The following is a 144,179-nucleotide window of genomic DNA, read 5'->3' on the forward strand; positions in this document are numbered from 1 at the left end:
ACAAATTCTAGATGATGGCACATTGTTGGTTAGGAGTAGAATATTGTGTACAGATCAAAACTATCAAAATGTATTATATCGCTTCAGTACAGAGTTTGGAAAATTGCATTTTATAGCAGAAGAATGCACATATTTAGTATAGTTTTTTATATTCCTGTAAAATTGGTTCAGATGGATTTGGTACCCTTTGATAGCAAACTCTACATATGGATTTGTGTAATGGCCTCTCAAAATCCTCTGTCCTATTTGGAGAGTGGCAGGTGCTTCCATCTAATTTCTCCTGACGACATAGAAATTTCCCCAGAGTTTCTTAATGCTAATGTTCCCTATTAGCAGCAGTGGCAGCATAGCTTATTTCTTTATTTCTATGGGGCTTTTTTGGTACTTACACAGATAATGGCAAACCCTACTGAAATGAATTACTTCTGGTGAAAGAATACTATTGAATCACACTGGAGGACCTAGAAAATGTATATTTAGAACTTTTTTGGACATGAGCAAATGAAACACTCCTATCAATATGGATTCATACTAGAGGTGTGTGAAGCAGCTGAAATCCAATTAATAATTTTTTTAGAAAACTTGGATGGCCCCAGCTTCATTTTGTAAAGATTTCGAGGGGTCCTGCTCTGATTAGTAATCCAAAATTGTTTCATAAAAATTTGTTCCATTAGTGGCAATTGAGAACATTTTGAGGCTCATTATTCCATCATTTTTATGGCTATCAGGATGAAACTTGGCACACTAATAGGCAATGTTTATGACTTTAGGCCTACCAAGTTTCAAAACATTCTGGTCATCCACTAATTTTTTAGGATTTTTAAAAAATTAAAAATTACATTTGTTTTTTTAAAAACAACTACAAAAGGTATCTCCCTGAATTTCTGCACAATGAGACAACATAAGAGAGATATAAATTCTGCAAAGTTTCAGAAAAAATGTTCATCTATTAATTTTAGGATTTATTTTTAAATTTTTAATATAATTTTTTTTAAAAAAAATACTACAAGAGGTATCCCCTCAAATTTTGGCACAGTGAAACAACATGAGCAGCACATCAAGCCTGCCAAGTTTCATAACAATCAGTCTATCCACTGATTTTAAAGATTTTTTTTGAACTTAAGCTAATTTACTTTTTTATACCAATGAGACCTACCCCCTTATCACACTGAGGTTTTAATGTAGGCAACCCCGTTCTTTTGGGGTGAGCAGAATTCTGGAAATGTAGCTTTGGGTGGGGCCTTTTGAATACTCTGCTACAGAGGTCCTTTCCAAACTACATTTCCTCTATTGCTGCTCATGCTAGAAAAATGGGGCTGCCTGTGTTACAGCCCCAGTGTAATAAGGATAAGCAATAAGCACACACAGTAAGCTGATAAAAGAAGAATTTAAGAACCGCAAGGAACTAAGGGCTGTAAAGTTTGGGGAAGAAGTATGGGAATTTGGAAAATATAAATTTGGGGTAGGATAATTTCAACAGAGGAAGGTTACAGACTGGATATGAAGGGACAGAAAGAAACAGAATTATCAAAAAAAACCCTATTACTTTAAGTTTTAACAAGCACACAGAATAAGCACATTTCTTTCTCTCCTTGTCTCCTACTAAAGCCACGAAGCAATACTGAGACCCTGAGGGGAGGAGGACACCAGCTTTGCAGAAAGCCATGTGATTGGTTTTCTTCTCAGCTCTTCTGATTGGCTAACAAGGAAAAAACACAGGAATCTCCCATGGTCAGTCAACTCAGCCTAGGAGCCTCCGGTGGTTTAGGGGATAAAAGCCTCGTGACTTGAAGGTTGGGTTGCTGCCCTGAAGGCTGCCAGGTTCAAATCCCACCCGGGGAGAGTGCGGATGAGCTCCTTCTTTCAGCTCCAGCTCCATTCGGGGACATGAGAGAAGCCTCCCACAAGGATGGTAAAACATAAAAAAAAAATCCGGGCGTCCCCTGGGCAACATCCTTGCAGACGGCCAATTCTCTCACTCCAGAAGCAACTCCGGTTGCTCCTGACACGAAAAAAAGTCACCTCAGCCTCCTCACTCCCTTTCACCACAGAAAATTATTAAGTATGTTACATTAAAAAAAACACAGTTTGAAACTCACTGAAACTACAAATCTTTACTAATCTCTCTGAAATGTTTTGGAGGCTTCTGTGTCGATTTTTAATACTTCAGAAGGGTCCTGGCCCAATTAGTAATTTAGAGATTGTATTAACAAATTATACAAATCTCCAAATTATGAAATGGAGCTCTGAAGATTTACACATCCCGAGTTCAAACAGTATTTACTTGGGGATATGGTGTTTTGGGTAATTTCTTGCTAAATTTTTATTTGACTAAAAATAACACATTTTTGCATATAATAACTGTTTTGCATTGTACTAGAGCCAAAGCTTTTTACACAAAAAACTATTTTTTAAAGAAATGTTCACAAAAATTCACTTACTTTGCTTTGGATTTTGCTGAATTCTGCATATTATTCCCTTGTAAAATATTTTCCCCATCAGAGGAAAAGTATTAGGCATCATTTATGTAGTTGCATTGATGAAGTGTGAGCTCTTTTACCAGTTTGCCTTACATTCATTTTATTAACATGCATTTCTAACTGGAATTTTATTGAGTGTCATTCAACAGATTAAACAGAATTGTGATATTTACATCAGGCAAAATGGAATCTGTCATCTTGTCAGAGTAGGTTTAGCAGTTAATGACTTTTATCAGAAACTAGAAGTGATGTTTGTTAGGACATGACAGCACAAAAATGTACAATATAGTTGGTCTCCGTCAGATAAGTACCGCATAGTCACTGATTTCTTTTTTTAATGGTTATTTATATTGCCTTACATGACCAGGTTGCTGACACCAAAAAATACATTTTAGGAACAAAAATATAGAAATATGGACAGTTTGGGAGCACAAAAATATAAATATGGACAGAGATACAATGTTTTGTGATTTTTTTTATTTCAATAGTAAATTTGACAAATCAAACTTTTAATGTTATACATAATATGTGTGTTGTGTGTACCATGTGTTACCTCCTCCTCCTCTCCTTCTTTCCCTCCTTCTTCCAACATGGGGAAGGAGAGAGGGAGAAGGATTATGGAGAAACTAGAGCAAAATGTGCTATAGCAGGATGTCCCTCCTGCAAATACAATCTTTTTGAAGTTTAATTTTTTTTCCATGTGTTTATGATAGAACCAATTAGGAAATGTCACTTATTACCCAGAAACAAAAATCATAGTCCAGAAGAGGAGGTGTTTATTACAGAGGGCGGGAACAACTCTCTACAATGTGATGGCAAATCAACTGAGAACTCCTAAATAAAATGGATAGTTTGCTAGTGTGTGTTGGAAGTAAGAAAATCATCCATTTAATTTCAAAACAGAATATGCCTGAGTTGTATGGTAAACCTACTCTTCAAAACATTAAATGTCTTGCTTTCCTCACTTCCCTTTTATTTGTTTATTTTTGAGTTGAGGGAAATGATGCATCAGAGGAATCACACTTTATAATATTGTTGAAGAAGACCATCATCGGGTTGTTGTATGTCTTTCGGGCTGTGTGGCCATGTTCCAGAAGTATTCTCTCCTGACGTTTCGCCCACATCTATGGCAGGCATCCTCAGAGGTTGTGAGGTATGGATAAACTAAGTAAGGAAGGGAAAGAATATATATCTGTGTAGAGTCCAGGGTGTGGCAAGAGTCCTTTGTCACTGGGAGCCAGCATTAATGTTTCAGTTAATCACCCTAATTAGCATTGGAAATGTTTTGTCTCATGCCTAGGGGCATCCTTTGTTCAGTCAAGCCCTCAGAGTTTTGGTTCCCATCTACTGTTTTGATTTTGGAGTTTTGTAATACTGGTAGCCAGATTTTGTTAATTTTCATGGTTTCTTCCTTTCTGTTGAAATTGTCCACATGCTTGTGGATTTTAATGGCTTCTCTGTGTAGTCTGACATGATAGTTGTTGGAATGGTCCAGCATTTTTGTGTTCTCAAATAATATCCTAACTATCTACAGACCCACAAAGAAAATCCAACAAATGCTACGGTCAGAGAAGGACAAGAGGGATCCTCTCTCTTCTGCAGGAGTCTACCGGATACCATGCTGCTGTGGACAAGTCTACATAGGGACCACCAAACGCAGCGCCCAAACAAGAGTCAAAGAACATGAAAGGCACTGCAGACTAATTCAACCAGAGAAATCAGCCATAGCAGAGCATTTGATGAACCAGCCTGGACACAGGATATTATTTGAGAACAGAAAAATGCTGGACCATTCCAACAACTATCATGTCAGACTACACAGAGAAGCCATTGAAATCCACAAGCATGTGGACAATTTCAACAGAAAGGAAGAAACCATGAAAATGAACAAAATCTGGCTACCAGTATTACAAAACTCCAAAATCAAAACAGTAGATGGGAACCAAAACTCTGAGGGCTTGACTGAACAAAGGATGCCCCCAGGCATGAGACAAAACATTTCCAATGCTAATTAGGGTGATTAACTGAAACATTAATGCTGGCTCCCAGTGACAAAGGACTCTTGCCACACCCTGGACTCTACACAGATATATATTCTTTCCTTTCCTTACTTAGTTTATCCATACCTCACAACCTCTGAGGATGCCTGCCATAGATGTGGGCGAAACGTCAGGAGAGAATACTTCTGGAACATGGCCACACAGCCCGAAAGACATACAACAACCCTGTGATCCCGGCCATGAAAGCCTTCGACAACACAAAGACCATCATATTCTGCTGTTCATCTTCCAGGCCCAATTCAAGGTGCAGGTTATTACCCTACAAAGCCCTGAACTGTTCAGGCCTGCTTACTTTCATGACCGCATTTCCCCCTATTAACCTGCACAATGTCTTCATTCATTGGGGGAGACACTCCTCTCACTTTCACCTCCGTCACAAGCACGGCTGGTGGGGATGAGTGAGAGGGCCTTCTCCGTGGTGGCCCCCTGGCTCTGGAACTCACTCCCCAGGGAGATTTGGCAAGTCCCCACCCTGTTAGCTTTTAGGAAAAGTTTGAAAACCTGGCTTTTCCAGCATGCTTTTGGAGAATGATTTTTTCACCCTCGTGATAGACTCCGTACTAGCGACCATTACTTTATCTGATGCACTTTACTTTATTCCATCAGTTGGGAATAGCTCCAGTGTCCACCCCTTCCCAAGTATCTTATTGAGTGTAGCACTTTAGTCATCTACCTCATCCCCTGTGTTTACAACACTCACTCTGTGCACTTTGGCCCAGTTCGTTTTTATTACTTTTAGTCTTGTGTCTAAACTATGTTTAACTATACTATGGTCACCATTTTAATTTTACTGTTAATGTGTATAATTGTACTTTTATTTTGATGTGTTTTATTCTGTTTATTGTAATCACCCAGGCTTGGCCCCATGTAAGCTGCCCTGAGTCCCCTCGGGGAGATGGAGGCAGGGTACAAAAATAAAATTGTTATTATTATTATTATTATTATTATTATTATTATTATTATTATTATTATTATCTGACTGGAATTTGTCCCAAACACCAGACGTTTCCTTTGCTAATAGTAATTGGACTTTGAGGTGGGGGCTGGGTGGGTGGCAGATAGATAAAACAGCAGGACTAAAATAATATGAGGCCTTGGCACAGCATACATTTCTGCCCTCTGTTGCAGCAGACATTTCTGCCAGGATATTTATGACAAAGATCTGTGGGACAAAGATTATGCTTCCCCCATCTCCATTTGTGCAATGGCATCTGTAGGCAGTTATTTGCTATCAATAAGGCTCACCAGACAGAGCTGGGTGGCAACAGTTCACCACATCTTCAAAGACAAACTATTTAATTCAGTGGGGAGAAGTTTACAAGTGAACAGTGAATATGCTGAAAGCACATAAGGCTCTTTATCGTTATGGTTAAATGTAATTATACCCACTCCTATTTTTCTAGCACTTACTGTAATACTATCTCTATCCAGAGCAAAATTATGGTGTTTGTTTCTCTTTATTGATTTATAATTTCTTTATTGCGAAGCATGTTATGCAGCAATAAATTTCATGTGGGACGATGCACATAAATCATTTTATTATTACATGCTCATCGTAAACTTCCACACACAGAGAGACCATCAACATTTATATTATATCAGATTAATTACTAAGCAATTATGTTACTAAAAAAGTGAAAATAATTATTCCTGTGTGGTTGGTGCACCTTGCTTATCCATTTAAAATGAGAAAAGTGTTCATTTTTGAAAGACTGATATATACTAAACGTTTTACACCAACAGAGTGAATATAAAAGGATCATGTTGTAAAATCATAGCTATCAAAAGACTTTACGTGCAGCGAAGAAAATGGATTCAAATTTGCTATCATTTTAGAAATTGCAGTTATAACAGTGAGCAGGTATTGCATTTTAGATCACTGTATACAATATTCTTTAGGCAGAGTATAATGGCTGTTTTGAAGCTTGGACTGGCACTAAAAACCTTAAAGCAAGATTAAAACTTTTATATTTTTTAAAGACAACTCAATCTGAACATTCTGGGGTAAGTTTCTAACAAGACAATATATCCTCTACAGGTACCTTTTAAAAGTACGAGATAATAACAGGTCAGACTAAGCTGAAAGAGCATTAGCAACACAGAAATGGATTAAAGACATGTTTGATGCAGAGAAACAACATCCATCTCAAGGGAATTTTAAGCAAAGGATGGCTTTCCTGTTAACATAACAAATACATCTTAGCCTGAAATTATAACTCAATATTATTGAATTTCTTGGTTGAATCTTTCAGTCAGTATTTGTGCTAGGCAAAGCTGGCATAGCACCTTGGCACAAGCACAGAATGAAAGAAGGGGAGCTCTGCACATATAAATGTGTCTTATAAGCGTGGATCTTCTTCTTTTTTTTAGCTGCTGCAGGTATTGGCATTCACAATTTCAAATCTGACTCATGCAGGCATTTCATGTGTCAATATAAGAAGGAAGCCTCTGGTGATCCCAATGGTTGTACTTCAGGGCAGGTAGCACCTCTGCACTTAACCACCACACTCCAGTCCAAGTTAAATCAGCAAAGCAGTTTATTGAAGATTATATAAAAAGCAGTTCAGAAAAAATAGTAATAACTTCAAAGTTTAAAATGTATGAAATAGTCCACAAGATTCAAGGTACAAGAGTAGTTTCAAAAGCAAAGGAATTCAAAAGAACCAGGATATCCAAGGCAGCATAAAATCCAATACAAAAATCCAGGAACAACCCTTCAAACTTGGAAGCATGAAACATGAACGAATGAAGAAATGGAACAAAAATTCTCATAGCAGGCTTGATTAGGACTTGGCAAGAGATGTTGTCTCAATTACCAATGTTGACTGGACTGCTGGAAAAATTCCCCTGGCCTCTCTAATATACACATGAAATCATGCCATTTTCCCTACTTGATTATGGCTTCTTCTCTAACAAGTGCTGTGACCCTCAGAAATTCTGCAGAGCAGGATGGAGTTTATAGAAACTAAGCCTCCTATCTACCAGCTCATTATCCTTCCCATCTGACCTTGCTTCCCTAGATAATGACTTCTCAGTAGCATCTGGGCCCTTTTCTGGAATGTGTCCTTCACTAGCTGCTGGAGACACAGACTACTTAGTTTCAGGACTTAAAATCTGATGCTGGCTCGCAGGCCCAGAAATCCCATGATCCATACATGATGTTTTGGTGCTTAATTTGTAAAATCTTAATGTAATTTGATGTTTAATAGGCTTTTCCTTAATCCCTCCTTATTATCAAACATTTTCACTTATCCAACGCTTTTATTTTTCAGTGATTGGGGTTTTTTTGGGGGGGGGCAAATTTCTGTTCGCCTACACTTGAAAAATACCTAGGGCTGGCTCTGGTACTAATTGAACTACTTTGGGGGGAATATTCAATAAGAAAGAGGCTACAACTGACAATCCTACAACCAACTTGCAATAGAAGTGCTCACAATGAGTTTTATGATGTTGCTTTCATTTGTACATTTTTTCCGTTACCACTTCTCCCACTGGGCCACATGAGTGTCTATCCACTTTAATTTTTTTTTTTACAAAAAGGTACATAATGCATTTGTGAATATTTTCAAATCTATATAAATTTCTCCCCACCCATTAACTAAAACATATTTATGCCTTTTCCAATATGAGATTTCAGATGCATATATTTTATTGAATGCATGTATAGTCATCCAGTAGCATGTGGATTTGGAACAAAAACCAGACTCAGTGATCATCCTTGGAATGATGCCTTGGAAAAAAGTGCAATGGGGAAACTCATATGAAATGTCTACAGTGAATTGAGTCCTCATATACCATTGGCTCAAATCCCAGTTGATAATGGGACAGTTTTCAGCAGTCAAGTTGAAGCCCCCACCAATATAGGTTTAAAGTATATTGGCCATCATTGTAATCATATCATAACAATTTGTTGTTGTTGTTTTCTTCACCAGTCTAGATATAGATGAACTTTGGGTAGCGTGTGTGTGTGTGTGTGTTGTGTGTATTATATTCCCCATATCAAGGTCACCCTGAATGAGCTCAGATAAGTTCTGACTCATAACTTCCCTGAAGATGGTAGGCTAATTAGAACTGTATTCATTCAAAGATGCATAAATACTTCATAATTCTCTCATGAATTCATTCAGTATTACAAATGATTACTCATCCAATTTCCCAATTTTGCTCTGATGCTATCAAAAATACACTCACATATTACCCTTATACATTGCTTTGGTGATAGCCCCTTCATGGTATATGTATGCACACTGAGGCTCTAACTGCACTGCAGAAGTAATGCAGTTGGATGCTACTTTAATCACCATGGCTCAATGATATGGAATCATAGAAATTCTAGTTTTACGAGGTATTTAATTTTCTCTGCCAAGGAGTGTTGACGCCTCACCAAACTAGAATTCTCAGAAGTCACCAAGCTACAATTCTGAGGCAATGATTTTTTAACCTGGTATTGTAAAGCATGGGAGAAGGGGAAGAAAATGCATGGCAGTTATTTTTGGCTTGTAATGTCCAACTTTACCCAATGAGAAAACATGAATGCATATTTTTGTTTCCAGTATGTTCAGCTTTTTTCAATATTATTTTCAGAGGCATTTTAATTATTTTTTATCGAGTACTGATGAGGAGGTAGGATTGTTATTGCTTTTTGTACAAATACATAAAGCACCCCAGAATCTCAGTTCATGACTTTTGAGTTTTTTGCAAGAGCAAAAGAATCACCTGCTTTACTCGCCATATCTGATTAATTCCAAGGTAAGCAGACATGACAAATGTTATGCAAATCCTTTCCTTTTGCTAAGAAAAGCACTCTTAATTATAGGAGAGCTGGCTCTGAAATTTTCTTTCTCATCACATTATGCATATTTTTAGATGTGTGATCCATCAATTTCAGGTTTTGACAGAATCTATGCTTCTCACTAAATATATGCTAACTTTAAAAAGGAGGTGCCACGTTTCATGCATTAAAACAAAATTAGTCAGCATCAAAAATGTACTGAATGAAGCATTAACAAATTTCAGGCTACAATGAATGGAATGGGAAATAGCAATACATTCACTAAGCATCTTAACTGTTCATTTGTCAATTTATACACTAGACTTTTCTTGTTCCATGCCGTCTTGAAAAAAAAATTACTGGAGATTAAAAAATAGTGGAGGAAATATCTTCAGAAGATATGGGCATTTGATTGCTAGCTTATGATTGAACTCATGTCTATTTGCTGTGCTCATAAATGACAGATTTTCTTCTAAATATTCTAGAGCATATTACATTTTCCTCAGAGTGACTAGAATTACAGAGTTGGAAGAGACCTTTGGACGTCTCCAGTAAAAGCACAAGAGTTCTCACATTTTGGGCCCTGTATGGATAGGCTGTAAGGCTTTCTTATGTTATTCATAGGTAAATTAAAAAATTTAAATATTTTAATACTATTTAAAATATATTAATTATTAGGATCAGTGTTTCAGTTTAAAGTAAATCTTGATTGTCTACAACTATTCTCAACTGCTCTTTATAGTACTAATTATTTTGTTAATGAAATGAAACCAGAATTGAGAAACATAGACTAGTTTTCTTTCTGCTCCTGTCCTGAATTATTCCTCAAGCTTTTAAGCAAACATCCTGCATCTGAGATCTTTTCTCCATGGAGTTCTTTGATGTTAAATTTGAAATCTCATATGCACAAATCATGATCTCTATATCACATAGTTATTGTTCTACCAATATGCATGTAGAATATAGTACTACAGGTTTTTTTTCATGATGGCCTCATTTAAATAGTTTTCATGAAGAAATAAATAGTATAAAAGTAAGAACAATTAGACATGGTAAGTTAAGAAGCATTATACCACTGAATTCCAAAAAATTGATGATATTACTGTTACTTAATCCCCACATTTTTATGAAGTTGGGACTCAAGACCACTCCCATACTAAAAAAAAATGATTTGTTTATTAGGGCCAATAGATTGTGCAAATAGCTGGCTTTGTAGGCAGAAAGACAAAAGTTTCCCAGGATGTTTCTCCCCAGTGCTTTTGTGTGCAATTCATATGGGCTACAACTACCATAGTTAATAGTGAAGAATGATGGGGTTTGTAAGCCAACATTTTCAGAGAAACATAACTTGGTGAAGAATTAATTAGACATTTGGTCCATTCCATTGCAACCATTCTTGTTTCTATGCTTGTCATTTTGGTTGGTTTGGATCTGAATAAGGTAGTGCCCTAGCACAAATTACACACACATCTTTAATACGATGTTCATAACAATAATAACATTTTAAATCTTCAAAACCATGGAATTAGTTTTCTGTTCAGATTTTTATCTCTCTCTATTTCAATAGAACAGTACAGAAATTGTACAAAATAAACCATGTTTGAAAAGAATCATTGGGTCAACTTTGAAGTCACATACATGTAAAAATATTTCCAACAGCTGTGTAGATGAAACACTCAAGATGCATGTGACATACCTTTGTTAATATATCCCATCAGTCTGAAACAAATGTTCATATAAAACACATATGCTTTAAGAAGGCAAACAAACAAGGAAGAGACAGCTAAGACAATAATGCCAGAGCAAACAGAATCTATTGACTCAATAGTGTTATTACAGAGCCAAAAAATGGATAGCTTAACTACAGTGGAAAAATATGAAACAGATGCTACTGAATAAAAAGCTATAAAATTTAATTACTCAAGGCAGACACAGAAATGAAAGTTAGTGTGTTTATGAGTTGCAGATTAATTTAATCTTCCATGTTTGGAACTGTATTATTTGGGTTTCATCAGTTGCAACTAATACCTCTCAGCCACTAGGTTAGTAATAAAAATATTCTTGTCTCCTTTTCATTCAGTTGCACATCCAAATAAGGGTTTATTTCAGGCAGCAATTGAGTTCTGTTGTCAGCTAATTTAGGGACTCAGTTTTAAGTCATTATTTAAAGAAGAAAGAGCTACTTGACCCAAGATACGGTAGCAGTTTACATAATGTGCACACCAAAATACCTGACATGAACATACCAAAATGTATTTTTATGTGAATTAATGCAGAAAACTCATATATAGCCGTATGATCAATAAAAAAAATGTTTCAATACTCATATGAAATAAGGGGGTGGGGGAAAATCATTTCTGAAGTGTTTCCGAAATTGGATGGGGTCTGCATCATAACTATAATGAGTTAACTACTTAACATTACTTTTCATTAAGTATTAATTATGTTAAAGGGGAAACTTCAGGGGTGCCTTTCTCCCTCATTGTTAGAGCTATTGGCATGAAACTTGCTACAATTATAGGACACATTTACCATGGTTAGCCCATCAAGTTTCAGAATATTTCACTCATTCACATATTTTTGGAGGATTTTTCAAATTTTTTACAAACATTTTTTAAAAAACAAACAAACAAACAAACTACAAGAGCTATCTCCTTGAATTTTCTATAAAATGGCACAAGATAACAGGATCATTCCCCCCCACCCCAAGTTTCAAAAATATTCATACATCTGCTGTATTGGGGGGGAAAATAAAAAAAAAGTTTTGACAAAAACATTTTTAAAAGAAAAAGAAGCCATTACAGTTATCTAATTGACTGTCTCTCATATTAACCAATAGAACTTCAATTTAAGGATTTATTTCCAGCTTAGGTTTACTTACTTGTATTGAAGTATTTCTCTTTGCAGATTCAACAATTTATTGGAACTCTGGCTACTGCCAGAAGGGACAAATCTCTCCCCTATCCTAACTGAAGCTTTTTGATGCTGAGCAGAATTCTAGGCAATGTAGTTTAGGGAAGGGCCTTTTGAATTATCTGCTGTAGAGCTCCTTGCTTTCCCAAACTACATTACCCAGAAGTCTGTGCTCTCTCAGTCTCTTCCCCAGCTCACTCAGTCATGCTGCTTTCCTCTTCTCTTGTCAAGAGGCCATTAATTTAAAGAGGAATTGCAGCCTTTTTTGCTTTCTTTGCTTGCGTTGAAAATGAAACTGATGTTGATAGGCTTCTGAGCATTGCAGAATTCAAACAAAAAGTGTTGAATGAGTTTTGATTCTTAAGTTCTTAAATGGGCAGCCGCCCCACCCATGATTCTTAATATCTTTTTGTATATACAAAACATATGAATTAGATATGACTTACTAATAAAAAAACAAGTTTTGTACACATCTAATATCCACTAGGACAAAATAAGATTGTCCAGCCCAATAATTTTATATTTACAATTTTACTCCTTGTGTGATCAGATTCATGGAATAGATTTTAAGAAAGCATCACATAGAAAGTTACATCATGGAAATAGAGAACATGCTGTCAGTCTCATTTCTTGGGCAAGGATTGACCCATTGCTATGGTCACCAGGTTAAAGTAATCCAGACAGGATGTAACTTGTACCACCACAGCCAGATCTGGCTTCTCAAGAAACCATTGCAGTTGGCATACACGTTTTAATTGTGCAAAGGCCCTCCTCTCCACTGCCAATACCTGGGCCTCTGGGTTCAGTGCCGATTCCAGGATGACCCCCAAACTGCTGACCTGTGTCTTCGGGGGGGGGGAGTGTAACCTCATCCAATACAGGCCTGATTCCTGTTCCCTGATCTGCCTTCTGATTGACCAGGAGGAACTCTGTCTTGTCTAGATTAATTTTCAATTTGTTTGCTCTCATCCAGTCAATTACTGATGACAGCACTGGATAGGGTCAGGACAGCTTCCTTGGCATTAGGTGGAAAAAAGTAGTAGAGTTGGGTGTCATCTGAACAGATAAAATTAACAAGGCACAAAGTCACTATGCTACCACATGAGGTTCACAGTGGACTCTCTCAAGGGCCAGATCATATAACCAGAAAATTTTCGGCTTGGAAAGGATCACAAGGACATTATGGTTCAACCCCCTACCATGCCAGAACATATAACTAAGGCACTCCTGAAATGTCTCTACCATCTAGTCTCTACCTAAAGTTCTTCAGAGAAGGAGACCCCACTATGATCTTCCTTCTTTTAGGTCACATGAGTGCCTCTGTTGATATGAGCATGGGAACCCCACAATAGTCAAAAGCTTTCCTGACATTCTGTGATCATCCCAAGCAGTTACTATACTCCCAACTCATGAACGGAAAATGAACTGTTGGGATTTAAAGATGGTCTTAATGCTAACTTCAAAAACAGGTGCATAGACACTGAGAACTGGGAAGCCCTGGCCCTTGAGTGTTCTGACTGGGGTCAGCTGTGACCAGCAGTGCTGTGGAATTTGAAGAGGCACAAATGTAGGGTGAAAGGGAGAAAAGTGCCAAGAGGAAGGCGCGTCAATCATGCCCTGACTGGGACTGTCTTCCACCTGGAAACCTATGTCCTCACTGAGGAAAAAGATGTGGGTCAAGAATAGTATTCCACAGTCACCTACGTATTCACTGCTAAGACACTGCACTTGGAAGGCCATCATGCTCGGACAACGAGGGATAATCTAAGTAAGTAAGTAGGTCATCCAGTGTCAAGATCCTATGTTGAAGACCTGCCATGTTTATTATTATAATGTAGACAATCTTTAATGTTACATCACTGTTTTTATGTCATATTGATACCATTCATTATAAGTAATAGACATTAACATATTAATGTATTTTTAAACGTAGAGCAAATAGGAATTAGAGTTGAGTTTAATAATGACTAGGTAAAGGTAAAGATTTTCCCCTGACGTTAAGTCCAATCGTGACCGACTCTGGGGGGTTGGTGCTCATCTCCATTTCTAAGCCGAAGAGCCGGCATTGTCCATAGACACCTCCAAGGTCATGTGGCCGGCATGACTGCATGGAGCGCCGTTACCTTCCCGCCGGAGCGGTACCTATTGATCTACTCACATTTGCATGTTTTCGAACTGCTAAGTTGGCAGGAGCTGGGGCTAACAGCGGGTGCTCATTCCACTCCAGGGATTAGAACCTGGGACTTTTTGGTCTGCAAGTTCAGCAGCTCAGCACTTTAACACACTGCGCCACCAGCAGGGGCCCTTAATAATGACTAGCTGCAATTAAAAGCCTGACATCTATATAGCTATCGCAGTAAGAAGGCAATAGCTTTACCAGTCTTCTAGGAAAGAAAGAAGTTGCACTTTAGCTGAGGAGAAGCAATGCCCTGGGACTCAAGGCCATTCCCATGTGAACCAAGAATATAGAGGGGTGATGTAATGCTTAGACAAATTGGCCAATGAAGAATAACCCATTGGAAGAATTATGGAAGGTGTCTCTAAAACCAATTATATGCCTGCATGTCAAATGTTTGAATGCCAAGTATATTAATTGATTATTATTTGATTAATCTATAGTTCTGATAACAATAACGTGTAGTAACCTGCTCTGAACTTTCCAATAAAGTTCTTCTATCTGCAAGTTGGACTTATTTTGGAGACATTTTAGATCTCCAGATGACATCCTGCAATGTCACCAGCAACAGGAAATAGAAGGTGATGCTCCAATGTGGCTAAACCAGTTTTAACCCAGCTGGATTATGGAGTCTCTGCCCTGCCACCACCATATTTCATGCACAGAGATCAATGGTTCCTTACCTTATTTCTCATATGCACCAAACAGATGTCTCTGTGGAACTCAAATCAGATCATGTAGATTATAACCTTTTTTCTATGGTCCTCACAATATCGTATTCTGCTAAATTTGAAGTTTTTATGTCAACACACCTAAGAAAGCTATAGTCTGAGACAAATTCTAGTCCAAATACAATAGTTGTAAAGATAAAGGTCAGTCTACACCCTGTGCAACAATCCTATCCAGATCATGGAACAGGTTACTTTTCCCCTGCTTGGTTTCATGACTCCCAGTGGATTCAGGAAGCCATGCAAAAAGTCACATTTCCAACTGCTGCGTAAACCATTGTGTCATGTTGATTCTCCAGCAGATACATCTAAATTGTCACCTATAAAGTCTGCATGAGTGTTGATAGCACCATCTGCATAATGCTGTACATACTGAGAATTTATATGATGGGAAGAAATATGAACCAATGAATACTGAAACCAATGGGCTGCGGCTGACCCAGACTATTTCTATACCATTTGGAGGGAGAAAAAAATATGGAAGCATTGTAGGATTCCTTATTGGGAAATTATGACAAATAGAAGACTTATTGGCAGTATCTTCTTGTATTAGAGAAGCTTATGAGATAAATTTAGAGTTTATGTGCTAGGCTACAATTAATGCTGAATGGTTTCAATTATCAAAAGGTACAAAATTATTCATCCATAACAGACACATCTACTGTGGTCATTTGAGTCAGTATGACCAAAAATCAGCCATATGGCAGATATATGCCATATGAGACTAATCTGATTTAAACAGGGGGAAGGCAGCCTTAACTCAGCTTTTCCCCTGGTTAAGCTAATTTGGACAGAAATGAATTTAGCTTGGTAAGAGAAGTGTGATAGAAGGATGAAAATCTCATTGCAGAAGTAAAACATCTTCTTGCATGATGTGCAATTTTCCCCATAGAGACAATTTTGGGGGGAAAGATTACCTGTACATTTTGAATGCTACTTCTCACATAACTTGATCCTATTTTAATATGTTTGTGAATTTAGGGTGGGGGAAGTAACGTCAAAATGTTTATTTATATGGTTGTTTAACTTTGCACTTTTCCTCAAAATGTACCTTTGAGTACACATTTTGATTCATTTAGACTTCTACAGAGTGCCAAAATACTCATAGAATTCTCAAATCCAGGATATAGCTAAATTCCCAAGGGGTAGATCAATACATTTTCTCTAGGAATTACTCAGATTGAATTCTTCAGTGCTTCCCTAGGGTTAAGTGCACTTAAGCACATGGAAATCAATAAGTATCAAGTGCAGGAGCTTTGCACTGGATTAAGGTCATCATAATTATTGCCATGGCAATGTTAAATAAAGTGAGTGAGGTAGAAGATGCTGAATGTTTTTTTTTCCTCTTCCTAGGAATTTTAATAACTTTAGTTATTGAGCTACTGGTGTGAGGATGTGGATGGAAATGGCATGGAAAGATATCATTCCAACTGGAGATTTATTTTGAAAAAGTAAGCAATGCTGGCTGGGTTTTATCCATTAGTGGTCTAACATTTTAATAATCGTTAAAAGGCATGGGAAGGAAATTTAAAATTTAATCAGGATTCCACTTGCCACAGCAGCAAAGACTGCTCTTCACTGAAAGAATCAGATTTTGAGGAGTGTTTTTGTTCTTTATAAGGACCAGCCACATCAGGGGTGCCCAAACTATGGCCCGGGGGCCACATACAGCCCATCGAAGCCATTTATTCGGCCCCTGCTGTGGCAGCTCCCTCCTCCTCCGCCGAGGAAGGTGCATGCGGCGTGGGGTAGGAGGGAAAGGCGCGTCTCCTCCCTTTCCCATCTCCTCCCTTGCCTGGTGCATGCCTTCCAAAGCTTTGCTTGTTTATAGAGGTATTTTAATTATTATTTAATTAATAATTAATTATTAAGGGATGCTTTGCTAGTGCTTTTGGTGCACAAAGGCAGAAGGAGGTTGGACTAAATGGCCCAAGGAGTCTCTTCCAGCCCTCTTTATTATTTTTATTATGATTATGATTAACATTGAGGCTGTATTTATTCCTGTGTGGAAAGATCATTTTCAACCATGAAGAAAGTGAAGAGGGTATCTAGAAGTTTAATGACAGACCAAAAACTTAGTGGACTAGCAATGATTTCCATCCATCGGGATATCAATATCAAATCAGAAAAAGTAATTGACAAAATGGCCGGGGAGAAGAAAAGAAGACTGTTGCTGTAAAGTAAAAAAAAACAAACAAAAAAAAGTCAAAAAGTATTTCATTTTGTTAATGAAAGTAAATAAATAACATTTATTATTTAAGCTGTTGTTTATTCATGTCATGATCTGATCACCATGCTCAATATATCCCATATGCATGGGAGTATTGGGATAACAATACAAAAGTTTTGCTAGGGTAGATCCTCTCTCACTCAGACTCAAGAGAAACACAAAGAAGGTGGTACTCCTTCTGATACTATTGTCTCACTCTGTGGAGTTGTGGGATCAGCCTTGCCTTTAATCAGGATTTCCTCCTCCTTCTCTTTGTCTTCTTTCCTTTCCATTTATTTGTATCCCATTTTCTCTTAATTGTAACCTAGGGCAGCTCATAACATTAAAAACTATATAATGAAAACATTAAAAGGTAAATATTAACATAGAATTAGGCATGCAACACTTATTAAGCAATTCAGTTAAATTATCTATTTTTATTTATTTATTGCATTTCTATATCATTCTTCTCATCCCTGGGGGGACTCAGAGAGGTGTACAACATATCAAATGGCAAAAATTAAATGCTGAACATACAAAAACATAGATATTGTGACTAAATCACTAATATATAAATATAAATTAAAACCATTAAAACTATACAAAAATCATACCATAAACATGCAAAAAAATTAACATTGTGCCAGTCCTATGGTGATGAAACCAAAACAAGGCTGATGAAGATTCCCATGGGATTTTTCAGGAGCAGATTTCATTTAAAATGTCCATTTATGATGTGCATGGCCAATGTCCTGTAACAACCAATACAATCCTGATTAGTATTTTTAAAATGTAGGACAGAGTTCATATAACTAAGTATACTGCATGCCTTAGGCAACCCTACCATGGGGTTTTCTGGGGATGTAACTCACCCAAGATCATCCAGTGGATTTCCATCACTTGGGGAAATTGAATCCTGGTCTCCAGAGCCATAGTCCAATGCTCAAACCACTACACCACATTGGCATGAGAGTATTCAAGGTGATGAGGAGTCACTGAAAAACACAGTCTTCCCTGTTGGAAATCTTCAATCGGTTCTTGGAATATGACACTTTACTCCTCAGATTTTGTATTAGTGTGAACTTTATTGACAATATATTGGAATAAAAATGAAGATTCCAGATGGGGCATGGTTCTTGGCATCTGCACTAACACTGCTTTACAATGATGGGGACAAGATTCTGCCCAATTGCTGATCTGACACTGGTGTTTTGACAAGGTGTAAGGAAGTTACTTTTTTTGGACTATAACACACGGAAACACTCAGCCAACATGTTTTGTGTTGTCAGAGGAAAAAAAATATGTGTAAGGATTGGGCTGCTTAGTAGAAGTTAATATCACTTTCACTCCCCCGCCCCCCAGGTCTCAGTATGACCTGTGGTAATACTTGAAAAATATTGCTATCCATCAGGAAGTATTGCTATTGGGAAAAATGAGGTAGTGCTTAATATCCACCCTGATAAAAATGAGTTTCCTATTCATCTCTTATAGTGCCTATAATGAATACATAATGCAGTGGAACACATTCCATGAATAGTTAGATCCAAACTACAAGATATCCACATGAATATCAGGAAGAACTTCCAGATAGAAAGAGCTGTTCCATGATGGCATATGCTGCCGCGGAGTGTGGTAGTATCACCTTCTTTGAAGATTTTTTAAATGGGAGTGCTTTGAGTATTTCTGCATGGCAGGGAGTTGGGCTGGATAGCCCTTGTGGCCTTTCCCAACTCTATGGCTCTCTGTAGCAGAATAGATAAATAAACTGTTAAAAACAAGTCACCAAACCAGCAATCCCTGGCCTATTCTTTAAGAAATTTGTATTTCAAAAACATGTCTGAACAAAAAGGTTTTAGTTTGCTACTGAAAGACAACAGGGAAAGGGGCATTCTGGCCTCCCTGGGAAGTGAATTTCAGAGTCCAGGGGCAGCCACCAAGAAGGACCTCTCTCATGTTCCCACCAACTATGTTTGTGATGGCAGTGGGATTGAAAGAAATGCCTCTTCTAAAGATTTCAGAGCCCAGGCCATTTCATATAAGGAGTTGTGATCTGCCAAATAGCCTGGACCAGATCAATCTAGGACTTTTTAAGTCATAACCAGCACTTTGAATTATGTCCTGTGAATGGCAAACATATGCAAAATAATATTTCCATGCCAGCTGAATAACTATACTTTGGTTTGTTTGGACCATATTCATTTGAGAATAACCCTCACAAAACTCAGTGAAACTTACTTCTCATTTAATATGCTTAGGGTTGTGTACCACATTTTTTTTTCATTTTCATTATTTAGGAAAATGAGAGGAGGTAAGAGTTCCATTTTGAATTTTATTTAGGAAAATTGCTTCATCACCACATCAACTAATCTAATAGTACTCAGAAAGAAATGGCACAGAAATGTGATTTTACAATGCCCAAGAAGTATTGTTTATCTCTCTATGCAAGAACTAATTTCATATGATCACCTTTTAGATGACAAATCTTGCAGTGAGACTGAGAAAGAGGATAGAGGGGCAGCACTTTGTGTTATTCAGCTCCTCCTGTCAGACTGAATTTCTTCTTGCCACCCTCATTAATGAATTTTATTTGTATTTTAACATATTTTCATAGCTTCTTTGTCCCCAAGAGGCATGACAGTGTTCAAAAAAAAAAAGAATCAGATTAAGTAGTTAACTCTATGATTCTAAAACTGTGTTAATGTGAAAGACATACCCTTATGTAGTAAAGACATTTTGATTGTCATTGAATTTTTTTTCTTTGTGCCTGAGACCAGATTAGTTTTTGATCTCTTATAAATGTAGGAAGCTAGGCGACAGCCATTTTGTAAATCTCATCTCAGGATACCATTTCGAAGACTCTGCAGGTTATCTAAGCTGGGACAAATGCACCGATGACGAGTTTCATTAGCTTCTTCTGTGATCATTTTGTGGAATTACTGCTATGACAGAATATGTCAGGCTCTTTTGCCGTGCAATGCACAAGATTGCTGTGTATGGCAGGGATTCAAATATTAAACAGAAGCATCAAATAGATACATCCCAGCTTAAAATATTAAGAGTGTTATGGGATATTGTTTTCATTTTGTCACATCAACAGTTACAAAGATTACTGACAGCTTAACATTCAGAACTTTCCAGCTGTAAAATACTCCTAATAACTCATTAATCTGTGAACTAGCATTGCTCACAAAGTACTGCATTTCTTTCATTTCTTCACTCTCCTTCCCTCGCACTTCTTAATGTATAAACTTAGCTACTCCAGGTGCTAAAGATTTCAGTTTCATTGCAGAAACTTCTTATGGAAGAAAAGGTCTGTTGAGTTTCTAGGACAGTTTGAAACAAATGGTTTTGGGAATGGAAGGAGGGTCAACCAAATGCCAAAGGCCTGAATTGAATTTCCTTTTCTTTCTATAATCTAGCTAAGAATAAGGACATAATATGCATGTCTGAACAAGATGGAAATCACAACCTATACTTGCAATTTAAGATGCTATTAACGTCTCCCCCAATTCCTCCAGTACAACCTTTAAAGAGAGATTGTAGGAAGTTTATGTCACCCTGGAGTAATGTTAGCCTGGTTCAAGGCCAACTCTGGTCCCAAATGCAACACTTACTTTCCCCTTGCATACCACTTGTTAAGCGGGTTCCAAGGAAAATTGTATCAAGGTGACTTTATGGCTCATTCTGGCAAACCTTCATATAGTACAGTGCAATGTGTTTTACATGTAGCTTTCCTTGGGAAAAAAACAGAAATTAGACCTGGTGGAAATTACAGCTGATTAGATGTTGATAAGAAGCTGAATGAGTTTCTCTGGCTACCTTCTTGTTTCCCATTCATATCAAATGTGCTAGTTTTGATCTGAAATGAAATAGACAAATTGGAAGAAATGGGGATTTTCAAACTCTTGGAAGTTGCACAGCTTTTGCACTTACTCTTGCTAGTCTTTCACTGACTAGAGATGAGAGAGCAATTAGGAATCTGACTTTCATTTCCTGCTTTCTTCCTCTGACTGCCACCTATCCCAAAATATTATGCGCAGGTTACATCATCTAGTTCAGAAGGTTATTTAATCATTGTCTTTTGTTATGCCAAAAAAAACCCCATAAAGATGACCTCTTCCCTTTTTTGTTTTCTGACCTTTGCCATATGCTTTCTCTCCCTCTTTATGGAGGAGGACATGAAGGAGCATGTTTGTCTACAGTCTTCTCTAAATACTTTAACAAGGACCAGACTTTCATCTGAACGATGAGTTTCTTCAATAAATACTCCTAAAACCTATTTTTTGTCTCCACTTGGTGTTTGCAAACTCATCCTTTGAAGGTGAGCACCTCTACTGTTGCGGGAGAAAAGCTCTAGCAGGCCTTTAAAAAAATAAGAATATGACACATTGAACACAAACTTTAAATTCTTTAATAAAAATATATATTGAAACATGCAGATTTTGTTAAATTCTTTAAAATTTCTTTTAAAAAGAAATGTTGTGTATTTTGCCATATTGATGTTAAACATCTATTTCAGCATGAAAAAGACCATGTGGTGGCTGACTGCCCTCTAAGTTTTAAATATGGGGAAATGTTTTAGAGAGAGAGAGAGAAAAAAAAGTGAGAATTCAGCAGTAACATGGCTGAACATAAAGGAATTCAAATTTCTAAGAGTTCAGCTTTTCCAGATGGACAAATTTGACAATTTCTTTCTCTTCAAATTAAATAAAATTAAAAGCAAAGCTCCAACTCTTGCCATATTTTGAAACCCACACATTCAGCAAAAACTGTCCTCTCCAGGCATTGCCTAGGTCCTTCAACCTGACTCCATGGTATTCTTAGTCTAGATGTCCTTCATTTCAGTTGGGTTCAGCATTAGCCACAATTTCTCAAATTTATTCAAAGTCTTAAATAGTATCCCCTGTGGATGTATTTCACTCCTATTAAACTGCTTGGACAATTTCTTCTCCAGGAGAAAATATTTTTTTTGTTGCAATTCACCATAAACAATTTATTTGGCAATATATAGGATGATTTTTTGAAACTGTATTTATCTTTAAAAGTATTTCTAATAGTGGGAGGGAAAATATTGTTGAATTCAAATTTCTCAGTATAACCACCTTATGTCATGAAGAAATGCATATGTAAATCTGGTGGACTGCAGAAAAGATCTATGTGTCAACCAATGGGAAACCAAGGGATGCCGCTTATATTTGTGTGCAAGATTCATTTCTTATGACTGCTGTAGGTAATGCTAATTTCTTTCCTTGGTGAAATCAAAGAGGAATATAAAGTGCTCCAGATTCATTAATTTTGTCTCTTATAATATAAATCATTAAGCAGTTTAGAGCTGTGTTTGAATCAAAGAAAAAAACTGGATGCAAATGCTTAATTAGTTTATAATCCTTCCTCATACTGCCATACCTGGTGATCATCTAGCTAATCTCTTGCTTTTTAGATGGGTATTATGGAGGCATCAGAAGTGATTTTCCTAATCAAAGCTGTGCTGAGATTTTCAGTGGAAGCCAGGCATCTTAGTATAATTAACTGAATTTAGTCTAGACTACATGACAGTGTATATGGAATAGAACAGTAATGTGTCACATCTTAGCAGGCAAGATCTGCTAAGTGTGCATCCATAGCACATTCTGTTATATAAAATGACAGCTGCTCAAACTTTTAGGGCAATCAGTAACTGAAGTTTCACTTAAACTGAAATCTAGAGGTATTCCTGAATAAAATGAAATACAAATTTGGAAGATGCTCCTGATTCAATCCTTGGTATCATGAAAGTAGTCAAGGAAGTTCATTTCAGGGGATGATGATCATCATCATCAGCATTTAATTACTTATTAATCACCCTCCATCCAAGATGCTCTAGGCGATTTACAAGCTAAATTGTAAAGGATAAAAATACATACATACAAATATTGATAAAATTAACATAGATCAAAAGCTCTAGTAAAAAGCCAGGTCTTATGTGCTAGGGTAAAAGGCCCTAACTCATGCATGGCTCTCATTTAGAGGCATTCCATAAGGCAGGGGCAGAAATAGAAAAAGCTCTGCATCTGGTCCTTTCCAAGTGCACTTCTCTAGGACCCGGTATATAAAGTAAGTCACGTTGGGATGGTCGTTGCGACCTCCGATGATGGGAGGAGAGACAGTCCCTAAGGTATGATGGGCCCTGGCTGTAAAGGATTTTAAAGGTCAGAACTAGTATCTTATATAGACCACGGTAATCAGTTGGAAGCCAATGCAAATGCTGCAGCACTGGTGTTATATGGCATTTCATGGGTGTTCTTGTGAGTAGCCTGGCTGCTGCATTCTGAACAATACGGAACTTTTGGGTCGTAGACATCGGAAGGCCAACATACAGGGCATTGCAATAGTCCAGCCTAGACGTGACAGTGGCATGGATGACTGTTGCCAGAGCCTCATCAGATAGCTAGGGTGCCAATTGCCTCGCTTGTCATAGATGGAAAAAGGCCTGTTTGCTGGCAGCAGTGACCTGAGCTTCCATTGTTAGCTGCGAATCCAAAACCACACCCAGGCTCTTAATGGTAGGCGAAGGAGATAGGGCAGTACCATCGAAGGTGGGGAGCAAATGGGTCAGACCAATCAAGCGGCCATGCCAGAGAATCTCAATCTTCGCCGGGTTCACCTTCAGTCTACTAGCACGTAGCCAGTTCGACAGAGCCTCCAGACATAAGGTGAAATTGTCTGGTATTGACGTTGCTCCCGGCTCCAAGCGCAGAAGGAGTTGGGTGTTGTCCGCATATTGATAGCAATCTAGGCCGAAACTCCGAGCCAAACTAGCAAGGGGTCTAACGTAGATGTTGAAGAGAAGAGGGGAGAGAATTGCACCTTGAGGTACCCCACGTAGGAAGGAAGATCTTTCAGAGACTTGATCCATATACTCCATGCATTGGCTCCAGTTTCGGAGAAATGAGTTGAACCAATTGAGGGCCTGACCACGAACTCCGGACATGGCAAGACGGTGAATCATTAGATCGTAGTCAATGGTGTCAAATGCTGCAGTAAGGTCGAGAAGTACCAGTAGCGCTATCAGACTGGCGACGAAGTTCATCTGTAATGGCAACCAGGACTGTCTCCATCCCATGGCCAGGGAGGAAACCTGATTGGAAAGGGTCCAGGCCAGCTGTATCATCCAAAAATTGTTGCAATTGTCCCAGTACAGCCTGCTCTATCATCTTACCTAAGAATGGAAGAATGGAAGGAATGGTGTGTCCTTTCCTAGCCTGTTGATTGGATGTAGCCTGGCCTTACATTTTTTGAAGTTTTTCCCCATCTTGGTTGTGTCCAAGATGAGCAGAGGAGTTAGTTTACTCTTCTGCCCATTTCTGGTGTGACCATACATGTTATACATTTCCTGTGATGTAGGTTTCCCAGGATCATAATGATATTAGACCATTAACCATTTGGTATCTGCAAAATTATATCCTTTTCCCATAATTTCATATGACTGGCGTGCACAACATTGTCAATACTCTCCCTCACACAAACACAGATGGAGTAACTGCATCTGGGACCAATTTCAGACAGTTGGTATCAGATACAGCTATCACGCTGTACCTGATTCAGTTGACATATGGATGCTTGATAGGATACGGTAGTAAAATTATTTTCTTTTCCTTTACTTGTAGCTAGGAGCCCCGGTGGTGAGGTGCGTTAAAACACTGAGCTGGAGACCGAAAGGTCCCAGGTTCAAACCCCGGGAGCGGTGTGAGTGGCCGCTGTTAGCTCCAGCTCCTGCCAACCTAGCAGTTCGAAAACATGCCAATGTGAGTAGATCAATAGGTACTGCTCCGGCGGGAAGGTAACGGCGCTCCATGCAGTCATGCCGGCCACATGACCTTGGAGGTGTCTACGGACAACGCCGGCTCTTCGGTTTAGAAATAGAGATGAGCACCAACCCCCAGAGTCAGACATGACTGGACTTAACATCAGGGGAAAACCTTTACCTACCTTACCTTACTTGTAGCATCATAAAGGATTATATTAGAGCAGTGAGGGATATTTTTTTAAGTTAGAGCTCAAGAGGGTTTGGGAAAATTGTGGCTTCTACTGTTCCTCATTTGTTGCAATAATTGTGCTTCTCTCAGCAGAGGATTGCCTCCTCAACTATGGCTTTTTGGCTCAAGATCACAGAGTTTGCAGAGTGTGATAGGCAGCTTTCATATTCATAAGGTTCTGAAATGCTGGTCCCAAGAAAGAAGTATGGTAGTGTCCCTGGATATCATTAGTAATTTTTTTTTTTGGGGGGGGGCGGTTTGAGCAGATATTTGGCCCTCACCATTCATTCATCCAAACCATAGCAATACAGAAGTGGATCCTGTTTATGGCTTCAGACTTGCACTGACCAGTTGAAATGCCTTAATGAAAGGGTTATGCCTCTATAAGCTACATCCTCAGATATTTTATTTCCAGAAGCCTTAACTGTGTTGACTGTGTTTATTGTTGAATATGTCTATTTAACAAAGCCCATTAATCTGTTTTTCTTCAGAAATCTACAACAGGGACTCCAGGCCCCTTTGGCCAGTCAGGTGGGGGATATCTGCTAAGCAGATGTTTGCTCCTTATCTATGGCAGGCAGTTAGGAGAGAAATAGGAATTCAGTGAACACCTATGACAGTCATCTACTTGAAGGGGAGGGCTATAAAATTAGCTCTTTCAGCCATGTGACCCAGGGGCAGAGAAGAAGGTTTTCTTTGGGGCTGGTCTGGGGGCGTTACTCTCACTTTAAGTCATGCAACACGGGGAAGGTTTTTAGGCTGGCTTTCCAGTTGTTGGCTTTTCAGGGAACAACCAGGCGTCTCAGGGAGATCATCTTTGTTAACTGCTCCCATGCAAGGTTCCATCCCCCTCCGCTTTTGCATTTCTCAAAAGTTAAAGATTAAATAGGTTCATAAATGGCTTGTTTTCAACCCAGTCTTTGTTGTCTAGTATCTTTATTTCCATGGTTGGACAGCAAATCCATTTCCTGACTTATTTTCAAATATATCTAGTAATCTTTCAAATCACAGCAGAAAGTAATCTTTACCCTCTAGAGTCCTAGCTGACACAGTCCAAGGACACAAATGCACAGGTGTTCTGTGTCCACAAATTGTATTTCTTTTAAAAACAGTGTGAGTTATAAAGTCTTACATTTCCCACCCCCTGGGAATTTCTTTTTGATCATTTTTAACCTGTGATTCAGTTCAGTACTGACAATATCTCAAAGCCACTACCATCTGTGACCACCTGTTTTTTGAGTTTTATGTAAACTAAAATATCTTAGGGAAGCAATTTCCAAATTATATCTCACACATATATAATTAGGTCCAGTTTATTTAATTATTTTCCTTTTATAGTAGATAATGGAGCAGTTCTTAAATTTATTTATCAAATAGAGTTATCATTTCACATCTAATACATTTTCATCTGCTTTCTCCAATATTTATTTATTTCACATATTTGTATCCCACCCTTTTCACTCTGGAAGAGGACTTACTACAGGCAGAAATTTGATGCCCATATATATAAATATACAAATAAACAAATATAATTAAATACAACATTCAGTGCAAGTGATAGTTAAACATTTGCAATAGGTAAAGAAGTTGCTAAAATCTCTGAACAAGGCATACATTTTTAAGAAATATTCCAGATCTGGAGTACAAGAAAATTAATACTAATTCTAGGCATATACCTTTTGAAGCAGGTTCTCAAATAATAGTCATAAAGTTCCTCATCATTGTTGAAAAGGGTAGTAAAGGCAAGCGACTTCCATGACAGTGGAATGGTGCATCTAGCCCAAGTTTCAATTCAGACATTAAACAATCTATCCAAGGTGCTGCATCTGTTCTGAGGAACAGTATCGGTACTTTTGATAATTGAAGTTGCTGAATATTACTCTCCTGCAAAATAGTAACACCTTGAATAACTGTTTGAAAGTTAAGATTCAAAATAGGTTTGCCTTCTCAGTATCTTGTGCCCTATGATGACAATTCCATAACTATGTATCTTACTCCATAAACACATTTAAACAAATGTAATCCCTCTATGTGTGAGTTTCAATGTCTTCAGACAAGATCATTTAGGTTAACTAAACTGCTATACAATTTTTCTTTAAATATGCCGTTATTATTCCATTACAACAACTTTCAGCTGAGTGTCTCACAAGAGCATTTAATTTGGATTTAATGTGGAGGGTACTGTTTATTAATTAAACATCAAATGATTATTAAAACATACTTATTGAGATTTAACAGCTTTGTCTAAGGATGTGTCTGACTGCAAATGTAATTAGCTTGGAAATAATGAATATATTATTGTGCCAGTTAATTTTATATATTAAAAATGCAGTGTGTTTAATTGTGAAAATGAAATACATGGAAGTTTTTGTAAATTATCTATTAGCAAAGGAAATGAGATGCATAATATTTTAAAAGCTTTTCAAAATCACATAGAGCTACATGTAACAATGCGAGTGGCAAGAAGAAGGGAAAATGAACACATCAACTTTTCTTAATTTGTTCATGCAAAATGTTTTGGACTGTATTTATGATCAGAGACCCTTAACATGGCCAAAGGATCTTAATAATTATGCCTGTATACATTCGGAGTTAAAAGGGGCCAAGCAAGAACCCACTATCTTGGCATTAACTCAAATCTCTGCAACATATGACATGCCTAGGTTGGATGAAGCCCATCACTATGTCATGCTTTGGAAATGTGTGTTTTTCTATGTGTATTTAGTAGGCTTGTCCGATCGATGGAAAAAATGTTTCAATTTTCGTTTCTAAAGTAGGGGGTGCCGGCGCTTCGATATAGAAAGTATTTCCGAATTTTACACCCCAAAATTTTGGATATTTCTGAAAATTTGTAATGATTCTTAATGTTTCTAAAATGGCGGACACGCATGCGCAATCGCCAAAAAAAAAGGAAACCGGGGGGGACTTTTACAGGGCTCCCCCGCCCTCATTTCTTGAGCTATCCTCATCAAATTTGGTACAGTGGGAGATCACATTCAACACTCTTTGCTCAACAAATTGCAGAACGTTTCCTGTCTCCTATGATTTTTGGCGCATTTTCATAACTTTATATAATACACTGTCTTTATATAATACAGTCTCATTTCCTGTTCAATTGGGTTCTTATCACTGTAAAAGTCCCTCTTCTACTTGTGTAGACTTTGGATTAGAAATGCAGCACATGCCAAGCAATGCCTTGGCAGGAGTGCCCACGTCCTTTGGAAACTATAAATTGCTGTGGAACCTCTATTGAATCAAATCAATGGCTGATCTTGTGACTGCAAAAATAAAACTCAGCCCAAGACTTTGGATTAGAAACGGAGCGGATGCCAAGCAATGCCTTGGCAGGAATGCCCACGTCCTTTGGAAACTATAAATTTCCTTGGACCCTCTATTGACTCAAATCAATGGCTGACCTTGTGATTGCAGAAATAAATCACAGCCTGAGGGCTTTGGATTAGAAACGGAGCGTGAGGAAAGCAATGCCTTGGCAGGAGTGCCCACGTCCTTTGGAAACTATAAATTGCCTAATGCCTCTTTTCAAGCAAGGACTCTTTGCCAGATCCCACAAGCCCCAAGCCAATGCATTATTTATTACCCAAAAAATTTATACAATCTCAAACCAGCAACAAAAGCCCAAACCCTTGCCAGACCCAAACCCCTCTGTCTCTCTACAGCCAGAACTTCACCCTCTCTCCCTCAATGCAGGCGACTTGTTTGCTTGCGCAGCGCACCACCCTCTCCACTCGGAAACCCACCCCAGAATGGTTCGCCAGGGCTATGGAGGGGGCTTCTATGGAGATCTTCCATGTGGACGCAGAGGATGCTAGCTCCAACTTTTCTGTCCATCGTGGAAGCGTCTGATTGGCCTGGGAGCGGCAGCCATTTTAGGCTGCACTAGGCTCCCATTCAAGGTAGGTTGCAGAAACAAAACAAAAAAAATAAAAAAATATTTTTAAAATATATATTAAAAAATTTGGGGGAAAAAATTAACAAAACATTAAGACACATTTAGACAATGGGCCAACGATGGTTCAAATTACATTGCTGGTTGCGCCCAGGGACAACGTCTTGGAACTCGATTCAAAAAGCGAGAACAATCCGAAATAATTCCGATATAAAAATCATAACTATTTTTTGGACAACCCTAGTATTTAGGCAACATATCCCATGAATTTTGCTGTGCATAGACAATGGTGGTGGTTCATGAAAGTTGCTATTGTTTTATTTCAGACAGTAATATTAATTAACTACAAAACATATTTACTCAATGAAGAAAGCAACAGGAAAAGAGGAAGGCTACATTTTAAATAAATTGACCTAATCAAGACAGCTACAATCCTCAGCTTGCAAGACCACAGCTGGCTGTTGATAACAAGGTAACTTGGAGTTCTTCTTCCAAGTATATATATACTTGGAAAACCTCCATATATATATATATATATATATATATATATATATATATATATATATATATACATATATATATATATATATATAGAGAGAGAGAGAGAGAGAGAGAGGGTGTGCAGCTAAATAATATTCACTCATTTGCTCACAATATTTTTCTTTATGCAGAACAGCAAAAAAACAACCTATTTTCCCCCATCATCATCAACCACTTCCATTTTTTTCCTTTACACAAACATATTAATCCCCAAGAACATTTTTTCCTACACAGAAAAATGTATGTTTATTGGGAATGTAAAGAAAATCCACATATGTTATACTCCTTAAGAAGATATAGTGTCTTGCCAAAATATTGTCCATACATGATAAATTATCAGAATCCTGTTGTTGTTGTTGATGTTGTTGTTGTTGTTGTTGTTATTATAATAACAACAACAGCAACAATATTGTTTTGGCATGTGGTTCCTTCCAATTTTTGCATTCTGTGTAAAACCATAATTAAAACATGCTTTCTGAAATGAGGGGGCAGCTATGAGGTTAACAAAGAAAATGTCTCAGACTTCTTACATTTCTACACAGTATTATTTTGCGGCTAAGAATTAAATAAGTGAGGAAACATATTCCTTGATGCTATTTTGTATGCTGGATGCATATAAAATGGTGGGCCATGTTTATGGCCTGAGCAAGCATCAAGGGAGTTCTGTTTAATATCCCTGGTAACCAAAAAGTGTTTCCAGCCACTTTGGCCCTAGGATTGCATATGCAGTTTGCTAAACTACGCTACTGACCAGCTTAATTCTTAATTAAGACAAGTAGATACAAATTGTGTACATGAAGAATGAACAATGGGTTTGCTATTAAATGTTAAACACAGACAATTCTGGGATGGTGGCTGGTCTTTTGAGTGTGACATTGTATTCTAAGGATTCACCATGAATAGAAAGGTTCACACAAATTGTGTTGCCATATGAAGCAAATGTGGACCATGAAACTGATACAATTGCATTGAGATGTCCTTCATTGCACATCAACTTGCTTACTGGCTTTGATTATTTATCACCAGCAAACAGACTACAAACAAACTCTTTTACTCTCCACAATGTTGTTAGTATTTACTGCTTTAACAGATTTGTGATCTGAAATAAAAATATAGAATTCAGTTCAATACAAATATCCTACCATCCATTTGGGCTGTCCCCTGATGACAGAGAGCTATACAAAGGCAGAAATGTGGGACAACATTCCGTAAGTCAGTAAAACACTGAAATTGTTGTGTACTATAAATGATGGGAAATGCTTTTCATTGTTCCAAGAAGGCATAAATGCAACTAGCAATAAAGATTGCTATTTCAACAAGTAACTGAAAGCTTTTTGATGTTAATGAAGAGAAGTATAGACACAAAATTCCAAGTACAGTTTATATTTGTTGTATGTGATAAACCTTAACTTTTCCCATATGTCTTGCTTCCATAAAGAAAGAGAATGTGCGGATTTAGCAATAGAAATAAACAAGATATATAATATGGGGGAGAAAAGGTGTTTTGTACATAAAAATGAGAGGTATATATTGAAAAATGGCAGCTACAGGCACACTTACCAATGAATTATGAGATTTCTGTCATGAAGATATGTATCTGATAACTGACCATATAATAACTCGACCAGGTAGATAAAGTTAAATTAAATAAGGGCTACTTTATTTGACCTATATCCTATTTAAGTAAATTGGATTTCAGAGGAGCAAGAGGTGCTAAGTAACTTGATGAGACTCCAGCTGGGACGAGGTGTCAAGTGGAGGACTTTATGACCTGCAAGAATAAGGGAAGTCTGAAGAGAGGGAGGTCCTTAAAGAATAAAAATACTAGTTGAAAACAGAGAGTTCAAAAGGAAGGGGGAAATGCAGACTGTCAAGGAATCCTTGTGCCTGCTGATAAGAGAGAACAAAAGGAAGAAAAGGTTCACTGAACTTTGTGTATGCTCAGAAAGTTCTGACTATAAAGGACCAAGCTGCGTCTTGGATCCCATGGCACATTTCTTTCTTTGCTGGTTACCCTCATTTTTGCTCTGGCCAGAAATAAAGCTCTAGTTTGGATCTCCTGTCTCTAGTGTCTAATTGGAAGAAAAGATACTAGGGACTCATCAAACCCCAACATCTTCAATCTTCCATTACACAAAAAAGCTAAGTTCCAAGGCAATCCAATAGTTGTGTTGCACCCCAACAGACCATTTGCTCCCACCCAAGACTATATAAATGAGAGCAAAATTTCAAGGTCTGTCTCAAAGCTAAAGCCCTTCTCATATTCCCAGGTCCCGGGATCTGTAAATGCTAGGAATGTGTAAATTTTTTGGAAGTTTTGTAAGTCATAAGAAAATTTGTTAAATCTATTCATCCAAAGTGATATTCGACGTGGGCATGGCCCACGCCAAAAACTTTAGAATTGGAACTTACCAAATGCTTTGTAAATCTTGGAAGGTTCCCTCCCAAAGTCACCTACACTTTCATGGCAAGCAAGTAAAGCAAAGCCAAAAAGGCTCCTATTCCTCTGTAAGTTAATCGCCCCTCGCCAGTAGGAGAAGGAAAGGAGGGAGAAAGCAGAGTTTCCTGGGAAGAAGCACAGAACTCTGGGAAATGTAGTTTGGGAAGGCAAGGACCTTGTTGTTGATGTAAGCAACCTGAAATATAGTTGCATCTATCAAGTAGGAAATTTAGGTACCACTTATATGTGGGGAAGCTAATTTACGACACCATAAAAATCATCCAGCCACCGTTGGAATGAGGAAGTTGCTGTCACAGTGGATGATGATGCAGGTGCTCCCCCTGTGGTCGGAATCAAGCATACCCTCAGAAAGCTGGAAGCTGGAGAAGGTTTAAATTGCCTCTGCGTCTGTCTCTGTTCTATGTTTATATGGCATTGAATGTTTGCCTTATATGTGTACAATGTGATCTGCCCTGAATCCCCTTCGGGGTGAGAAGGGTGCAATATAAATACTGTAAATAAATAAATAAAGGAGCCCTGTATTGGAGATTTCAAAACGTTCTGCCCTAAACTACATTTCCCAGAATACAGCATCAGAAAGCCCCAAGCAGGATAGGGGAGAGAGAGATTTGCCCCTCTGTAGTCAGCCAGAGTTCCAATAAATTGGTTAATTACACTTTAATTTTTGTTCCTGGGTTATACATGTTATTTCCTAATTGGTTCTTTCATAAAAGCATGAAGAAAGTTTATTAAACTGCAAAAACCTTATCTTTACGGGAGGGACATCATGCTATAGTACAATAGCTTTTCAATTAATATCTCATCATCAAGTAACAACCAATTCAACATAGTTTGTGCAACACAAACAAAGTTTCTGTTAAACAGAAAATAACAGTTTCAAACAAGGAGCACACTTTCTTTATTATTAAAAAAAACCCTTTCTTTGTCCCTTTAGCAAACAACTTTGTAATCCTGAAAACTTTCAATAAATATTACTTTAAAAACGTTGTTTATAAAAATGTTGAAAATTCCCACAAAATCCAGGGATAAGTGAAATGTTCTGAAATTTGGAGGGCTAACAGTAGTACATGTATTCTACGATTGTAGTTTCACCCCAATAGCTGTAAAAATGAGGGGGAACAGAGACCCAGAAGCACCCCCCCCCCCTGTGCACAATTACTGTAACAAAAAAGTTAAAAAAATGTTATTCTCGCTATAGTAACACATTTTTCACTACTGATACTTTACAAACACTTTAGAAACAAAGCGTCAATGCCCCCAATTTGTAATGACATTTTTATCAATATGCCTAGTAGATGCCTCTACAGAGCCTCACCCTTAACCAAAAGGAGAGCTAAGGTCTTAGATTCTCTCCCACTGCTTACAAAATAGCCACTTATTTACAAATATCACCTGATATAATATGAGATTTTTGGGGGAGGGGAGAGAGATAATGGGGAGAACTTTTCTACCCAGCCCCAGCCCTGAAATAACAAAACAAAAAAACCTCACACTGTACTGATGGCAGGCAGACCATCAAAAGAATACTGCTCTCTGCACCAATTTTCACCACACTTGTCCAAATATGCATTAAACTAACAGGAATGTCCTGGGGTGGACTACTCTTTCCTTTCACAACTCTATTCTGTTCAGAGAAGGGAATGGTTTTTTGTTTTTTTTAAAGTTAAAGTGGAGTAGCTGTCTTTTGAACTGGCTGAGAACTTGCTCTACTACTCCCATCACCTTCTTGATTGACTTCCTTGTAGCTGTTTCTCTTAAGCCAATCTATTTGGACACTCGCTTCCTGTAGTCACAGGTATGGAACATGCACATTTTATCTATATTGTGGAAATGTATGCATTCTTCATTCACTTTTGTTAACCCTGTGTTATATTACTAGTCTATTTCACCTACTCTTCATCTACACTATCTTGATGTAACTCTCCAGGGTTTCAATCAAAATTCCTTCTTAGTGCTACCTGGAGATCCTTGCTGATATTCTCCAACTCAAGTTTTAATTTAACCCCAGACAGCTTAGTTTTCAAAATCTGACCAGATCAGCTGTATTCGGGTTGGCACAATGGTATGCCACCATGCATGTTTTTAATATGAAAATTTGATCTTGATTTCATGAATGTATGGATTTCTGATATCATATTATGTCCAGGTTTGCCTTCAGGTTCATTAGATAGAAATTAGGTAAATCCAATACAAAATGAACTGAAAATATGTTCCCCATTATTATATACAATCGGAGTTAGTGCTGTTTAACTCTAGAAAACTTTCTTTTGTATTACTAAATCATTGCCATCCACAAACATTTTTGAAACAAATCTTTCTCATAACTTCTTGTTTAGTGAGCTGCTTTTTCAGTGCAATATACAGATGCTCTCTTCCCACACACTGCCTATCAGTATTAATACCCAAGAAATTTGAAACCCTTCCAGATTTTATTGACCCTATGTTTTTTCCAAACGACAACATTAAAATTGGAGGTGTTTCATTGTTTTTAACTAAATATTTAATATTTTATTAAATGCTATTATATGTTCAGTTCAGTTTATTCATTAAAATAAGAAGATAGATATAGCTTTTTGCTTGTAGCTTTTAATTGAAAGTATAACCATAAAACATTTAGGTATTTGTTTTCAGCAGTGAGTCGTCAATTAATTAAATAATCTCTCCAAATAAAGAGATTAGCTGTTTTATCAATAGTGCTGTGCAGGTCAAAGCCAACAATAGCATGAAAAGGATTAAACTAAAGCTTATTTAATATGAGTCCTGCATACTAATGAGGAACAGCAATTAAAAAATGATTATTTAAATGAAGGTTGCAGTCTGTGATATTTCCCTGTCTCCTTTTTCAACTAACACATTTGATTTAGCTAGTAAGACGAAACTTCCCCCCACTGCGCAGCTGGGGGAGGGAAGGGGATTTGCCCCCTCCCAACGAAGGAGAGACTTCTGGAAGGGGGCGGGGCTTCTAGGAAGCTGCCCGCCTCTTAGATCACTCACTTTTGGAGCTTCGACCCACCCGCCCGCCGCTAACAGTATAGCAGTAGTGTGGTCGCTTAGATGGGCCGGGTAGGAATTTTTTCCCTCCCATGTTCTGGGAGGGTTTTTCGCCTACCCTATACTGTGTGGAGTGGTAAATTGGGAGGTGTGGTCATTTAATTAGGTGGTCAGCGGAATGCTTAGGGGAATCTCTTATTTTGGTGTGCACCACAAGGCACCTCTGTTTTGGTGTTGGCCAGAGGCGTGAATCCTCGCTTAGGGTTTTTACAGCCCCGGCGAGGGTGAACGATTATGGCCTTGGAATGGGAGACTTTGACCTCATTTGTTTCGGAGGCAAAACTCTCCAACACATTCCCCTTTAGGTCATCCAGGTTTAGATAGACTGGGGACCTGGTGTTTCGCCCTAAATTCAGTCTTAATGGATGGTCGGGTATGACCACTAATATCGGCTTATGCCTTACCAAATTCTTAGATGGCTAAGGATTTTTGGCCCTAGTTCCAAATTAAAGTTAAATAGGTAACTATCAATAAAGTTGCCCAGTTTTAAACCCAAGCTTACTTGTCTTGTCTCGTTATTTCAGAGGGTTGGAGGGCAAAAGGTTTCACATAAATTATGTGCCACTATAAATAAGTACCCAGATCATTGTAGACTTTAAATGTGGATGGAAATCATAAGTCTCTCCAGATGTTTCTGGATAACACCTCCCAGCATTCCCCATCATTTGCAATGCTGGCCATGGATTCTGACAGTTATAATCCATAAATATCTGGTTACACATTTTGGTTCCTATTTTTAGCTGTAAGGGTGAGAAACTATGGTCCTACAGATGTTGTTAGATTGTAACTCTCAGAAGACTCAATTAGATTGATTAATGGCAAAGGAGGTTGATGTTGCAATCCAAAAATATCTGGAAGATTTTTCTTGTTTTAGCATGATCTCAAAAGAACAGTGCACATTGAGATTAGTCATCAAAAATCTGTGTAGTAGGACTAGTTATTTTCGTTCTTCTATATCCCAGAGTTCCTCATATAGAAGAATATGGTGGAGGGATTCAAATTTAGTTGGAAATAACAATTTCCCATTATTTCCTTTAAACCATTTTGCTGTTATTTGTGTACTACAAACAATGGGTTTACTGCTATGTAGAGATCACCCTGTTCATATGTGATCACCCCTAAAAATCACAGGATGACATTAGAACTATTGTATCCAATTAGTTATAGAGCATTTTGGTCATTGTGTTTTGTTTTGTTTTTGTTTTTTTGTAGTCTATTTTTGCAAGATGTTCTGGAGGAGAAGAGAAGATGAAATATTTTAAAAATTCCTTCAATCATCCCCCGCCCAGTTTCACAGAATGACACACTGTGAATAACATCCTATTGGAGTCATATGCACATGTACATTTCCCTTATACATGTTATATGCTTTTCTGTTCACGGCAGAAATTCATGTCTTCTTCCCACTCTGCAAGACCTGAAATCTACTCTGCAAATTTATTTCATATCCCTTGGACCCTTGCACAAATCATAACATCATTGTTGAGAGCCACATCTGGTTATGAAGATGTAGCCAGACACCGCTTCAATGGGTAAATGAGGTGTTGTGAAAGGGCCAACTACCCTACCTTCCTACACTTCCTTCCACATTTTATTCCTAATGATATATTTGTGGCCAAAAACAAATATAACATTACTTGCACAGAAAGACAACCAAAGTGAAAGAAGAAAATCCAAAAGCTGGGTTGCAGTTAAACACCAAGAAAACCAAGATTATGGCAACCAAACTGATTGATAACTGGCAGATAGAGGGAGAAAATGTGAACTCCTTCTTTGTGCTTTTAATAGGGATAGAGGAACCTTGCATGAATTTCACTTCAAGAAAATACAAAACAAGGATCAAGATGTAGAGATTTCCATATCTTGGTTCTTATAATTTCCTCACACAAGCCTGTTCTGTTTCTGTGTTCACAAAAAAACAGTTATGGTTATTGTTGTTATATCATTTTTTCAAAACCAAAACTGACATTCAATATTTCTAATTAGTGAAAGCAATTACTAAATAGGACTTTTCAAGGAGAGAAAAGTATTTTAATGCTATATTTCTCCCTAGTGGGGGTATTACCGTTTTCATTTTTTTTATACCCCCCATATCATAGAACACTAGAAGTAAAACAAATTACAGGTGTTAAAACTATCTGACTTACATACAACTCATAGTTAAGAACAGGGGTGAGACAACAGGAAGTAAGATAAATATACCCCCAGGATGGAACATTCACTTTTGAACTAGTTATTGTCATGAGGAAAAGGTGTCTCCACTGAAATTTTCTCACCAATCATTTTTCCAGAATAAGTCACATTTTTCAAAATTATCACGGACAGAATGTAAGAGGAAATCTTGTGAACAGAGGCACAGACAGCAAAACAAACACCACAGGGGTGGAAATCCTTCCCTATACTATCCAAAACCTATGTGTGTGTGTGTGTGTGTATATATATATATCTATATCATACGAGTTACACTTAAAAATGTACCTGTTCTGACTTACATACAAATTCATCTTAAGAACAACCCTACAGAACCTATCCTGTCTGTAACTTTTGGACAGTTTGTATGTGCAAGTTTGATTGGATTCTTCATCCTCTGAAGATCTTTATTTCAGCTCACACTTATAGCACCACCTACTGGTTTTCAAAACAGATACCAAAGCAAAAGATATATTGGTGTGAAATGCTAGACTTCGTGACAAAAATTAGACTTTAAATAAAATAATAATCAAGGAAATGCAATCTAAATAAGATAGCTTAGGCAATTCTGGGGATAGCTAATTAAAGCGTTGCAGATAGTGGAGCCAGCTTGCAATTAAGCCCATAAAAGGATAGTCAGCTCTCTTTTTATTCAGTCACTCAGTAGCAAAGCATCAGCTGAACTGCATAGATGTGTAAGTTATCTTTTAGGCAATGAATAAAGGGAAATCTCTTCAAACTGAGCCACAAACTCTCCAATAAATCTATTTATAAAAATCAGTATTTTCCTGGATTTCTGTGGATAAATGTTGGGCAAAGAGTGATGGCATGGTGTATCTAATGCTGCAAATATATGCACACTAAAATCTTTTTCTGGTGTTCTAAGTATTTGAACAGTGTGAAGATATAGCAACAATCCCAGCTATGGTATATTGTCAGACTCTTACAGACTCCAGAAAGACCCCTGAAAGTATGATTAACCAGTAGAGACTAGGCTTGCGCATGGATTCATTATGGACATTTGTCTTTGGTTTGTTAGATTGGTCTGGTTGGTTCAGAAACCTGTAACAGCATGAGCTCTGCCATCATTTGTTTACCGGACATAAGATAACAGTAACTGTTGAAACCTGGCTGCTTTCAGTTACTCATGGAGTGAGGGAAGAGAGGCAGCTGCTAGAAGGAAAAGTGTGAGTGGGGAAAAGAGAGAAGACAGGGCTTTTTAAAGGAAGCCCAGGTAGGATACCTCCAGGTCAATCCCTCTTCCTTCCCTGGGAAATGGGAAGCCTCTTTAAAATGGCTTGGAAAACTGCCTGCTGCAGGGAGAGAGCATATGCATGCAGCTCCTGTCTCCTCTAGAGTAGAAACAGCTTTAACAAAGCATTAAACTCAGTCTCCTCTGCAGACAGAAAGGAAAGGATCACAAAAAGAGTGGTGTCTTAACTTTGATGCTTTAAATCCAGGTCTTAATGAATGATATAAGGACAAAGACAATGCCTAAAATGACAGGAAGGGGAGCCTGTGGGAAGTCCCCCCTCATTGCCACCAATGGGTCAGATAGAAGATGAGTCTTTTGGTTTCCCAGATTGAGAATAGATTTCTGTCCCATCGAATTTGGGAGGCTCCCGAAAATGGATCGGGACCTCGACTGTGGTTTATCTAATTGTACAGTCTAGTAGAGACCATTATCAGGGGAGCCTGTTTGGGGCTTTTTTCCTACCTCAATTTCTTTTGGGAAGGGGAAACCATCAGTCGTAAAAAGAAGTAGTCCAAAATGGTAAAACAAAACAGATGAATCTTATTCTATTTCAAGTAATTATATTTTTACTGCTGGAATCATACAATTTTATGATTCAAATACGATATTTTCATTGGTCTTGGATACCTATCACTTGATTTTGGAAGGGGAACATAATTTGCTATTGTGTTTCAGGTGATTAAATGTACTAGCCCAGCATGTTGTTAAGTCTAAGGCCAGTAAACCAAAATTGCAAAAAAAACAACAACAAAAAACAAAAAAACAAAAAACAAAAACAAAAACCCAAAATACCCAAAAAGCAAAACAAAAAACAAAACCCTATTTCAGGGAGAATGGGAAATTGTCTACTTTTTTAAAAAAGCAGGAAAGTATTGTGAAATGAAGATGAAAATGTTAATACTTGGAAATATATACATTCAAAATAGAAATATGAACTATATATGAAAGGTATGGAGACTCCACTTTTACCTTTATGTTGGTATGCATTGTTTGTAAGGTGTGAATTAAGCTGATTATAGTAATAAAATGTGAATTGAAGCATTTCTCTCTGATTATTAGAATTAACTCAAGTATATCACTACTACAAAATGTTGGATGGAAAGGCAAACACTTGCACTGCTAGAGGTTTGACTTTGTTTATTTTATGTAACCAATCTGTATGGCGACACAAAGTGTCAAAAATACACATTTGTCTTCCAAGAAAAGGAAAAGTCTGTCAAAAGAGACTATTGTGGGCTGGATCTACACTGCCCTATATCCCAGGATCTGATTCCAGATTACTTGTTTATCCCAGATTATCTGGCTGTATAGACCCATATAATCCAGTTCAAAGCAGATAATCTGGGATCAGATCCTGATATATATATAGGGCAGAGTAAATCCAGCCATGTAGACTGAATAAGTTCCAGTTTTTTAGTATGAGTATTTTAATGTTGTTGTTTTGGTCTACTACTCTCAGAATATTTAAATTTATTTGGCTACTTTCAAAATTTCCATTGAAGATTCAAGAAAGGGATCCTTTATTACATTAGCTGAAGGTTATATCCTAGAGTATTGGACACTAGAACGATCCATGAAAGAGGAAGACTTTAAAACTGCCCTGGACTAGGTTGGTTTGAGTTTATGCATAAGCATCTGAATTGCTTGATCATGTTGTATTCTTCTCATTTTAACTTCCTTTCATGAAGCAAGCAAACCTTAGGTCAGTGAAATGTGTTAATTAGCTAAGGCATCAGAAGGGGCACAAGTTAGTGAACAGCTTTCTTCCATTTTAGGACTACCTCTAAATCTCTCTTCCCAGTTCAGTAGAATGAATCTGTGACCAAAATATGCATATATTATGTGTGGATATGAATGGAAGATGAAAGAATGTGAGCTAGTAATTTTGAAGACACCAGTCTGTAGACTAAGGCCTGCAAACCATTAACTACCTGCTTGCTGAATTGTAATTAAAACCTGCTAATAAGACCTGAAATAGTTGACCTGCCTGCAAACTGTTAGAAGAACTGTGACTAATAAGATAAATGTTTACATCAAGTTAAGGAAATGATTACAGCTGTTAAGAAGGAAGTCAACACAGAGCTGCTTGTGTTTACTAACACCAAACAAGAAGAATCAACATCTAGTCCAGGGAACTGAGGATATTCCAGGATGGGAGACATCTATCATTCATTTACAACTTTGGGACAACATCAGCAAAATATTGCTATATAAGTTACCTTATGACAATCCAGAAATTGTGACAGACAGTGATGCTGTTCACTCGCTATGCTCTTCTCCATTGGGAAGGTGTCAGATCTGCTATGGGAAAGCAGGATTCTGCTCACTTTTGGGGCTCCTTTTCTCATGGGAAGAGGAAGGAGTGTGTTTTGGAGTTATGTTCTTTTTGAAGTTTGAGTATTTTGGCATTTTTGAACTATGTGTTGGCAGGCTGCAGTGGAAGCTGTGTCTGGCCTAAGAAGGTGCCTCTCCAAGGAGGGAGAAAGGATATGGTAATATTTGGTATTCACGTAGATAGATTCATGTTGTGTGTGAATGCTGAGTGAAAATATAACCCCCCCTTTTGTTTGTTTATTGGCCAATGTAATAGGTTGTTTGTGAATCCAACGTAGTTACATAGAATCTGTATGTCTGTATGTCTAAATGTTGTTCTGTAAAAGTTCTGATATACCTCTCAAACTGAAATTGCAATAAAAAGAACCTATGTTTTAAAGTTATTGAAAAGTTATTCATAACAAACCATACCAATTTGATCAGGCAGGGCTTAACAAAAACCACAGCCATGTGTGGGACCACCTCAAAATTAGATGGTGTGAGACAATTTCAGGCCACAGAGGTTAAAGAACAGTCTCCTTTTTTTAAAGTTCCTTGGCTGTTCCTCTCTTTTGGAGAACAGTAATATGGATGTCCTATCCTTTCTTTTAGAATATTCCCCAGCATTAAACTGTTTTACCAGAAACTTATGACCTGGTTCAGGAAAGTTGTTACCCATTCATAAAAAATGGCACTGCAGGCTTCAAACATAGAGACATCAAGTTAATCAATCAACCCATCCATTTTATATTTCTGAAAAACACCACAAGTTGTTTTTACACTCCCTTACTATGAGTGCCAAGTTTCAGGTATCTATCTCTCATTGTCAGAGTTAAGCAGCTATCTGACCCACATTCTCTTTTCTTATAGATGACTGCACTGTATTTATTTCATTTTCATGCCATCTTTCTATAAAAGCATGCAAGACAGTTTACAATGTTAAAGCTTTAAAAAGAGGTCACTGAAGTCACTGATGACCTCTTCTTGATCTGATTATTTCTTCATGAATCTCCTTGACCAGGTCTTCTCATCTATTTTGCTTTAAGGCACACGTGTTTTCAAGAAAGGATGGCAAAAGAGTTTCCTACTGGTATATTAGCAAGTGAATTTCTGCCATGTCCCTCATATAACAAGTTATTGGAGTCTGTTGGTTTAAAAATAATGTTGTAAGGTCTAGTTCCTCACAGCAGTCTATTTTTACATATACATGTCTCTCAGCAGGCAATCTAAGTGGGAGTCTGCCCTTCAGTTCATATAGGAAGCCATTATCTTAGCTATCTCTTGAGAAACCTTGAAGGAGCTGACATTCAGTGACTTCTTCTCAATAGCTTTCTTTGTCACAGTTACATCATATACCATTATTTATAAGCCAATGATGATGATTATCTCACCTTGGATTAATCTTGAGCAGACCTTTTACAATAGCCAATAAGTGGTGATATAAATTGCTGATAACAGAGCTGAAAGTGGTACAATTGGCAGGCAAGTGTGTTTTATAGAGTCCCTAAAGCAGTTACCTTGCAGTGGAATTTGGCATATTGATGAGAAAAAGTCAAGTTGGCTTTACAGCAAAAAGAGAAAGTGTTGAGAAGGTCTAGCTCAGGAGAGGCATGCTTTGAAATCTGAAGAGCCATAGGAACTCTTCAGATCTGAAATGCGCCTTGAAGACACATGTGTAAGTGATTGTAAGCAATGCCATATTGCTCCCAGCTATCTTTTGAGTGAGTGACTAAAACAACACTATTTTACAATTAATGGGTTTTAAAACATATCTGTTATTTTTTTTAAGCTGGGGAAAACAAATCAAACAAACCAGGATTTGGGCGCTGAATTTTTCTGAGACTGGTGTTGGGGATTTTGATAAGTGCTTACATAGAGAGACATTCTGTGTAGCAAGTTCATGTAAAAGTGCAGTAGCCCCTTGGTAACTGCTGTGGTTTGATTCCAGGACACACACACACACACACACACACACACACACGGATACCAAAATCAGTAGATGGTCAGGTCTCATTATATACCGTGTCATAGTAAAATGGTGCCCTTTATGTAAAATGGCATATTTTTCAAATCATGGATAGTTGAAGCTATCAATGGATTTGTGGATTCGGCAGGGCAACTGTAGAATGAATTAAGAGAAATGAAATGAAACTTTATTTAAAGCCTGCCCTATTTCCCCAAAGGGACTTAGGGCTGATCACAACAAAATACACAATGGAAACATTCAATGCCAACAGCTATATGTAAGCAAATCAATAAATGAATCAAGGACAACTCAGTAAATTATAAACAGATATAGAAAACAGCAGTTTGACTGGGTGGATGCTAGCAGCTAGGTAAGGTGCAAATAGATGTACTTAATCCTCCTCCTCTCCATAAACTAAATTGCATGTGTGTGTTTGTATTAGCTTTTTGAAGGAGAGGAGAGAGGAGGCAATTTTTAGCTCTTTAGTGAGGGAGTTCCAGAAGTGAGGAGCGATTTCCAGATGAGGGTGGGACTGAGAGGAAAGCCTCCTCTGCTCAATGCAGCACTCATCTTGGTTTGTATACAGAGATGCGGACTTTCAAATAGTCTGGGCCCAAGCTGTTTAGGGCTTTATAGGTAATAAACAGCCCGGAAGCAGATCGGCAGCCAGTGGAGCTGCCGCAACATAGGAGTTGTCCACTCCCTGTACGGCATTCCAGTTAGTAACCTGGATGCTGATCTCTTGTAGCTTCCAAACTGTCTTCAAAGGCACCCTAATGTAGACAGCATTACAGTAGTCCAGAAGGGATGTGACCAAGGCGTGGACTACTGTGGCTAAGTCTGGTGTCTCAAGATATGGGCACAGCTAGCACACAAGTTTTAGCTGTGCAAAGGTGTTCTTGGCCACCACAGACACCTGGGGTCCCAGGGTAAACTATTAATCCAGGATCACCCCCAGACTGTGAACCTGCATCTTCAGAGGGAGTGGGACCCCATCAAAAACAGGCTGTAATCCCACATCCTGATCCGCCTTCCAACTAACCAAGAGTATCTCTCTTTTGTCTGGATTTACCTTCAACTTATTAGCTCTCATCCAGTCCATCACTGATGACAGGCACTGATTTAGGGGCAGGATGACATCCTTGGAATTTGTTGGAAGGAAGTAATAGAGTTGGTGTCATCCGCATAAATTTGTCACTGAACTCCAAAACTCCAGATGATTTCTCCCAATGGTTTTATGCAAATATTAAACACTACTCTCCCTATCTAGCTCTATTTGTAGATCATCAACCAAGGCAGCCAACGTCATCTCTGTCCCACAGCAGGCCTGAAACCAGATTGAGATGGATCCAGATAATCAGTTTCATCCAAGAACCCTTGGAGTTGTGAGGCCACCACTTTTCCAGAACCTTGCCCCAAAAGGGGAAATCGGATACTGGCCTATAATTCATTAATTGAGTGGGATCCAGTGCTGTTTTTTTCAATAAAGATCTGATTATTGCACTATGCCCTGAGTCAGGGAGGCATTTATCAGCACCTTCACCCACTCTGCTAGCCCCTACTTGGTCAATTTAGTGAGCCAGAATGGGCAAGGATCTAGAGTGCAGATGGTTAGTCTCATTCCTTCCAGGATCTTGTCTACATCCTTGAGCTGGATAAGTTGAAAGGAATCCATAGAACCATGACTAACAGATGCCTCAGTTACATCCATAGAGATTGCATTAAAACTGATGCCAATGTCGGAATGGATCCGAGCAAATTTATCAACAAAGAAACTAGCAAATTCTTCACAACGAGCTGCCAATTGGTTAGGGATCTCTGGATGAGCAGGATTAAATAGTTCCCTGACCACTCAAAACAGCTCTCTTGGGTGGTTCTGTTCAGATGCAATGTTGGCAGCAACAAACCATTTTTCTGCTGTTAAATATGTTCTAAACCAGTGGCTCTCAACCTGGGGGCCCCAGATGTTTTTGGCCTTCAACTCCCAGAAATCCTAACAGCTGGTAAACTGACGGATTTCTGGGAGTTGTAGGCCAAAACACCTGGGGACCCACAGGTTGAGAATCACTGCTCTAGACTGTGCTCAGTCAGACTTGCTACACCTTTGGCTCCAACTCTAGTTTTCATTTCACTTACTTCATTGCCACTAGCTCCCTGTTGTACCATGAAGCTGATTTGGCCCTGCTTTGTGAAAGAAAACACTCGGGAGTGATTGTGTCAACTGCCCTGGCTACCTCCATATTCCGGAGATCTGCCAAAGCTTTGACAGAATCACCTACCAAATTGATGGGAAAATCTCCAAGAGTCATCAGGAATCCATATGGATCCTAAAGCCTCTTGGGGAAGACCTTCCTAATCAGTCTTCCACCCCTGAGGAGGTTTCGAGCCCCAGTGTGTCTAAACGTAACCATGTAGTGATCGATCTATGACAAAAGAATGGTGGACAGTTCCTCCATCATCATCACCATTATCCTGCCCCAAACAGAAGACCAGGTCTAGAGTGTGTCCAGCACTATGGGTGGGACCAGAAACCATTTGGGGCAGACCCATTGTCATGAGCCGCTGCTTGATACCTCCCAACAAAAGATTCCCCTAGGCAGGAAGCAGCAAGGTTTTGAAGCTACAAGGCTATTCAATACTACTCAAGGTGGCAAATTACAACATTCACACTTGCCTCAAGCAGACAAGAATTCTTTCTCACACTCTGAACATTCCACAGATATATAAACCCCACTTGCCTACTTTCCAACAGACCTCACAACCTCTGAAGTGGCCTGCCATAGATGTGGGCGAAACGTCAGGAGAGAATGCTTCTTGAACATGGCCATACAGCCTGGAAAACTCACAGCAACCCATTTGTGAATGGTGTTTGAATAATCAATGAATAATCTCTTTAAATGATCTCCCCCTAACATTCAATGCTGTGTCTATTTTAAAAACTGCACTTTTGCTGGCAATGTTCTAGTGATGTTTTAGTGGTGACAAGTTATAACTGTCAAAACAACATACTCACACCATTAAAGTGATTATATTTTTCTTGGTTGCCATGCCAGCATAGAGTATTGTTGTACCTAGATGAGAAATGTAATTATTTGCTAACTTTCTTCTTAAAGGAAGTGACAAGAAATTTTAGCAGTGAAAGTCTTCTCAATGAAACTGTTCAATGCACAGTGCAGTTTTCAAAAGAAATTCCTGTTCAAGACTTATTCAAAGCAAAATTCACCTGTGGCATTTTCCCACACAATATATTATCCATGCAGCATGCTGTTATATGCACACATCAATTATGTGTGGATATTATACAGAGTGACTCCCAAACTATGGACATTACCACGTAAAGGTGGCAAATTGACATAAAAGCAGGACTGCTTCCTTTGGAGATGGTCTCTATGGTGCAATACTGTGCAATATCCATTGTCAGTCCACCTCCTCACACTGAAAACCATCCCCAAGCTATTGACAGGCAAAATCTATCAATAAGCCTTTATAAAGCCACTATTCCTAGTTGCAGGAATGTCTCAGGATAGTGGCTTTATGCAATCAAGTTCTACAGCATTTTCTGCATTAGATGCAAAACTGTGCAGAATATGCTTGTGCAAAAAAAAATCATATACAGGAAATCCTATTTTTTTCTATAGGAAATGCTGTTTTATATGCAAATCATTTTTGTGTGAATCGTGAAGATTCTTCTCAGTCTAGGTTCTTCTCATCACTATTTCCGAATATCTAAGAAACACGGGTTTTGACCATTTGTCAATTATTTCTGAATTTTCTCTCAGTCTCTGACCTAAAATACTAGTATTTTATGGAACTTTCAAATTTTAAACATAATATGAAGCTATATGGACTTCATATTCCTCTTCACATTTAATTACTTTTAAAAATAATGATACATATAATGACAAAACTATGTTACTCTATTGTTCACTTTTTCTTTTCATTGAAATATTTGATTTGATTGGGAGGAGAAATAAATTTTATAATTATACTTTCATTTGAATGAAAATAATGTTAATAGCCATGAAATTAATCCACCAATATTGCTTATTTACTTTTCGTCCTTTTGGTTCATGGAATGGTATTATTTGTTTTTGAAAGAGATTGTATAAGGTCACTTCCTTAATGACACTCATGGTTCCATTTACATCTCAAGACTGATAATGAGAAAGTTGAAAAAGGCTGAGTACTAATGTCCATTACACGGTATTTAAAAATCCACAGGGGTATTTGAAGATTCCCCAGGACATCTCACGTATAAGTAATATTGATTTAAGAAAACATTACTGTGGAAGTTCACTGATCTTTACTAACATTTACAAAGATATTGAAAGGATGTATGCATTTTAATCTTGAAATAAAAATGAAATCTAACCACTCAAGGGGAAAACCACATTGGGTATCTATAATGCTAAAAGTCAATGCAGGAGAGGAAAGAGAGACAATTCACTGTCTCTCACTCTTGGTTTTGTATTTTTCAGAAATTGGTACTGGAGCAAAGTGACCACAGCCTGATCTTGGTTTATCATGGCATTGGATAAAGTGTAGTCCAATGAAATCCAAGTTTTGGCTTTCATTTCCTAGGAGCCCCAGTCAAACATAGCCCATGATTGGGGTAAACACAACTGTGGTCTAAAACACCAGATGGTCAAAGATTGCCTCTCCTAGTCTATTGAATTGTGGCTCTGTTTTGTTTTGAATTGTTTTAAACTGGTTAAATTATGTTAAAATGGTTTTGTGACTGTCCTCCCACTGTTACGCTTTTTATAGGATTAATATTATTATTCCCTACCAGAAAATAATCTAAAGTAATGAATTTATTGTATCTTGGAGAAAAATATGTGAGGGATCAATTCTTTCTCCTAATTTCTCATTGACTTCCCTAATATTCCATTTTTTTCAGATTTATATTGGGATCAGCTACTAGGTTGCATGTTCCTGCATTATTCTTAAGTTTGACTAATTCCAGATTCAATACCCCTCTGATTATGCCCCCCTCTACCTCCTTGTACATTTCTTAAGGGTTTTTTTTATTAATTAATCTTTTTTTGTTTCTGATTTGGGACATAAACACAACATATTGAGATTTTAACATTATTAACCTACCCTTTGCATCCCTTATTGCTTTCCCTATTTCCAAATTTAAGTCCTCTTTTATAAGTATAGCCAGTCCTCGAGATTTATTTGAGCCCCTGGATTCTATCTGAGTTTCCCACTTTTTAAAATTAAGCAATTTAGTACTGTCCTTCCTTTCGTGTGTTTCCTGGAGAAGAGCAATGTAGATTTGAAATTGATTTAGTAATTTCTTTAGTTTTTGTTTCTTCAGTAACAAGTGAAGACTTTTTAGGTTGACTGACATTATATTTAGTTCTCCCATCTATATTTATTTCTATTTATTCCTTTATCCTTTATTACCCTATCCTTTATCCCATTTCCCCTTGTATTAAGACTGTTCCCATCTGGGGAACTTTATAAGTGATTTGAAGCAAGACAAATTCAAGCTTGCATCCTTTACAATCATGCATTGTATTAGAATATTGTACAATTTTTCTGATTCCTCAGAAAGACTACTGTATGTTGACTAACAAAGAAAAACTTTGAACTGATCATCATTGTGGCAAATATTACTTTCCCTCTAAGTAGCATTTCCTGGCCATATTGCATCTACTAAAAGCAGGCTATCATACTGGGAGAAAATTGCCAGTGTATTCAGCCATGCTCAGTAATTTAATCAATATTCCTGATACACCTGTTTGAGTCACATTCTTTTAGTATGGCTGTTAACTGAAGGATATGTCCTTCCAGCTAGTTCTCCTTGATTGTGAATCTGAACATGTATGCCTTACAAAACACAACCTTTATTGACATACAACAAGATCACAACACAGGCATATATAATAAGAGGAAATCACAGATAAAAAGGCAAGCATTCGTAAGAGTTACTAATCTCAAAAATAAACATGGCAACAGTCTCTCAAAAGAATACATCGAAGTTGTTCAGAAGATACGGAATTTTATAAAACCCTTGCCATTGAGAACACTGAGAAGAACATTGTTGTACAAATACACACAGCTTGCATCCACTCATGTCCACACTCAGTGATCAATCTTTAGTTTTAAAAGCCTTCCATATTCACAAATTTTAAAGGCTACTATCAGCATTATTACTGTGCACAGTGTAAATATAAAGGTAATAATTCACACTCTAACCATAAGAGCATTTTTTCACAGAACAGGCTTTTATCAATGGACACTTTTATATGTAATTAGCTTGGGGATCCGGCGGTGCCCGGGTCATTTGAGAAAGGCATTATTTACATGTATTCCAAGTATAGTCTAGAGGCAATGTTAGCTGGGTTCAGTGGGAGTGGGTGTACTACAATTCCCATATGTAAGTCCCATCATTGATGGACTGTCCCCCTGCAAACAGGCCCAGGATGTAGAATGGATCATGTTGGCTCTATGTGGAAAGTGTGGTCTTGATCAGTCATTGGTGGGGGTCGCAGTGGTGTCAGGAAGTGAGTGAAGGTATTGCAAGTCCCATCATCCATGGTCCATCCCTCTCAAAAAAGTGCCAGGATGAAGAGTGGGTCATAGGAGGTCTGTGTGTCAAGTGTGGTTTTGATCAGTAATTGGTGTGGGTTGACGTGGTCTCAGGAAGTGAGTGAAGGTACAGTAAATCCCATCATTCTTGGTCTGTTGTCCACCAAACCGCAGGAGGACATAAAGTGGGTCATGAGAGATACATGTACCACGTTTGGTCCTGATGCATCATTGGATAGAGTAATAGTGGTCTGTGGGAGACAAAGTTTTTGAAAGTAATGCAAATCCCATAATCCTTGGTTGATACTCCCCCAAAATGTTGCAGGGTGTAAAGTTTGTCATTTGGGATACGTGTGCCAAGTGTGGTTCAGTTATGTCATTTGTGGCAGTTGCTGTGGTCTCAAGAAATGAGTGAAGGTACTGTAAATCCCATTATCCTTGGTCCATCCGGCCCCAATTTTCACCAGGACATAAAGGAGGTCACAGGGGTTCTGTGTGCCAAGTTTGGTCCAGTTCCCTCACTGGTAGGCATTGCAGTGGTCTGTGGGTGTCGAAAATCTGGTGTCTTGAAGTAATGCTCATGTATCTGTTCTTCCAAACACTCTCATATATAAAATCTTTGGTGAGGGGAATAGCTTTCAAGGGCTACCAAATACTTTTGTATGTCTCAGAGATAAAAGGCACCATCCAATAAAAATGTGAATCACAGCTCTTTATCTTTCTAAAAGCATCTCACATTAAAATGTTCAAGGAGAAGAAATCCAGCCACTAAGATTTAGCCCATCTTGATGGGAATATTGTCTTGAAATAGGTATTAAAACTGCAAGCAGTTGTAAGATGTAAGAGATTGTGCATAGGTTTGTATTTACTTTACACAATAAGTTATTGATGGAAAATTGCAAGGCTAAGATGTGAAACAGAAGCAATCATACTTGCTTCTTTCATACCAACTATCTGTCATATCCAATTTAGTTATAATATATTTATCAGTGATCTGCTACTATATGACTCCAGAACCAAATATAATAGAACTAGTTAAGGTCACTTTGATCTCCTTAAAACATGAAGCTTCCAACCCTCATATGCTTTCCATTCCATGTGTAAAACATTTCTGCATGCTGGTAAAGTTTTGTTATAATCATAGAATCATAGAGTTGGAAGAGACCACATGGGCTATCTAGTCCAATCCCCTGCCATGAAGGAAAAGCATAATCAAAGCAAGAGAAGAGAGAAGAATCATAGAATCATAGAGATGGAAGAGACCTCATGGGCCATCCAGTCCAACCCCCTGCAAGAAGCAGGAAGATGGCATTCAAAGCACCCCCAACAGATGGCCATCCAGCCTCTGCTTAAAAGCCCCCAAAGAAGTAGCCTCCACCACACTCCAGGTCAGAGAGTTCCACTCTCCCAGTGAGGAAGTTCTTCCTAATTTTCTGGTGGAATCTCCTTTCCTGTGGCTTGGAGCCATTGTTTCATGCCCTAGTCTCCAGGGCAGCAGAAAACAAGCTTGCTCCCTCCTCCCTATGACTTCCCCTCACATATTTATACATGGCTATCATGTCTCCTCTCAGCCTTCCCTTCTGCAGGCTAAACATGCCCAGTTCTTTAATCCACTCCTCATAGGGCTTATTCTCTAGACCCTTGATCATTTTAGTTGTCATTCTCTGGACACGGTCCAGCTTGTCAACATATCCCTTCAATTGCAGCGCCCAGAATTGGACACAGTATTCTAGTTGTGGTCTGACCAAGGCAGAATAGAGGGGTAGCATGACTTCCCTGGATCTAGACACTATATTCCTATTTATGCAGGCCAAATCCCATTGGCTTTTTTAGCTGTCTCATCACATTGTTTCCTCATGTTTAACTTGTCCATGAGGACTCCAAGATCTTTTTCACACTTACTGCTGTCAAGCCAGCCCCCGCCCCATTCTGTATCTTTGCATTTCATTTTTTCTGCCTAAGTGGAGTATCTTGCATTTGTTTCTGTTAAACTTCATTTTGTTAATTTCGGCCCATCTCTCTAATTTGTTAAGATCGTTTTGAATTCTGCTCCTGTCTTCTGGAGTATTAGCTATCCCTCCCAGAACTCTGAAGCTTTGCACATACCTAATGATGTGCTCCTGCTTCTGGATTTTTGAATGCCTGGCATCAGCCAGGAAAGCTGGTCACTGAGGTAGGCTTTGTACTTTCCCCTCATCACAGAATTATAAGTCTCATTAATATGAAAGCAATCACTCTGGGGCAGTAACAAAGGAAGCCCTGTTCTTCTGACATGAGCAGAATTCTGGGAAACGTAGTTTGGGAAAATGAGGACCTCTGTCACAGAGTATTCAAAAGGCACCACGCCTTTCCCACTACATTTCCCAGAATTCTGCTTGTGCCAAAAGAACAGGGCTTCCCACATTAAAACCTCAGTGTGATAAGAGGATATGTCTCATTGGTCTAAAAGTGAATTAAGTTAATCACATTTGTTCAGCAGTGTGAGTAGGACCAGATACTACTTGGGACAGGCCCTGGTTGTCATGGAGGCCATGAAATCCTGACCCACTCCTGACAGGAGAGTCTCAGCATGGATGTTGAAATCTCCCAGCACTATTAGCTGTGACTCCAACGCCAATCTCAAGACCACACCAGCTAGCTCAGGAAGAAAGACCGTTGAGCAGCAGGGTGGACTGATTACCCACCTTTAGGTAAATACACTTGAATACTGTTGGAGCTGGGAGCCCCGGTGGCGAAGTATGTTAAAGCACTGAGCTGCTGAACTTGCAGACCGAAAGATCCGAGGTTCAAATCCCGGGAGCGGAGTGAGCGCCCGCTGTTAGCTTTAGCTTCTGTCAACCTAGCAGTTCGAAAACATGCCAATGTGAGTAGATCAATAGGTTCCGCTCCGCTTGGAAGGTAACGGTGCTCCATGCAGTCATGCTGGCCACATGACATTGGAGGTGTCTATGGACAACACCGGCTCTTCGGCTTAGAAATGGAGATGAGCACCAACCTTCAGAGTCAGACATGACTGGACTTAACGTCAGGGGAAACCTTTACCTTTTTTACTGTTGATTGTGGGATGAGGAACCTGGTTGGGGGGTGGAATAACAATAGACCACTCCAACCACACCTCCCCACCCCAAGGCTTTGCCTACTGCTATACAGATAATCCTGGTGGACAGACCTGAAAGAGATTAACCCCCTTCCCCTATACATCCAGCCAAGTCTCCGTGATACAAACCAGGCCAGCATTCTGATCCAGAATCAAGTCCTGGATGGCAGTTGTTTTTCCATTTACTGACCTGGCATTCAACAGCAACATTTTAAACCTAGGAGGTCTGTCACCATGGTTATACAGGGTATTAGATATAAGAGACAGTTTGGGGGCAATAAGCACTCTTTTTCACTTCCCGTTCTGTTGGTTTTCTCCTTCTAACTCTCCCCCTGTATAACTCTAATTGCTGCCCCACTAATCTGGGAACTTCCTCCTTCCTCTAAAAAACATATCCTTCCTATATGGGGCAGGCCACAAAATAACAAGTGAAAACTTTATATAAAAACAGATCAGTAGATGTTAAAAACAATCTCATAGACATGAGATTAATCAAATAAAGGAACAGGCTCTAGCTGTTGTGACTGCGCCTTCGGGGATTATGGTTGATGGTGATGGAATTCGGAGAGGAAGAAAAAACCCTCGTGATGAGGGTTCACTGGAGGAGTTGCGCAGGAAGCGACTTAGAGAGCTATATGGGGGATCTTCTGAGGAAGATTCAGATGGGGAGATGGATGCTGAGGAACAGGTGGTGGCTGGGGAAGCGGGCACTGAATGGGCACAGCCACTGGAGATGTCTGGGGATTTGGGGCTTATGGATACTTCTGAACCTGGGGTTTCTGCAGGAGCTGATCCCAATTGGGATGCTTGGAGAAGGGAGGATGGTTCTTTAAGTGTTCATGGGGCTAAGTGTGGGCAGGATGATTGGGACTCCGACGAATTGCTAGGTACTCCAGATCCACGAGCTCTAGCTGTGTGGAGTTCAGACTCTGAGTAGATTTGGGACACCTGGTGTTTGGGTGTGAGTGTTTGGTCACCCAGGAGGAAGGGGAATAAAATGGGAATGTTTGGCCACTGCACTTTGCGTGTGGCAAGGTGTTGCTGAGGCGCCATTGGGATCTCTGTGTTTCTGGACTTGGACTGTGATTTGGATCTGCTGATACCATCTGGCTTGGCTCTCGCTGTGTCTTATCGTGGACCTGTTTTGGATGACTGCACCCTCTTCAGACTTTGGATTGAATTTGACCTGGCTTCTGTCTACGCCCTCTGACTGACGGCTACTCCCGGCTTCTGACTATTGGTTTGTCTTTCGGAATTTCTGCTGCCTCCTGACCTGACCTTGGATTCTTCTGACGACGGCTATTCATCATCCCTTTGAGGCTCTCGGCTTATCTGCACCGTGGAAGCAGCTTTACTGCTTTTCTAGTTTGTTTATTTTCCAGCAATTAACTCTATTTGTTTTCCAAAGCTGAATTGAAGCATTATTTAGTTTTTTATTGAATGTCAGCATGGGAAATTAGCGTGGCTCGTTTTTGAGTTATTATTGTCCAATCTACTCTCGAAACACTGAAAAGTGAAGTGTTTCAAGGATATTTCCTGTGTTTATGTTATTTTTTGGCTTATCTTCGGAATAAACTTTGTTTTGTATGTTAACTGGCGTCTGACTCTTGACACTAGCCCTCATGCCACTTCCAAATTTACTTCCCCAAAGGGTTTTTTGTGTGTATGTGTCTGGAGCAACCGGAGTTGCTTCTGGAGTGAGAGAATTGGCCGTCTGCAAGGACATTGCCCAGGGGATGCCCGGATGTTTTGATGTTTTTACCATCCTTGTGGGAGGCTTCTCTCATGTCCCGCTTTGGTAGTGACGCTGCCAGTAGTGATCCATCCTTGCAGACATCCTGCTTTTGCCACCACTCTGGAGGCAAGCAGCTGCTGGGAGTCCAGATCTTCACTCAGGACTTGAGTCTTGGAAGAGTTAGTTTTATGCATGAGGAGTTGAAGTTAAGGGCATCCCGCAGTGAACAAATGCTACCTCTTCCTTCTAAACTACTGCTTATATTCCTTCTGGCTCTTCTGGATGGTGCTGGGAAAGGAGATAAGTATTACAATGGACACCTTGACACCTTTTTTTAATGAAGAAGGCGGCTCTGGAACTGCTGTCCAGGTACTAAGCCTAGGGTGGAGAAGGAGACTGCTCTTGAGGCTAGGCTTAAGCTCTCCAGTAGTTAACCAGATGGAGAGTGACCCAGCTGTTATGTTCACCTTGGATTGCTTAGAATTCAAGATTATAGCTCTAACTGCAGATTATAACTCTAATTATTGTTAAGAATAGCACACATTCCTCACCACTTTAAATTAATTTTGTATTTAACATTCAAAAAGCTGTTTTAAAATACGCATAGATAGATTGAAATGTTTAAGCATGGATAAATTGTTAGCTATATGAAATCTATGGACAACATTGTATTTTTCTATTATTTAAAAATATTTTGGGAGTCAACATGTTGTGGAGAACCCAGATGCTTCACAAGAACCCCCTCCCCCAAGCAAGTAACTACTCATGAGTTGTACTGTTCTCGTTTTTGACATAGTCTTACCATAGTGTCACAAATTGCCAAACACACTCATTCAGCATTTTCTACAGTAAATACTAATTGATGGCTGTTCTTAATTATTTTAAAAGTCTTCTTTTAACTTTACCTTCAACCACAGTTAGTATAATCTGGAGTTAATAGGTCAGTGTGCTTTAATCAAAAGCTCTCGACTGCATGTATTGGGTTGTAAATGATTTCAAATTAGGTGAAAGCAAGAAATTGTATAGTACGTTGTAACACCTTTAAATGATCAACAGTTCTAGTCAATAATCAAAGTATATACAGCATTTAAAGGTAAAGGTTTTCTCCTTGACATTAAGTCTAGTGATGTCCGACTCTGGGGGTTGGTGCTCATTTTCATTTCTAAGCTGAAGAGCCAGCATTGTCTGTAGACACCTCCAAAGTCATGTGGCTGGCATGACTGCATGGAGTGCCATTATCTTCCAGCCAGAGTGTGGTACCTATTGACCTACTCACATTTGCATGTTTTTGAACTGCTAAGTTGGCAGAAGCTGGGCCTAATAGCGGGAGCTCAACGCTCTCCCCAGATTTGAACCACTGACATTTTGGTCAGCAAGTTCAGCAGCTTAGTGGTTTAACCCACTGTGAAACTGGGTGCTCCCATATACAGAGTTTGGTAACAGAGTAAAACAATGAACTCTAACTTGATGGAAATAGACTTCTGAATACATGCTTTTCTGATTGGACAGAGTACATAGATATATTGCAGCAATTGTAGTCCCCCACCCCCATTTAATCACCATGCCTGAATGCTCAATGCCCAATATGAAAAGCTGTAATCCCTAAAATTTTCTATTGGAATGGGAGTGATGAAGGGCCCATCTACACTGGGCATATATCACAAAGTGGTGAAAGTCACTCCATGCACCTACATGACACAGGAAGCTTCTCATTTTCAATGCAGGAAAAAGTCACTTAATGTTTTTTTGGGGTTTTTTTGCCCCATTTTAGGAATAGTCAAGAAATGATCTGGAAGCTTCACATCTCTAGGATGGTTCTGACATGGATGGTTCTGCTCTGTGGAATGGGGAAAATAATACGGAACTTATCTTGGTCATTTTTTCCCTAGCCATAAATCAGTGCCTGTGCCAATGTTAGCAAAAGTGACTGTGTGGCTTAAGGAGGGGAGGGGGATTGTTCCCATCCTTTCCCCTTTCTCTCTCCATGTCATACAGGAACCTTTGCTGATATTGGAAAGTATGCCAAGTGATGGCCAGGAGCTCTCTGGAGCTCCATGGCTGCTGCTACAGTAACAGAAAATGACAAACTTAAGAGTGACCTTCTATGGGGTTGAATCAGATTTGCCTTGACTGGAGAGTAAGGACTCCACTCACATCAATGACACAGTTCAGGAATTGAATAGTGTAAACACCATGGCAGAATCTAGAGACATTTTGAAGGAACAATACTTTGGTTGTGTGGTCAGATCCAGGTTCTTTTAAGGGATCATCAAGGTACAGTTGTGGATTTGCATGTGTAATTGCTTTATCACATAAAATAAGTCAGGTGATACTTTAGGAAACTGAAGACTGAAGGTACCCTGAGGACAACGGACAACTGATGGAACCTACCAATAGGATAAATGAAACAACAATGCCAGGCAGATTTTTTTTTTCGTGTCATGTTTTTTCATCTGCAAGGATGTTGCCCAGGGGACGCCCGGATGTTTTTGATGTTTTACCATCCTTGTGGGAGGCTTCTTTCATATCCCCACATGGAGCTGGAGCTGATAGAGGGAGCTCATCCACGCTCTCCCCGGGTGGGATTTGAACCTAGCAGCTTTCAGGTCAGCAACCCAACCTTCAAGTCACAAGGCTTTTATCCCCTAGGCCACCGGAGGCTCCAGGCAGATGATGCTGGGATAGGAAAAGGAAAGTAAAAATACAGTATCATAATATGGCTAAACATTTCCATGTATATATTTTGCTATCCAAAGATCAAAACAAGTTTCTTCTAAAATAGAACCTCTGTAGAATTGGATATCAAGATTACTGTATATTTCTATTAGTTGCTCCTAGTCTTTTAGATGCATTCTGGGCTTAGTCAAAGGAAAAGTCACTTTGAGTCCTTTTTGGGGAGATGATGATGATGATGATAATAGCTGTATTCTTATAATCTGCCTCCATCTCCTTGAAGGGACTTGGGGTGGCTTACATGGGGACCAAGCCCAGAATAAACCGAAATCAAGTAACAAAATTAAAGCACATAACAAAAACAATATGATTAAAACCAAGAAAATAAAAGCATCATAAAATACATCAATCAACATCCCAAAACCCAAAAGTTGTCTTATTAAGTTTTGTGAGGGAAGGTCAGTGCTTGTGGAAAATGTAGAACAATAGGACCAGGATGGGAAGTAAAGTGCTAGAAACGAAACAATAAATAAATTAGGATTGGGCAGTGATGGTTACAGCTTAAACTGTTATTTGAAGGCACATTGAAACATGCAAGTTTTCAAGTCTCTACAGAATGTGGACGAAGTGGGGGTTAATCTGATTTCCCTGGGAGAGAGTTCCAGAGCTGGGGGGCCACCACTGAGAAGGCCCTTTCCCTCACCCCCACCAATCGTGCTCGTGATGGAGGTGGCAGAGAGAGAAAGGCCTCCCTGGTGGATCTTAGAGCTCGTGCCAGTATGTACGGAGAGATACGGTCACAAAGATAAGCAGAACCTGAACCATTTAGTGATTTTAGAAATAAACCATTTAGAGATAAAGCGGGGTAATAATAATAATAATAATAATAATAATAATAATAATAATAATAATAATAATGATGCAGAATATGTAAAGCAAAGTGAAGAACCTGCTTTGATTGAAGTCAAAAATCAAAAACTTCTCAAAGCACAGCAGACAAAAAATCAGTACAAGAAAACAGCACTACAAACTAGAGTTGACAGCTGGCACAACAAAACATTGCATGGAAAGTTCCTTGACAAAATTGAAGGAAAAGCTGATAAAGAGAAGACCTGGCTATGGCTCACGAATGGAACACTGAAGGAGACAGAAGGCCTAATCCTTGCAGCCCAGGAGCAAGCCATCAGAACAAATACAATTAAGGCCAAGATCAAAAAATCAGCTGATGACCCAACATGCAGACTCTGCAAGGAAACCGACGAAACCATTGATCATATCCTCAGCTGCTATAAGAAAATCGCACAGACAGACTACAAACAGAGGCACAACTATGTGGCCCAAATGATTCATTGGAATTTATGCATCAAGTACCACCTCCCAGCAGGAAAGAACTGGTGGGATCACAAACCTGCAAAAGTATTGGAAAATGAGCAAAGATACTGTGGGACTTCCGGATCCAGACTGACAAAGTTCTGGAACACAACACACCAGACATCACAGTTGTGGAAAAGAAAAAGGTTTGGATCATTGATGTTGCCATCCCAGGGGACAGTCGCATAGACGAAAAACAACAGGAAAAACTCAGCCACTATCAGGACCTCAAGATTGAACTTCAAAGACTCTGGCAGAAACCAGTGCAGGTGGTCCCGGTGGTGATGGGCACACTGGGTGCTGTGCCAAAAGATCTCAGCCGGCATTTGGAACCAATAGGCATTGACAAAATTACGATCTGTCAACTGCAAAAGGTCATCCTACTGGGATCTGCGCGCATCATCCGAAAATACATCACACAGTCCTAGACACTTGGGAAGTGTTCGACTTGTGATTTTGTGAAACAAAATCCAGCATATCTATCTTGTTTGCTGTGTCATACAATGTTGTTGTGTCAATAATAATAATAATAATAATGATAACCAATTATTTATGAAATAAGTACACTTCAAATATGAGTAGTAAGTTGGAGCTCTGGATATGCCTTTAAAACTTTTCATCCCAGTAAACATTCCCAAGAGACTGGATAGTTATAATATAAATGCATTACACTTGGATGCTTTTCTAATTGGATATTTAATCTTCAGGAGACTCAGCTGTCATCTGCAAATTTGTTCTACTCTGACATGCATACCAGTCAACCCCACCCCCTGCCCTGGCTTGGGATCAGCTGTGGAATTATACCTTGCAATGAAAACAGACCAGAATTGAAATACCTATTTGCATAAATACATACCTGAGACAATTAAAAGCACAGTCCTAGTGCTTAAACAGAACAGAACAAATGTTTCCTCTGATAAAGATAGGGCACAATTGTTTACTAATGGGTGATGCAGTAGCCTTGTTCCAGCTCCAAGCCAGACTTAAGAACAGATGCTACAGATCGTGTTTTTAAGAGTAATAGAAAATGGGTGGGATTCAGCTCAATCACGGGCCTCTCTTTTCCAAACTACAATGATAATACTTATTTTCCAACTGGGCTACACCTGGTAGGAATTACTAGACCTAGTGCCTATATTGTTGTGAGAAACTGTGTACCTTGCCCCAAGCACACATATTTGTGAGATTTACAGAGCACCTCTGAGAAACAATGCTCAAACAATATGTCATGCAATTTTTATAATTTGAATGGCTCAAATCTTCAAAATTGTGCGAAAACATCCAAAAACATGTTTTAATGAATTGGGAATATGCAAATTAAATAAACTACAAAAAATCATATATTAGGGATGTTTTTAAAAAATTCTATGAACTTCAGAAGGGGAAATGCAAAAAAACAAAAACAAAACAAAGTCTCATAACTGAATAAAAATGAGATAAAATATAGCATCAGCATAAGGTCAAGTCAGGTTTGTTCTTCAATTGGAGAATGAAAAAAATTCAAATTAAATTTCTATTTTTTAATTAAAATTAGAAGAAGAGAATGATGGTGGTGTGAGGGTGGTGGCTAATTTAAGTATTTATGTATGTATTTAGGCCCCCTTATGGTGCAGCGGGTTAAACCGCTGTGCTGCTGAACTTGCTGGCTGAAAGGTTGGCAGTTTGAATCTGGGGAGCGGGGTGAGCTCCCGCTGTTAGGCCCAGCTTCTGCCAACCTAACAGTTCAAAAAATGCAAGTGTGAGTAGATCAATAGGTACCACTCCGGCAGGAAGGTAACAGTGTTCCATGCAGTCATGCTAGCCACATGACCTTGGAGGTGCCTTTGGACAATGCCGGCTCTTTGGCTTGGAAATGGAGATGAGTACCAACCCCCAGAGTCAGACACGACAAGACTTAATGTCAAGGGAAAACCTTTACCTTTCCCTTTACTCAGTGTACGTATGTATGTATTTAGCTATTTTTTCTATTTGTGGTGGCAATAAGAATTAAAAAAATAATAATAAACTGAGGATATTTCAGTTCAAATCAGATTTGTAAAGAAGAAAAACCTAGGGATTTTGTACAGATGAGAAATTATTGCACAATGTGAGTTTAACCACTGCCTGTGTTGGCAAGTGAATAGGATTCAAAAAGTATGTTGAAGAAAATTGATAAAATTATTTGTTGCTTTCTTCAAGGAGAAAATTAGCGAAGAATTATATTCCTGTTCTGGAAAATTGTGAATATTCACTGGGTATATTACATTACTGAGATACAAAAAAGTTGTGAGCCAATTCTTTGAACTGGTATCAAGGTACACAGTGCTAGCCATAGAGATAGTGTCAAGGACAGAACGCCACAAGATTCAAAGTAACAGAGTTTATTAGATTACAGAACTCAAAAATGCCCGTAAAAACACAAGGGCCAGGCAGTTTTTGCCTTTAGGAGCAAAAAGGGACAAAAGTAAATGTTCAAAAGATACACCGGATTAAACCGGAGTTTAATCCGGGTAAAAACAAACTGCTTGCTTCAGCCTAGGTATTAACAGAACGAAAGCCAAGGAACAAAAGATACAAAGAATGCAACTAATTGGCAGCAGATTCCTCTCTGCTGCCAGCACTGTGCTTAGAGTAACTTGCGTCGCTCCCACACACACACAGTAGACAGGATCTCCAACACGAGCAATTCAGCCAAAGATTGTAGAAGTAGAGTAGACCAGTTCCGTTCCGTAGATCAAAGCCAGAAGCAGACGTTTGTAGTTTTTCCAAGTCCAAGAAGGGGGGAAGACAAGCCGTGGTCAGTTCAGTCCGGGTTCTCAAAGCAGGAGATGGCGTCCGTCAGAAAGACGACGGAAGGTCAAGCTAATAAGAGTAAGCACAGGTTTGCACAAACAAATGCCCACACAATCCCTCCCGCCGTCTGACCTTGGATTCCAATCAACTTACGTCTCAGCACAGGAAAGCACACAAGTCTTCAGGGAAGCGTCCCACACACACACGGATCCCAAGCGTTTGCCCAGATTACCTTGCCCGACGCAATTTGCAATTGCTCCCAAGCCCCATTTTATGCCAGTTACAAATCTTCATCACTGTCAGCTGTCCTCCTTAACCCGGGCGTTTCCTCATCACTTTCCTCGTCAGAGCTGGAACACCTCTGACTACGCCCAACAGCATCTCCAGCTGTGGATCCCGTCCCATCCCTCCAGCTAAGCCATGGGTCTAATCCTGAAGGTCCCCATTCATCTTCTGTCCCATCATGGCCAGTGGCACCCAATTCCTCCCTTACCCGAGTCCAATCCATCTCATCCTCCTCTGAGCTAACCAGCCCCTCCTCCATTCTCTCCGTAAACCCTTCGAAAGATTCTTCGTCAGATGGTGCTGCAAATATGTCTCGCAGTCTTTTTCTCTCTCGCTCCTCGAGAGTATCTGACTCTCGAGGAGTCTTACGCCCACGTCTGTCAGTAACAGAGCCATGAGGCTCAATCATAACACTATCCCCTCTCACAAAGGCCTCCTCCCCCGATGGCGGAGAAGTGGCAGTGATACCCTCCGCTATAGCACCACGACGACTAGAGGTATCAAGTTTCAACAGCGAACGATGAAAGACTGGATGGACCTTTAAACTAGACGGTAAACGCAAACGAAACGCAACGGAAGAAATCTTTTTAACGATAGGAAAGGGACCCAAATACCGAGGCGCAAACTTTCCCCCAGCCTGTTTAATATGTTTGGAAGATAACCACACCAAATCCCCTTCTTCCAACTCCTCCCCTGCCTGCCTGTGGCGGTCAGCCTGAGTCTTCTGCGTTGCCTTAGCTTCCAGCAGTAAGCGACGGGCAACATCATGCAATGCAGCCATTTCCGTAGAGCGGTACACAGGGTCCGAAGAGACCACATTGGTCGACGGCGCCACACCTCCCCGTGGGTGAAAACCATAAGTTAGCTCAAACGGCGTATGCTGACTAGATGTGTGCACCGCATTGTTGTAAGCAAATTCCGCCACCGGTAGCCACTTCACCCAAGCCGTGGGTTGATCTAAACAAAAACAACGCAGATATTGCTCTAAGAGCCCATTAACCCGTTCCGACTGTCCATCCGTTTGCGGATGAAAGGCTGAAGAAACGTTTAACTTAGTCCCCAAGCACTCATGGAAATGTTTCCAAAAGCGTGACACAAATTGCGGAGCCCTATCTGAAATAATCACCTCGGGTGCTCCGTGCAAACGATAGATGTGCTTAGTAAATAGTAAGGCCAACGTAGGGGCCGCCGGAATGGTTGAACAAGGAATAAAATGAGCCAGTTTACTAAATAAATCCACCACCACCCAAATACAAGTATAACCCCCAGACTTAGGCAAATCTGAAATGAAATCCATGGAAATGATTTGCCATGGCCTGTCCGGAACAGGTAAAGACGACAACAACCCTCTAGGGCGCCCAACAGGCGTCTTACTCTGCTGGCAAACGGCGCAGCTGTCACAAAAGCGCAGAATGTCTTGCCGCATCTTTGGCCACCAATAGCTCCTGGTAATGAGCTGCACGGTCTTGAATCTGCCAAAGTGCCCAGCCATGGGTTCGTCATGGTGGGCTCTAATCACCTCCAACCTGAGGGCCCCCACTGGTACGTAAACCTGCCCCCTGCGTACCAATACTCCGTCTTGATCTTGTAGATGCGGCAGTATGGTACGATTACCTGCTGAGAGCAGCATCAGTTGCTCCTGTGTCCACACATCATCCCTCTGAGCCTCAAGGATCTGGTCATGTAACCCGAGCTCATTATCTACAACACACAGAGAGGCAGTAGGCAAGATGGTCTGACATACAACCTGCTCATTGGTCTTAAACTCCGGCTTGCGGGATAAAGCATCGGCCCGCAAGTTTGCCTTCCCCTCTACGAACTGCACCTTGAAGTTAAACCTGGAGAAAAACAAAGCCCATCGGATTTGACGCTGGTTTAACTTCTTTGCTGTTTGCAAGTGCTCTAAATTCTTGTGATCAGATCTGACCACGATCTGGTGCCGTGCCCCTTCAAGCCAGTGCCGCCACACCTCAAACGCCACCTTAATCGCCAACAACTCCTTCTCCCATATGGTATAGTTCTGCTCGAAGGGTGTTAGTTGCCGCGAGTAAAATCCACAGGGACGCAAGGTCCCTGAGGAATCTTTCTGAGACAATACAGCCCCCAACGCGTAGCTAGAAGCGTCCGCTTCTACCACGAACGGTTTGTCAACATCAGGATGGGTTAGTATGTTGTCTGATTGAAAACTAGACTTAAGTTGTAGAAACGCCTCGTGAGCTTCCCGCCCCCACACAAATGGCTGTTTCTTGCGCAGAAGCTGCGTCAAAGGTACCGTGAGCTTTGCAAAATTCGGAATAAACTCCCGGTAGTAATTAGCGAAACCCAAGAACCTTTGTACATCCTTCTTAGTTTTCAGCTCCTGCCATGAGTTGACGGCGTCAACCTTATGTGGGTCCATTTTAAGTTCCCTACCTGACACTACATGACCTAGGAACTCCACTTCAGGCACATGAAAGACACATTTGGAAGCCTTGGCGAAAAGCCCATTAGCCCGCAGTCGGTGCAGAACCTGCTTGACATGTTGACGATGTTCTTTCTCGTCCTTAGAAAAAATCAAGATATCATCCAAATAAATCACTAAAAATTGGTCAATTAGGTCCCTGAACACATCGTTCATGAACCTCTGGAAGACCGCAGGAGCATTACAAAGCCCAAAAGGCATGACTCGGAACTCGTGGCATCCGAAACACGTGTTAAATGCCGTCTTCCATTCATCCCCTTCCCGTATACGGATTAAGTTATAGGCCCCCCGCAGGTCAAGCTTGGTAAAGACCTTAGCCCCTTGCACCCTTGATAACAGTTCCGAAATTAAAGGGAGCGGGTACCTATCCCGAATGGTGTATTTGTTTAGGATCCGATAGTCGCAGACCAGCCTAAGTTCCCCAGTCTTTTTGGCTACAAAGAATACTGGTGCCGCAGTTGGAGAACTAGATGGGCGAATAAACCCCTTGGCTAAATTTTCATCTAAAAACTCCCGCAAAGCTTGCCTTTCCGGTACAGTCAAGGCATACAGCCTCCCTGCTGGCAGTTTCGCACCTTCTGCCAACTTGATGGCGCAATCATATGGCCTGTGCGGTGGTAATTTGTCCGCTTCTCTTTTACAAAATACATCAGAGAACTCCCCATACTCAGCAGGCACTCCCTCCATATCAGCATGAGTAACGTTTAGAGTGCAACAATCCTGCCTCTTTAAGATCACTTTACGTGTTGCCCAATCCACTTGTGGGTTTACTACAGCTAGCCAATCCATCCCCAGGATCACATCATATCTAGGCAAGCTCGTAATATCCCACACAAACGTTCCCGTTACTCCCTGCACCTCCCACGTTACTGCTGAGGTTTCCTGGTTAACCACCCCAGTCTCCAGCAGTCTCCCATCTGCTCCCTCCACCCACACGTCGCATGCCTTGCGCACTCTAGGAATGCCATGCTTCTTAGCAAACTCAATATCTACATAGGAGACCGTAGCTCCTGAGTCCAGCAGTGCCAGAGTAGAAACAAGTTCCCTTCCCCCAACAGATAATGTAATGGGTACGAAAACATGCTTCCTCCCCTCAGTTGACTGCTTGAGGAGCCCTAGTGCGTTGGACTCACGTCGCACTAGGGCTGGCCTTTTCCCGAAAGCTGGGAAGGTTTCACATTACAATTTTTGGCAAAATGCCCAGCATTCCCACAGTACAAACACAAGCCCAGCTGCCTCCTACGGCTCTTTTCCTCTGTAGACAGTTTTTTAAAGACCCCAAGCTCCATGGGCTCTTCCCCCATCACCACAGGTGCCCTGGTTACATGCATGGGTGGCGCACACATTGCTTTTGAGTGTTTACGAGCCTCGAACCTTGCGTCTAAACGCAGCACCTTAGCTACTAAGGCGTCCCAGCTTTCAGCCGGCTCCAAACGTGCTAATTCATCCTGGAGCATATCACTTAACCCGGCAGTAAATAAAAGCATGAATGCATTTTCCCCCCAATCCAGCTGGTGGCGATACAGGTTAAACTTATTTAAGTAATCCAAAACAGTCCCCTTTCCCTGTTTCAACCGATACAGAGCCCACCCAGCGTTCTCCGTGCGGAGAGGATCCCCAAAAGTATCAGTTAACAACCTTTTGAAATTATTCAAATTGTCCTTGACTGGGTCATTTCCCAAAATTAAATTAGTGGCCCATTGTCCTGCGGGACCGGTCAACAAACTCAAAATAAAAGCCACCTTGCTAGTGTCAGTAGGAAAAGCATGAGCACTGAGCTGAGAAAAATAAAGCTCCACTTGTGCCAAAAAGGTTGGCAACTTGCACCTGGTTCCGTCAAAGCGTTCAGGAGTCAAAACATGTCCTTTCACAGCAAAAGCTGTTTGGCTTAAGGCCGTTTGCAATTGGTCTACTTTGGCTCTTAACTCATCCATCGTCTTCCTGACGGGTTTATTGCTGCAATAAACTTTTTATGGGCGTCGGGCAATCTGTCAAGGACAGAACGCCACAAGATTCAAAGTAACAGAGTTTATTAGATTACAGAACTCAAAAATGCCCGTAAAAACACAAGGGCCAGGCAGTTTTTGCCTTTAGGAGCAAAAAGGGACAAAAGTAAATGTTCAAAAGATACACCGGATTAAACCGGAGTTTAATCCGGGTAAAAACAAACTGCTTGCTTCAGCCTAGGTATTAACAGAACGAAAGCCAAGGAACAAAAGATACAAAGAATGCAACTAATTGGCAGCAGATTCCTCTCTGCTGCCAGCACTGTGCTTAGAGTAACTTGCGTCGCTCCCACACACACACAGTAGACAGGATCTCCAACACGAGCAATTCAGCCAAAGATTGTAGAAGTAGAGTAGACCAGTTCCGTTCCGTAGATCAAAGCCAGAAGCAGACGTTTGTAGTTTTTCCAAGTCCAAGAAGGGGGGAAGACAAGCCGTGGTCAGTTCAGTCCGGGTTCTCAAAGCAGGAGATGGCGTCCGTCAGAAAGACGACGGAAGGTCAAGCTAATAAGAGTAAGCACAGGTTTGCACAAACAAATGCCCACACAATCCCTCCCGCCGTCTGACCTTGGATTCCAATCAACTTACGTCTCAGCACAGGAAAGCACACAAGTCTTCAGGGAAGCGTCCCACACACACACGGATCCCAAGCGTTTGCCCAGATTACCTTGCCCGACGCAATTTGCAATTGCTCCCAAGCCCCATTTTATGCCAGTTACAAATCTTCATCACTGTCAGCTGTCCTCCTTAACCCGGGCGTTTCCTCATCACTTTCCTCGTCAGAGCTGGAACACCTCTGACTACGCCCAACAGCATCTCCAGCTGTGGATCCCGTCCCATCCCTCCAGCTAAGCCATGGGTCTAATCCTGAAGGTCCCCATTCATCTTCTGTCCCATCATGGCCAGTGGCACCCAATTCCTCCCTTACCCGAGTCCAATCCATCTCATCCTCCTCTGAGCTAACCAGCCCCTCCTCCATTCTCTCCGTAAACCCTTCGAAAGATTCTTCGTCAGATGGTGCTGCAAATATGTCTCGCAGTCTTTTTCTCTCTCGCTCCTCGAGAGTATCTGACTCTCGAGGAGTCTTACGCCCACGTCTGTCAGTAACAGAGCCATGAGGCTCAATCATAACAGATAGAGCTTATTTTAATATAGTTTACTTCTTAGTAACTGAGTTTAGGATTTTAACAACAGTGTTTTCTGCAGCCATATCCATTGACAGAAAGCTGTGGTTCTTCCTGCAATTTCAGAAAATAAAAGAAAAGATTGCTACAAAGCTGTTCACTAGATCAAAATGCTTCTTGACTTCAAATCAATGGAACTAATAATGATGGAAATCTATATCATTTCAAGACTTCTGAACTTGGACAAAGAGTGCTTTTGACTGCTAACACAAAGACACTCTAACAAACCACACATTTCAACTCCTAGAATAGTTATAATGTATGTCTGCCAAGAGAGACACACCATAATCTCTCTAGCTCTTTGTCTGTTTAACAGATGGCTATAGAGAGAAGTAGCCAAGATGATGTACTCACATTTTTGTGCATCTATGTGATGCATCAAATCCCTACCAGAATGTCTGACAATGAAAACAATATCAGTTTTGATATGAATTTACACATCCAGAGCAGAATATATCACAATATAAATGCCAATAAGACTTTATTCTAAGCCCTCCTTCCTGCTTCCTAAGACTGGTTCCAAGAAGATGTTTCTGTCCAATCTACCTAATAATACATGCTGTTTTGCATGATAAAGTATGATGTAGCTACACTGTAGCTCCTCTTTCCTAAGCAGGGGAATTGGAAGCTATGTAGATTGTTTAGTTAAAGCACTAGCATTAGCAGTGTGTATAAAACTGTTATACAGTGGAACCTCAACTTACAAACACCCCAACATATGTACGTTTGACCTATGAGTCATTGCTTGGCCTTGGTTTCAACATCTGAGCACTGTTTTGATGTGTGAGCAGCCCAGAGGGAGTGCTCATGCCAGAGGGAGGACTCACGTGATTGCCAGAGACAGCATTCTTCCAAACACTAGAGGGAGCACTCTCACAAGAGTACAGGGCTTCAAGGGAGCAGCCTTTGTATCTCATATCTCAGTGCCTCTACCTGTGTGCTCTTCTATGCTTTGGGAGAAAGCTGTCTACTTGCCTCTTCTCTGCTTGTGGAGATTGCTGTCCACTTTGAGGAAGTTTGGGTAAGTTCATTTTGTGTACCTTTTACTCCTGGTATGTTTCTTTTGAAGAAGAGGGACATGGAGAAGGAGAGCAAGGGAGGAAGGGAGAATGGCATAAGTACTGTATTGTACAGTATGAACAAAATGATGCTGTTTTACTTTGCTCTCACACTAATCAACACACATGTGGTTCCTTGCTACAACTTTGTGTTTCAACCATTTAAAAGTTTGCCTTTCTTTGTTTACTGTTGTATGTGAATGCTCTGGTTTTGCCTTGCTCTCACACTGGCCAGGCCAACACACCTTTTGTTTCCTCAAATGTGATTCCTTGCCACAACTTTGTGCTTCAACTTCTTTTTAATTGTTAATTCATATGCACATTTTTTTATTTTAAAACATGTAACAAAAAAGGCCAGAATGAATTAATAGCATTTCAATGGGAAATTAACTTTGAGATAAGAGCATTTTGACTTAAGAGCTCAGACACAGAATGAATTCTTAAATCAAGCTATCACTGTAGTCACTAGAGGTGTGCAAATGCATCGGAAGTGTTTGTTACTCGGAAGTAAATCATATATTTTATACTTAAGATGCATATTCCGACACATACATTCAGTACATACCAAACATTAAGAAATTGAACCTTTTCGTTGCTTTAATTATTAAGTTTTGATTCCTAAGTTGCTATGACACAGTTAAAATTCATACAACTTTGGTAAAGTGAAGAGAACATAATGTACTTTAAAATCAATTATTTTACCTTGGAGTTTTGCCCCATCGTCGCCATAAGGAAAACCCTGACTACACTTAATGGAAATTGCGAACATAGGCATCTTAAATGTCGTTTTGGAAAGTGAGGTTCCCAATGGCAGGTAATGCAAAAGACCCTGGCATAAACTACATTTCCCAGAATGCAATTCTGCTCAGGGTCTGGTATCTTAGAAAATGTCACTTTCTATGGTTTTCAGTGACTGGGAATTTGTTGATTTAACAGTGAAGTGGGGAGGGTGAGAGAGTCTTTGGCTCAGGACTGCAGGCTCTGTACAGCTGTCTCTTTCTCCAAGGGACAGAGAAATGTCCCAGCAGAAATGCTATATAAATTGTGGCAGACTACAGGAATGCAGAGTCTGTACAGCTGCCTCTTTCTCCAAGGGACAGAGAAAGGTGCTATATCATCAGAATGGAGGATTTGCAGTGAACCCGATCTGTCCCACATGCAGGTCTCTTCTCCAGGAGAAGGAAGAATATATTCATGTAAAGTGAATGTGTATGTGTGCAAATGCTGAGTAAAATGAAATATCCCCTTTGTTTGTGTAACCAATGTAGCTGTATAGTCTCTGTTTACCTTCTTTCTCTGTATAGTGCCTGATATACTCTGTCCCACTGAAAAAGGATTAAAATAATTTTAAGGTTCAGAAAGTATTCATGACAGAGGGGGTAGAAATATTTGAGTTAATTGTCTTTTCCTATTTATATTATCATTCTCAAAATTCTATGAAACAAGATATGAGCTAAGAGACAAGGATTTCGACATAGCCATATAGAAAACTTCAATCGTAGACCAGGAGCAACAGGAACATCCTTGGGAGAGTAATGGGCTCTCGGATGTATCTCAATGGATTGTCATTGATGAATGCACTGGGGATGTTGAGGAGGAGGACAACACTTTACACCTACATGATTCATTTCAACAGGAACACTCTTCAGGGGACATACACACTGTCTTGCACAAAAGGGACCCTGTCAATCCTCAAAGGAAACAGATCTTGGTAGTAGGTGACTCCCTCCTTAGAGGAACAGAAGCCATCATTTCCAGACCAGATGGGATGGCTCGAGAAACATGCTGCCTCCCGGGGGCAAAAATACACCATATCACTCAGAGGCTCAGCAGGCTCCTAAAGCCCCATCACCCTCCCCACCTAATGTTGATTCATGTAGGTACCAATGACACCGCTAGGCATACTTTTCAAAAGATCACAAATGATTTTCGAGCTCTGGGAACAAAGCTAAAACTGTATAATGTACATGTGATCTTTTCATCCCTCCTCCCCGTTGTAGGACACGGCTCTACAAGGGCCAGAAAAATAGTACAGGTCAATAACTGGCTCAGAAAATGGTGTCAAGAGGAGCATTTTGGCTTCCTTGACCATGGTCTACTCTTCCAAGAGGATGGACTACTGGCAAGTGATGGGGTGCATCTCACACAAGTAGGAAAACATCTTTTTGCACACAGACTCACAAACCTCATCAGGCACACTTTAAACTAGATCCACTGGGGGAGGGAAACAACAGCCTGGCGAACACTATATTACCCAAGACCACAGGGAACCGCCAAAAGGCTAAACGGAGGGCTGCACAAACACAGCAAGGACCAAGTACAGAGAGCACAATAATCCCAAATAAACAGCTCGAGAGGAGGTCACAGGGGCTTACATGTCTTTACACTAATGCTCAGAGCATGGGAAATAAGCAAGACGAACTCCAACTCTTAGCACAGCACCACACATACGATGTCATAGGCATCACTGAAACCTGGTGGGATGACTCCCATCACTGGAATGTAGCCATTGAGGGCTATAACCTCTTTCACAGAAATAGAACAAAGGGGAGAGGAGGGGGAGTAGCTTTATATGTCAAAAACAGTTACGTTGCAGAAGAAATGCAAGACTGTAATCTGGGAAACCAGCTTGAAAGCATCTGGATAAGAATCAAGGGAACCGGGACTCAAAAAGATCTTGTCGTGGGTGTCTACTACAGACCTCCGAGTCAGGATGAAGGACTTGATGAAGCCTTCTGTCAACAGCTGACCAAACAGGCACAAAGAAGAGATATAGTAGTCATGGGCGATTTCAATTATCCCGATATCTGCTGGAAAACTCAGCCAAGAGTACAAAGTCCAACAAATTCCTCACTTGCCTTGCAGACAATTTTATGGTCCAGAAAGTAGAAGAGACAACAAGGGGATCAGCAACTCTTGATCTAATCTTAACAAATGTGGAAGACCTGATCAATACAGTTGAAGTGGTTGGATCCTCAGGGGCAAGTGACCATGTGCTCCTGCAGTTTGCAATGCAAAGGAAGGCTGAAACTAAGACAAGTCAAACACGCATTCTGGACTTTAAGAGAGCTGACTTCCAAAAAATGAAGGAATTACTGAGCGGCATTCCATGGATGCCAATATTAAAAAACAAGGGAATTAAGGATGGATGGGAGTTTTTCAAAAGTGAAATACTCAAGGCGCAAATGCAAACAGTGCCAACAAAGAAGAAAAATAAGACAAGTGCAAAGAAGCCAGAATGGATGTCCAAAGAACTTCTAACTGAGCTAAGGCTCAAAAGTGACATGCACAAGAAGTGGAAAAGGGGAGAAATCACCAAAGTAGAATTCAAACGTATAGCCAACACCTGTAGGGAAAAGGTTTGCAAGGCTAAAGCACAAAATGAGCTCAGGCTTGCCAGGGACATTAAAAACAACAAAAAAGGCTTTTTTGCTTACGTTGGTAGAAAAAGGAAGAAAAAGGAGGCGATAGGGCCACTGCAAGGAGAAGATGGGGTGATGGCGACAGGGGATAGGGAAAAGGCAGAACTGCTTAATGCCTTCTTTGCCTCGGTCTTCTCACAAAAAGAAAGCCATCTTCAACCTCAGCAACATGGAATGGATGAAGGATTGGGGGAAATCCAACCCCAAATAGGGAAACAAGTTGTCCAGGAACACCTGGCAGCTCTAAACGAATTCAAGTCCCCAGGGCCAGATCAGCTACATCCAAGAGTATTGAAGGAACTAGCGGAAGTTATTTCAGAACCACTGGCAATTATCTTCGAGAGTTCTTGGAGAACGGGAGAAGTCCCAGCAGATTGGAGGAGGGCGAATGTGGTCCCTATCTTCAAGAAGGGAAAAAAGAACGACCCAAACAATTACCGTCCGGTCAGCCTCACATCAATACCAGGCAAGATTCTGGAAAAGATCATTAAGGAAGTGGTCTGCGAACACTTAGAAACAAATGCGGTCATTGCTAATAGTCAACACGGATTTACCAAAAACAAGTCATGCTAGACTAATCTGATCTCTTTTTTCGATAGAGTTACGAGTTGGGTCGATACAGGGAATGCTGTGGATGTAGCGTACCTGGATTTCAGTAAGGCCTTCGACAAAGTCCCCCACGACCTTCTGGCAAACAAACTAGTAAAATGTGGGCTAGACAAAACTACGGTTAGGTGGATCTGTAATTGGCTAAGCGAACGAACCCAAAGGGTGCTCACCAATGCGTCGTCTTCATCATGGAAAGAAGTGACAAGTGGAGTGCCGCAGGGCTCCGTCCTGGGCCCGGTTCTGTTCAACATCTTTATTAACGACTTAGACGAAGGGTTAGAAGGCACGATCATCAAGTTTGCAGACGACACAAAACTGGGAGGGATAGCTAACACTCCAGAAGACAGGAGCAGAATTCAAAACGATCTTGACAGACTAGAGAGATGGGCCGAAACTAACAAAATGAAGTTCAACAGGGACAAATGCAAGATACTTCACTTCGGCAGAAAAAATGGAAATCAAAGATACAGAATGGGGGACGCCTGGCTTGACAGCAGTGTGTGTGAAAAAGACCTTGGAGTCCTCATGGACAACAAGTTAAACATGAGCCAACAATGTGATGCGGCAGCTAAAAAAGCCAACGGGACTCTGGCCTGCATCAATAGGGGTATAGCATCTAGATCCAGGGAAGTCATGCTCCCCCTCTATTCTGCCTTGGTCAGACCACACCTGGAATACTGTGTCCAATTTTGGGCACCACAGTTGAAGGGAGATGTTGACAAGCTGGAAAGCGTCCAGAGGAGGGCGACTAAAATGATTAAGGGTCTGGAGAACAAGCCCTATGAGGAGCGGCTTGGCATGTTTAGCCTGCAGAAGAGAAGGCTGAGAGGAGACATGATAGCCATGTACAAAATACGTGAAGGGAAGTCATAGGGAGGAGGGAGCAAGCTTGTTTTCTGCTGCCCTGGCTTCAAACTACAGGAAAGGAGATTCCACCTGAACATCAGGAAGAACTTCCTCACTGTGAGAGCTGTTCGACAATGGAACTCTCTCCCCCGGGCCGTGGTGGAGGCTCCTTCTTTGGAGGCTTTTAAGCAGAGGCTGGATGGCCTTCTGTCGGGGGTGCTTTGAATGCGATTTCCTGCTTCTTAGCAGGGGGTTGGACTGGATGGCCCATGAGGTCTCTTCCAACTCTACTATTCTATGATTCTATGATTCTATGGAGGAAGTTATATAAACATATTGCTCACAGGGAAACATAGTAATATAGCAGTTATCCAAAACTCACTCTTCTAATTTATTTATAAAGAAGTCACAGCTCACTACAGAACAGCTGAACTATAAAACCTTCCAACAAATCTCTGAAGATGATACCAAATGGAAAACACTGAGCAGATATATTAGATAATACCAAGATGTTTTTATATATTATTAACAAACAAGCTAGTTCTCTTGATTCTTCAATAGACATAGCACACACATTCTCAAATCTAGTTGTTATTGGTTTCAACAACATTGTAGCCAAAAACGCATTTGGACAGTGTGTGTATTAAAACATCTGCCCAAACTCTCTGAAATGGATCAGGTTGTTGTGATTGTGTTGCAAATAAATATGCAAAGAAATTTAATAAAACCTGGCCAGATGAAGCTGTGTCATTTTATTATTCTTCCTCAAATTGTGCCCTAGAAAGTAGAATAACCTAAGCTGAAACCATTAACAATTTGTTTGGAGAAAGCAAATAATAAGAAAGATTCCCCCCAAATACACACACACATATACATATTTACACACAATAATAATACACATGGGCATTGGACACACATACACCTACCTTACAGAATCAATCTGTAAGGCATATTTACAAATCCTTCTCTTTTTTTTTGAAGAAAATATCTTGTTCACAAATAGAAACCCTATTCTATTTTCATATTGCAAACACTCTCTGCTTTATTCTGAAAAATGCTGCACTCACAGAGCTCAAGAGGTGTTGTATTTCAGTGTCAACATTGACTTTTGTGGAGAGGTGGCTGCCAAGGTAGCGGAAGTGGTCAATGTTTTCTAATGTTACACCATTAAGCTGTATTCCTGGTATTGCAGAGGGGTTAGCTGGTGCCTGTTGGAAGAGCAGCATTGTGCTCTCAGCATTTGGTGAGAAGCAAGATGCCATTCGAGTTGCTGTTTCCGACCTCGTCTTTTCCTATGATCCCTGGCCACAGGTTGGAGTCCCGTCCAATTCTTGCATTAAAGTCCCCCAGGAGGATGATTTTGTCCTCCTTAGGTATCTCCGATAGGACGGTGTCCAGCTGACAATTTTGTTTCCTTGATGTCTTCATCAGCATCTAGTGTTGGTGCATAGGCACATATGATGGTTGCCTGTTGGTTTTTGGCAAGGTTAATTCGGAGGGTTGAGAGTCATTTGTTAATGCCAATGGGTGCTTCAGTCAGGTGCTTCACCAGGTCATTTCTGATAGCAAAGTCAACTCCGTGTATTCTTGGCTCTTCTTCAGACAGTCCCTTCCAGAAGAAGGTGTAGTCTCCTTTTTCTTCCTTCAGCTGTCCCTCTCCTGCTGTCTGGGTCTCCTGAAGGGCTACTATGTCGATGTTAAAGCGTCCCAGCTCCCTTGCAATGATAGCAGTCCTGTGCTCAGGGGGTTCACTGTCAGTGTTATCCAACAGTGTCTATATGTTCCATGTTCCAAAGTTCATTTCTCTTTTTTGGCCTCAGAGTGGTGACCCCTCTGGAAGCAGCAGTCCAGTCAGGGAAAGAGAGGCAGTCTCAACTGCCTGAGACCTTGACTATCCTTTATAGATGGCTGCAATAGAAGACCTTGGAAAATTTGAAGTACAGCTCTCAAAAATGTTTTCTTTATCCTGCTTTTTTTTCTTATTATTCCTTCTTCCCTTTTTTTCTTTAATCTCTTCTCCTTTATAAGGGAATGGTGGTGATGACACCAATGTCTCCTGCCAGAATTCTAAACAAGTTTAAAGGCAAGAGCTTTTAAAAATAGGTCACAAACTACCATATTTCATTACATAATAGTTACACTTTCCCCCTTTTCCAAGTCCAGTTGAGCCTTGTAGTGCCAAAAAAAAAAGGCAAGCAGGTGGGGGAATAAATTCATTCCCTTGCCTGCCTGCCCCCTTTCCATGGTGCTGTGGTCCTAACTCAGCTCCTATCACTAATAATACTACTAATAATATATTTTTTAAAAATCCCACATATAGTAAAAATTCACTTTCATTAGCCCTACTACCCAAGTTTTAATTGAATTATCCCATTTCTTAATTATTTTGCTTGGAATGCTGTACGATAATTGCTAAATGCTTTGAGAAAACTATATATATATATATGCACACACACACACATGCTTTTTAATTCAATTGATTTATAACAGTATTATTCAACTTATAAATCAAAATATAATGGACTGATTGAAATATATAAATTGTGTAATTTTGTACATATACCTTATTTTCATTTGTAGTCCAGTCCTTTAATAATTGTATCACAGAAACAATGATGGCATAATCAAGATCTTGAAAGTTGGCTAAGAACTAAGGGTGCAACTATAATGCTGGGAAGAGCAAAATACCAATTTTACCTTCCCAAAAATAGGGTGGGGTTCCAGTTATTATGCAATTGTGACTATTTTGAGATGAAATAAAGCATGTACAGTTTTTAAAACTATCTATTCAATTTGTAAATTTGTATAGGCCCTAAGATGGACTGGAACTGGAGAATCCCAGACCCAACTCCTAACTTCCCTATGTTCACTATTTGGGGAAACAGCCCCCATTGAGGATCCCTTTATTTGAGATATGTACATCTAGCTGTACAAATGTACAGTTTTACCTTTGAATATCAAATCCTGCATATATTCATTGCAGCTCTAGTCTTCATCATGCCACCTCAAACTCTCAGAGAAAGCTCTTTACTCTTTCTACTTCTTACTTGAGAGTCTTTGGAAAGTTTGCACATGTATTTGAAAACAGCAAGCATATTTTTGCCACAAGGCTCAAAGAGCACCAGAGACTTTTTCATACCTCAAGTCAGACGGCAGCAAAACACCTCTTCTCACATATTGGAAAAATGTCTCTTTTTTTCACAGTTTCTCTCTAGGCCCCAGGGGTTATTTGAATACTGAACATGGGTATAGATTTACATTTTCCCCTTTTTTTGTGGCTCACAGCCAGAGGAGTCACACACAGCTTTGAACATTTGTCACATGAAAATAGGAACATTTGAAAAAAGTCATATATAGAAGTGGGGAGAATTATAATGCCTCTCTTCTTGTAATGGTGAAGTGATATTGACATAAGAATGAGCACAACACTACTTTTGCAGTGGTGGAGAGCGACTTTCATTTCAGAGATACAGTGAATTAGGTTTTATTCAAAACCTTTAAGGAGTTTTTCCATGTGCTAAAACTATTTGGGTGGACAGCATACAGCACCTTAAATAGCTCTTTTAAACTCTGAAAAAAATGTGGTGTAGATATTTGTTCCACACCTTTTTGAACTAGTATAGATTGTTATGTGTCCAAAATAGTTTATAACTTGGACCATCATATTTCCTTAGGATCAGTTCAGGTATCTTCAATTAACTTGCACTGATTATTCTTATGACATAATCTCTTTAGCAGAGAAGACTAGAGGCCTTGTAAAACTGCAGCTTCCATGATTCTGTAGCATTGGTATATGGCAGTAAAAGTGGCATCAAACCACATTAATTTTACAGTGTAGATGCACCCCCTATCACACGAGACCTTCCATTACCATTTTCTTTACAAGCAAGTAAAATAAACATCTACATTAAAATAGGAAAGTTTTTTAGAAAGTGAGGGAAATAAATGAATCATTCCTGGCTCAGAGGGCTCAGGGTTTTCTGCTGAGTGTAAATTAGTTTGCTGATATCTATTATTTTATTTCTTGTCTGTTTCACAGGTTGGGATAGAAATAACTCTATTCTTAATCATAAAGCTGATACTTTGGAATCCTTAGAGGTTCTAACTTCATATAGTTAGTATGTGATAAACCATTTTGGATTTTGAAATATGATCACCAAAAATAAATCTTATTCACCAATAATTGATGCTCAGGCTTTTAAGTAACTGTCTTGTTATGTTGTTTTGTTTATTGTTGGAATGTTTAATCTGCTGTTAAATTTTATACATGAAATGCTGTTATGTTGTTGTTCGGGCTTGTCCCTGTGTAGGCCTCCCCGAGTCCTTTCGGGGAGATGGAGCGGAGTATAAGAATAAAGTTTATTATTTATTTATTATTATTATCTTCCAGTTCCCTATTTCTACATGGAATTATCAAGCAGAGCAAATAATAATGATAATTATTCTGATGGATTGGATGCAACCTTATTCAAGCTCAGAATAGAGCAACTGAAATTAATGCAACTAACTTAACCTGGAATTAATGGTACTCAGTTATCTCCACACTCAACACAATTTCTATGTTGTGTAAGCAAGACAAAGTAAGCAGTTTTTTTAAAAAAAAGTCTGGGTTGTTCCTGGCTATTTTGAAAATGGGTTTGGGAAAGGGGTGGAACTTGGGCCCATATATAAAACATATGAATGGATCTTTTGAATCACTTAGTCCCCATGATCTAAATTTTAAAAATTAATGCACTATTTTTCGCACTGTTCCACCTTCCCCTATTTTTAACTGGACGTCCTTCCTCACTCCAACTGTTGAGAAATGCTCACACTTTGTCCTTTTCACCCTGAAGCACCTTATAATATATTATTACCCTTTAGTTTTAATGGCCTGTCCACGCTACCCCTCTCCTCTAGTTTGGTGGTCCATTTTATCTTATTCATTTTATGCTCTGAATTGATTTTTATTGTTATCGTATTGTTCCTGCACAATGTTGATTTTTTTTCTTATTGGAATATGTTGTTTTATCTATGGTACTTTGCTTTATTTCTTTTGGGCTTTGCCCTGTGTTAGCCGCCTCGAGTCCCTACGGAGGGATGGAGGTAGGATAGAAAAATAAAGTTATTATTTTATTATGTCACAGCAAACAAGATATATATGCTGGATTTTGTATCACAAAATCACAAGTCAAACACTTCCCAAGGGTCTAGGACTGTGTGATGTATTTTCGGATGATGCGTGCAGATCCCAGTAGGGTGGCCTTTTGCAGTTGGCAGATCGTGATTTTGTCAATGTCTATTGTTTCCAAATGCCGGATGAGATCTTTTGGCACGGCACCCAATGTGCCCATCACCACCGGGACCACCTGCACTGGTTTCTGCCAGAGTCTTTGAAGTTCAATCTTGAGGTCCTGATAGCGGCTGAGTTTTTCCTGTTGTTTTTCGTCAATGCGACTGTCACCTGGGATGGCAACATCAATGATCCAAATCTTTTTTTTCTCCACAACTGTGATGTCTGGTGTGTTGTGTTCCAGAACTTTGTCAGTCTGGATTCGGAAGTCCCACAGTATCTTTGCGTGCTCATTTTCCATTATTATTATTATTATTATTATTATTATTATTATTATTATTATTATTATCTGAAATGTATTCACCAGCTTTCCCATGCCATCACACAACAGCATGAAACAATATTAGGCTGTGTGGCTCCATTATCTGAGAACTTCTTCCATTCCTATACTTTAGTTTTCAAGGTAGATATAATATTGTGTTGTCATATTAGAAAACAAATATAAAAGTTGTGCTAAAGTTTCCCCCGATAAGTCAAAACTTCTCCTGAATGTACAAAGCAGCTTTCATTCTACTGTTGTTGCCTTTAGAGATATTATGCATTGGACAAGGGTCTCATGTCTGAACAGGAAACAGAATTGTGCCTGGAATACATGTACCACATTTAACTTTGATGCATCAGTGTTGAGTGGAGATTATAAAAAAAGGGAACATCTAACAGGACAGTAGTTAAACTATAAAGCACACACTTTATTTTCCTAAACCAATTTCTAATTGGCACTACAATCAATTGCAGCAATTCTTCCCGAATCTGCCCTTTTTTCCTGGCATTGGCTGTTGTGTATCAGTCCGTCCAGAGACACTAATAATTCTAGCAGCTAGTAATGACCTTTGAATCTGTCATGTTGAGACAACAGCACTATTTATTTTCACATCCTATATAATACCAAATGAATCCACAATGTCTGCTTCAGTTTAACCTTTGGTCTTTGGAAGAATTATAAATCTGTCAATTTTAGATAATATCATCAGTTAAGGATTCAAAATAAAGACTGACCAGATGCTAAAACCATATGACACCACATGGTAGGGTAAGACCTAAAGCAAACCCTGGCATTGGTATGGTGCAGATGGTTAGAAGAAAACATCACTGCAATTTATAATACAATGTCATTTGATTTTTGTCTCTTATCTTTTGGATTTTCTAGAAGCTGAATTTTCCATCCCATATCCAGGAATAATGTTTTTTGTAAGCATTTTGGCAAGATCAATAGAAGACACTTTACCCTCTCTTAGCCTCTCCTTCTTGTTAGGATATTCATTTTTCATTGAGTTTATATGGCAATTATAAAGCTATTATAAAGCTCTGAGAAGGACACAATAGAATCTTCTCTTCTTAGCTAGTAGTAATGAAGAGAAAGTCTAATTGGCTGTCCCAACTGTATTTTATTTCCTGCAACAATGCAAATTTGTGGGGTTTGGGGGGGGGGGTTACAAAACAGGAAAAAACACTGGATTTTGAAAGTAATGGATATACAAAACATGGACACATTAATTTCAGAAAAAATGGACATAAAAACGGATTGGGACAAACTAAGTAAATATCTAAAAGAAAAAAGAAACTTGGAAATATAGAGGAAGATGCTGTTTAAGAAAAGATACTCTTAGGTTCTTAGAAAAATGTTAGGGAAAGAATTGGGGAAATTAAGAACTAAAAGGTAGAGCAGGGGAACTGGAAGGTAATTTAGAGGGAGGAGGGAGGGTTGCGGAGTTTCAGGGCTTTTTTCTGTTTGTTTTTTTTTTTTTGTTTTTTGTGATCACACGCGACTCTCTCCTTTTATTGTATCAATATAATCATAAATAAATGTATTAAAAAAAACAGGAAAAAACACATTAACAGAATCCAAAACCGCACTACATTTTTCTACTTCAGCCTAATAAACAGTTTTATTATTTTTTAACTAGCAAACCAGCTAGAAGAGGCAGCTGGTGCAGAATTGTATACATGCCCTTTTTTATAGAGAGCTGGTGCCATGCCCTGGCACACAAAATCTCTTGGCTGTACAAGAATAGCTTGCTGTATAGGACTTGAAATTTTATTCTGAAATGACATGGCATAAAGACCTACTGCAATCTGCCATCTTAGCATCTTGTACAAGGTGTGTAAAACTCCATAGCTCCCAAGAGACATCTGGTTAATAAAGCGTAGACTGTAATGGGTTGGGTGGAACTTGTACAAAAGAAGGACCTGCAAAGATGTGAAGCTTGAAAATGTTTCATGTAATTGCCCTCCCCCAAAACCATCATTTTGTATGCAGTCCGCTGCCACATCTACTGGAGTATGACTTGCTGCCTCATTAGGATTTTACCATTCTGCACACCATGCTAAAAGTATGGATGATATCTCCCCAAGTTGCAAATATTACTCATAAATCCCTGACTCTTTGTTACTTTTTAGCTGAAGTTCTTCAAACTGAGAAGCAAATGATGTGGCACTGACAACACACAGCATGTTAGCTGCATTGTCCTTTTCATCATATGGTAAATATTAAGAATAAGTGATTTTAAGTATAAACATGTTAGCGGGATCCCATTTCTTATGCCATTTACACAATATGTGATGGTTAAAAAGCCTAACCAGCCAGTATTTTCCTGTTCACAAAACATAGTAAAATGGGGAAAACAGTTTTTTTAATATATTTAGGCCATTCGGTAATTTAGCCAGATTCTTCTACAGTATTAGCATAGATTTTTAACTGACAACAGCTCTCCAGGTTTTCAAACTGGTACTTCTGAGTCCTACCTGGAGATTCCAGAAATGGACTTTTAGTATCCTAATGTTTAGGAGCCCCGGTGGCGAAGTGTGTTGAAGCACTGAGATGCTGAACTTGCAGACCGAAAGGTCCCAGGTTCAAATCCTGGGAGCGGAATGAGCGCCCGCTGTTAGCTCCAGCTTCTGCCAACCTAGCAGTTCGAAAACATGCCAATGTGAGTAGATCAATAGGTACTGCTCTGGCAGGAAGGTAACGGCACTCCATGCAGTCATGCTGGCCACATGACCTTGGAGGTGTCTACAAACAAAGCCGGCTCTTTGGCTTAGAAATGGAGATGAGCACCAACCCCCAGAATCAGACATGACTGGATTTAACGTCAGGGGAAACCTTTACCTTTACCTTTAACCAAATGTTTTGCAACTGAACTACATTTAAGTTATTTCTAACATCTTCCTTTCAACTTCTGCCTCAGATCTTCGAGGCTTGCTATTGGGTCTATTACGTATCCATGTTGAAAACTTTAGTTTTTAAAAAGTAATTCAGCCTGAGATTTGTGTGTATTTGCAAATATAGCCATTTGCTCTGGCTATATCCTTGACATTTAAGTCACAATAAATTTTGAACATAATGCATTTCCAAAAAAGCAAGGCCAAGATGCTTCAGGAATGAAACATATCTGATGTCCCCCATAGTCATAGACTAGGAGGCCTTGCAATAAGATACAAAGCACCAAAAACATTGCATGTGATGAGGGCAGGGTCTGTGGGCTACTTAAGACTTGACTGTTCCCTCATTTGCCAAGTTCTGGGGTTTCATTCTAATTGAGAAGTAAAGAGTGCCCAGAGTTTATTTTCCAGTAAATGGCCAACCTGGGAGCAACCCAAATATGTGGAATGTCTTCGGGGCTCAGATGCTTCATCCAAGGGAAGGCTGAGTAATAGTCTCAAGGCAGACCCTTGACCACAGTTGGATCCATATCAGGTTGCTCCTCCTCCTTGATATTTCATCTTCAAATGGCTACATAAGGTGTTATTCAGACAACCCAAGCCTTGTGCCTTGTCTTGTTATTCCATCGTTGTTCAGCAAATTAATAGTCCAGATAATTCCTGCATGTGTCTATTTGGAGATAAGCCTCAGTGAGGTCAGTGGGGTTTGTTCCCAGGTAGAGCTTGGAAAAGTTATGTTTTGGGCAAGAACAACCATAACTGTCATGTTGTATAAGGATATGGGTATACAAAAAGTAACTTGCTTAATTTCTGCTCCCATTTAAATAAACATACAATCAATAACTTTCCTTAAATATATAGCTTGCTCCCAGGAAAGTAGATTTAAACTTTAAAAATAATTTTGTGGCATCTTTAAGAGTAGGCATGCAGCGAACATTGAAAACCTTTCTTGATCTCATCAAGAAATTGTATGATAACATTTAAAAAAACACAATTAAAATGATATTTGCTAAAAGATTTTTTATCTTATAGTGGGAGTAAAAACTTCTTTATCTTCTTTTTTTGATAGTATTAATAGAAAAACAAATTTCTGATATAAAAACTTTTCTATGTAAAAACGTTGTGTTTTTAAAAACTATCCCCAAATATTAATAATAATTAAAAAAATATTCAAAGATGGCAATAATCTCACCAACTGGAGCGGAATCTTAAGACAGTTTTTGTTCTCATTGTGAAAGGGAGATAAGTGAAGACTTATGTTAAAGAAAAAGAAGAAGGATTTGGCATACTTTTTTGAATGCTCTAGACCCTTGAACAAATGCACTGAAATGCGTTTCCCTAGAAATAAAATTATAGCCTTGTTTATTTATTTGTGTCTGCAAAGTCCACAGGGCAGGGACCTGTATTTGTGCTGTTACCCTATAAAGCATATGGACATTGGTTGCATTTCATTCTATTTACTATTATTGTTGTTGCTCTTGTGTTTATGCACTTTATTATTTAACTCTTTGTTGTTGATGTACATAGTTCACTGGTGTTTATTGAAGTCTCTACTTTCAATCATTATTGATATCCTTTACGATCCTTCCTGGACTACATGACATTTCCTTTCAAGTTGTACGCTAATACAAAGACTATATTACAGTTGATTCATGTAACTCTCTCCAGCTAACAGAAGAAGCAGCACTTGAGCTCTATAAATTTTTCTGTAAGTGTTCTTTGGTGTTTTGTAAATTTCAATATGCTTCTGAGGCCTATGTGTTAGTTTTACAGCCCCTCTGAATGTCTGAGAGAAGGAGAGATGGAGAAAATATTCATTCTAAAATACATATTCCTCAGACTCTCTGCTTCCTTAAATTGTTATTTCTCAGCAATGGTGAGAGTTTGTTGTTTATGAAATGTATTGGTTCCTACAGCAAAGCTTGGAAAAAATATTTTGAAATCCCACCATGAAATAAGAGATTGGATGCAGGTTTTGGTGAAAAAAGAGTAATTTATTGACCTGCCTATTTATATTAATCCCTGAGGAATTTTGAAGGTGAGGGAGAGCCACTTAATGTGGTACAAGGCTGAGAGACAGATGTCAAACCCGTGATTACCTCTGCAGCCTATCCACAGATGAAGCAGTTAATCACAAGGGCAATCAAATATTTCTCACTCCAAACAATCATACTAAAAACCATCCCATGTGCACTCCCTCCCAAGTTTTAAAACTTAACAAAACACAGCCAACCTTCCAGTCTAAGGCAGCCTCTTTCCCAGTCCCACAAACACCTGGAAAGACATTCCAGAGACCTGCCCTGCATCCCAAATAAATGCCAAGGTAAACATCAATTATTATGCTTCCCCCCTCCCCAATTCTCCTAACAGTACCCTAACTAAAGCTATACCATACTAAGCTCCATTCTCCCTTTTATTAAAAATTGGGTAGATGAAAATAAAGCCAAATGGCAGAGGAAAAAATCCTATTCCCTAAGGCAATCAACATTTTCTCAACCTCCTTCCAGCATAAAAAGCCAGCCTCATCCAAGTCTGGCCTCCTTCAAGTGGGGGGACTCAAATCCCCCCTGTCAAATCTGCCATGACACATGGCTGAAGGGGGGGCATGGTCCATGGCTATGAACTTACCTCCTAGCCATGCTACCTGGGGAATTTTGATACTTTATTTTGGCCAGAACATTTCATATGACCAATAGAAATATACATCCAAATATATATTGCCAGTAAACTTTAACTAAAAACTTATCAACAGCTCAACTGAAAGCAAATGGATCAATAAGTTGTTTCATCTATGGACATCATGAAATATTTCTCTTCTGGATCTTGATATAATCATGAAATGCAACCTCACATAAAAAGGTAGAAGGAGCCCCTTTCAGGATCAATGACTCAGAAGAGGAATCAAAATCTGGAAAGCTTTCATCTGCAATGAATTACTCAGGTGTAAATTCAGTAGACATTGTTTAGCCCTTGCTGATGCCCACATATGATCCAGGAGCATATGTAGAATGTAGTGCAGAGAAGATTATGCAAAAGAAAGCTGCTTTGGCCTCTTTTGGGGGTGTGGCTAAGAAATCAGTCAGAATTAATATTTTGATGAGTGACTTCGTTCAGTAAAATTCAGCAGCTTAACTGATACAAATTGATGTTTTCTCCATTCACTGTACGAAAAAAAAATACTAATTTCAGTGGTAAAGCCTCTATAACACATCTCAGTTTAGATCATAAGAAAGGCTTATTGATTATAGCTAGATACAATATTGTGAAAAATTGATTAACTGTGAATGTATATTTAGAAACAAAAAAATAGGGAATATGTTCATTCTGACTTCATGGTGAGGTTTCAAAATCCTAAATGCTGTTTCACTGTTTTGGAACTGTTGACCAAAATCTAAATATGCAAGCTTTTTCCATAATGAGCAGTAAGGTTCTTCATATGTAAGTATGTATATGTAAATATATAATGGCTGTAATGATTTTGGGGTGCTGCAAAATGAGGGAAATGCCTTCAAATAAAAATTCTTCAATAAATGTAGGGGCTAACAGAAAATTACAAGTGGAGGCAGAATTCTTATTTGAGGAAAAATGTCTTAAACTTGTATCTCCCTTTCTCAGTAACTCTACTTGTGTTTAGATCTGACTTTATGTTGTCTTCTAAGCTCAAGATTGAATATATTCTTAGTTTTCGCTTATCAGGGCATTGCCTCTCATCCTATGATTGTGCACTTATTTCAAGTAATGTCTTCCTTGCTCTCTCTCTTCAAACCCTATTAATTTTCTGTCTGCAGTGGGAATGCCAGGATTTATACATTAACCTGTATCTACTGTTGAAGTTTAGGTTCCTGACATGGTCAAATTAAGACAATATTACTATCTGAAGTCAATTGAAATCCTTACTCAGTTGTTTTTAATGCATCTCAATTTTTAGAAAAACAAAATCAAACATTTATTGAAAGCACTATCTTTCGCATAGATCAATTGGTTCCCTTCCAACATTAGTTACAACATGCACTGCCTCATCATACTAGAGTATGAATCCACTTTTAATCTGGTTTCTGCCTCCTGCAGAATTAGGAGGTTTGTAGTTTGGTGAGGCCCAGGACCTGTCTGGCTGAGCTGTTTAAAGCCCCCTCCCTAAAGTGGATTTAAATTGAATCCAAGCTCTAGTGTGATGAGGTTCTTAGTCTTTCCTCCAATGAGGAGTTCTATACTGTTGATTCCTTCTAATGCCTTTTTGCCAGAAATTTGCTAGTTATGAACTATCTTCTGTATGTTTGGCTGTTCTCTCTCTTGAATGATCTGTGCTGAAGTTAACACCTGATACAATCTTATTTAGAAGAAGACTTGACACTGGCTTCACTTGGTCTAATGTCAGTTTTTCTGTCCTATGATCTTCTTTACTGTACAGGCATGGTTTAGAGATCAGACTTAAAGTTTAATGATTACAGCTGTTGGCCACTGGAATAAATCAGCACAAAGTAGACTACTCTTTTCTCTATTTCTAAGCCTTTAGCACACTACAGTATCAGATTTTCAGATTTTGCCTCCTAACTAAGAGATGAAAGTATAAACTCATAAGATAAATAACATGAAGATCTGTCAAGATCAGATGTAAGTGTCAAAAGGCTGATGGGGGTCTTGCAGAAAATGTCAATTCTGATGATGTAGTGCAGAGAGAATTGAGAAAACAAACCATGTCCTCTATTAAAAAGGAATATCAGACAGAAAAAATCTTCCTTGCTTCAGAGTTACAGAGATGTGGTGACACCAATTAGAATACAAAGAATTGCTTGCGAGACAGTGTGCATATCAAAAGAATATGCTATCAAAATCTCATTGGATCCTGTCAGCAAGTACTAATATCTCAGGCTTTCCATGATGTTGATCTAAGGTAGCATCAAACAGTGTTTCAAGTCACAAGTGGGGAAAGAACCAAAACCTTGGAAATGGCTAGGTTTCAGTGTTGTATGAGTTGTAGTAGCCCTTATCCAAAAATAAGATAAATATTACATGCCTGGGTGGTTTGAGAAAGGTATTGCTTGCTTGTGTTCCAAGTGTAGTCTAGATTCAATGTCAGCTGGGTTCAGTGGGTGCGGGTGAACTACAACTCCCATATGCAAGTCCCATCATCCATAGTCCATCCTCCTCCAAACAGCGCCAGGATGTAGAGTGGATCAAGGATGGTCCATGTGCCAAGTTTGGTCTTGATCAGTCATTGGGGTGGTTTGCAGTGGTCTGAGGAAGTGAGTGAAGGTATTGTAAATCCTGTCATCCCTGGCCCGTTGTTCCCTCAAACTGTAGGAGGACGTAAAGTGGGCCTCATTGCACCTGTGTGTCAAGTTTGGTACAGTTTTGTTATTCATGGGCATCGCAGTGGTCTGTGGGAAGTAAATTGATGAAGGTAATGCAAATCCCATAATCCTTGGTCCATCCTCTCCCAATGTACTGCAGCATGTAAGGTGTGTCATTTCGGATATGTGTGCCAAGTTTGGTCAAATTCTGCCATTCATGTCAATTACAGTGGTCTCAGGAAGTGAATGAAGGTACTGCAAGTCCCATCATCCTAGGTATGGATGTGGGTGAACTACAACTCCCAGAATCAAGGCCCATTCCCGCAAACCCCTGCAGTATGTTCAGTTGGTCATGCAGCTTCTTTGTGCGAAGTTTGGGTCCAGTCCATTGTCGGTGTGGGCTAGTTTCTCTGGATGCAGGTGAACTATAACTATAGATGCAGGTGAACTATAACTCCCTTTTCCCCAAACTTGTCCAATATATTCTATTGGTTATGGGGGCTCTGTGTGCCATGTTTGGTCCTGGTCCATCATCGGTGGGGTTTGAAGTGCTCATTTATTGCAGGTAAACTATAAATCCCAGTACCTACTACACCCAAATTTGAGTTTTGAGGGGAATTGGCCTGGACATTTGGGAGTAGTAGGTACTGGGATTTATAGTTTACCTGCAATGAATGAGCACTTCAAACCCCACCAATGAAGGACCAGGACCAAACTTGGCACACAGAGCCCCCATAACCAATAGAACATATTGGACAAGTTTGGGGAAAAGGGAGTTATAGTTCACCTGCATCTATAGTTATAGTTTCAAATCTGGGCATATCAGGAATGCATGGCAAGTTTGGTCCAGACCCATCATTGTTTTGGTTCATAGTGTTCTGGGTGTAGGTGAACTACAACTCCTCTACATTCCCCAGTAGGAGTCACAGTGCTCTGACTTGATGCAGGGCAAACTACAACTTCCACCATGTGGAGTCAATCCCCCAAACTCCTCCTCTGCTGTGTTTGTTCTGCAGACAGATTTGAAAGGGAAGGGCAGTAGGTGGGGTCATGCAAATTTCACACCAATGGAAAACCCTGGGATGCCTGCCTGTGGTGGAAGAAAATGCAAAATCTAGGATGAAATTGTCCCCAAATGAAAGCATTCCTTGGGTGGTGGTTCGTAGTGTTTGGGGAGGACATTGGCAGGGGTTGGGGCCACATGTTCATGGAGCTCGCTGTGACCACAATGTCAGTGGAAAAGAGTGACTTGCTGGCTCCTTAGCACTGGGACCTATAGCCTGTTTGTGGAGGCCGGAGGCTGTCTGTGTGAGCAGACACCAGTGCCGCATACACACATACAGGTTTTCACTTTTATTGTGGATATAGATATAGATATAGATATAGACATAGATTATGTAATATTAGCACAGCGGATTAGGAACAACGTTTTCCCATAAAAGACATATATCAAACCCTATATTTTTTATTGTCCCCAAAACCATACTGATAGCCAGTAATCCCATTGTAACAAGGAAGTCATGTGATTCCTATAACACAGACTGAATTAACAGTCTGGCTGCAAGTATTTGTCTTGAATAAGTTTTGAAGATTCCAAACACTCTTTTTTTAAAAAACCATACAGAGTTTATTTAGAGTAATCTAAGGAGATATAACTATTGCAAGAGTCATGATGATAGATCAAATATATTAATAAATAAGTTGTGCATTCACTGCCTAAATACTCTCTTGGTTACTACTGAAAGCTGGGCAGTTGTTTATGTTATTAAATTTTGTATATACTACCTTACAACATAAGATGTGTTGGACAAGTAAAACCAATTTAAGTTCAATCCAGGAGTGCACTAGAACTGTGAACCTGGATCAGCAGGGGAAATGCAAATCTGTTTGAGACAAGCTGAATTCCTGTTTCTAGATCTGAAATGTTGAATGACCAGGATTACCTCTCTCAGGTTTGCTTCAGTCTGTTTGCCATATCTAGACTATTATTAACAGTTTCTCAGATTTGGCGGGGGGGGGGGAGGAAAACTAGATTTGGGTATCATGAGTTTATTGGTGACCTCACAAATATAAACTTTGGGCAACTTATCCCAGATGTTTAATGGATATTTTCTGAACAACATGGGCACAAGACAAATACCCGAAGGATCCCCAGCATGTAAGAGTTGCAACATCCAATGAGAATCATTTGGTACAAACAGTTGAAAAACAGAGGTATCATAAGATAGCATCTTCATTTTCTATCCCCGAAAGCCAAATTAGATGAATGTAACAATCAAGGAAACTGAAATTCACTGAGAACTCTTACAGTACCACTCCTCCTCTTCTGTTCCTGACATAGAACATTCATCAGGGTGGCCAGGAATGCTTCTGTGGAATGAAGCCAGAAATTGATCTAGAATGCAGGAAGAGAACAAGATCTTCAAGATCTTCAAGATCTTCAAGCTGTTGACATTAAGTCTAAAATGCATTTCTGTATTCATGAAATGTGGACACAGGTAGATATTTGTTAATGTGGAGGTTGAAAAAAAAAAAGACCAGTTCCTTATGAACACTCAGGAAGGCATACAGGAACACGTGCCTGTGTGCACGTGCACACATGGTGGTCTATATACACAAACATGCACACAGTCAACAATAAAGTAAAAAAACTGGACTGATGAGAATCTTCATAGCTTGTGACTTTTTCTGCAGAAAATTTCCATGTGATTGTTTTGCATGGAAAATGCCATTTCAATACAAGAAAAATAATTATGTATGAAAAATAATATTTACTGCAGAAATGTTAATTTATGTGTAGAAAATTATGTTTTTTATGCAACTCAGCAATGTGAGAATTTTATTCAAAACAGATTCTCCGTTTTTATCACTGCATTGATATATTACTTTCCATTAATAAAATTCTGCTTTCTGTGCAAAATAACAACATGCAAGATTTCTACAGAATATGAGCCCAGTTGTAAATAACCTTCAAAAATGTGGCTTTCAAAGACTTTCAGCAGGAAGAAAATTATGAAATTACTCATTGCTACATGTGTGAAAAAAAACCAGTGAAGAATTACACCCCCAACACAAATGCATACACACTTACTTATCTATCTCAATTAAACTCTTCACATGAATGATTGGAATTGGGAAATTATTTCAGTATGGCTAAAAGCATGAAAAATAAGTCACCCAAACTAAGCTATTTATTGCTGGAGAACTCAAGCTTAAATGGATTTAAGGTAATCCTTAAGTATTTTTCCTTCCCTCAAGTGTTCAAGACACACACACATATACATACAGACATAATACAATGACATTTGAAGCAGTTTTCTTTGTATTTGCTTCCAGTAATATGCACAGCTGAGTTAAACAATGCCTCTTTGGTAACAATACATTTAAGTTGAACAAAAAATAATGCATCATTTTCCTGAAAGAGCAATAGTGGCAATTATGCTCTTCTCAAAACCCTCAAATCTATATGAAAATACTATGGGGAAATTTATACAAACATACGTGAACAAAAGTAACTACAGAAATGTGAAACTAATACATGGTGGGAGCTAATAGGAAAAAATGAGAAAAAATATTCAGTTGCCATGTTATAATCTAGCTATTGTTATATGTAGGGTTGGCACTGAATTTCACTCCAAAGGAAACAAAAGGAAAACATTTAAACCAAATATCTAACGAATATAGAAGGAAACTGGAAATGTTTCTGTTAGGTTAAAGAAAATATTATTTAGAAGGGAGGGATCCTTTATATTTTTGCATGGAACTCACAGACAATTTCCAAACAAGTTGTTAGTAAATATTTTTTCATGCCAGATATTTTGCACCTGGAGATCATTGCTAAGCCAAGGACAAGAGGAGGAAAGTAAGGTTGGCAAGTCCAGTAGCACTGAATGAGGACTGGTGCCACCGGGCCATGCAAAATCCATTGAATGAGCTGTCTCAACCGCTGATCATAAGACTCCTGCAACACTTAACTGTAATACCACATTTCAGATCAGCTGCACCCTATGTGTTCTGTATAGATGGGCCCTTAGTTTAGGGAAAATGTCTCCTAGGATTTCTTAGAATCTTGTGCATAATGTGAAACCTCTTCCACACAAGAAATATGGGGAAGAATACAGGGCAAATATGTTCTCAGTTCCTTTACCTCTGTACTGAAATGTTTTCATTTAATGAAAGACCACAAGGAAAAAAAATAGTTATCCAGTAAGCTGAAAACAAGCCCCTAACCATGTATGGATCACCAGGAGTGTAATAAACCCCTTACATTTATTGCCTGAGCCTGTGGGTGAGGTGAGGGTAGAGGGCTTGTTTACTACATGGTAATATGGACGTGGAGTTGATAAGTCAGCTTCAGAAATGAACCTGTGTGGACATAACTACCTTTCAAATAGCCCTGTGCATTCTTCATTGCTGTTCCCTTTCTCTTCTTAAATTCTTCTCTGGTTTTCTTTTCTGCTTATTTTTTTACATAAGTCTGACAATTTTTTTAAAAAATAAATAAAAATAAAACTTGTAATAAATGAGCAATTAATTGCTCCTTATTATTATGATATAAGTAAGGAAAATGTCACATTATATATAGGGAGTACTGTGGTTTTTATGTTTTTGATGGATTTTAACTGTGATTTCTTAAAGTGTGGATTGTGTTTAATTCTGTTTTAATGTTTACATTTTTGTATATTTTAAATTGTATGCTATTGCTTTTATGTCAAGCTGCTTTGAGTCCCCTTTGGGGAAATAAAGCAGGGCATAATAATAATAATAATAATAATAATAATAATAATAATAATAATAATAGTCTCATTCCGTAGTTCCCTATTCATCAAACGCCTGCGTAAAAAGCCAGGTCTTAGGTTTCCAGCTATTGGAGAATGAGCACGCAAAGATACTGTGAGACTTCCGAATCCAGACTGACAAAGTTCTGGAACACAACACACCAGACATCACAGTTGTGGAAAGGAAAAAGGTTTGGATCATTGATGTTGCCATCCCAGGTGACAGTCGCATTGACGAAAAACAACAGGAAAAACTCAGCCACTATCAGGACCTCAAGATTGAACTGCAAAGATTCTGGCAGACACCAGTGCAGGTGGTCCCGGTGGTGATCGGCACATTGGGTGCCATGCCAAAAGATCTCAGCTGGCATTTGGAAACAATAGTCATTGACAAAATTACGATCTGCCAAATGCAAAAGGCCACCCTACTGGGATCTGCACGCATCATCCGAAAATAGATCACACAGTCCTAGACGCTTGGGAAGTGTTCAACTTGTGATTTTGTGATACGAAATCCAGCATATCTATCTTGTTTGCTGTGTCATAAAATAATAATAATAATAATAATAATAATAATAATAATAATAATAATAATAAATATAGTAAAACTTCCAAGTTAATAAAAGCACAAATAGTAGACAGCATCTGTAAAAAAAATACAAAGGATATCAATTCACTACTCCCTTTTAAATAGTGTGTTACATTTGAAACCTCATTTACGACAGTGACAAAAAAGGCTGACACAATGCACAATGTCGCTAAATGGCCTCTATGCATATTTACCATAAACTATGTAAATATCTCTACAACTGAATTGGAGTTGGAATGTAAAGTTTGACACATTTTCCCCTGCTTTAACCTTTGTTTGATGAAAGTCCTTCTTTTTTGTTAGCTTGAAGTGCTGCTATTTTCATAAATCCACACTTTATCGTAAATTGCAAAAATTGGCTGTATTTTAGTACCTCTTAAACTAGGAGCTAGACATGAACCATAGCATTTGAAACTGTTTTGTATAAAACTGAGTACATTGTTATATACCAGAGGGCATGATAGAAATTGCCTGGTGTAACTCTCAGTCCTCTTTGTAGTGCTTGTCATCCTTGTGATCTCCTTTAAACTGTGGAGCCTCCGTCTGTGCAGACACTATTTTCATTAGCCTCTCAGTGATCTGGGTCTAATGACTTTTTCTGGAGAATAAATTGTATCTGGTAATGTCTCCCAATTGTAGATCAGTAACAGAGTTAATGCAGCTTTAGCTTTCATTGAAGAATGTAACTTCCCTGGGAATAAAAGTCTAATTCTTATAGCAGAAACCACTGTAACCCCTAAACAAATACTATTGACAATGTTTTGTTCTCTAGATAAAAAGAAATCAATCCTTTCACTTTTTAAGAATTCACTGTTGATAAGCTGTAGTAGTGGCTAGCTATGAGGCTGAAATTCAGCTACCCACCAAAAGCCTGGCGTGCTGGCTACTTTTAAACTGAATCAAGCAACAGGAACAGAGGTTTATTGCTTTCAGGCTTGAAAGGATGCCTGATACAAAGTACCTGCTCAAAATGAATTAGACATAATAAGCAATACAATACAAAACATTCTATCCCCTTTGATGGCCATTCAAAATCTCTGTGCCCCCCTCTGAATGGCTATGAAACTTTCAGGTTTGGATCTGGGTTTTTGTTGGCTGGGGAAGCCCTGTGACTCTGTCAAAGGTGGATAGAGTCTCTCTTGTGGTGGAAAGAATGAATGACTGCCCTTTGTCCATTTGAAGCTGGAGCCGTTTTGAGAATCCTCCCAGGAGGAGAGAGACTGACTTGTGAAACGGTTTGAGGCAATATAAAGACTAGTCCAAGATGAGATTATAGGCTAAGTCCGATCTACACAAAAGGGTGAGTCCCTGAGACAATGGGTAGGTTATGCAAATACAAGCAGCTCAATAGAAAGATTCCATCAAGGTGCTGCTTGTGTCTGGCATTTCCCAACACCTGGATTCCCTCAGGATATTGTCAGGACCCAGGCTGCAGAGCACCAATAACCATGCGCAGAGACCAGAACCTATCTAATATCTTTATTAAAGAAATATATAAAGTCAATAAAAACAAGTGAAGAATAAAGTTCAGAAGCAGACCTTTCAGGAAAGGCCAAATATAGTCCAGGAAAGTAATGTCCAATATAAGATATTAGAGTTCAAAGTTATAATCCATTAACCGAAACACACACTTTCCCAAGCAATAGTGTGGGGAGATGACAAGGTCTTTAGTCCATTGAAGCTTGACAACAAGGCTGTATCTTAAGCTAGATTCTTGGCTGGATCAAGACTGGAAACGTGACAACTTGAAGCATGAAACAAGGTCTGTGGCAAAACGTGAGACAAGGCAAGACTGGAAACTTGATCCGTGAAACGAGGCAAGGCTTGAAACTTAATCCGGGAAACAAGGAACTGGGGTACGAAGTCCACACACGATCTCTCTCCTCAAGCTGAACAATTGACTCCGCAAGGTTCCCCTTGCGGCAAAACCCCTATATAGGATCTTGTTTTCCCGCCAATAGAACACTTTCCCTGGAGAACAAGAAGTGAAACCCAAACTGTGTCCAGATGCATGACTCCTTAGAATTTCCCAAGGGAAGCAGACCTAATCAGCTAATTGTCTGGCAGCGATTCTGAGGCTCTGGCGATTAGCCTCCCTGACTCCTCTATCTCTATTATAATTGTCCTTTCGGGAAAACAGGGGAGAATTCTGCCCAAGGCTTGTTTGGTCAACTTCCTGAGGACAAACATCTTCCAGGTGGCGAGGCTCCGATTCAAGCTGAACCGGTGGAAATCCCATGTTTTCCTCCTCATCTGCCACAATAGCACTAGGAACGGGACTACAAGGCCCATGAGACATCACAGATATTGGGTTTTTAATTTAACAAGAATTGGTCATTTGTTCCAGCATTGCAGAGCTCACCTCACAATGGGAAAGTCGGAAAGGTTTTACAAGCATGTACATAATATTTCATTTTAAGATTTTCCTAGATGTGCTTGACCATAACTGCACATCTCCATTTCAACGCATCTAAGTTATTTTCAATAAAAACATATATTCATGAGTCCCAAATAGATTATAACCATGTGTTCATCATAAAAAATATTCCAAGAGAAACCAGAGATATATAGTTCTGAGGCTTGAAACAAAACTCTTGTCAGGGGATTAGGGATCGATCTAGTGTGTTAGGTTTGGGTAAACTAAGCACATATTTCCCTTCCACCTCCCTGCAGGCTTTGGGTTGGGCAAATTAATTAATCTTCTCCAGAATAAATGAGTTCTGGCTGGCTGCTGGAGACACCATGCAATTTGGACTACTGGAATGGAGAGGTCTTATTGTTGAACTTGTATGAAATAATAATAAAAATATATGGATAATTCATAACAGTCTTGTATCAAATGAAGCAATTTTATAACATTAATTTTCCCCACATTTTTTGCTTTTAAACCTTTAGTTTCTTCCATTCAGAGCATTAAGAAATAAGTGGAAAATTCTTCTAAACAAAAATGTGATGGAATTCTCTCCCACTTCTGCTACCAAAATTAGTAGGCATAAATATTCTCAGCAAGATGAAGATGGATTTATATGCCTGTTTGTCATACAGGTGTTGAAACAAAAAGTTGGCAAACTTCACACTTATATGACTGAACACATGGGAATTTAAAGACAGGCTTTTAAGAGTTCAATATTGAAAACCTGGGACCTAGATTAATCATTTGATCAATTTTGGTTTCTCCCACATTTAATTCTTTTCAGTCTCAAATGTTTTCCCTTTCTAATAAGATTTGGAAATTCTGGTCACAATGGTATGTGCATCCTGCTGCTGTTCTGTCCTATCCCCATGAGTCTTTTGTACCTAGCTATCAATAGATAAAACCTGTTAATAACTCCCAATCCTGCAATATTTCTGTCACCTAAACTGGGGTTATGGGTCTGTTACACTACTGTGCTGACAAACCAGCAGTAAAATGACATCGGAGAATAGGATTTTCTTCCTCTCCCCCTCTTCCTCTTTACCTTTTTATTTTATATTTTAAATGCTAGCAGTGTACCAAAAATAAATTTGAAACAAAAAATTAACCCCACCTTGCAACATACCCTCTTTTTCTTAATGTTTTATTTCAGTTTTATTGTGGAACCACAATTTGGCAAATCAGTGCAATTACGCAATTAAAGAGAGGTGTGATATCAAAGGTGCAAAACCCAATACATCTAGACTATCAATGATAACATGACTGTAGTGGAATAGTGGGTTTGTGCAATAAAGACCCGAGAAAGGTATGGCAGAGAATCTGGTACCTGATCAAAAACTAGACACTCTCAGGGCCTCTGATAACAAATATTAATCCAAGAGCATCCCCTCAGGAGAAGGTTAAATTGCCTCTGTGTCTGTCTCTGTCTTTGTTCTATGTGTATATGGCATTGAATGTTTGCCTTATATGTATACAATGTGATCCGCCCTGAGTCCCCTTCGGGGTGAGAAGGGCGGAATATAAATACTGTAAATAAATAAGTAAATAAATAAATAAATAAGAGCATGCCTCCCCTCCTAGATTATATACCCATTTGTAGAAGGAAGGGAATCTCATCCAAGATGCCATTCCAAGAGTGGAAAGAAGGAGAATAAATCAGTAATTTATTCAATAATCAGTAATCCCTATTGGTAGTGTAGACTACATAATTGACTCTATAGACAGCACCAACAGGGGTTAACTTTGAAATTTCAATTAGATTTCTATTGTATCATTTTGAACTGCTCTTGATTGATTGGTTAATTTTGAATTTTGTTCATTTTGTGACCTTCTTTCATTGTATCACGCAGGTACATGCGCACACTCTCAGTTAAAGCTGTGACTCTTGAAAGCTAGAAACATTTAAGAACAACATTACATAAAGGCTAAGATTTCCATTTTAAGTTGTATGTCACATTTCAAATGTCATGCTGGGCAAAATATGCACATCCTTACTTAAAGCTGTGCTTCACTTGGGCTCCTGCTGGGCTTAGCAGTTGGGGAGAATGAACACAGAATTTGAGCCTCATGGAACATCACCATAAAATAGCTATCAAAATGGATTGTGGGCTGCTTGCCTCATGATCATTTCCAGCCTCAATATGGAGCCAGTACTGAACTGGGAAAAGGCATATGCAGACCGAATGTTCCAGATCTATCTCAGGCAACTCTAATTCAAAGATCACAGGTGGCAGAACTGGAAAACATTTTACAACTGTTATAAATTAAGAAGATAGTGCTGGAGCAGGGGAATTAGTGGCCAATGCAGAACGAACTAAATTCACACAAATGTATACATTTTGATAGCAGGTTATAGCTTGTTAGCAAAGCACATACCTTAGAAATATAAATATACATATTTAGGACTTCATCACACTAGACTAGAACATCTATCCACTTTAAGATCAGTTGCTGCTTCCTACAGAGTTCTGGGGTTTGTAGTTTAGTGAGGCCCAGAACCTCTCTGGCTGAGCAGTTGAAAAGCACCTCCCTAAACTACAAAGTCCATAATTCTGCAGAAGGCAGCAAGCAGATTTAAAATGGATAGATGCTTTAGTATAATGAAGTCCTTAGTCAAAAGACAGCAAAGTTTAGTGAAAAGGCAATAAAGCTATGGAAAGATGACTCTGCACTGTGAAATTAATGGAGGTTGACACCACTTCAGTTACAATGGCACAATGCAATGGCATACTGGGTTTTGTGGTTTGGTGAAATGTCAGCACCCTTTGGCAAAGAAAGCTCAAGTCTTTGTAAAACATTAACTCCGATGATTCCATAGCATTGAGTCATGGTAGTTAAAGCAGTGTCAAACTGGAGCAATTCTAGAATGTAGATGTTCCCAAATGCTTCTGTTGTTGGGTTATTTTCATTTTATATTGTGTTTTCCCGAGCTACTCTCATTCATAAAATTCTAAAATGGTCTCCACTTCTCAAACAAGGCTTACACATTTCCCCAAGACAAAGTTACCCTTATTGCTGCAGTTTGTGTCTCATTTGAACTTTGCCACCTCTGCACAGTGGTACATTTGATTTGGAGTGCACATTAATTAGTGATATGCACCAGAGATCATCTAATGAACTTTGGATTAACTCTTGAAAACTTATATGCAGCCTCCAGCTCCATCAGCCAGCGGGTGGCAGAGATTGTTCTATCAAAATGCTTCCAAAAACCATTTAGCTCCCCAGACAGCTTCCTTCCAAGTTGCTGCATATAAAACCAAATTGCAATTCATGCTTTGTGTGGACGCTTTTTGCATGCAGAATAGCACTGCAGGATATTGAAGACTCTGCCTTTGTTTGTTTTATGTGCCTGTAAAAATCTTATTTTTCCACTGACAATGATGTGATACTGCCATAAAGCATGATTGCAGAAACTACTATGTCATATGTATGACTGATAGACCAACCTGTTACATTTTTTCTATATTCAGGGGGGTTATTTATCTCAAAATCATTCCATCAAATTTACAAAGAAATTTGCCAATTTCAGAAGATACTGACAAAAACAAATGGAACAGAATTCACAAGCTTTCCCATTGGCCAGATTCACATCTTTTCTTCCAACACGATGGGTGCAACTACTGTCAGCATGGAGATAACAAGGCAACATCTACCTGACCTGCCTGGTAGGAAATAAAATAACTGTTGGTAGCATTGCTGAAAATGCATGGTGTCCAATAATACTTTTAATTATTAAATAATTGTTTTAATAATTGTTTTAATAATTGTATTTTGTATCTGGATGGGAGACCCTGTGAAATAAGCTTTTTCTGTGTTTGACTTTTTAAAATGAGTTGCTTTTTGGGTTTCAAGCAAGTATATTTATACACACAATAGTTGGCCATATTTTAGTCATATTTGTTTTCTTCTATTGAAGCAAACCTGTACCAGTGTCATACTCTCTTTAGAGCTTTCCTTGACATATGAACAGAAATAGCCTAAGAATTGGAGTGTACTTATAACTACGACATTCCCACATTAATTGAGACAATTAATGTGTAAAAAATCGCAGCCATAACATGCATAAAAAACATTACCATAACAAGTTCATCGAAATTTAAAATGGGTTACCCTTGGTGATGTTGCATTCACTGCACCATGGTTATGGAGTAAATTGCCAGCAACTGGTTTGTGTAATCTTGTCTGTGTAACCCCACAAATATAGGCAACTTTTACATAACTTATATCTTTTTACATTTAATCTAGCATTGTACCACCCATAGCCCACATGCTGTGTGTGGACATCACTATTTTATCCTAGTCTGATGGGCAAGAACTGCTAGTGAGTTTTAGAATTAAGATTTTGTCTGGGAGTTAGGAGGGAGGAGAATTTCCATAGGCCTAAGCAGAGAAACCCAATAAGAAACTGGAGATGTTATCAGTTACTAAAGCATTTGAAGTTAAAACATTCCACTTGAACCCTGTTTTCCTGGAGCTTACTTCTGAATAGACATTCATGAAAGTGTATAGTGCCTTTTGCCTCTGAGAGCTGTTGAATTGACATACTTTTTAGCAGATATGTGCAGAGTTGACTTTGTTTGCTTGGTGAGTAAATTGGTAAGAATTATGTTAGGGGAGGAGATCGTGCATTGTCTCACAGCATAATCTCAATGGTGTTCTTTAAAGCAAAAAATAAAATTAAATTGGTGCACCCTAGATTTAAGTCCACAGTGAACATAACAACTCAACTCCCTTAAATATCCTCATATGTGATGGTAACCCAACATTACCTAAATGATATTTCAATAAGCATATTAGCTATGTTGCATGAGGCTCTTTAGAACATCTGGGTAATTTATATGGCAACTAGATTTGGCAATTCATAAAACTACATTGAATCACATAGGCTGGATCTACACTGCCATATAATGCACTTTCAGAATACAGATTAACTGCATTGAACTGGATTAAAGGAGTCAAACACAGGTGTTGGGGGACCTCCTGTTCAACCTCCTGGTCTGTGGAGTCCCTCAGGGTTCTATCTTGTTCCCATGTTGTTTAATATCTACATGAAACCACTGAGCGAAATCATCTTAAGTTTTGGAGTTCGGTGCCATATATATATGTCAAAACACCCTATTCTATTACTCCTTCCCACCAAAAGCCAAAGATGCCATCTTGACAATAGTGGACTGGATGAGGGCTAATAAATTGAAATTAAATCCTGACAAAACAGAGGTGCTCCTGGTCAGTCGGAAGGCAAATCAGGGTATAACAACAACAACAACAACAACAACAACAACAACAACAACAACAACAACAACTTTATTTTTATACCACACTGCCATCTCTCCAAAGGGACTCGCGGCAGCTAACATGAGGCCAAACCTGGGCAATTTACAATAAAACAAAATAAAATATATGCATACCTGTGCTGGATGGAGTTACATAATTATGTTATGTCATTGTCTAGTCTAATTTGTGGTAATGCCTTTATTATCACTTTGATGTGGATGCAGGGTATGTTTTTTAAAAAAAATTGTTTGGTTGTTTTGGTTTTGTTAGCACCTTAAGGCATTGAATGTTTGCCGCTGCATGTTGGAAACCTTCCTTAATCCCCATGGGGAGATAGGACGGGATATAAAGTGTTGTTGTTGTTGTTGTTGTTGTTGTTGTTGTTGTTGTTGTTGTTACACTGCCATATAATCCAGTTTAATGCCATTAATCTACATTCTGAAATTGCATTATATGACAATGGATCCAACCATTGCATTTTTTCATAGTTACCATATCTCTATTTCTTCTCTCCTTTTTTTTTGTTCTTCTCAGTGATGGTGATGGTAATGGAAATGGGCAAATGATAATTATAGATTGAAATATTTCCTTAATTTTGACATGTGTCATGTGGATATTTACAAATATGCCCCATAGCCTCTGCAGTATTGATGTAATTGACAAAATTGACACATTTGATAAAAACCAGTATAATCTGACTAATATGTGAACATAATTTTCTTGGCTGAGTTTCTGTCTTAGATTAAAACCTTTTGTTTTTTAAGATGTGTTTCTAGTTACATTGCCTTGGGCATAAAAACCCTAGCTGTTACTTGTAGCATGCAGTTTTAATCTCATAGGAGATATGCACATGACCATAGTGCACCCCCCCCCCACTCTCTGTCTCTTTTCGAAGACAAAATTCCATTATTTTGTTAACAAGTTGGAAACATTTCTTAACACCATTAAGGAAGATTTCTGCACATTATTTTATTTAAACATGAAGTTTTTTATTCATTGCTCTGCTTCAAAAAGGCCAGATACCTGGACTGTGAAATGAAAATTATCATACATTTTCTCCACTCACTGCAGTGCATTCCCAGTATAGCTCTTTCAGAATATTGCTTATATTCCTGTTTTCATGGACTTAATATTGGCACACAAGTCCATACAGAGAGACCTCCATGTACATAGATTTTTTCAGGTCCGCCATCTTAATATTAAAATCTACAATATGCATAAATTATTAAACTGTAGAAATAATAGCACTCACTCTGACTTCCCTCCAGTGCACTCAAAGCACTGAGCTTTTATATTTACAGCAACCCTGAAATATATTCAAATTGAGAAAAACTGATTGACCCAAGGGAGCAAAATATGTTGAAGACTTCAGTCTAGATTTCCTTAGTGCCAGTGATTCCTGCTAACCCTTATATGAAATTTACTGATTTTTCCCTTATAGTCTCCAGTAGATTTTTTAATTGCCTGAATAGGACTGTGAAAAGCCAACTCATGTGCATCATTGCTAACTCTTTTAAAATGTTCTTGCGCTGAACTGCATCCTGCTCACAACATTTTACTTGGCAAGAAATGAAGAATGGCTGGAGAAATGCATTCATGTTTAATTACAAAATCAATGGAATTTTATTTTTCATTTTAACCTTCCTTTTTTCCTGGGTTAGCTGGCAGTCCCCAAGTTACAAACAAGATAGGTTCTATAGGTTTGTTTTAAGTTGAATTTGTATGTAAGTTGGGACAAGAACATTTTTAAATTTAACTCCAGATAGATAGATACCTAGATAGATAGATAGATAGATAGATAGATAGATGATAGATAGACAGACAGACAGACAGACAGATAGATACATAGATAGACCCTCCTACCTTCGTGACCGTATCTCCTACCATAAACCTGCCCGATCTCTCCGTTCATCAGGGGAGGCTCTCCTGTCACCACTGCCTATATCTCAGGCCCGCCTTGTGGGAACAAGGGAGAGGGCCTTCTCTGCTGTGGCCCCCCGTTTGTGGAACTCAGTGAAATTAGGCAAGCCCCCACTCTTTTAGCCTTTAGGAAAGAGTTAAAAACATGGCTATTCCGATGTGCCTTCGGAGAGTAACTGCTCTTTTGTTACTCCCCTCAACATTGATCCTCTAGACTGTTTTACTATATGATGTCCCTGTCCCCTGAGGTTTTCTATTTGATCCCCTTCTCACCCCTGTTAGATTGCTTCTTGATTTTGTGTTATACTGTATATTTTATCAGTTGTTTTGGTTAATTGTATTTTGATATGTTGTTTTTATGTTGTTTTATATTGTATTGTCCTGGGCAGGGCCCCATGTAAGCCGCCCCAAGTCCCTTTGGGGAGATGGTGGTGGGGTATAAATAAAGATTATTATTATTATTATTATTATTATTATTATTATTATTATTATTATTATTATTATTATTAGAGATAGATCTCAAGCTTTGGGTAGTACACAGAAGGGTTAACCCCCCTGTGATGTTTGTTTTGCTTTCTACACTCCTGTTCAAAAGATTTCACCTCACTTTCTCTTCCAGTGAAAATTGGATTTTGAAATTTTTGGCTTGTTGTGGAAACAAGGATTGGTGATAAAGTTTCTCCCATGGCAACTCTTCCATGAGTGAATTTCTCTTCTGAGGAGTAGATTTCTCTCACTTCCTGTTGTCTCACCCCCATCCTTAACTATGAGTAATTTGTAATTCAGATGTTTGTAACTCAGAGACTGTCTGTACTTATTTTTCCTAGTCAACAGATCCTGGATGGTTAAACACTTCCCATGCTGACAAATTATAGAAGTGTATTTTCTTTGTTTTTGTAAGAAAAATCAAGTGCTCTAAAGATGTCTAATACATTTCAATATTTAAAGAGAGCATACAATTCTAATAGTAAGAACATTCAGTGCTTGCCATCACAGAAATGTCCTTTCTGTGAGTTTAAACTTTGTTAAAATAATTATTCTGGTCTGTACTCTAACATGACCTTTGATAGAACAGCTTTTTGGTGGGAATAAAAACATTCCCTATAGTCCAGTGCAATCAACAAAATTTTAAACCTAGTCCCCCATGTGTTTGAATAAAATCTTTCTTTGTGGCAGGTAAATTAATGAGCTTGCCTAGGATCAATATCATTGAGCATAACATGAAGAGTCCAGGAATGTAGTGCATAAAACACCTTTGATGTAGGACATTGCCACAAAAACCTTGAGCAAGGATTGTTTTGAAATGGTAGGTATGAGCTCCTATAATAAAACAGATAATTTAGCAAGTAGAAAATAATGGGATACTTTTTAAAAAACAATTTCAGCTGGATAAAATATACCACATGTTTGTTTTTAGTTGATAATATAGCGATACTTTACCTGGATTGACAGCCATGGTCAATTTATAACTTTTTTTTGTTTCCAACAGAAAGCAGACCATTGGATACCTATTAGGAATAAAGAGGGTAGACAGACATAAATGATGAAGTGAAACACAGAATACATTTTATTGTATTTGTAAACCAAGGGTTTGTCTACATGGGAAAAATAGCTATTTCTCAATATGAAATTGTTGCTGGATGTCTTCATGACATACAGGGACATTTGGTCCTTTTTGTGATATAAAGTGGGCTAATTCAGTTTAGCCACACTTTAAGGGAAATTGGGTAATGCTTTGGAGTTTGTCAAAAACTCTAGAACAACTCCACAGTTTGGGGATTGTGTGAATAGCATAATTAGGTCTGGTCTGTGGCAATAAATCACTACTGACCAAGAGCTTGAAGCCAGCCTGGGTCGGAGTGAGCTTCCGACCATTAACAGTCTAGCTTGCTGTTGATCTATACAGCTTGAAAGACAGTTGCATCTGTCGAGTAGGAAATTTAGGTACCACTTTATGGGGGGGGGGGGTAATTTAACTAATGTATGACACCATAAAACCTTCCAGCAGCGTGCAAAAATGAGAAAGTACTCCATCAAGGACTCAGTGTCACAAGTGGACGGTGAAGCGGCAGCTCCCCCTGTAGCTGGAATCAAGCATACCCTCACGAAGCCAGAAGCTGGACTGTTAAATTGCCTCTGTATCTGTCTATATGTGTTTGTCTATATATGTCGTATATCTAATGACATTGAATGTTTTCCATGTATATGTCCATTGTGGACCATCCTGAGTCCCATTTGGAGTGAGAAGGGTGGAAGATAAATACTGTAAATAAATAAATAAATAAATAAATAAATAAGGTCCGAAGTGGAACTGTCCACTGTCCACACAGGCCACCTCTTGCATCTGCCTTTTTCCTTTAGCCTTAAAATTTTTATACATATCTTTGGTCTTCACAATGGGAAATAAATTTTAATTTCTTTTCCTTTTATGTGTGGGTGAAAGAGGATGAAGGTAAGGTATAGTGCTGTTGGGGCATTTAGCTGTTAGTGTTAATTTTTTATACTTTATTAGTTTAGTTTTATTTTATTATTGTACTTATAGAACTCATATTGCAATAAAGATCATTGGGAAAATGAATGAGAGTACTAAAGCTGTGATAAAAAATATTAGAGATGAGAATTGGGAGATTGCTAATCTGTTAGGAATGAGGCTAAGATCAAGATAGGGAAAGGGTGTGGAAAAATATACAGTATTGAAAGTATGTATTACGTTAAGTTTTGGCCTCAATTTGTATTTTGCTAATTTTGAGCAAGGAGAAAGCAAATGGAGATTAAGGTATAAAAGAGTTTAACTGATTTTGATGCAGAAGTGGGTTTTTCTTGAGTTTTGAAGATGATATCTTACAATTGGACCCAAGCAGACATAATACTTTTTGATTTAGCAAACTGATATGAAATTTTATGTTGGAGTCATGCTATGAGAAAAACTGTAAAAGGAGTATATTGGATTTCAGCCATAGAAAAGGTATTAGAATAATGGCATCAAAATGATAGGTAGTTGATGTATTAAACTATTAAATTTAATGCTCAAATGTCAAATTTCAGAATTAGATAAATTTTTAGGAATTGAGTAATGTTTTATTTAATTATAAATTATTATTAATTGATAGCTATTAGATAGCTAATTTTATGATAACTTGCTGGAAGGTAATTACTACAAATTATATTTTATATGTGCAATAACAACATTTATAGATCATGGAAAGAAGGGTATCTTTGTTCACTTTTAAGATGTAGCTGGCTTAATCAGAATATGGCTATAGCAGTTGTGGAAAAGACTGGCAAGCACTTTTATTTTTCTTATTCTTGCTTATGTTTACTATATTTATTATTTCTATTATCTCTCTTCCCCTACCCATCTTGTGTGTAAAATGTAATGGGTAATCTTCACAGTTGGAATTACAACTTTTAATGTATAGAATTGTTGGCATATTTTTGTTTTGCATTATATGCCCTTTTCCCCAGATCGGCAATGCAGTCTTTTGAGGAAAGGGTTAATTTAAAACCACTTCCTACAATTGTCAATGCAAAGTTCTGGGAAAAATGAGGGTTAATTTAAAACCAATTTCTATGATGTGGGGTGATTTTTTTTAAAAAAATAGAATCCTGGAGGAACAATGGGAGGAAATCTCAGTGCAAACAACCCCAGGGACAGTGCAGCCTTAAGAAAGGTGCTTTTGTTTCAGTGGAAAGGGCTTGAGTGCAAAGGACCCTAGGAAAAGTGCCGTCTTGAGAAAGGTGCTTCTGTTTCAGTGGAAGGAGCTTGAAGGGAGTGCTTCCTTAAAGGATGTCTGTTTTAAAAGGTGTGCTGGTATCCTTGAACTGGGAGAAGTCAGCATCTGTCCATGTGATGGGAATTAAGCAGATGGTTGAATTAGAAGATAGAAAAGGTGATCTTAGTATGGTGGGAGTGAGTAAATTCTTTGCCTTCTTTAAAGACAAAAAAAATCCCATGAAAATCCACTCTTTCCCCTGGTTTCCTTCATTTTCTCCAGCTCCATGTGATGAAGTCCTTAGTGAAACTATATACAGCTGGAATGCTGTGTTTGGTTTGGTGAATTTAGGCTGATGAAAAAATACACTTACCAGCTATTCAGCTGATTCTTTAAGAATAGAGGGGCGTGAGAAACTATGCTTCCAGCATAATTTTGCTCATTTTGGGTTGCTGTTAATGGTAGTTGTATGCTTTCATGAACAAGGAAATTCACCAGCCTTTAACAGCATGGGGAGAAGACAACAAGGGAACTTGGCATCAATAACTGTAGCAAGAGATAGTTGCTCCAGCCATATGGATGCTCCTTCTTACATGAACTTTTTTCAAGACTCCTGAGTCATAGGAACAATATTGCTGAGATATCTGTTCAATGGACTATGACTTATCTTCAAAACAACATCCAATTATAATTCAAGATTTTGTCCCTCAGATTTCTAAAGATCAAAACTCTCATTGGAAATCAATTAATATCTTCTTCTATTAGATTAGCTTCTGAAATTCTCTTTTCCAAAAAATGAGGCAAATAGGCTACCTCTCCCATCCCTTTTTCAGCCAGTGATTTTCTCATAGACCAATTACTTCTTACACTGAGAGGAAGCTTATTCTGTATCCAAAATAATTAAAGGCTAAATTGCTGATCTGCAAGGGAAGAGAGTATTTAGTGATGAAGTAATTTTTCTTCATGTAAAGTGATTGTTTATTCAAGGAAAAACATCTCAGTAAATGTCAGTTCCCACCATAAACATTCCCAAAATCAAAGTTCATTGTTGTAATTCCCTGAGCTGTTTTTTTTTTTGTCTTTTAAAAATTGTGCTAGCATGGAAAGAAACAAATAATAAATATAGAGTGTTTCAGGAATCACTGGAGAAATGGGAATGAAAGAAAAAGAATGCCTTGCTCCATTGCTATTTCCTGAGGCAAAAAAGAGCAAAATTTAAGGAAATACTAGAAGATACAACTCTTAAGTAAGTGAAAAAACCTCCTAGGACTGGAAGTGATGATATTACTGATAACAGGAATGGATTTGGCAGACACCATGTAACAAACAACTAACAAAATAGAACTACTGGAGGATAAGGAAACTAAATGGAGCTAACTCAGAATGAGAAAATGAACTACATAAAAATGAGGGGAAAAGAAGTGAGAGAAACTGAAAGGGGGACAAATAGAAACATAAACAATGGAAAAAGAGATTAGGGAAAGAGAAAAGGAGCCAAGGGAGAAAAGCCTATAAATTGGAGATATATAAGATGATATTGCAAGAGCTGGAATTGATGGCCAGTTTGGAACCTACGGAGTCCTCATGTAGATGAGAAGAGTTCCCAAAACATTATAAAATGTATCATAGTGATTCATTTTTCACCAGTTTTGTGAGACATTATATTGATTCAGAGAACTGAATGTTTAAATGGTATTAGTTAAATCTATCAGTGACTATAAATATACGCCCTGACTACAATAGTTCTACTAGCTATAATTCAAAATAGTGGCTATACAGACTGTATCTCCCCACATGGATCTGACATATGACCATCTCAACATTCTCTAGATGTGCCCCTGTCAGTTGCATCAACTTCTCAGGAAGAATTGGAGGGAGGGGGGAAAGAAGGGGAAATATTTTCAGATGTTTAGCAGAAATATTGGAAAGTGAGCCAAAATGACTTTTTCTAGATGTTTTTAATAAGATATATACCAGATAAATTAATAATTACTAGTAGGAGAGTTGAGGACCCTAATACATTTATTGCAGTCTCTATCATTACATTTGACTGTTCTTAATTCTGGCTACCTTTTGTTTTTTTCTTTCTTTCTTACTACCTTATTACATATGGAAGCCCTCCCCAATGCCATTTCTCCAGAAGCCATGGGAAAATGGCAGGCGGGATGACACTTCTTCCATCACAAAGGAAAAGTGTAGTCCAAACAGGGCAGAAGTGCGCTGGCTGCATTGGAGCCAGCACAACACGGGAACGTTCCCGTATTTGGGGCGGGGGGGGGAGCATCCAAGGATTCTTCAACCTTGGTTGGGGATGGGACCTCTGCCAGAAGTCACACACCATCATGTGATGGCCTGCGTGGGGCTCTGTCCCCAAAGAAGACTGGAAGAATCCTAGGATGCTGAATTTGGTAAGTTTATAAACATTTTTTTAATAAATTGATTAATTGTTATCAAAGTATAGAAATACAAATCTCAGGAATTAAATTCTGCTTTACATTTTCACTCGATATAATGTGTCTTATTTACTTAACCTTACCAATCTCAATTCATGCAGTCTGTCATATCTATTACCAGATTTATCTTGTTGCTATCCAAATGACTATATGAGATTCAAGCCAGCCTTGGCCATTATCACTTTCAAAGCACAACTTGAAGTGGATGAACTAAGATAGACCCTGGTTGTAGGCATGCACAGCTTCCTAAATTTTATTCTCATACATACAAATTGAGCGATTTTATCATTTTATCCCCACTTCAAAATGTCCTCAAAATTTTTGCATTTTTTAAAAACTATTGACAACTTGCCATTTTTTCAGGGGGTGTGGAGAGACAAAGAAATTATCTTTTGTACACACATTTTATTTTATTTCATTTTATTCAAAAAAAATTTTTTAAAAAAACTCACATTTTCTGCAAAAATTTTTGTGCTGCTTGATTTCTTTTTTGAACAGGTAATATAATTTTCTGTGTCCACTGACGAAACAAAACAACACAAATAAGTGTACCCATAGAAATAGCCTGGAATAATTAAAACTATGTCAGAGTTCTACAAAACAGATCAAACCCATTTCAAATATTATTCACATAGTTTTTATACTTGTTTCTGTCCCTATCTAATTGTATATCTAAATTTATGAATGTTCTACCTCAAATAACATGTTAATGGATGCTGTGACAGTAGCCTGAAAGCAAGAGAATATCTGGCTCCAAAACTTGACTGATGGACATGAGTGAAGTCTTTTTGGAAGGAGGTCAGATTAACTGTGGAGTCCTAGCCATCCTCAAAGCTGGATAAACTCAGATTACTGGATGCCTGTAAATTGACCAAAGTGGAATATCTCCATATTATGCTGTGTCTAAGTGCACTTTCCAAAGAAAAGTGGTACAGGAATGAGAAAAGTCAAATATGTAATGGTGTTCCCTGATTTTGTGATTACAGCAACAAAAGCTGGTTAGTATGGTCTGTTATAAAGATTTTAATAGCTCTTGACATTAATATCCTAGTATTGCAAGAAGATGACCATTTACAAGCACATATACACTGACCAATGAACATGAATTGGAGGCGTCTTGAAAATGTGATGTTTATATGATGTACAGTGTAAGCTCATGCAGAAATACATTTTAGAAGACATACTAGGCTAAGCAAAATCATGGTATACTCCAAATTAGGCCCCATAATGTGTATCAGTACACATAAATCTAAACCACATCATATGGCCAAACCAGTTAAGAGGTGAGTGTTCTGGCAATCAACACATGTACATTGGGGCAGGAAGTGTTAAAAACCCTAAATCCTCCATGTCCATGAATATACCTAGGGATCCTGAAAGCAGGTCTGAGCCAACCTTTCTGGTGCTTCTAAGCACTACTCAAGTCTTGACCCACTTTCTGCACTTTACATGTGATCAGCCATGCTTTCTCTTCTGCTTCTGTCCCTTTCAACCCACATTACTAGACAAGGATAGCCGATCCCTATGTTTCAGAGGAGGAGACTGGCAAAATCACCTCTGAGTATTTATTTGCGAGAAAACCCTATGAAATTCATAGGGTCACCATAAGTTGACAGGTAACTTGAAGGCAAACAGCATTGTAGTGGTTCTGGTGTGGAAAAGCCAATGGAAAATCCAGTCTCCTTTGCAATGTCATGTATAGTGTGTAGTAATATTCAGTTTAATCCATTTTCATGAAGAGGTTCGGCTAGTGTAGTATCATCAAATGTATGATTTCTTTTTTAGCCTGTGTGGTTATCCCAAGCCCATTATGTTAATGAGAACATATTCACTAATATAAAAGTTAATCAACCATTAAATATTTGGTGGGAAGATTAATCTTAGACTAAAGTGCAGAACATGATGGAACCTTTTCAATTACTCATTTGATTGAAGGCAATAGTTCACATCCCCAGTTGAGATAAGCCTCCTATGTATCTAAAGTCAGTTTCATCAAAATATCCTTTTAGCCAACCTGGTTTCTTCTTCCATCTTCTTCCTCTACCATCCAATTCATTTATTTCATTCTAGGCAGATAAAAGCACACTATGCTATTATTCAGTAGGCTTGTGCATTTCGACTGAACCTTGATCCGTTTCTGCTGGCCGGATACTGATAGACCCCCATATCTAATACTGGCAAGTGGCAACAGTCAGCCAAATACTTATTATTTGTATTTTTACTAGAAAATTCAGAAGGTAGAGACAAGCAGCACAGAAATATACATAAAGAGAGAAGTAGTTTGCAGAAGAAGGTGGTAGGTAACTAAGTGGTTGTTTTCTGATAACGTTTTGTTTTTATCATCATCATTATTATCTTTTAGAAGTATTTTCTGAAGCAGAGGAGGGGAGGAAAAAAAAGCTAAAGGGTGACTCATAGCGCTCACAGCCACCCAAATATTTCTAAAGAAAACCACACCACAAGAGCAAAGAGAAAGTGATGCTCTTTCTTTCTCCCAAGCCCTCAAATGCATGCACCCCACCCATTTGTCCCACACATTCCCAACTCTCAGTCAGTCCCACTAAATAAAAAGAATCAAGAAAATAAAGGAAAATCAAAAGAGTCAAGAGAGGTCAAGAAACCAAGCCAAGCCAAAAAAAGCAAGCTGAGAGCAAGTGGCGGCATGGCAAGACAATTGGACTGAAGCACGAGGACACAACTCAGAGCAATGGAGGCAGTTACCCTATTAAATAGACACAGCTTGCATTAGACACCTCATGGCGTTCTTCTACTCCCATTGGCCCAACAAACAGGGATCACAGGGAAAACTCATGCGAGTAGGAGCATGCTGTGAAGCCATTGAAGCTATTGTTCCATGTCCTAGTCTGCAGGGCAGCAGAAAACAAACTTGCTCCCTCCTCCCTATGACTTCCCAAATACGTGAAGAGAAGTCATAGGGAGGAGGGAGCAAGCTTGCTTTCTGCTGCCCTGCAGACTAGGATGCGAAACAATGGCTTCAAACTACAGGAAAGGAGATTCCACCTGAACATCAGGAAGAACTTCCTCACTGTGAGAGCTGTTCGGCAGTGGAACTCTCTCCCCCGGACTGTGGTGGAGGGTTCTTTGGAGGGTTTTAAGCAGAGGCTGGATGGCCATCTATCGGGGGTGCTTTGAATGCGATTTCCTGCTTCTTGGCAGGGGGTTGGACTGGATGGCCCATGAAGTCTCTTCCAACTTTACTATTCTATGATTCTATGTGGCAACCTCTTTGAGTGCCACGTGCTCCCGAAAAGAGGAGGAGGAGTCATGATCAGCTGCCATGTGATTCCGTTACAGACGGGGAACCATGACAGCTTGGCCATTGCCATTACGCCCATCTGAACAAGCCGAAGAAGCCAGATTGGCCAAAGGAAAATGGCTAAAACGGATCTGTGCAGAAGCCTATTATTCAGTACATTCTCCAAAAATGCATCTGCTTTATCTGCTATGGAATCTTGGAAGCTGTAGTCTGGTGAGGCACCAGTACCTTTTGGCATACAAACCTAAAGACCTTATAAAACTACAACTCCCATGAGTCCATAGCATTGGGACATGGCAGCTAAAGTGATGTCAAACTGCATTAATTCTACAATGTAGATGCATCCCAAAACACCTCCCCATGAAATATATTCCATCACAGCATTTTCCTTTTAACACCATATCTTTTTTCTGACAAAATTGACATTTTTTGAATATTTTCATTTCTTTTGCATCATAGATGTTTTATTGGAAAAATTAAACCATAACTACCACTATCTTAAATAAATTGTGTCCGATTAACTCTTTCCTCCAAAAAAGAACATGCAAAAGGATGTTCAGATAGAGATCTATGGTGTATCATTGGCAACTGACTATCCAGCAGAGGATTGATGGTGCAAAGATAAAACAAATCACTTCGTGAATTAAATGAAGGCATATTTTCAAGTCTTATGAAATAGTCTTGCTGCTTCCCTCTTCTCAGCACACAATCTTAGCAAACAAGAACATTGAGCCCATATATATACATTTTTATTTATTTATTTATTTATTTCGTGTCAAAAGCATTGTACAACAAATACATTTCAAATAATGGGAAAAAAGGAAAAAAAAGGAAATCACAAGCAACTAAATAGTTTTGGACCAAAAGCGGTCAACAGCAACCGCATTGTCTGTAGCTTTAAACAACTCGTCCTCCGTACATGAGGCAGGGCATTGTGGGCAAGCATACATGTGCTGAGTTGTTTGTTCAGCTCCACAGTCACACAAGGTGGAGGATTCCTCCAGGTAGTGCCACCTTGCCAAGTTGTCTTTAGATCTGCCCACTCCACTTCTGAGTCTGTTCAGGGACTTCCAAGTTGCCCATTCTTGGTTTGCTCCTGGAGGAAGACCCTCATGGGGGGCCATCCAGTTAGAATTGCCAGGTTTAGCTGCCCAGAGAGACATCCTTGCTGCTGCTGGAGGAACATCCAGAGGAGTGGTGGTTCTCATGAAGTCCTTCCTTGATTTGAGTCTGGTGGGAGGAGGGTGATAGCCATGCAGTGGGTGGCTTTCACAATGTTCGACCTTATTTCTCTCGCAGTTAGCAGCAACTTCCCGTCGCACATCAGGAGGGGCAATGCCAGCTAACTTGTAGAGTTTATCAACAGGTGTAGGTTTAAGGCATCCCGTGATGATTCTGCATGTTTCATTCAGTGCTATGTCCACCTGCTTTGCATGGGCAGACTTGTGCCAAACAGGACAGGCATACTCTGCAGTTGAGAAAGACAAGGCCAGGGCTGATGTTCTTATTACTTGTGGGTCTGCTCCCCATGCACTGCCAGTCAGTTTCCGCAGGATGTTATTGCGTGCAGCTACTTTGTGCTTGGTGTTCATGCAGTGTTTCCTATATGTCAGTGTTCGATCTAAGGTGACACCAAGATATTTAGGATGGAAACAGTGTTCGAGCTCTTGGCCTTCCCAAGTAACTTTCAGTTTCCTGTTGGCTTCGCGGTTACGTAGGTGAAAAGCACACTCTTGTGTCTTGGCAGGGTTGGGCTTCAGGTGGTTCTCTTTGTAGTAGCTGTGTGTGTTTTGGATTCCATGTGTGAGAACGGCTAACTTTCTCATCAGTTTGTGAAGAATGTATGCCATATGAAGTATTCTTCAGGATCCTTTGAGATGCAAAGATCAGATAAGCATTTATTTATTTAAATATGTATGTATCCTCTACAAGCCTGGTTTCAAAAACAAAAGAGATGAACACAAATAAATAAAATTAAACACCACAGAGATAGAAATATTTTACAAGACATTAGAACACATTGTTAACAATTCCAAAGCCTAAAACTAATCTTAGAATCCAGCTACAAAATGGTTAAAACTGTAATTTCAAAGCACTGGTTGAGTGAAAAATAGTTTAAGGGTCAAAAGGTTCACTCTTAACTATTATCCCCAAATTGTACCCTTGCAAATATCTTCTTTTTCTGTACATTAGAATCACCTTGAAGCTTCTTGTCAAATGAGATCAGCAAGAGCAGAAACTGGAGCATGCTGTCACCCTCTGATGGATACACACTCCTATAGTTCACTTAAGAGTAAATTAGTCTAATTTCCAGCTTCATCGTGTTACAGTTTTCTTCCTTTCATGGTGAAGAAAAATCTTCAACCTAATTGCAAATGACTTCAGGGTGACAATCATGAAGTCACTTACTATTGGCTTGGGTTGTCAGGTGGAAAGGGATATAGAAGAATAGAATTGAAAGGAAGCATATTTCTTAATTTTGCAAATACCAAGGTTCCATTTTACTGATGAAATCTGCTTTGGAATCTGCCAGTACTGTACTTTCTTTGTTTTGAAGAAAGCATTCTCCTAATGCCAAACAAATTAAAAAAAAATCCTTGGCCAGAAGGAAAGGATCTGCTGACTTCAACAATAATAGTTACACATCTGCCAGTGAAATTTTTTATATTTCTTTTGAAAATGATGAAAGATGATGAATGAGATCCAAATAAAAGAAAGGGACGTCAGAGCAGCATGTGAATAAGGTTTAAATGGCTTTGTATTGTTGAGACCCACCACTGTGTCCCTTCTAAAAAGGGCAACCCTGAAACCCGTAGGATCTTTATCCAATTAGACATCATGGACTTAATAATAATAATAATAATAATAATAATAATAATAATAATAATAATAATAATTTATTTATACCCCGCCACCATCTCCCCGTGGGGACTCGAAGTGGCTCACAATGTTACAAAAGTAACAGCGCCAATACACTAACAATATACACAGTTTAAAACACAAGAAGATAATAAAACAGAAGTTAAAACAAAGGTTTATACAACAGTAATATCAAACAACCACCAATGCCATTCAATCAATGAAATAGCATTTTTACACACTTAAGAAACTGCAACCAACAGAGTCCATCGCAAGATGCAAGTTTGTACAGTGGGTTTCAGATATTGTGCCATTTCTAAAGTGTGGTTTTTTTCTCTACGCTCCCTAAGTCGATTGGCAATCGACTTCTTTTTCCATTCCTCACATAGAGGAAAAATGCCCAATTTACCATGTGATGAGAATTCCCCCTTGTCCGCTTGTAAAGATAATGATGACATCATCATGGAGGGAGGAGTCTAGATGGGCAGTATTGATTCTTTTTTTCCACAATTACTGTTTTGGGACTGAGGAGGAAGAAACAATAATTTGTAACTCTTTTTAAACTTATATAAATAGACTTACCTTTTGAATTGAGAGCTATTTGTACTTATAAAGAGATACTGGAATATCTAAAGAAAACAGGGGAGGAGATAGTGGGAGAAGATATATGTCTCCCATGTAATGAGAAGGCAAACAGATAATTCGAAAGGAAAGCAGAAAGAGGGAAACCATGTGATCGGGGGTAGGAAAAGGTAAAGGTAAAGGTTTCCCTTACATTAAGTCTAGTTGTGTCCAACTCTGGGGGTTGGTGCTCATCTCCATTTATAAGCTGAAGAGCCAGCATTGTCCATAGACACCTCCAAGATTATGTGGCCTGCATGACTGCATGGAGCACTGTTACCTTTCTGCAGAAATGGTACCTATTGATCTACTCACATTTGCATGTTTTCGAACTGCTAGGTTGACAGAAGCTGGGGCTAATAGTGAGAGGTCATTCCACTGCCTGGATTCGAACTGCCAACCTTTCGGTCAGCAAGCTCAGTAGCTCAGAGGTTTAACCCACTGTACCACCAAGGGCTCCCAGGGTAGGAAAATCATCCATTTAATTTCAAAATGAAGCTTTTCAAAGCTTAAGGGAAAAGCAATGGTCCCAAATGCTTTACTTATCATATGTGATAAGTCCTATGAGGCAAGGAGATCAGGTACAACTGATTTATTTGATCAAATCACTCAATTGGGTAGATAAGGAAAAAGTGCTACACTATGAGATACAACTCAGGATATTTTATAGTCAAAGGTTTTAAGAATGCAGACACAAACTATTTCATTCATACTTCTCTTTTCCTTTGTTCTCTTCTGGTGCCTTCTTATCCGCAATTTACAACAGAAATTCACAACAACAATTTTGCCCTCTTTCTGGCTTGCAGATCATCAAGCTCTGTCCTTTGAACTTTCTACTCTTTCATCTAACTACTTCCCTTTTTGCTTTGACAAGAAAAATTCCATCTCCCTTTCAAGCCCCCCTCTTTGTCTAAATCTTTCTCTGGTTTGGTAATTTTTTATTTTTTATTTTCATTTTGTCCCAGTCCCTTCATTATTAGTATATCTTGCATGGGGGAAGCACAATTTTGGCATATTAAAATGGAAAGAGTCTTTTGCGAACAATGGATGAGAACCCTGATCTTCTGAAACACAGGTGGAATAGCTTATGTTTGATTTTTACATTAGTACTGAGAAATTGAACTTTGATCAAATTGTGTTATTAGGCAAACTGTGGTGCCATTTTTATTATTAACTTTTCATTATTTTGGCTCTTGATTTTACTAGTCTAATAAAGAATTAAGAACCATTAATATCTTTTCTTGAACAAGAACGTCTTTCATAGAACTTTATTGAAGTATTTCTACAAATCTGGCACTTTTTCAGAAGGTCACATTGCAAAGATAAATGTATGAAAGTACATGGTCTACTGCATGTTCACGTATTTCTATACAATGCCAATGAAGACACATTGGGGCATTATGTCCATGTTTTGGAAATCACAGATACTAACTTCTACATCACTTTCTCTGAATTGAGTCTCCCCCCCCCCCCCCCCAAAAAAAAACATTCAAGGAGTGTTTCTGAATGGATTACATTTGTATTACATGCACTCTTACCTTCTTCTTTAATATGAAATAGTATTCTGATGAGCATTCTGAAATACCCTAAAGGAATCTGATCCTAACTAATTTTAACAGCTAAGTAGGGCCAGATCAGATTTGTACTTGGATGAGAAACCACTCACAATATAGCAGGTGCTGTATTTAAGAAGAAACAAATGAAACTATACTATAACCAATTACTCATGGCAGAACATGATGGTCTTCCAAAGGTAGGCAGTGGCTCCATAAGTGACTGTGGATACCTATTCTGGATTGAAAGAAATAACAAATCCACCTCTAAATACTCCTTACCCATGAAATTCATAGGGTTTCCATAAATAAACAAACACATGCACACAGAGACATTATTCTGATGGTAGGTGACCACTAGCTGTCATTACTTTAAGCAAAAATTATGACACCATCATACTGTGTCTTGTAATAAATGGTCTGTTCTCAGAGGAGATGAATGTCAGTCCAAATACTTAATGCATGAATAAAACCACTTTTGTGTCTTTCTATTTTCAAGGCACTTAGATTCAATTTGCACATTGCACTTTACCATGAAACTTTTTTCTTGCATTTTAGCACCACATCAGTACACTGCTAGTTTTCTTAAAGCCATATGCAGAATACTGAAGAGTGTGATTAAGCTAAGAGTGAATTTATATAATCATTCTGCCTTGGTGGAGTTTCTTGTTATTATATCTCTAACAACAATTAGATTTATGTTTCATCATATCATGAAAAATATTCAAAACCTGTCCTCTTCACAATAGCTAAATGAATCTGATCTCATGGAGGGTTAGGAAGGAATTATGTTAGACTGACAAGGAACAAAGGCAAAAATGACCTTTTTTGGTAACAAAATTACTGTATTAACTGGACTGCCAAATGAAACTATTGAGTTTTCTACCTCTGGCTCGAACTGTTGTAACTTATATGTGTGGTGTTTCCTCTGAAGAATGTCACTAAATGGAGGTTGTTTAGACTTTGCAACCAGACTGCTCACTGGAGGATCACAAATATATAAAAGCAAGGAGTGTGCTCACTCATTATCTCCTATTAGTCACTATCATAACCATCTGCACTCTGTTTCATTTGGCATGAAATGTGTAGCTTTGAGGAGTTAGGGCTTTCAAGAATGGCATTTATAGCATTGGTTGCTGTACCAAGGGAGAAAGCAATGCAATGAAATCCAGATCCAGTTGCACTACTGTCTGAAGCATGTATCACTCACTGAAGGAACTGAACCTCTACATGTCTTCATTCAGTAATTGTAAATGTTTTCGACCAATTGGCAGATTCCCCAGCATACATAATTCTTTTCTACACCAATGTTATCCTCACTACTACAAAGGGTGGTGTTGACATTGGAGGGTGTCTTCCTGTGTGACTTTGGTCTTCCAATATTTCCAGAGCAGAGCTGGACAGTGATACCTTGAGTTAAGAGTTTAATTCATTACATGGCAAGCTCTTAACTCAAATCACTCTTTTCTCAAAGAGAATTTTTCAATTGAAATGCTATTAATCTATTCCGCCCCCCCAAACCCCACCCCATTTCTTGTTACATGTCAGAAAATAAGAAAATGTACTGTATAAATAACACTATAAAAAGGTAAAGGTTTTCCCCTGACGTTAAGTTCAGTCATGACCAACTCTGGGGGTTGGTGCTCATCTCCATTTCTAAGCTGAAGAGCCGACGTTGTCCGTAGACACCTCCAAGGTCATGTGGCCGGCATGACTGCATGGAGTGCTGTTACCTTCCCGCCAGAGCAGTACCTATTGATCTACTCACATTTGCATGTTTTCAAACTGCTAGGTTGGCAGGAGCTGGGGCTAACAGCAGGCACTCATTCCACTCCCGGGATTTGAACCTGGGACCTTTCGGTCTGCAATTTCAGCAGCTCGGCGCTTTAACACACTGTGCCACCACCAGGGGCACCAAATAACACTATATAATGCATAAATGCACATTCACATGGAACAATAAAAAGAAGGCTCAACTTTAAAACAGTAGAAGCAGAAAGTTGTATCAAGAACGCACATTTTAGGCCACAAAATATGTGTTGGCCAGTGTAACAGCAAGACAAAACCTGTACATTCTCATGGAACAATTAAAAAAAAATATCAACTTTAAAATAGTAGAAGCACAAAGCACAAAGTGAAGAGGCAAAAACATCATTTTCTTCAAACTGCATTTATTCCAGCCTCCCTCCCTCCGTTGCTCCCTCTCCCTCTTCATGAAGCCAAACATTCCTGGAATAAAAACCATACAAAACCAACTAACCCAAAGTTCCTCAAAGTGGACAAGAGCAAAGTGGACAGCAATCTCCTAAAGCAGACAAGAGCACAAAGACTGCTCCCTTGAAGGCCTAAAGTCCAGTACTCTGGTGCTAGTGCTCTCTCTGGTGCTAGCTCTTAAGTCAAAACACTCCTCATGTGTCAAAGTGAAATTTGGGCCAAGCAATGACTTTTAACTCAAAACATTCTTAAATTGGGGTGCTCTTATGTTGAGATTCTACTGTACATGCAATTCCTTTAATGCTATTGATATATAGGCAGTCTCCAAATTACAAACATCTGACTTACAATTAACACATAGTTAAGAATGCGGGTGAGACAACAGCAAGAAAATCCTACCCCTGCAAAGGGAAATTCACTCCTGAAAGTGTTATTATGTGGAAAAGGAGTCTCCACTGAAGCTTTATCACCAATCCTTGTTTCTGCAACAAGCCAATTTTTTCAAAATCCAATTTTCACAGGGACAGAAAGTGGGGTGAAATCTTCTGAAGAGGGGAACACACAGAAAAACAAACCTCATCGAGGTGTAAATCCTTTGCTATGCTATCCAAAGCTAAAGAATATGTATATTTGTCAAGTTAAACTTAAAAATGTATCTATTCTGACTTACATACAAATTCAACTTAAGAACAAACCTACATAACTTATCTTGTTCATAACTTGGGGACTGCCTGTATATGAGAAAGCTCACCAAAGGACATATGACAAGACCACTCAATTCAGCTGGGATCCTGTCTTGTCTTATTTACCTATCTTTATATCTAATGAAAGGAGTACCTGAAATTCAGACAACAAAAATATTTATGCATCTTTTTCTTTGATTTTTTTAAGGCAACAACAGAAAACTTCATTTGTGTTTTATTCTACTTCTCCTAGTTTAATATTAATCCCTTAGAAATGCTCCAGCCCTTGATCATTATTGCTTAATTGAAAGAAAACTATTTTCAGTATTTCCCCCTACTGAATTATTCTCTTTAAATTTATGATCTTTTATTTCTGTCATTTCTTTCTACTTTTGAGCAACTTTTCAAGTCTGCCCCCAGTACACCGTCAAAATGACCCTGCTTGCCAAGAGCGTTTGGAGCAGCTTTTCAATCTGTTCTGAAGAAAGAAATGAGGGTGGAGGAGTGGGGGGAGGACAAAACAAACATAGCACACAAATCTAGTTTAGCCTTTGATATCCCATGAATAAAAATGAAAATCTAAATATAACATTTCTCCAAAGATCTACAGGGAAAAAAAAACAGGAAAGAAGGCTTTAAAGAAGAGCATAAATTGTCTAAAAAATCAAGACACTGTATGGAGCCGCCTTCTTTGCTTTTGTTCTGAGTGGTTTCTCCTGGTAAACAACAGAATTTCAAAAGATATAAAAGATTTTGGTTCCCCCTGATGTTCTCTCAAAACTCAATAGGACAACCATTGTCTGTCAAAACAAACTAATAAATGTTTCAGGAATTCAAAATTTCTTGATTTTTTTTAAAAAAAAACTGAAATAACTTCATGTACTCTTCCTATACTGACATGTATTTTGGAGCCCCCAGTTTATGTCTACTCAGAATTAAGATCAATTGAGTATAATGGTTCTTTTTAACTCTAGTTATGTATGTATATAATTGCAACCTCATTTATTCATCATTGGAAAAATTATCAAAACTGTGCCTCCTGTCAATATGTTTGTCCTCTCTTAGCCAAAATGCATCCTCTTTTTTCTTTCTTGGGATTTATCTGCTGGTGAACTGTAATATTTAATAGATTGTCAAATATTTGAAGAATTTACCATCATAACAAAACAATATCCAAATTCCCTACTCTCACAAAAGTATTACCTTTTGCAGAGGTCTATGTTAGACTCCTTTTCTAACTGTGGTATTTGCTGACAAACTAGATAAATAAAGAGACCACACAACAGTATGGATTGAACTAAGGGCAACTTTTATTGAATAGTTGCCTATTTATGCTTTTTCTTGAGGATAATCAAACTATTTGGGAGAGTGATCTGATACGGTAGCAGTTGAGGCAGTCTATCATCCCTGACTTGAGCCCTCAACCTCCCCTTGTACGTTACCCCGAACCCCCTAAGAGCAATCTATAATGTACATGGTTATTCAAAGGCTAGTAAGTGCCCAAAGTCACTTTTACTTTCAGCTAGAGCTAAGATCCCAGAGACCAGCCCCAAGGACAGGATATTAATCCCCCATCCCCCAGATTGCTTGACCCACAAGGGGGTTAAAAATTCTTATCCAACATCAAATCATGCCAGTAGATGAACACCAAATCACAGTTTCCCCCCAATACCTGCCACAAACAGGGGTCAGTGTCCATTGAGTTCCCTATTCCCCACCAGAACCACAAATCATGAATGTAATGGCATGTTGCAAATCTCTGAGAAACAGCTCTAATCCTAGTTTTGAAAGATGAACACCATTCGACCGTAGTAACTCAGGTCGTTTATAAGTATTTCAGGGTGATCAATGTGAAAACCCAAACCATTTACTGTGGCATGTCTAAATTACATATTCACCATTTTTGGGCTGTGTCCAACCAACAAACATCTCCTTCCCCCCCCCCAGTCAATGCTGTCTGGAATTGATAGTAGACCAATCAAACTCAGTAAAGGGCCAGTGATCTTGAATTTTGCCCATGTCAATAATGACCTGAATTATAAGTACTTTCCCTGCCAAAAGTCCCAGGTCATTGCCTCCAAGGTGTAAAATCAATATGTGAGGAGGTAGGCCATGGCAACCATTAAACAAAGGTGGCTGTGCCCACGAAGCCCCCTTCGGTGCAGCCATTCAATAGTGGCTAGGCCTCCAAGGCCCAAATGAGATCAAAATGACTCCTGCGTGCCTGGTGCTCAGCCCAGAAGATGTGGCTACAAATCAGGACTCTATGTCGGACTGGCTCGGGCAATGACCAAAATTCTGAAACAAAACAAATCAGTGATAAAAGGGGCAAAAATAACTGCGGTAAGCCCCAGACCACCACTGGCCAATCTCTTGAATATCCCTTACCCCTAGACCTGCTGTGGATGTGGCCTCAATTCAGAAGAAGTATGTCCCAAATTTTATTCCTGCCAGGCCCAATTTAGCCAGTGCCTTATTAGTAATTGATCACAATTTATATTTAGTTAAAGGTGACGGGTTAGCATGACAGAAAAGGTGGCCTGGATAAGGGCCTCGTAACTGAATAAAATTACATATGGCACATACTGGACATAAATCAACCCCCAAGCACAGTTGTAAGAGTAACTTGGAATCACGCTCCTTCTGGTTTGTCCTGGATGACTGAATACTTACCCTCAGGGAACCACCCTCAAATGAAACATTCCCAGCTGGTAAACTGGCTGGGATTTCTGGGAGTTGTAGGCCAAAAACATCTGGGGACCCCAGGTTGAGAACCACTGCTCTATATTATCTTTGATTCATCGTGTTGGGGATCCCTTCCAGTCCACCTACTTTCTAACAACAGCCAGCCTTTTGAAGTATTGGAAAAGAAGTCACCACAAATTTTTGTTCTACTTTCCAATGAGAGAACCTGCATGGTTTATTTATTTATTTATTTATTTATTTATTTCCAATATTTATATCCCTCCCTTCTCACCCGAAGGGACTCAGGGCGGCTTACAACATTGGCAACAATTCGATGCCTACACAAAATCAGTATCAAACAATACATAAAATCAATTAAAACTATTAAATACAATATGAAATTACAATATATAAATTTAAAAACGTATGCTCAGATCCATTTGTCCAAAAAACCTCGTGCTTAGCAATTTGAGTGTTGTAATACAGCTCTGGATACTAGGATTTAAAATTACTGTAAGTTGGAAAAGACAATAGTTGAATGATTGAATTTATACACATCTTTCCCCCCCCCGAAGTTTCTATTGTGTTTCATTGTGATTTGGTGTTTTCTACAATTTTTTATCACAGGGAATACAGTTGTTTTCTTGATCTTTAAAGAGAATGACCTAGTTTCCCACAGTAAAACCAACATAATTGTACTGTGATTATTTTAGTATAGCTTGTTGTTGGAAGTGGATATCTGGCCTGACTCAAATGTAGGGCACAGCTATGAAATGAGTGCAGAAAATAATGCTTCTGTCTTCTTTAGAAACTAAATAAATGGAACAAGGAACACTGGATCATCCTGCATTAAAAATGTAACCTAGCTCTTCTGGAGATTGATCTCTTTCTGTTCAGTATTAGTATATATATCTATATCTGTCTGTCTGTCTGTCTGTCTATCTATCTATCTAGCTATCTATCTATTCTTTGTATAAAAATCATTATTCACAATTCACATGTTTATGGATTAAAAAAGCAAAACAGAAACAGAAGCATCATTTTCTATGCAGGAAACAATAGTACTGTTTCACTTTCCTCTGCAAAAAAAAGTCAAAAGAAAGCTGGTCTTGCATGCATGCACATACACACAAATACACACAAACACACCCAAAACCCTGCAAATTCGTCATAAACATTTCACAGATCTTAAAGATTCTCATCAGTTCAGGATTATTCTTCTCAGCATTTTTCATATTCTTCAGAATCTGATCAAATGGTTACATTAAAATGGTCAAGTATGCCCTACCTTACTTCTTTGTATTTAAAAATGTACAGAGTGGCATCAAAACTAGTCATATTTCATACTCCGAGAAATGCTGAATCTGGTTATTATGAACCAGAGAAGAAGTAAATGATGTGACTGTTTGCCTGCCTGTTCTTAAAGATGAATAACCTCTCAGAATGAAAAAAAGAGATAGCAACAATTACCCAGTACTGCCATATGATTGAAAACACGGGGGTTCAAAGTTCTGTCTTTTAAGTTAGGCCTTCAAAACCTTCTTCCTGGATGGGCAAATTTGTCAGTTTTGGGTTGTTGTGCATTTTCCAGGCTGTATGGCCATGTTCCAGAAGCATTCTCTCCTTATGTGAACATGGCCATACAGCCCAGAAAATACACAACCCAGTGATTCCGGCCATGAAAGCCTTCGACAACACTTTGTCAGTTTGATTTTCTCCCACATTCATTTACAAAATATTTTTATGAAATGTTCTGTAACAAATGTTTTCCTCTTTATTCTTAGATGTCTTCTATGGCTCTAAAACCATTCTGCTACCTTCTAGATGGATTGTGTAGCCCAGGGGTTCCCAAACGTTTTAAACAGGGGGCCAGTTCACGATCCTTTGGATCGTTGGAGGGCCGGACTATAGTTGGCCACCAAGCAATAACAACAACAACAACAACAACAACAACAAAAAAGAGTGTTGGAAGAGGCCCTTTGGGCCATAGAGTCCAATCCCTTTCTGCCTTTGTGCACCGAAAGCACAAGCAAAGCACCCCTGACAGATGGCCACCCAGCCTCAATGTTATTAATAATAATAATAATAATAATAATAATAATAATAATAATAATGAGGGTTGGAAGAGACCCCTTGGGCCATTTAGTCCAACCCCCTTCTGCCTTTGTGCACCAAAAGCACAAGTAAAGCACCCCTGACAGATGGCCACCCAGCCTTAATAATAATAATAATAATAATAATAATAATAATAATAACAATAACAATAATAATAATAATAACAATAACAATAATAATAATAATAATAATAATAATAATAATAATAATAACACCCCCTCCGCAGGTGCCACCTTGACGTGGTGGGGGGGCTTACCTGCTCCAATGATGACTGAGGGCTGTGCTGGTGGTAGTGTAACTACCGGCAGGTCCAACCAAGCCAGAGAGGCCTCAGCTGAGGAGCAGAACTAAGAGCACCTAACCCATTAGCATTATGGAGAATCAAACCCAAACGAAGTCTATACTGGCTCGGTCGTCGCCCAGGATAAAAAGGACCGCGGTGGATGCTGCTGATTCTGGACATCCATCGACAAGTGGGCTACGGAATCATCAAAACCCAAATGAACAGTCACAGAAGCAGCAGAAATACACAATGCCAGAAAACCGCACAATTATGAAATGCTACTACAAATCTGAACCTCAAAGGCGTGGCTACCAAAAAAGGATGCATCAACTGTGGAAACAAGAGTACCCTGACTCACAGATAACAGAACCCCGACTGGCTGACCAACGAAGATTCATAATCAGAAACAAAGTGTTCAGTGAAGTTGAACTTGAAGAAATCCAGAAAATTTGCAAAGTAAATCATCATCAGACCACAGCACAGACAGCAGCAGAGACTCCAGCAACACTTGGAATGGTGGAACAGATTGAACCAGAAGAAAGAGTGGAGCTTTTGCAAGAATTTGAAGAACCAGCACTTGAAACACCCGTTGAACCACCAGGAACCTTGACAGCAAGACAACAAGAGCTCAAGGATAAGATCGTGGCTCATGCTGCAGCAAATGCAATAAGAAAGCAGCTCCCAACTCTAAAAACAGTGCCCAAGAGACAACTGGCACCTCTCATGAAAGATGTGAATGCAGCACTCTCCACTGTCCAAATAACATCAATTGAACAAACAAACCAGTATGCCTACAGTGCAGCAGTGATAGTAACAGAAGAGCTTGGGCTCCTACAACCAAGGCAGCCCCAAAGAAAATCGACTGGAAAACCAAAGTGGAAGGTCAGGCTGGAGTTGAAAATCAAAAAGCTTAGATCAGATGCAAGTAACCTAAAAAATATGAAAGAGAAGAAACTGAAGAATGACAAAATCAAGCAATACCTGATCCGAAAGTACTAGCTGAACACCAGAAAAATTGAAGAAGCTTTGGAGATCGTGAAAGAACAAATTACAGCAACAGCCAGAAAAATTGAAAGGTATGAAGCCAGAATCATCCAGTACAGACAAAATCAACTGTTTCAATCAGACCAAAGACGGTTCTACCAGAGTCTGAACCAAACAACAGACACAGTAACCATAAAACCAGAGAAAACTGCAACAACGAAGTTCTGGAAAGAACTTTGGGAAAACAATAAAAACTACAACAAAAACGCTGAGTGGATAAAGGAGTTTGAAGGAAAATTCTCACAGAACAAAATGGAACTGATGGAAATAACAACTGAAATGATCAGCAAACGAGTGCAAAAAGTCAAGAACTGGACATCGCCTGGTAGTGATCAACTTCATGGATTTTGGCTCAAACATCTGATTAGTTTACATGGAAAAATGGCCCAACAATTCAATGAGATGCTGCAGAAAGGAAGTATCAATGAATGGCTAACAACTGGAAGAACATACCTGATACAAAAGGATCCAACAAAAGGAGCAGCATCAGGAAACTACAGGCCAATAACGTGTCTGCCCACTATGTTTAAACTACTGACTGGCATCATAGCTGACAGAATTCAAGACTATCTTGAAAAAAAAAACATCTTGCCAGATGAACAGAAAGGCAACAAACGGAAAAGCAGGGGCACAAAAGACCAGTTATTGATTGACAAAATGATCCTGGAGAACCTTATTGCTCCGCAAGTGTACAACATATGAAAAGTTAATAAGATTAACAACAGCTGACTGATTTAACACACAGTTGGGTGAAATTAGCAACAGTTAACACACACATTTTCTTTCTTTCTTTCTTTCTTTCTTTCTTTCTTTCTTTCTTTCTTTCTTTCTCCTATTTATACCCCACCTTTCTCTACCCCAAAGGGGATTCAAGGCGCCTTACATATGGCACTTATTCAATGCTTTAAAAACACATATAAAACATAAGCTTGAAATATTTGAATTAAAAAATAATGCATACTAACATTTAAAACATTGAATTAAATTAAAATCACACCATTCAAAAATCATAGTCTAAAGCCGTTCCATAGTCATTGCACATATTCCACATCTATTATTGCATTGCACTGTTATCCGAAAGCCTGATACAAGAGCCAGGTTTTTACTTTCCTTCTGAAGGCTAGGAAGGAGGGGGCTGATCTAATGTTGCTAGGGAGGGAGTTCCACAGCCAAGGAGCGACCACTGAGAAGGCCCTGTCTCTCGTTCCCACAGGCAGGACCGAGTGCAGGGTCTACCCAGATGATCTTCATCTTCGAGGTGGTTCATAAAGGAAGATATGTTCGGACAGGTAAGCTGGGCTCACACACTTATTATTATTGACACAACGACATTGTATGACACAACAAACAAGATAGATATGCTGGATTTTGTATCACAAAATCGTAAGTCGAACACTTCCCAAGTGTTTAGGACTGTGTGGTGTATTTTCGGATGATGCGTGCAGGGTTGAAAAGTAAAACAATCAAGTTTAAATAATTGTAACAGTTTATTGATAACATGACTTATGTCAGTCCTTGGAAGGTGTAGGACACAAAGCAGGCTCACACAGGTATTCCGTGGATACACTTTATTGAAATCCTTCTTGCCAAGATGAAAGCATAGCTACTACTGACTGAGATCCGCCCAGACCTCAGCATATCAAACTACTACTTCCCACCGACCCCTCCTTCCACGTTCACACCTATCTGTCGATAGTCCTTTCCCAGGCTCGGAGGCCAGAGCAGGCCACAAATCAATCCTCCTAGCCAGATGGCTCTTATCAATTAGGCTATCTCCATCCCAATTGCTCTGGCAGGATGGGAATAGATCAGCTTAGTGTGAATGCTGGGTGATCATCCTGACAGCTTATTCATGGGAGCAACTCAGGGAGACTGAATAAGCCAAGGGTAGCAAAAACTGTCTTTGGTGGGCACATATTTTTATACCCTTAGTGTAGAAGACGTCTCCAAGGTCATACAGAACTAAGTGAAGACAATCACTTAGATTTGAGATTTGGCCAATGTATTGATTTATTTGTAAACCTCCCTGAGTCCCCCAGGGGAGAAGGGCAGAGTAGAAATACCGGAAATAAATAAATAAATAAATTTAATCCAATTTCAGATGATTACTCGCTAGATTATCAATTATTAAAACTTCTGATTAAATATATTTTGGATCATTCTAACCTCTGATATTCCTAGATGGATTCTATAATTTATTCCTGAATATCTGGAATCTGCAATAAGATACATGAGTGTTGTTCTAATATGTAATGCATGCAACACAACTCAGTTAAATATTTACATGCTAAAGATCAATCTTCCCAAGGCAGATGTTTGTCCTTAATTCTTCAGCTGCCATTAATACGATGCAAATTCATGCAAGATAGGTTGCAAATCCAAGTTCTCTTGTGTAGCATTAATATGTTGTTAATTTGAAATCATTTCTCTGGTTTTTCCTTTGTCTCAGTTCTCCATATTGAATTAAGATGAGCTGGCCATCCTCATCCCCTTCTCAAATATTTGTCAGGACCCAGGCTGCAGAGCACCAATAACCATGCGCAGAGGCCAGAATCTATCTAATATCTTTATTAAAGGAATATATAAAGTCAGTAAAAACAAGTGTAGAATATAGTTAAGGAGTAGACCTTTCAGGAAAGGTCAAATATAGTCCAGGAAAACAATGTCCAATATGTGATATTAAAGTCCAAAGTTATAATCCACTTCACCAAAACACACACTATTTGGCAAGCAATAGTGTGGGGAACTGTCCATAGTCTTTGAGGCTTAAGGTAAATCCGAAGGAAACTGGAAAACAAGGCTTGAATCTAAGAAGCAAGGTCCGTGGTTTAAAACGCAAGGCAAGGCAAGACTTGAAACTTGGCAAGATCAAACTTGAAGCAAGGCAAACATGAATCAAGAACTGAGTCCATAGAAGTCCATGGTACAAGGCTGGGCTGGAAACTTGATCCGGGATCTGGGAACTGGAGTACGAAGTCTACACACGATCTCACTCCTCAAGCCGACGAATTGACTCCGCAAGGATTTCTGTGCGGGCAAACACCTATATAGGATCTTGTTTTCCCGCCAAGGAACACTTTCTCTGGGGAACAAGAAACGAAACCTATACTGTGTCCAGATGCATGACTCCTTAAAGTTTCCCAAGGGAAACAGACTTAATCAGCTAATTGTCTGGCAGCTATCCTGGCGCTCCGGCGAGTCGCCTCTCGAGCGCCCCTATCTGGATTATAATAATCCCGGCGAGAAAATGGGGGAGATTTCTGCTCAAGGCTTGTTTGGCTGACTTCTTGTGGGCAAACATCTTGCAGGTGCAAGGGCTGCAAATCTGGCAGAAACGGTGGGAAACCCAAGTTTTCCTCTTCATCTGCCTCAATAGTACTAGGAACGGGACTACATGGCCTATGAGTCATCACAATATTCCTGTTTCCTCCTATCATTTTTGTAAAACATGATAATATCCAGCATGTTTCTCTATCCGTTTTCCAATAGGCAGGTGTGACAGATCTTGTTCATAGACTGAAGATGTGAAAATATGCCTCTCTATTTTGTATTTATGCATCTGAATTTGTTTGTTTTCATGTTAGAAAATGGCTTTTGTGACATTTAGAAAACAAATGGGCAAGAATTACAGAGAGGTGCCAATTTTGTACATTTTCACTCAATATTCACTAAGGGTATGAGATTTGTCAAAAAGCTGTCCCATGTTTGGTCCCATTTTTGGCTCCCCCCCCACTGTTGGGGGGCATGGGGAACCCGTCACCCCATGCTCCGCATCACCCAACTTATCCGCAGGGTGGTTCCACGGGGGAAGTGTCAACCATCCAGCTTCCCCCCATTGCTCCAAGGCAACAAGGGAAGCCTCCCATGTTGTTGCAGCAGTGTCATGCTCCACTTTGCTGCCCCTTTAAGCACGGAGCCCCACTGGAAGTAGTAGTATGTCATGTAATGGGAACTGGCAGGATTGGTGCTTAAAGGGGCAGCAAAGTGGAGCATACTGCTGATTCCCCCCACCCCCCCACCCCCATCTGATGTAGTCATTAATAATATGTAAAGGTAAAGGTTTTCCCCTGACATTAAGTCCAGTCATGTCCGACTCTGGAGGTTGGTGCTCGTCTCCATTTTTAAGCCAAATAGCTGGCGTTGTCCGTAGACACTAGGCTTGATCGATCCACGAAAAATTTGATTCTAAACTCGTTTCAAAACTAGAGGGGGGCAGCGTTTCGTTTCTGAAGGTATTTCCGAATTTTGCCCCCCAAAAAATTCAAAATTAACGAAAATTCGTTATTTTCAAAATTAATTCGTTAATGGCGGATGCGCATGCGCAATTCCCAAAAACAGCACAGAGGGAGAGGACTTTACAGGACTCTCCCACCCTCATTTTTTGAGTGATCTTCTTCAAACTTGGTACAGTGGTAGAACACATTTAACACTGATAGCTCACCAAAATTTGGAACATTTCCCTTATCCTCTGATTTTTGGCGAATTTTCATAGCTTTTATAATAAACCATTTTTTAATAATTGCAGAAATCTGTTCCTGGTTTGAAAGTCTTATTTCCTGTTAAATTGGGTTGTCTTTACTGTGAAAGTCATTGTTCTACTTCAGAAACTTTGTTTTTGTGGCTGAAACTTTGTTAAATTGTTGTGTGTGTGATATATACTGTGTATATATATATATATAGTCCCTGCATATGTGTGTGTGTGTGTTTGTGTGTGTGTGTATATAGGAAAAGGTAAAGGTATCCCTTGACGTTAAGTTCAGTCATGTCTGACTCTGGGGGTTGGTGCTCATCTCCATTTCTAAGCCCAAGAGCCAGTGTTGTCCAGACACCTCCAAGGTCATGTGGCCGGCATGACTACATGGAGTGCTGTTACCTTCCCTACCTTTCAAGCTGCTAGGTTGGCAGAAGCTGGAGCTAACAGCGGGCACTCACTCTGCTCCCGGGATTTGAACCTGGGACCTTTCGGTCTGCAAGTTCAGCAGCTCAGTGCTTTAACACACTTCACCATCGGGGCTCATGTATATATAATATACATACACATACACACAATGTGGAGAATATGTGGAAAGGTAGATAGATAAGTTGGGAGCCACAGCGAAGGCACCTTCCCGGGAGCAAGGTCTAATAATAATAATAATAATAATAATAATAATAATAATAATAATAATAAATCCCTTACAATATCTAAGATGGCTCACTGCTACAGAATCTTGGGAGGTTTAGTTTGGTATGGTACCATTATTGGCAGAGAAAGCTAAGCTGAAGGAGTTGAAATCCAATCATTTATCCTCCCTATAGAATCAATTTTATATGCATTTTTAGCTACAGAAAAGCTAAAATCAGGACAGTAAAAGAACAACACCCAGAAAATGGGAATTCCAGACAGGAAACAATCAGGGCCAGCTAATACCTCCCAACAAAGGATTCCCCCAGGTAGGAAGCAGCCAGGCTTTGAAGCTGCAAGGCTATTCAATGCTAATCAAGGTGACCAATTGCAACATTCACACTTGCCTCCCACAGACAAGAGTTCTTTCTCCCACCCTGGACCTTCCACAGATATATAAACCCCACTTGCCTAGCTTCGCACAGACGTCAAAACCTCTGAGTATGTCTGCCACAGATGTGGGTGAAACGTCAGGAGAGAATGCTTCTGGCACATGGCCATAGAGCCCGGAATACATACCACAACAGTGTGATCCCGACCATGAAAGCTTTCGACAACACAACCACAGTATCCATTCAAGTTCATGTAGCGTCGTATGGAGACCTGTATTGGGGGGAGGGAGGGTGCGAATCTGGGCCCCTGGGAGTCGTAGTCCTCCCTCCCTCCCTCCCCGGGAGCAGCCGAGGACGGGCCTGGCCACACCCCCTCGCATCCCAGGCCTCTTCCTCCTCACCGCCAGGCCCCTCTCTGTCTCTCTCGGTCTCTCCATTCCCGGCTCCATCCGCCGCCTTCTCGCCTCACAGAGAGACACTAGGCCTGAGCTGAGGCGAGGCGGTGGCGGCGGCCATTTCCCCCCTCCGTCTTCCTCCTCCTCCTCGGCCTCCTTCCCCCTCGCCCCCTCCCATTAGCTGAGCCCGTGACGCCCCTTTTGCTGAGGGGCAAAAGGAAAGGGCCTGAATGGTGGGAGTTTGGGTGATTTGCAAAAGCTTTTTTTTCCTAACGAAAAAAACGACGAAATAAGAAAAAACGGGCTCTCGCGATTCGTAACCGCGATATCCAGACGTGTGGACAATCAAGGCCGTATATTGCTTCAAAACTAACGAAAATAACGAATTAATAACGGGTAATGGGGAAATCGAATTATTTGAGCAAGCCTAGTAGACACCTACAAGGTCATGTGGTCAGCATGACTTCATGAAGTTCCATTATGTTCCCACCGGATCAGTGCCTATTGATGTACTCACATTTGCATGTTTTCGAACTGCTAGGTTGGAAGAAGCTGGGACTAACAGTGGGAGCTCACTCCACTCCCTAGTTTCGAACAACTGACCTTTTGGTCAGCAAGTTCAGCAGCTCAGTGGTTTCACTTGCTGTGCCTCTGGGGACTCCTCATTAGTGATAGCACTTCATATAGCTGAAAATTACCATCTCTTATTATGCATTTTGACAAGCAAAAGATGTTACATCACCTTCATGGATGTGGCATAGGATTTACACTGTCTCTGTCATCTGTTTCTGCAGATATTCCAATTTTTTAACATTAAAGTGCAGTAAAAATAGACAAGAGTGTTCTAGGTCAGGTCTCAACAAAACAGTCCAGAATGACATTGTGCCTTGAGAAATCAATTAATTAACTGAAGGCTCCAGCAAGCCCAAACTATCCTTTCATAGAGAAGCCTGTTGTTCACAGAGTCTGTGTGATTTACTGCTTTTGCTTTGCCTTCTTGCAATATTTGTCTGCTGAGGTTGGTAATTCTGCATCTGCATTTCATCTGACTGGGCCATTCAATCATCCAGAAAACAGAGAGGCAGCAGAATAACCTTCTGCTAGAGAAACTACATTCTATACAGGGATTCAAAAAGAAATATGGAATGTTTAAAGTATACTTTCAGTTTAAGGGGTTTTGTTTTGTTTCATAATCTCTAATTTGCCCCATTTTTAGCCATGATGTCTGTCAATGTATTTTATGATGTTATTGTATTGCTTTTAATTATTGTTGTGGTTTTAATATTTTATCTGTTGGTCCCTGGGCTTGGTTCCCGTGTAAACCACCCGAATTCCCCTCGGGAAGATGGAGGCGGGTTATAAAAATAAAGTCATTATTATTACCATTACCATTACCATTGTTGTTGTCGTTGTCATTGTCGTTGTTGTTGTAAATTTACCCCCATTGTCTCAAATGGTTAATTGTACTTGCAAAACAGGGGGAAAATGATATACAAGGTTGGTATGTTAAAAGAATTTAGAGGGAAATGTTCTTTTTGTTTCATTTTTTCAAATAGTATTTTCCCCATTTAATTAACAATTCAAGGATACAAAACTAGCAAGCAACAAACAAACAAAAAAACAGATTTTCTTGTTTGCAGGTAGGAAAATAAGATATACCAGGCAATCAGAGTTGTCTGTGTAATCTGTTGCTGCTATTGTTTAAAATCAAAAGATATTTTCAAAAAAAAAACTACAAAAAATTCTACCAATATTAACCTTGGTGACCCTGTGTGAGGATATAGGGCAGTTAAATTGGCCCATCCACAAAACAGGGCATTTCACTTTCTAGAGAGACTTTCCAAAAAGGCAGGGAAAATACTTTGAAAAGTGAAACAAAAAGGAGATAAACCATTTGAGGTGACTTCCCCACAAATGTTTTGTATTCACAAAGCTCTCTTGCAGGAACGCAGGACTAGAAATCTTTTAAAAATATTTGACAGTGACAAAAGCTGGCCCTGAGGGAAAGAGATAAACAACAGTGTTGTGAAGTTTTACAGCTTACCCAACAGTGCAAGAAAGCAAATTATATCTCAGAGGTGACAATGATCTACTCTGAGAGTAGAACACTTTTTGTCAACCACACTGAACACAGAAAACCAAGTCTCTTTCATCACAGTATTTGTTTTCAGTATCACTTTTTGAATGTCTGCCAGCAAATCCTTAGGCTAATGAAACGTTCTAGAGCCTCTGGCCAGTTCCTCCATACCTCTCCCCATAGACGGGGGTAGGGAACCTGTGGCTCTCCACTGTTCGCAAGATTTTAACTCCCATTGAGCCCTGCTGGGATCATACAAGTAGGTCTTCAACATTTGGCAGCCAGATTTTTTTCACTTCTTTGTTAGGGTCTGCTTGTATATATGCCTAAGGACTATATATTTAGATCCATCTTGTTTCTTCTGGAGTTTTAAAGTAAATTGAAAATAATGCCAGTCAGTGTCATGCACTGAATTTCCCATCAAGCAGGGATAATGCTAATATTTTAAGATGCTTAACAAAAGTGATTCTAAGTTCTCCCATAATCAATAGTGTTTACTCATAGCTTCAAATATTGGTTTTGTTTTGTTGAACTCACACATTTCCTATGTCCAGATGCATACTGGGAGTCTCCTGATACACATGGGTGCTCATTGCACATCAGGATCATGATACATTAGTAACTCAACTGGCTACCATTAGACACTTACGTGTTGTCATCACATGTCTGCCCCTAGGTGTATACCAATGTTAGGAAACTACTCAATTCTATATCCAGCACATATATGTCTACTTACAAAGACTCCCCATGCTGAATTCCAGTAATCTCATGTGTTACTCATGAATAATGAAGAAGAGACAATATGAACGCTCCAAAAGCGATTTAAATAATTCTGATGTGATAACTTTCCCTATAACCTTTTTCAAGCTTAACGTTCTGCCAGTATAGTTTCTCATTTGCTACCACTGAACTGCACAGAAACAATCTTGCTGGAGAAGAAAAGAGAGAGAGCATTCCATTGTCTCATAACCCAATTTAAAAGTGCAAGCTGCCAATTAGCTGATGACAAATGTGAAAGATAGCTTAAGGAAGCAAATTTTCTAAATCATGGGCTTCTGTGTCTTTCAATTGTGTGTTGTCTCAGGCATTTCTGAAACTGGACTAGTGATGTAAATGTACTGAAAGTAAAGGGGGAATATACTAGCTGCAGGCCAGGGGAAGGGAATTTAAATGGAAATTTTGTTACACTTGTCATTAAGAAGTTTGTGAACAGCTGTTCATAACTCTCCGGAAAAACTAGATTTAAATGTCAGGATGATAACATTTAGATTATTAGGAAAATGCTTTCAGAATCCAAGAGTGGTTGAGCAATGGGTTATAAAGTTTGTGTCACTGTGGAACTTTCAAAGTTGTTGTGAAGCTGCTGGAGGACAGATGCAACAACAGCAAACTTTGGCTCAGCTTAGCAAAAGGGATTTGTATAAATAATCTCTGCTATATTGGCTGTATGGTAGCAGACATGTGGAAAACTCCATATATGCTGAGCACAGTGTGAACATGGGAAGAAAAATGCTAAGCAGATACTCAATATACTATTTTGAAGTGCATGTCTCATTTGGCTTAATTTTTCTCCAATATCTTACACTTCTGTCCTTAATTATAGTCTCTACCTTATCTGGAAAGCTATTGTCTCTATTTTGTATCTTGGAGAGATGATGGGATTCTTTTATGATATATTCTTAGCAAGTACAGATGTGGGAAGAGTATTTCAGATTTCACTCTCCTCCTGCTGAAATTACATTTCAGCAGTACAAGTAGTTGTTAGAAGATTGGATTTTGGAGAATCTAATTGATATTCTGGAATGAATCAAGACATCCACTGGGCAACCTAGGATATAACACTTTCCAGCATGAATGCAATTATTTTCTTCTTCTTCTTTAACTCAAAATCATTTTTAATTTTTTAACATTTAATTTTTTAAATTTGTTTTATTATTATCTTTTTAAAAGGAAAAACAGTAATATACAGTTACAAACAGACCATGCAACATACAGAGATAGTAAAAAATCACAGTACACAATACATTTCCTCCATCCCCGCACTCATGAACCAACCATTGTGAAGTTCCATCCCTGCTCACTATGATACCTATACCTAATAATATCTACCCATATAAGTTTCTTAAATAGTTCTCCTTTCAGCATCCTTAAAGTCAACTTTTGTCTTCGTTCCAAGCTATGTAAAGGACAGAAACCATTTATTTACACATTTATCAGTATTTTTACCTCAAAGTCTGTTAAACAGTTTGGCCATTTGTATGCAATCTATTATTATTTTTCTCTCCAATCTTTCTTGAGTAGTTCTCTTTCTCCCTTACATGATTTTGCTATATAACCATTCTTGCTGCAACAATGCTATATTAGAATATTTCTTTATCTTCCTGGTTGATACCCTCTCTGAATAGTAGGGATGAGCAAAATCATCGGATCCGTCATAATTCGGATTAAAATCATATATAATCCGATTTGCGAACATGGTTCCAACGTGGGTTATCACATCGGATCTAACCCGTGATTTTGGAGCATTCTTGCCAAATGTTTTAAATGGCTTCAAAATTTGATCAGAAATATTTTTATTTATTTCTTAAAAAATATTATTATTATTATTATTATTATTTTAAAAATATTTTAAATATTATTTTTAATGCAACCAAACTTGTTTGGGAGTGGAGCGCAGCCTAGCATGGCCTTGCCTCCCTGACCAATTGCAGTTCACATTATGGTAAGGGGGAAGGGGTTTGTACATCCTCCGCATGCCTCTGTATGCGTCTCCTTGAAAAGTGCCCCTGCTGGAGTGCCACGAGGCATTTGGGGTGCACACGTAGTGGGTGGGCTCCAGGTCGCTCCGACTGGCTCGCTTTTGCAGGTATACCCCACTATACCCTGGGGAAGAATCCCTCCTGGGGTGGGGCGGGATGCTTGCCTTTTTGGCTGGTGGTGACAGGTTGGTATTGCCCCACGGGCCAGACACTCTGTCTGGACAGCAGCACAGCCTTCAGTGAGCTGGTCCTTCCTCTAGGGTTGTTGCTGCTGCTGATGGTTGCTGCTGGTTTATAGCCAGAGCTTTCAGCAGGATGGCCAGCCAAGGGAACCTCTCATAGTTAGTTAATTAGAAGACTTCTGAGATTTACAAAATTCAAACAAAAAAGTATTGGGTAAGTTTTGGTTCTTAAGTTTCTGGCAGAAGCTATGTCCATGTGTCAGATATCACATCATAAGTACGAATTTAACCAAATTGATACAAATTATAATGGCTAATGAAAAAATTGCACACCCCTAATATTTTCATCTGTTCCTTCCTTTATGCCACCCAATCCCAAACCTAGCTTTCCTTCTCTTGCTTCCACTAGGGTAAATAAGTCCATTAGATGTTCTTTTTTTCTGTTTCTCCAAGGTGTTAGTCCAACACTGCTTTTCTTTCCATTGGCTCTTGTACTTGATGCACCTTTCATCTTCAGATCAGTACTCTTCTGGGTGGATGATTGTCCCACTTCTTTAAGTTCTGCTATCACTTCATCCTAAATTTCTACTAAGATCTGAATGATCTGATCTTTCATTGCTTGGATCTCTGCCAGACTCTTCTGATTGAAATCTCCCATTTTAGTTGGTATTTCTACTAATGTTTTTCTTTTTTCTTCTTTAAATATATAATGTTTATGTCCAACGATCCCTTAGTCTTTTAAGATGGCATAGATATTTGGTTGTAATCGTTCTTCTATTGTAGTTATCTTAACTTTCCTTCCCAATGTTTCTGTATTTCAGTCTCTTGTATTTTCAGTCTTATGTCTTCTATGTAGTGTTTATTTTAATTTGTATGGGTATAGTATGGATGTAACGTAGACGCAGTCTTGTGGGTATTAAATGGCTTGTTATCACCGTCTCTCTGCTTTTCTTTTTTGTGATTATGTATAGCACTTTGTTGATTCAGGTGTGACCTTGAAATGGAATGCAGTCAAAACAGTGCAGGACTCTCTCAACTAGCTCTCTGCTTAGTTCTTTTCCAAATAAAGATTTGTTTGCATAATTATATAGTTCCAAAATACACACTTTATTTTATGCTATGAAGTAGATTTTTATCTTGGATCTATATAATATAATGTTGATCTCAATATATGATGGTAGTCTAATCCAACTAATCATATAACAGGAGTTTTTCTTCAACGTTTATCTCCTCTTTATTATAATATCGCTTACCAAGAGAGAAAAAGAGAAACACACGGAAAGTTAAGCAATCCAATAAATCTTGGTTAGAGTTATATTTTCAATACCAACTCAAAACGTGTAAAGTAGAGAAGAGATTTTTTTTCTACTTTTCTTCTGGATCAGATATCTATTATTATTGTTGTTGTTATTTTGCCAGCAGAGTTATCATTTGAAGGGAAGTTAAATGTAATCTAATCTCCTATCTCAGTGAATTTCCTTGTGTTGTTTCTTGTTGTCTGTTTAGTTTCTTTTCTGGACATTCATCTTTGATTGAAGCTTTGTTCCCAAGGCAATAGCCTTGTTGCAATTTAAATGTGGTTTGGCTTGTTGTTTTTCCAGGGGCCCCCTCTGACTGAATGTGTACCACAAAATTACTACACTAAACTTGTTTCTGGGAGCTCCAGTTGTTGCACTACAATTCCCCCCTATACCAAGGGATGATTTCTTGCTGTTTTGCTGTTGTTGCTTTGCAGCCACCACTGTGATTTACTTCCTCCCCTAAGAAAGTTGTGAGAACAGGACCTCACTTCTCTGCAGCTGTATCGGAAATCATCTGCAATTATTTTTCTTGACTAGAACAGACACAAGAGCTAGTGTGGTGTTTTGGAAGTTTGAATGTTGTACCATGACTCTGGAAAACAGGATCTGAATCTCTGGCCACGTAAATCCACTGGGTAACCTTGGACAAGTCACCATTTCTCAGAAATAGCAAATTTAAACTTTTCTGAACAGAGCTTGCCAAAAATACTCTACACAGGCACCATAATGTTGTTCTACACAGGCACTATAATGCAATTTCAAGTTAGCTTGAGGACATAATGTTCACAAACTGTACACCTTCCAAAGCACCTTGCATTAAACCATAGACAGAGAATTAAAAAAAAAACTTACAAGAAAGTCTGGAATAAGTCAAAAAATGTGCTGTATATCTCATGCAGAACTTGAAACCAGGATGGGAAAATATGGAGTGCTTGTCAAAATATTGCTTGTGTTGCGCATACTGAAGATATGGTGATGCACAGCTGGTCAGAAGGTAAATAAGTACTTTCCCTGGATGAAAACTACATCATTTCCATTTTCTCATTTCTTGTGTTCTGCCACAATTCTGTACTTATTCCAAACTGACACGGGACCCATCTATGCTGCTATATAATCCAGTTTGAAACTGCATTATATGGTTAGTATAGACTCATATAATGCAGTTTTTTACTTTTTAATTTTTTACTTCTTTTTATAGATTAATTTGTGAATCAATACAATACACTCTGTGGATGAAAAAGCAATAAATTGCTGTTTTAAAGCTTATATTATTATATGGAATTATTGAGTACAGTTGCTTAGGGAGGAAACACAAAATAAACACATTAATATAAAAATTGATTTAGGCTGACATCTTCTGGCAGACAGACTAGTTGCAACCAGTTGAAGTTTTCTTCAGTGTTTCAGCTATGCAACATGGAGAACTTTTGCAAACGAACTTGTTATATACCTTGAATGAACATAGTATGTTAACTGAAAAGGGTTTTGGTTGAATTTTGCCTTGTTGTATGCAGCTCTGAGTCCCACTTGGGGTGAGCGAGAGTGGGGTAGAAATGAAGTAAATAAATAAATATTTTTTTCATGTAGATGAAAACAGCCACGTTTTTAATGTGGCCCATTCTGGTTTTCTTTAGCTTTGCCCCTCACCCCCCTTGTTGTTTTCACAATAGTCAGGCAACAACTTCATACAAACTTCCTCAAGGCAAAAATGTTCAGTGACCAAACTATGTTCTATTTATGGAAGACCATATCACATTAATATAAATAGTAAAAACCATCACTCCAGAAGAAGAAAAAATACTGTTATATCTAGATACCTGATAACAGATCCAAGTGGCTGACAATAATAATGACAACCATTACCTCTTTAATAGAGAAATAATAGATCTATACAGCAGAAAGAAATATTTAAGAATAATGAGTGTTCTAACAGAATGGACAATGACCTTGCTCTAGCAGGACTAACAGAAGATTTATCTATGTAAGCTCAGTAATTAATTATATATTATATCTATTAAAAATACCACAATACGACCCACATATTTGTGGGGGATATGTTTGAAGATGCTGTGAATAACAGTGAACTATGTATTAATTTGTAAGGATAAAATAATATCAAACTGGAATACATAGAGTGGCCCATAAACATTTCCAGGTAATGGTTGGATGGAGACCTTTTCTTCCCATAATGACCAGCTTTTTGTGACATTATATATTATTTTAGTAGAGAGAACTTACCATTTTAAGCAATCAATCATCCAAGCAAGGTTTAAAATTACATTATATGGCAGTGTAGATGAGGCCTAAATGAGCTACCTGTAAACATTATACTACAAATATCATGATATCACCCTTTAGATCAGTCGTTCTCAGCCTTCCTAATGCCCTTAATACAGTTCTTCATGTTGTGGTGACCCCCAACCATAAAACTATTTTCGTTGCTACTTCATAACTATAATTTTGCTACTGTTGTTGATCGTAATGTAAATATCTGATATGCAGAATGTATTTTCATTCACTGGACAATATTTGGCATCAAACTCCAATACGCCCAAATTTGAATACTGGTGGGGTTGGGGGGGATTGATTTTGTCATTTGACATTTGGGAGTTGTAGTTGCTGGGATTTATAGTTCACCTACAATCAAAGAGCATTCGGAAATCCACCAACAATGAAATTGAACCAAATGTGGCACAGAGAACTGCCATTACCAACAGAAAATACTGGAAGGGTTTGGTGGGCATTGACCTTGAGTTTTGGAGTTGTAGTTCATCTACATCCACAAAGCACTGTGGACTCAAACATTGATGGATATGGACCAAACTTAACATGAATACTCAATATGCCCAAATGTGAACACTAGTGGGGTTTAGGGAAAATAGACCATGTCATTTGGGAGCTGTAGTTGCTGGGATTTATAGTTCACCTACAATCAAAGAGCCCCTTGAACCCCACTGATGATAGAATTGGGCCAAACTTCCCACACAGATCCCCCATGACCAACAGAAAATACTGGAGGGATTTGGGAGGTATTCACAATTATTTAGGAGAGATGTAGTTCACCTACCTCTGGAGAGCACTGTCAATTAATATGTGTTTTCTGCTGGTCTTTGGTGACCCCTCTGACACCCCCTTGTGATCCCTCCAGTGGTCCCAACTCCCAAGTTGAGAAAGGCTGCTTTAAATGATTCAATGGGTTTTTGGAATACAAAATACAGAAACATCATTGTACTCCCATTTTCCCAGCATGGTGAAAGTACTGCAGAGGTTGGTTAGTCTAACTGTATGAAACCCAGCTTCCTAGCCATTAGGCAGAGTGAGACATTAGCCTCAGGCAGCAGTTTTTGACCTTGGAGGTGTCTACGGACAATGCCGGCTCTTCGGCTTAGAAATGGCGATGAGCACCAACCCCCAGAGTCAGACATGACTGGACTTAACGTCAGGGGAAACCTTTACCTTTACCTATATAAAAAAGCACTTCACGAGCATTCCTGATGCATTCCTGATGTTGTTGGAAATTTATTTATTTATTATTTATTTACTACATTTATATCCCACCCTTCTCACCCCGAAGGGGACTCAGAGCAGCTTATAAATTAAATGTACATACCATATTATATTATTAGCATAGTACAATACTGGCATTAAATTACTATATTGTACTATATCAATATATTGTAATATCAGTAAATATAAAATATAATTAATATTATTATATTTTATTATTAGCATTAAATAGTCCTGACAAAGAAGCTAGTACTATTGTGACACACATAGTGCTTCAATAATATGCATTAATCACTTTTTTAAATAATTATTTTTTATTTTCAATTTACATATTCATAAAAACAATAAAATAAATCTATACACATGTATGTATATGTATATATGTGTGTGTATATATGTATATGTGTGTGTGTGTGTGTGTACACAATACTACCTAACATCTATACAATATTTGTATTTGGTTATACCCAACCCTCCTCCCACCCCTCCCAATTTGGTGACTTCCCATCCTTTGAGTTGGATACATTCATATGCATTAATCACGTTTAATAATTCTTGATTGCCATCTTTGTCAATTTCTCTTCTAACTTCCATCCATCTGCCAAATCAAACATCCCACTGAGATCACACAAATCATTGACATTATAGTTTCATTCATACCAATTAAATAAATAATTTAATGGATGATAGTGATTGAAAACAAATATTCATCTATTTCTAATACTCTGCCACTTTTTCTTTTTAAAATATTGGTAGAGACATAAGTTTAAAATAAGAAAAAATAGGATATGTAAGGCATCATTGGCATGCTGTCAAATTGTGGGTTATCTACCAAGCATTTGAACATTTGTGTTTGTTCCATATACAGTATGTTCCATATACAGCTAGACATTTAGATATACAGCTCTATTTCTGCTGTGTAACAAACCTAACAGTTTTCATTAATGTTTTACCCAAAGTGAAGTGTACCCTTAACATAGATGATGAGATAAACTTTCCAACCTTTTCCAAGAGTTTAATGCATTTTAGAGGTCTACCTGTTTTGGAATGCAGGGGGGATATAGTGCCCTAAAAGGAGCTTTTTCAACATTATTCTTACAAGGACTTTTAAGAATGAAGCCCAAGATCCCATTGGAAAGGGAAGAAAATAATAAGAGTGATTTCATGCATCTTCTCCTGAGACAAGGATTTTTTTTTTCATGTAGACTTTGTATAACCCAAGATGTTATTTCGCCTTTCTTTATTTTAATGGCAGACTCCTAAGGACAATTTTCTCTTCAGATAGGAAACTTGGTAATTACATTTTGCTCCCATGCCAGGTCTCTATATGCTAGAAAGGGTCAAATTACAGTGTAGCTTCTATCCTGAATTCTACAATGGTTTGGTGCTACTAATTCAATAGCCTACTGAGAAAAGAAAGAGATTAAGGAAGGAATAGTTTGTGCAATAAAAAATCTATTCAGAACAAACAAACAAAGCTGCCACCTTTCTCTGGACAAACTTGCTTGAAATCTCTTACTAAATTGATGGTAACAGACAAATCAGATTCCACATTTTAAAGGCATCTCACAAACAAGAAGAAAAATAATTTTGTGCATGCATCATAATTTGTCAACATATACAACACATAATGATTATAAAATTAGCTACAATGTTTTTGTTTCCTTCATGCAGTAGTTCACATACAGACAATTCCCAAATATTGTAGCTGTTCTTTTTCTGCTCCGAGCACTAACTTGGCAGGGATTTGTTCTGGGTAAGATTTTCCCTCTGGAGCCAAAATTATGTATTAGCACTTTTTATATTATGTTATAATACTTTATAGCCTCTCCTTCAGTGCTTCCATTCTGAGAGCATTTTTCAAAATGAACAAAAATAATAATGCAGAGTGTAAACAAATTCATATAATAAAAACAATTAAAATACATTGGAACAGCAGGGCAATAAAATGAAGTTCCAGCAAAGACTGAATGTGAAACCATTTAAAAATATGGGTAGAAAAATTATCCTTCTTTGCCTAGCCAAAAAGACAAGAAAGCGAATGATAAGCAATCTATGCTACAATTTGTTTAGTTCTTTTTCTTATCTAAACACCCTACTATGGATGGTTGACGTCATTTGATTCTGATTGTAATGACAGTTTTCCAAAGTACATAACAACGACAATAACAACAATGACTTCTCAAGCTTTTCCTCAGGACTGAAACCCAGAATGGCTCACATTATTCATAAATTGGATGGAAGTAACAATACATTTCAAAAAATGAAATAAAGGAGGTAACATATATTTGTAGGATTAACACTTTGTTAGGCTGAACATATCTCATGCTTGTCTATAGGGCCATAAACTTTAATCATAAAAAGCACAATAGTAAGCACACCTTACTACAGTAAGCTACACTAAGCTAAAACCTGAGTGTGTTAAAACAACCCGCTTCCTCTCAAGTCTCCCCACTCTCAATCCAAACCCTGGGTTTTCCTGAGAGAGGTGGCTAGATGGCACCCCAAGTCAACTAATTTTGACCCGGGATACCATTCAGCCTCCTTCCATTTCCTTCCAAAATTTCTTTTACCAGAGGTGCCTGAGAGAAAACGATGTCAGGAGGTGGCAGGAGGAAGAGGGAAATCACTCCTCCTCTCCACCCCCCCCCCCATGCACCATTTTCTGCCATCAAGACTCCTGTGCAGAGTAGCCTGAGCTGCCTTCAGGCCCTTCTGGTAAGGTTTTTTTGGGGGAAAATTGTGCGCTAGAGGGGAGGGGGTGGCTGCCCTCTCACTCCTTTTAGCTCCAGGTGCCTGACAAAATGGAATGGCTGTGGGGATTGACCCCTGGGACTGCAGGAGCAGTCCTGGGAGTCAATTGCCACACAGTCCAATCCTTGTAAAATCTAGACCTTATCTTAAGGTCCAAATGTTTCTATGTGTTTAATTTATTTAAAGTAAACTGAGAACACATCATGCGACATGTGGGGCTTGAGGAATCCAAGGCTGGAGTTAAAATTGCTGGAAGAAACATTAACAACCTTAGGTATGCAGATGATACCACTCTGATGGCAGAAAATGAGGAAGAGCTGAGGAGCCTTATCACCAAGGTGAAAGAAGAAAGTGCAAA

Source organism: Anolis carolinensis, chromosome 4 (genome assembly GCF_035594765.1).
Source record: "Anolis carolinensis isolate JA03-04 chromosome 4, rAnoCar3.1.pri, whole genome shotgun sequence".
NCBI lineage: Eukaryota > Metazoa > Chordata > Lepidosauria > Squamata > Dactyloidae > Anolis > Anolis carolinensis.